The sequence below is a fragment of the Suncus etruscus genome, chromosome 16 (genome assembly GCF_024139225.1).
Source record: "Suncus etruscus isolate mSunEtr1 chromosome 16, mSunEtr1.pri.cur, whole genome shotgun sequence".
NCBI lineage: Eukaryota > Metazoa > Chordata > Mammalia > Eulipotyphla > Soricidae > Suncus > Suncus etruscus.
Window position 1 is genome coordinate 24390069 of NC_064863.1, and position 144179 is coordinate 24534247.

The following is a 144179-nucleotide window of genomic DNA, read 5'->3' on the forward strand; positions in this document are numbered from 1 at the left end:
TATTTATTCTACGGAGCAAAGTAATAATTTGATCTCTAGTTCTTCTGAGGTTTTCACTAATAAAAAATAATCACCCATGTTAGTTAAAAAATAGCTAACTTAACTGCCATGTTCTCCGGTTGAACATTCCACTTAACACTGCTCTAGCACTTCAAATATGTAATTACAATGAATGTTCTTTCTGAAGACAAAGTTTAAATAGCATAGAAAATTACACAGGATAAGAAGAGTTTTATGGTTATTAAGCTCATGTTAGTGCCAAGGATAATTATTTTACCTATATAATCAATAATATGCATTAATCATTTGCTATGTGACAGTTCATCTATATAAGCTGAGATACTAGCAGTTAAAAAAACAGATACATCCTTGCAATTATAAAATATATTCCTTACACAAAACATCAGCTTCTAGCTTTATAAAATATCATTTTTATTATTATTTATGTTGCCTATTATTGAGATTTACCCTGGCACTATATTATCAGAAAGCAAGACTTAATGAAAAAAGCATAATTTGTAGACATAATTAGGCATAAAAATAAAAGTTTTAAATTTGACTGATATAAATTTAAACTGATATACAATTTAGCAATAATTAAACATTTGTTTTCTGTAAAATTATTGGATTACAGTGAAAAAATAAGACATATACTTCCCATCATAGAAAGAGCATATTGATGAGAACAAGTCCAGGTTTCTGTGGGAATCCTAAAGAATAAATTATGTCTTCATATTAGAAATTATTTCATAGCTAGGAGCAAAAATTAAGAGGAGTCAGACAGGTATAATATAATGAGAACTATTAAACATATCCATAGTGATACAGTAGTGTAGGAAAAAGTCCCATAGGAAACATATAAATCCATCTCATGGGACCAGATGCCAAGACTAGATTTAAAATCAAGATGTGGTCTTAAATTATAAAGTCACTTAGAGCAAGGTAAAGAACTTTATTTAGCATTTGGAAGGAAACTTTTTAGTCTCATCATGCTACTTTCATTTTACACCAAGAATGCTGGTGATATGAAGAATACATTAGGCTATGAAATTACAAAATGGTGTATGTTTGAGTGACTGCAAATTCTTACAAAAAATTTTCCTTGAGTGAGAGCAAAAATATATTGAGGTGTATGTTTTTAAGCAACTTCTAAGCTTGATTATTCTAAATGTTTGTTTTTCACTCATTTGTTTAAATATGAACACCTAGCCCCATTTAGACTTCTTGGAATTAGAACAGGAGTACCACAAAAACTTTATGGTTATTTCACATTGCAGGCATTATGAGAAGGCATAGTTCCATAAATTCTCATTTTTGGAATTACTTGACTGACCCAAGGTATTTTCCTTTACCAATTTTCTTCCCCATTTTCATATATATATTTATATATTCACAGGTGAATATATATTCGCATGTAAATAAGTGAACATTAGTTTCTATCTTTATTAAGTAATCAAAACTACAAGAATATTAATGTTTCTCTTCTCTTTCTCCTTATAAGTAGTTTTAATTTCTTAACATTAGTTTCTATCTTTAGTATGTAATCAAAACTACAAGATTCACTAATATGTTTATCCTTTCTCCTTTTAAGAAGCTTTTTTAATTCCCCAACATTTATTCATCTAATACTTAAGGTTACATGGATTCTCGTGCTAGTTTCTAAGTGACACTGATCATGTAATATTTAAGTAAACTTGAATTCTACTTTATATTAATAACCGGTAATCCATATGATCTACAAAATTTTCATCTGTGGCCAGATACCGTTTCTTGTTTACCACTTTTTTTTTTCTTTTTTTTTTTTTTTTTTTTTGGTTTTTGGTTTTTGGGCCACACCCTGCGTTGCTCAGGGGTTACTCCTGGCTGTCTGCTCAGAAATAGCTCCTGGCAGGCACGGGGGACCATATGGGACACCAGGATTCAAACCAACCACCTTAGGTCTTGGATCAGCTGCTTGCAAGGCAAACACCGCTGTGCTATCTCTCCGGGCCCGTGACTAAATTTCTTTTTTTTTTTTTTTCTAATACCTCATGGTGGACTTTATAAAATTGAAAGAATATTTTCTATTATATATTATGACAATTTCTTTTTTTTTCCAGTTAATCCTAAATTGTAGTGCATCTTTTATACTTTTTCTTTTTTTTTTTTTAACACCACCCATCACCAGTGCAACATTCCCATCACCAATGTCCCAAGTCTCCCTCCTCCCCACCCGACCCCCGCCTGTACTCTAAACAGGTTCTCAATTTCCCTCATACATTCTCATTATTAGGACAGTTCAAAATGTAGTTATTTATCCAACTAAACTCATCACTCTTTGTGATGAGCTTCCTGAGGTGAGCTGGAACTTCCAGCTTAATATATATTCCAGCTTAATATATTAAGCTTCTCAGCTTAATATATTCCCATCTGTTAATTTCTGCTTTCACTTGCTTGGAGAGTGCAGTTTCTTCCTTGAAGATGCCTTTAGCCTCAATGTCCTGGAGTGTTTTACCTACGTATTGTTCTATATATCTTATGGTTTTGGGGCTGATATCGAGGTCTTTAATCCATTTGGATTTTACCTTCGTACATGATGTTAGCTGGGGGTCTAAGTTCAATTTTTTGCAAGTGGCTACCCAGTTTTGCCAACACCACTTGTTGAAGAGGCTTTCTTTGTTCCATTTAGGATTTTTTTGCTCCTTTATCAAAAATTAGATGATTGTATGTCTGGGGAACATTCTCTGAGTATTCAAGCTTATTCCACTGATCTGAGGGCCTGTCTTTATTCCAATACCATGCTGTTTTGATAACTATTGCTTTGTAGTAAAGTTTAAAGTTGGGGAAAGTAATTCCTCCCATATTCTTTTTCCCAATGATTGCTTTAGCTATTCAAGATGGAATGGAGGGAACCTTTCTCAATATAGTTAAGGCCATCTATCACAAGCCAGAGGCAAATATTGTCCTCAATGGAGAAAAACTGAAAGCCTTTCCTCTAAATTCTGGCACAAGACAAGGCTGTCCTCTCTCACCACTCCTATTCAACATAGCACTGGAAGTACTCGCTATAGCGATTAGGCAAGAAAAGGATATCAAGGGAATCCAGATAGGAAAGGAAGAAGTCAAGCTCTCACTGTTTGCAGATGACATGATACTCTACTTAGAAAACCCCAAAGACTCTATCAAAAAGCTTCTAGAAACAATAGACTCATATAGCAAGGTGGCAGGCTACAAAATTAACACACAAAAATCAATGGCCTTCCTATACACCAATACTAATAAGGAAGAAATGGACATTAAGAAAACAACTCCATTCACTATAGTGTCACACAAACTCAAATATCTTGGAATCAACTTGACTAAAAATGTGAAGGACCTATACAAGGAAAACTATAAAACTCTGCTCCAAGAAATAAGAGAGGACACGCGGAAATGGAAGCATATACCCTGCTCATGGATTGGCAGGATTAACATCATTAAAATGGCAATACTCCCCAAAGTACTGTACAGATTTAATGCGATCCCCCTAAAGATACCCATGACATTCTTCAAAGAAGTGGACCAGGCACTTTTTGAAGTTTACCACTTTTTTTTAACTTAAAAAATATTTTAACTTATGGTTGGATTTCTTTAAATGTGTGCCAAAAGACTGAATGAATAAAATTACTGTTTGAAAGATAAAATTTAGTAAAGATAAAATTTAGTAAATATCTAAGTAAAAACTTAGATAATGGCCAGCATTTTTAAAATCCCTACAGTGTGTGAACAATACTCTTGAAATAGGAGACAAATTGAATATTTGATTGGTGGTCCTTTTAGTGGAACATGACATAAGCGAATAGAAATTAAAATAACTTCAGCGTAAAATGAATTGCCAATAAACAGAAGTTTCTTTTTGTTCATAAGTTCTTAACTTTACACTTCTCTAATTTCATCATTTTTCTGAGGTTCTTTTGCTAACTGGGAAGCAAACTCAGCTTGATTATTCAGATTTCTTAAAATTTATTTATCTTATAAAATATAATGTAGAAGTAATATCCACAGATAAAAGAAAGCCAGGAGGACCAGTTCATGGTAGGACATTTGTGGAGTGGATTTAGGGCAGTAAGGGATCTCTATGGCAATGATAGTTAAAGATGTTTGCTCTGATCAAGAACTAGTTGCTAAAAGAAGATAAATAGACATGATAGTCCTCTGTAACATTATTGCAGACCACAGTCTCTAAAGTGTGAGAGGGATTGAGAGAAAGGGGGGTACCTGCCTAGAGGCAGACAGGGATCAGTGTGGGAGGAAAATTGGGAGAATTGTCGGTAGTAAATGCCTCCTGGTGAAGAGGGTTACACATTGTGTGACTGGGCCTCAATCATGAGCAACTTTTTATCTGTAAGAGAAAATCAGCTGTATCTCAAAAAGGCTTGTAACCATGGTGCTTAAATACAAAATTATAAAAAAAAATTAAAAATAATCTATTTTCTTTTCAATTAAGAGAATGAAAAATAGAAAAGCAATGGCATATAGATCAATTTAAATGTACAGTGCAAGTACACAGTACTGGACCTAATATCTCAGGACAGGAAAACAAGACTTCAGTTTCTCATCAGTCCTATGAATTCCATCAACATGAATTTGCCTCCAAGACATGATCTTATTTAATGTTAATTTCCACAAACATAACTGTTACCTATTACTAATGTGTTATTAAAACTATATATACATATGTCTATTTACAAATAATAGCATACATTATTAAAATATAAGATATATAAGTGTGTGCACATATACTTAAAAACTGAGAATCATATCTAGAGAACACTTAGGTCATGAAGATTTTTCTAATTTATCAGGTCCTAGAAGAGGTCTTGACAAACTTTCTTTAATGTGACCCTTTCCAGTTAATTGTATAGACTATGTTCCTTCCGAATAAATCACTCTTGAAACACTAAGTACAAAAGGCACAGTCCATATATAAGTGCTAATGGAGATCACAAAGCAGATTTTGCCTTTGGAGTGCAAGCTGTGAATTAGTGTGACTCACTCCAAATCACCAGACCAATGAGTGGAACTTGAAAGCAGACTGATTTATCATTTTGAAAGGCTACATTTTTGTTTTATTGTTCTTCCTGACATTTCGCCTTTAGCCCACAAAGGAGATTTCAAGAGGAAGCTGTTTTCACTACCTTTTTGTTTTGCTTTGTTTTATTTTAATTACCAAGAGAGCTAGAACATTTTTCTCCAATTACCACTTCCTCTTGCCACCTGAGCACAGTCAGCAGTCAGCTTAAAAAAGTGATAATGAAAGAGGATGTCTAACCAGGCCATACTAGCTTTCAAAAGAACAAGACAATTTAGAAACAAAGCAAATTAAAAGATGCCTTTTTTTGGCCTTGACTTTACTTTCCCTAGGCTTACAAGGAGCAGATATTGATAATAAAATAGAAAGTAGTGACCAACATATCATATAAAAATGTTTTATATTGACCAAGAGTTTTGCTTCTAATACTTTACTAGTCACTATATTTGAGTAATCATGCACAATGATGCTCTTCATTCTGAAAGTCAAATAGAATCCATTTGTGTGTGTTGTGTGTGTGTGTTTTGGTATGTGTGTGTATGAAATAGAGTAGTTTTATGGAAAGAAATGTACTTAAAGAAGTGTGAGGATAGAGAAAGAAAGTAATGTGTTCAAAAGAATAATTTTGTTCAAGAGAGACAAGTGCTTCTGCAGGGTAGAAAAGACAGAGAACAGCTATTGAGAAATGGTCTTACACTGTATCATTTATCCTCTTGGTTTATATTTCTCCTGGGTGTGGTCACAGTGATACACTTAAATTTGAGCTAGTCCTTTTATACTCTTATCAGGACCTTTAGATTCTCATCTAGCTTCTTTTCTGAGGAGCTCCACTTTATGCTGGGTGGTGCTCAATTTCTGCATCTTCAAAGAACTCAGGATTTACATCTCAATTATCTAATTTTACACTTTTAAACTACTGCAGGCTAGGACTTACTTTCATTTATTATTTTTCCAAAGCTTAAAATCAGTGCCCCTATATTTCTCTACCATAATTCTTGCCTAGAGATGTCACTCTCTTAAATCTGATGTTGAGTAAAATTAGTCAGAGAGAGAGAGACATACACAGAACAGTATCACTCATTATGGGTTTTAAGAAAAATTAAAGACATTGAAATAATTCCCAGAGTTAAAGGCCAAAAAATCGGCTCAAGATATGAAGCTCACCACAAAGAGGGATGAGTTAAGTTAGAGAAATAACTACACTGAGAACTATCATAACAACGTCAGTGAGTGAGGGATGTGGAAAGCCTGTCTTGAATACAGACATGGGTGGATAAGAGAAGAGATGGGGACATTGGTGCTGGGAAGGTTGCAGGGGTGAAGGAGGTCTTCTTGTTATGACTGCAACTCAACTGCAATTATGTTTATAATCATGGTGTTTAAATAAATTATTTAATTAAAAAAAAAGAATAGTTAGTTACAAAGAAATCTAAAAAAAGGAGGTTCATGGGTATAGGACCATCATCTATAAGTGCTTTCTGATGGAAAAAGGAGTGGACCTGCCTATGTAAAAATGGGAATGAAATTTTATGCTATATTAGTATTAATAGAGTAGGAGTCTAGGCAATTAGTTTTAGAGTTTTCAAAACTGAAAGAGAAATTAAACAGTTAAGACAACAATATTTAAAAGAGTAGACACTGGAAAAGAGTGAAGCTTTCCCTGGAACAAGGTACAATGAGTATTTAAGCAAATAAGAAAATAGTAGATGCTTTTGTTCCTTTCATCTGCATTATTTTGAGTCTGCTGTAAAAGAAGATAGTGCCTTCTATTTCTGTATCTCTTGTACAAAGATATATTCAGATAAAATAACATGCTACATAGGATTTATTATGGAATATTTTTATTTATTTAGTTAGTTATTCATTTTTGGTTTTTGGGCCACACCTAGTGATGCTCAGGGGTTATTCCTGGCTATGTGCTCAGAAATCACTCCTGGCTTGGGAGACCATATGGGACGCCGAGGGATTGAACCTCGGTCAGCCTTAGGATAGCACAGGCAAGGCACACTGACACCTACCGCTCTGGCCCCATGGGATATTTTTTAAAGAGAAGATTCAGATCCTTCATGAGTTTACAGCAATATGTTTTTTCCACTATTAGAATCTGATATCTGAATAATATAGGTAGAGCTGGTCTTATGCTGGAGAGATGAGGCCAACTAGAAATTTATTTATTTATTTATTTATTTATTTATTTATTTATTTATTTATTTATCTATTTACCTACTTACTTATTTAGGGTTTCAGGGCCACACCTGTTTGTGCTCAGAGCTTATTCCTAGTGTGTACTCAGGGATCACCCCTGGCATACTCAGGGAACCATACTGGGTGTTGGTGATCAAACCCAGGTCATCAGCATTCAGGGCAAATGCACTCCAGTTTGAACTATGAGTCCAGGCCTAATACTTAAAATGCTTACTTAATTCTGGACTTTCTGAGTTCAGTAAGAAATTGTAGCCAAAGTCTTGCTATGGTAAATAGTGCTGCAATGAATATAGGTGTAAGGAAGGGGTTTCAACAGACGAATGGCTAAAGAAACTGTGGTACATATACACAATGGAATATTATGCAGCTGTCAGAAGAGATGAAGTCATGAAATTTTACTATATATGGATGTACACGGAATCTATTATGCTGAGTGAAATAAGTCAGAGAGAGAGAGAAAGAGAGAGAGAGAGAAACGCAGAATGGTCTCACTCATCTATGGGTTTTATGAAAAATGAAAGACATTCTTGCAATAATAATTTTCAGACACAAAAGAGAAAAGAGCTGGAAGTTCCAGCTCACCTCAGGAAGCTCACCACAAAGAGTGATGAGTTTAGTTAGAGAAATAACTACATTTTGAACTGTCCTAATAATGAGAATGTATGAGGGAAATTGAGAGCCTGTTTAGAGTACAGGCGGGGGTCGGGTGGGGAGGAGGGAGATATGGGACATTGGTGATGGGAATGTTGCACTGGTGATGGGTGGTGTTCTTTACATGACTGAAACCCAAACACAATCATGTATGTAATCAAGGTGTTTAAATAAAAAAAAAAGAAAGAAAAAAGAAATTGTAGCCAAGAAAAGCCTTCCATACAGCAATTCAAAGAGACTAAGGTACATTTTGCCCTAAGAGATGTTCTATGGCTGAGAAAGGCTGTAAGTAAGAGTGTCAGCCATGAGACTCTAAAGTTTCTTTACAACATCTTTTTTTTTTTTTTTTTTTTTTTTGGTTTTTTGGGTCACACCCGGCAGTGCTCAGGGGTTACTCCTGGCTGTCTGCTCAGAAATAGCTCCTGGCAGGCACAGGGGACCATATGGGACACCGGGATTCGAACCAACCACCTTTGGTCCTGGATCGGCTGCTTGCAAGGCCGCCACTGTGCTATCTCTCCAGGCCCTCTTTACAACATCTTTAAAACAACTTTTTTGGAATTATGATTAAATTTCTATTTTTTTCTGATAACCAAGAGTATTAGGGTGTATGGAGTTAATAATTTATTTTAAAATCAGAGGTTAAATTACAGGTGATGTCAGAAAGGTGCCATTGCCACTCTAGGAATCATTTCCTTAGTAGCACTATGGACACTTCTCTGGCTTTTTCAGTATGGATGTGTGTGTGTTTCTACTCACCCAGTAAGGTGTACACAAGAATGGATATTTGTACACTGAGCACAAAGACAAAGAAAAACTGCCAAACTTCCCCTGGGTAGAACAAATAATGTCAGGAAAAGAACCCAGGATTTCTACCAGGTTCATTAACAGCAAACAATGTACAGCTCAGTTACTTCTTTTATTGTTCTGTTTAATATCTACCCATGAAAGATAGTTCTTATTATTCCTCTTGGAGCAGGGGTCCCCAAACTATACCCCACCAAAAGCAGGTCCATAGTTCCCATTGAAATACTGCTAAGTTTCTTAAATTAACTTTACTTTTCCTTTATTTTAAATATTGTATTTGCTCCTGTTTTGTATTTTTACTTCAAAATAAGATATGTGCATTGTGCATAGGGATATTCTCATATTTTTTTAAACTATAATCTGGCCCTCTAAAAATATGAGGGACAGTGAACTGGACCCCTATTCCAGAAGACTGAGGAGCCATGTCTTAGAGCATCTCTTCATAAGGGTGAAGCTTCATGTGTTAGGTTCACTATTTCCACTATATTGGATTGGGGATATATTGTTTTGCTTCTTTAATAAACCATTAGTTGTCTTTTGAAAGCTTTGTTGCAATTGAGATGGTTTAAAGAAAATAAATGATCTGAACCAAGGGAACAATGAGAAGTCTGTGGGAAGTTTCAAATTACAGTAAAATTTATTTAGCTATGGAAATCAACCTAAAGGAGTTTATTTTGGTGTGTTTGTTTACAAGAGTAGATACATTATATATCATAATTTGAATATATATAAACACATTGTAAGATGTATTAGTTTCAATTTATAGATTTTATATTATTTTTATTAAATAAAATATTTATTTAAGCACCACGATTACAAATATGTTTGTAATTTGCTGATTTTAAATTGGAAGTATACTGCCTATGAACTCAAGTGCTAACCAAAGATTTTAGGGTCTGGAGGTAGCTGGTTTCACTCAGACACTAAATTTAACCCCAATGTTAGCTTTTGAGAAAATAAGTGATTAAAAAAGAAAGAAGCAAAAGGGTAATATTTTTTAAAGCCACATAAACAGATGAATGCAATTATATGTATAATTACATTCATTTAGGTATTATTATTTTGTTAAAATATTCTTTATCCAAATACATATAAAAAGGCTTAGTTTAAAGGATGAAGACATTTACTAAGGAGACAGTTTATAGGATGTGAAAGATATTAGACATTTCTCTGATATCATGCAGGATGCAGCATTTTTACTTGTTTGTTTTTTTTGAGAACTACTCCCATTGGTGCTGAAGACTTATGCTGACGGTGCTCAAAAATCACTTCTGGTGGTGCTTAGACAACCAAATATGGTGCTAAGACTCAAAATAACCTTAACTGAATAGAATGCAAGATCTTTTACTCCAGTACTCTCTCTGCAATACAAGACCAACATTTTTAAATTAACTTTTAATCTTTTCTGAGAAATATTTTACAAAATAAATTCTTTATGGGAGATAAGGGGTTCTTTAGTATTTCTATTAAATAAGGGCCATACATATTATTTTCAGACATCTCAGAAATTATGCCTTGAAAGATTGAGTATGAATGTGAATAGAAATTGAAATGCTGAGGTTGAGTCAGCAGTTTAGGCATTAAGGCCTTGAACATGAGAAGCTCTGTTTAATCCATAACACCAAGTACCACCATGAGTGAACGTGAGCCCAGAACCAGGAGTAAGAGCTAAGCATTTCTCCACATGTAGTCTATAAAAATATAAGTATGGGACATACATATATATTGAACTATAGCATAGTGGATAGAGTATTTGCCTAGCATGGGACTAACATAGATTCTATCCCTGGCATACCATATGGTCCTCCAACCCTGCTAGGAGTAATATTTGAGTGCAAAGCCAGGAGTAACCCCAGAGCATAACTGGGTATATTACCAAAATATAAAAGTAAGTATATATAATTATATATATGTGTGTGCATATTTACACAATATTGAAATTACAAAATGTTTTTCATGTTTGATTTATGATAAACAGAAACTCGTGTTTTAATTGGAGTAAAGTTGGTCTAAATTTTAACCTCATAACAATATCAAGTGTCAGTTAATTTTATTTGAAATAATAAAAATGATTGGGAGTAGACAAATAACTAGTTTGACAAAAGTTGCTTTAGCAATAAAAGATTAAGCTACAAAATATATTTCTTGAAAATAATTTTTATGTTTTCTTTTCTATTTTTTTTTTTTTGTGGTTTTTGGGTCACACCCGGCAGTGCTCAGGGGTTATTCCTGGCTCCAGGCTCAGAAATTGCTCCTGGCAGGCATGGGGGACCATATGGGACACCGGGATTTGAACTGATGAACTTCTGCATGAAAGGCAAACGCCTTACCTCCATGCTATCTCTCCGGCCCCTTTTTATGTTTTCTTATATGATAAGTGAATGGCTGCTTTAGCTGTATGTTTTATTTTTAAAGATATTAAAAAGCAAATAGTTAAGGCATGCATAAAGAGTTAATGTAATTTCTGACAATTATTCAAAATATATAATACATTTTAGATAGAGAAAATCAGGTTCAGTGTTGCATAAAAATAAAAATACATTTTTACTCATGCACTTTGCAATTATAACTGGTAGAAAAAAACAAGAATAATGGTTTCTTTCAGTTTTTATGCTAATCATCTATTTCCTGTCTGTTACTTTATCAAATAGAAATATAGAGAATACTAGATAAAGATTTTGTAGTTATAATAGTAGACTTCTCTCCTATTTCTATTTGGCCTCTTTTATTAAAATGTCTTACTCTGGGAATCTGACCAAAACTGTTCATAAATATTATTTTGACATACTCTAGGTCAGGAAAAGTGCCAAATTTTCAAGTTCATTATTTAAGCCTTTTTAAGTTATCTCCAATTCTAAATCAGAGGTAATTCTGTACCCAAAGAATAGAGTACAACCTCTGACATGATTTTTCAAATTCAGTGACTCTCAACATTTTTTAAACATATTAATTCATAATTCATTACAGGCTATTTACCATCATATTGGTAAACTTTAGACAGTCAATTGTTTAAAGAGAATAGGAAAAATGGAAGAAAACTAGGAGAGACATTGTGAGCCAAGAAGAAAGGACAGAAAAAAAGCAAACAAACAAAAATACATAAAAAATGATTGTCATTTACCAAGTATTCATATTTGTCATATAATGCTAGCATAGTTAATAAATGGTACCAAATAATGCATTAGTATGTGAGATTTAAATGCAATATATTAAATATAATAACTTTCCATAGAATTAATAGATTGTTGGATTGAACTTTAAGATGTCTTTAAATAAAGATTCACTGGGTGACACTTAATACTTAAATCTTTGCCAATGTCACAATACTTAGTAGCACAAATCCTGATATTTAAAATAGTACCTTCATTTTCTTTTTCTTTGTTTTATTATTTTATACGGTATTATTTTTAGGCCATACTTACTAGGGCATTGCTGAAGACTTATTTCCAAATCTCCACTCAGACAAGACACTCAAGACACTCAGGAGAGCTTGGGGACCATATGGGACTGAACCTAGATTGACTACATTCAAGGTAAAAGCCCTAATTGTTGTATTACTTCTCAGACTCCAGTGCTCTCATTTTCCCCAGTCTTTCTTTCCTAAAACCCTTCCCATTTCTTCTCCATGACATATCTCTCTCTATGATATTTTTTATGGGACAGAGATGGCATGATGTAGAGGTCCTATTTCATGTCAATTAAGAAAGAACAAGGACACTACACAGATGAAGTCAATTTCATTCAGACAAAAGCAATGTAAATTTAGAAAAACAAATAAATTTAAGTAAAATTAGTAGCTAGATACTCATATGATTGACTGATGTGATTATTCATATGACTTCCCTTAATTTGTTGTACATTATATTTATAGATTATTCAGTTTCTTTTAGTTCAAAATATTGATAATAAAAATTAATTTATGTGATGTTTCACAGTTAATTTTTCACAGATATTTTTACTGTTTTAATATTGTCTTATGCAACAATATATATTTTAGGTATAACTGCACACAAATATTAATTGTATATTTCTCCACTGCAAACACCATCAATATCCCTTCAGTACATTTAGGTTATTTTTTTCTTCAATATACAACCACCCCTCTCTAATAACCTTATGCTTACCGTGTTTTATTTTTTTAATTTGCCATTTCTCTTGATTTTCTTTTCCATATTTCACATAAATCAAATAATATAATTTATTTTTATCCTTCTATCTTATTTTACTTGGAATAATTCCTTTTAGTTCTATACAAGCTGCTGGCAAGATACAATATTTAATAGTTTATGATTGAAGTATTATATTGTGCAACTACACTTAATTATCTCTATTCCTAATATTTATCTATCTCTGATATTTTCCTGGTGATTTATAATTTTTAATAAACTAAATAATTTAATTGAATCACTCTGAGATACAATGATAAAGTTATTCATGATTGATTTTTAGATATACAATGTCCAACATCATTATCTAATCAGTGCATATTTCCTGCCAACAATATCCCTGTTATACTCCCACCCTCCACAAAGCCATTTTTCCTCCTGCCTTTAGATAGAAATTTTTCATCTCTCTTTTTCCTTTTAAACACTGTGGTTACATCATTGTTACAAGAGTTATCATGCATATCATATTACCTCCCTTCAGCACCCAGTTCTTGTTGAGAGTGATCATTTCCAAATCTTATTGTCATCATGATCTCTTCTCCACCCTAACTGCATTTCTCTGCTCTTTGTGGCATGATTTCTACCATGGAGTGGTCCTCATGGTCCTTATTTCTATTGTCTTTGGACATTATCACCATACTATCTTTATTTTTAATCTTAAAATGAGATCTAATACTGTCTTTCCTTCTCCCTCTAACTCATTTCACTGAGTATATAACACTGTCCATACCCATCCATGTATAAGCAAACATTATGTCTTAATTTTGTGACACTTGCATAGTAATCTACTCTCTTGTTACACCATAGTTTCTTTGTCCACTCATTAGTTTGGGGTAACTTGAGCTTTTTCAAGATTCTGTAAATAATTCTCAAGTGAACACAAAAGTGAAGAGGACTTTTCTGCACTGTGTTTTTGGACTCCTAGGTATATTACTAGGTATGGTATTTCTGGGTCATATGAAATATCCTATAATATTTTATTGAGAATTTATTACAATATCTTGACTATTGCAAATAATTCTATAACAGACATAGATGCTTGTTACATACAGTATTTCAAAATAGTTTCTGAGTGTCAAATAGATGCTGGAAGTAGAACTGCTCTATGAAGTTAAATGTTTTAAACTTCAGTGGTTCTCAAAACAGCACTTTGAATTCCATAATTATAATCCAAAGCACAAAATACTGAAAATTAAAAATTAGTATGCCTTCTTTCTAGACTATATAAATGGTAGGCTTGGGTCTATATTTAGTTACATTTAGTCTAGAATATGTGTATTATACATTAAAAATTGTGACATTTTTTAAAAAGTTACATTTTTAGAAACTTCTTCACAAAGGACAGAGTTCACTTTAGTTCCACCTAAATTCTTTACACACATCACATTTCTTTAAGCAACTCTCTATAGTTGTTCAAAGCACACTACATTTGATTCAGAATCTAAATTTTTATTAAATAAAATTAATAGATTTAACATACTAAGTTTTTTTTTCTTTTTGTTGGTTTGTTTTTGAGTCACACCCGGTGACTCTCATGAGTTATTCCTGGCTATGCACTCTGATATTGTTAATGGCTAGGGGGACCATATGGGACATGTAGGGGGGATTGAATCAGTCAGTCCGAGGTCAGCTGCATACAAAGAAAATGCCCTATCACTCCCAGTCCCAGTAAGCTTTATTTCTTAATAATTATCACTTTTTCATAATATTTATCAGGATGAATAATGGCTCACATTGAACAGGTGTTTTTTGTTGTTTGTTTTGATATCAAATATATATAAACATATAGCTGACTGCCAGAGCCTTTACAACAAATGTTTTCAGGTGATGATGACACTGAAAACATTTTTCTGAAATGTCTCTGAAATGCTTCCAACAGTTACATATTAAAATAAACTTTAAAAGTATGTCTCTAAGAAAACAGATCAGGAAAAATATAGAAAAACTGAAATTGAGAGAAATGAAGTAAAAACTAAAAGTTAAAACAATTCTTACTGGAATGGAAGGTGGAAAAACGGGGTAAATGGTAATTTGGTGTTAAAGGATTTTAGAATTGTGTAGTGAACAAGAGTGTGTGGTAAACTCAGAATAGGTTATATTCAAGGCTGTTTGAATGAGGCACACCTAAAATGTATACTGTTTTGAAGTAAGGTGACTTCAGTTAAAAGTAAGGTATAACTAAGCAAATATATACTGTATTGAAAAACTAGGAATTAATATGTAGTGAGAATGCATTCTATCTTAGGATATGAGTTTGCAAAATGTGGAGAGCATGAAAAGAAGGATCTTTTTAGTATAGGACAGATAGTGTGGAAGTCATTAATTGTTTCGTAAATTCCTTCTTGCATGTTATTTTCAAAGGAACCCTAGTAAAGGCAAGTAATTGTGTTAAAAATTCAGATTAATGGCGTTTGCAAATGTCTGGAGTCTGGATATAAACATATATATATATAGGCAGTAACTCAAAATTGCTATTAATTCATCATCAACCAAAATTGTATAACAGGAGAAAGAAAAAAATATTACATACAAATATATAGGAAAATAAAAACTTTGTTTTTTTGACATATATTTGGCAATCTAAAGTCAGCTAGTAATATTTAGTTGAGTTGTTAAACAACCATAAAGTGACCTCATATTACATTAACTTTTGTATAGTTCAACATGTTTTTAAATTATTTCATTCATTTAATTTAAAAAGTAAATAAAACGCAATAGATATTATTTTTCCATTTGTTGTCATTTTCTCTACATGTGTTATTCACCCTCAAGATATTAATATCATATATTAATGATATATGATAGATTAGTCAATTCCTCTATATTTGTTCGTTTAATTTTAACTAAGTAAAATACATGTTTAAATGATTCTTAAACATTTAAGAAAAAATTTCGGATATCATAGAAGAAATTAAAATAATATCTAACAAGCAGGGAAGTTAAGATCTCTAAGGAATCCTGAACCAAATGCAAGACTATAGGAACAAAATTAGAGATCCTATAATACAATTGTTCCTCATAGTCATTATGCATTCGTTCATTTAGGAAATGTTATAATTAAGGGGTCAGAGAGGTAGGGTTTTGCACTCGGCTGACTCAGGACAGACCTGGGTTCAACCCCTGGCTTCCCATATGATTCCCTGGGATAGGAGCAATTTCCGAGTGCATAGCTGGGAGTAAACCCTGAACACAACCAGGTATGCCCAACCCCTATCTCCCCCCAAAAAAGAAGAAAAAAAAAAGAGTTATAATTCAATGCACAGACTCTTGAGGATATTTATAATGTATAATGGGTACATAGTCTACGTTTGTTTGTTTTAATTTACTTAAACATCATGCTTTATGAAGTTGTTCCTAATCAAGTTATTTCAACTGTGTACATTCCAACACTAATCCCATTACTAGTGTGACCTTCCCTTTTACATTGTTCCCAGTCCCAGTTCCTCTGTAGCCCTGTCCCCCCACCGCCCAAGACTACCTCTTTGGCAGGCACAAAATAGGTTTATTCTATATTGCTTGAGACAACAAAATGTCAAATGAAATCATACAAAAATACTTCAGTAAAAGAAAATTTGTGAAAATTGTTCTTTTGCTAAAAGAGGTCAATAAAGTCATTATATGAGGGTTTACTCCGCAGTTTGTTGCTAGTTTAGCTGAACCTTCTGTGTTGTTTTAGTTTATTGAGCTTAGGTGGTTCAATGCTGTTTTTCCATCTAAGTTCATGGGCTCCTACTGTACTGTCAGTATTGTGGAAATTGGAGGCGGAGTTCCAGCTGCTCTAAAATCTATAAAACTGGGAACATTATCAGCCCACTGCCCTCCCAAGAAGATCGAGGCTTTTTCAGTAAAAGAGCAATGCAACCATGAGTTTCAGAGGTTTGGCTTTAGGTATCTTTTGAGACTAGTTGTAAAACTGGACTGTTGTTTACATGGTGGTGGATGTGGAATTCTGTAGATAGATACTGCTGCTGGAGCTTTCCTAATACCGTATTTTCCGGCGTATAAGACGACTTTTGAAACAAAAAAAAGTCAACCTAAATCGGGGGTCGTCTTATACGCTGAGTATATCCCGAAAAATGTTTCAATATGCCACTAAAGGAAATTGTCTGAATATTGCCACAAAACGAATTTTCCAACTCGATCCTGCACCAATCACTGCAGGCTGCTCAGAAGCCTTTCTGACTCAGCCAATCCAAGCAAGCTTTTTATGCATGCAAATTAGACAAGGTTCTGGACCTGAATCTACACTGTCAAAAGCCTGCTCAGATTGGCCAGAGTCAGAGAGGACGTCTACTGCAGTATAACCTTTGGACATTTGCTTGTTGTGATTGGCTCACTGTGGTACAAGAGCACAGGAACACATGTAGCACATGCAGCACAGGAACGTTCTATCTCATACAAAATTAAGGGTCGTCTTATACGCCAGAAAATACGGTACTTGGAGTTGGGCCCTTGGATGTCTCCCACCATTCCTGGACGAGCCCAAAATGTTTAGCCTAAAAACTGGTGTATGTGGAGATGCTATGTGCTGTCAGATTGGCAGTTCTGATGAAATTAATCATAAAATAGTAAAGTTGAACCATTTGCCTGGAGGAGGCCTCCAAGATTTTGGCAAGGTGGACACTCTAATCACACTCCCAGAAGGTGTCTAGAGATTTCTGCCTTAAGTCTACTGTACCAGTGAGGTTTTTAGCTTGGTTTGCATCTTTTCTTTTCTGGTTGTTAGTCACAAAAGTGTGAGGCTGGTCTGATGTTTGTATAGTGGCAGCTGTAATATGTCTGCTTTGATGTTCTATAGATTCACATTGAATGCAAGCTAAAATGGAACAGAATTTTTCAGTATTAGAAAAAAATATTGACTACACTCTAAGGCCTGACACTCGAGCAGTAGTAAAAAAAAAAAACCACAAGGTAAAGTTATAGATTCATCTATGAAGTAGAAGAATTTCTGATTTTGAACGAAGTTTCCATTTCTGAGTGCATGATTGCATTGATGTTAATACATCCTTTTGTTGTTGTTGTTGTTGTTATTGTTGATATGTGTCATAGGAAAAGGAAAAGAGTTGTTTAGATATATACTTTTTATTTGTATGAGTTAAATGAACTAAATGTATATTTTGTTGTCTGAGTGACTCTCAGTAACACAGAACTTACCAAGTGGTTGATTAAACTCTCTCTGGATTAGAAAAATTTTTCATGAAGCAGATCATTTCAATTGCTCACTTTAGTTGAACCTCCATATTTCTGAGAAGTGAAACTTTCGTAGAAAACTATCCGTCACTATCATGAAACATGCAATTGGGGTTCACTTTTCTTATTGGCTACTTCTTCATATACTTGCTTCTGAGGTCATATTTTGAAATATGACATTTATTTATTTATTTATTTATTTATTTTTGGTTTTGGGCCACAACTAGCAACACTTGGGGGTTACTCCTGGCAGAATCAGGGGATGATATGGGATGCCATGAATCAAACCCAGGTCCATCCCAGGTCAGCAGTGTGCAAGGTAAATTCCCTGCCACTATGCTATCACTCCAGCCCTTGCCATTTAAATTTTAAATTTCCTCTTCTTAAATGAGTCCATCAATTTCTGGAACATGAAGTACCACCAATGTGCCAAGCACTTTACCACTCATTTCTTAGCCCAGATATCACTTAGTGAGCTCCTCTTTTGTTATTTATTAGTGCATGCTTGAAAAAAATCTACTAAAATATTTTTAAAATAAAACAAACAATATTTCAAGTTAAATTTCCCCCTCAATGAATTTATTTTCCAAGATTTTATTTTAGCCAATGTCCTCACTATTCAACTACATAGATTAAAAAAAAAAACTAGAGTAAATGCTATATCCTGCCTCTACAAACAGCATCTTAATATACAATATTTTTACCAATTAATTTTTTCACATGACTTTGTCTGGAATAGATCTATTTTTCATATAACAACCTATATTTCTTAAAAATTCAATTCTGAGTATATGAATTTTCCATCAACTTCATTCAGCTATTTTTGCATTAGGTAGAATAAAATCGAAAATTCTTGTCAATGCATAAGAAATTCCCCTGATCTATCAATATATTTTCCTCTAGCTTTATGACACTCCACATATTTCTCAGTAAATTGAAATCAGAACATTTTGCAAGTATCACCTGAGGACTTATATGGGGACATGGTATTCATTACCTGTTCTCCAAAAAACTTTAGTCTTTCTTTTCAATTTTCTAGATTGATTGCACACATTATTCATGGAGAAAACATACTTTTTATTAGGAAGGATAACATCTGTTCCTCACCTGACAGTTCTTAGGGTTCATTCCTGGCTCTGTACTCAGGAATTATTTCTGCATAGATTTGAGATTCTAGAGAGTAAAAATGGATCAACCTTGTGCCAGGTTACTGCCTTACTCACTATGCATGTTTGGTACTCTAAACACATACATTCTGTTAAAAATGTTATCTCATTCATGGGATAAAACAAAACATGCTTTTATTCCACATGCTGAATGTTTATTATTGAATAATTTGCATATTGAAAAAATGAAATTTTGATTTTACAACCTTGTTAACTACTTCAAGTTTTATAATGTTAGTAGTTAAACTTAACAGCTACTCCAGAAAATAAAATAAAAAAACCAACAACAAAGAACCTGAATATAAACACATAGCTCCTTATTGGTGAGACACTGTTTACTTAAAAGAAAGAGAATGTGTTAAAATAAATGACTAAATGAGGTGCTGGCTATTCACAAGATTCTTAGATAAGCACAAGATCGCCAATATGTTAGAAAATAACATGAATAATGATTCATTGGTAGTAATTAATAAAAAAACATCATATAATTTTTCTCTTCTTGCTTATATTGGGAAATCCACACATGGGGTTATTATTTTTGAGGAGATAAAAGTTATAAACAAAAAAAATCAGTGGGTTCAAAGTAGAAAAAAATTCATGTTTGTGCTTGTATGGCTGCTGAATTCATCTATTAAGTTACATATTTATTTTCTAATTAACAAATGAACAATTAAGTACTACCTAGTAGTTTATGGCTGTGGGTCAAAATGTCTCAGTAGATATGCAATTCTAAAAGTGCTGCTGCAATTAGAATAGTTTTACTTATCTATAGGCACTTAAGACATTCAGTAGAACCTAATTGCTTACAGAGAAAGACTTCATCTTTCCCTGCCAGTCTCTCCCTGACCTATAAGTGAACAGATATTGTCATTTCTGACAAGAAAAATCAGACCAAACACAAATAATATGTGACAGAAGCAATTAATTTGTACATGTGAGAACCTATCAATTTATTGTAGCAAAGATTTCTCTCAGGAAGATTTCACAGAGTTGCACATTTTTTAGTCAGGTCCCTTGATAATTGTTAAATGTGAAATGCAGTACCTGGACCTTTACACTGTGGTTTCCTATCACATATGCCCTGTGAAGTCCTAAAATTAGAATAACTGGTACTAGCAACCGTGACTGGATAGACAGCAAATCTCTCTTCCAGACAATTACTGTTCAGAGACATAACCTATTTAAACGAAGTAATAGGGAATTGAATATAACATATGGAAATAAGGACATAGAGTAGTGTAGCATTTTAAAAATTCTCTTGCAAATAGGTAATTAGTGGATAAAAATAGCAAATAAGTTTGTTCTGTCTCTTGATAGAGGGGAGGGTATTTTTAGACTCCATAAGAATTTAATATTGTCTAACTTTAGTAAATGAAACAATTTTGTGGCATTCTGGTGAAAATTTTGAAAAAACATAAGTTTATTTACTTAAAGTTTAATTAAAGTTTCATTGATTAAAAATCATTTATTTCTATTAAACAGACAATTTTATGTTCCAATATATATAATAGGATAGCAAATATATGATTTAAATTATTGTCCTTACTTAAAATCCTTTGTATATACCAATTCTCAACTTTCTATCTGATCCATATGATGCTAGTGCTTGAGATGTAATAAAATAGAAGACAGGGGTTGAGAACAATAACACAGTGGACAGGGCGTTTTGCCTTACATGTGTTGCAAACAGGTTTGATCCTTAGTATACCATATGGTCATCCATGCAATCCAGGAGTAATCTCTGGGACACTTGCTCTGAAAACTGTCTAATGTGACCTAGAAACTAACAAATAAAAAAAATCTAAAACAACTACACAAAAATGAACAGGGAATTAAAAATTAGTAGAAAATGAATAAAATTATGAACTGATGGATCATGTCCTTTATTTGTCATTTTGCAGTATATTTATATTGTCATATCTTTAAGTGTCATTAAAAATCTTGACATAAAATACTTTTCTAAACCTAGAAAGAACTGCCCAGGCTTATATATAATACAAATATGTACGTACACAATTCTTTTAGTTTTTGGAAATGTTTATTTTTAATGGAGATTTGCTGATATTTTAATGACTCTGCTAAGCACTCACTTATTCAATAGATAAATGAACATGTCCTTAAATTAGTCTAATATGATAAAGTAGTTGATAAATACAAACAATATATTCACCATATATCTTCAACATAACAATATTGGAAGTTAATAACTTTGTTTTCTATCTTTTCATTATAAGTGCTCAAGAATGATTATGATTATATGGAATGCTTGAATGTCCTTCATTTTCCTTCTTTCCAATTCTTCTGCTATTTTAATATCTTGTTCTACTTCCCTGTATGGATTGACTTTATGGGCCACCATCGTCCATAAAAATAAAGAAAGTTGGAAAGAAGAGAGAAGAAAGGAAGGAAGGAAGGAAGGAAGGAAGGAGGAAAGAAAGAAAGAAAGAAAGAAAGAAAGAAAGAAAGAAAGAAAGAAAGAAAGAAAGAAAGAAAGAAAGAAAGAAAGAAAGAAAGAAAGAAAGAAAGAAAGAATGAAAGAAAGAAAGAAAGAAAGAAAGAAAGAAAGAAAGAAAGAAAGAAAGAAAGAAAGAAAGAAAGAAAGAAGGAAAGAAGAAAAGAAGGAAAGAATAAAGGAAGGAAGGAAAGAAAGAAGGAAGGAAGGAAAGAAAGAAAGAGAGAGAGAAAGAAAGAAAGAAGAAAGAAAGAAACAGAAACAAAGAAAGAAAGAAGGAAGGAAGGAAAGGAAAGGAAGGAAGGAAGAAAGGAAGAAAGAAAGAAAAAGTAGAGAAAGCAAAAGAAGAAAAAAGAAAGAGGAAGGATGATTTTAATTTTAATTCCTATAAATATAACATGTCTTTGGTTATATAGTTTGGTTATATAGTCATATTACAATTATGATATGCAGAATTACACAGAGAACTTGACTATAAAAAAGTATACTTAGAAGAGAAAGAATATGTTCAATGAAAATACCATGTGACTATACAGCAGTTAGTGACTGTACTATATGTCAAGGGAAGCTGAGAATCGCCGACAGCAGAAGGTGAGAAAGGCAAAGACAGATTCTTCTCTACAGCCTTTGGGAGAACAACAGTTGACTAATAATTGATTCTGAACTTCGGACATCCACAGGTATAAAGATTTAAAGCCACCACTTTGTGGTATATTGTCATAGCAGTTCAAGGAAAGCAAAATGCCCTCAAATGTGAGGATTTAAATTTTGTTTTATTTGAGGATGTATATTTTTATATAACGATTAGTTTTCAATGCCATGGCTAAATAATCTCTTATGCCATAGTTTTTCTCTCTGAAATTGGATTATTATTTTTTCTATATATATTTTTACTGTGGTTTTTATTTTTTAATATATATATTTGTATATCTATATATCTTTATTTAAGCACCATGATTACAAGTATGTTTGTTGTTCGGTTTTAGTCATAAACAGAATAACCCCCTCACCAGTTCAACATTCCCATCACCAATACCCTACCTCCTTACACAACCCTGCCTGTATTCGCGACAGGCATTCTACCTCTCTCATTCTTAAACATTGTCATACTAGTTGTTAATGTAGTTATTTCCCTAACAGCGTATTTTTTTTAATATTAGAAAAAAAGAAGCCAGAGAGATTGCACAATGGGTAGGGCTTTTGCTTTGCACAGGGCTGACCCTGGTTCAATTTCCAGGATCCCATGTTGTCCCCTGAGCCTGCCATGTGTATTTTCTGAGCAGCGCCAGATGTGGCTCAAAAATTGTGAGAAAATATTTGCAAAATTTAGTTTTGAACATAGAGATGAAATATCAGCTACCAAATTTCTCACATAAGCATAATTTGTCATTATCAAACTTGTCTTTATTTTTTCTCTCTTGAACTGTTATGTGTTATGTGTTCATAAATGTGTGTTCATATATATATACATATATATATTTCTCTGAATCCAATACATGAGAAGTATATTTCTTTTTTTTTTGTTTTGTTTTTGGGCCACACCCTGTGACGCTCAGGGGTTACTCCTGGCTATGCGCTCAGAAGTTGCTCCTGGCTTCTTGGGGGACCATATGGGACGCCGGGGGATCGAACCGCGGTCCGTCCTAGGCAGCGCAGGCAAGGCAGGCACCTTAACTCCAGCGCCACCGCCCAGCCCCGAGAAGTATATTTCTTTTTTTTTTTTTTTTTTTTGGAGGGGCACACTCGCAGCACTCAGGGGTTAATCCTGGCTCTGCACTCAGAAATCACTCTTGGCACTGGGGACCATATGGTAAATAGGGGATGGAACCCAGGTCTGTTCTGGATCAGTTGCATGCAAGGCAAATGCCTTACCAGTGTGCTATCACTCTGTTCCCTATATTTCCTTTTGACTAATTTTTTTAACTATTAATAGTCAGTTATTGCTCTCAGTTTGGTGCCTATGTAAGTTTTATGTTACCATATAATTTTAAGATATTTCTTGGTAATTATTTTATGCAGAAAAGCTATGAAATGTATAAATTCAGATTTATTTTATTTATATTTTAAATAATTTGATTTTTTAGTATCTGGCAATTATTTCCACTATGACTGGTAAATCATTCATTTATTATCTCCTTTTAGATATTATATATTCTTGAAACTGCTTGCAGGTGCACATTATATCAACTCAGTCACTTACTGGTTTATTTTTTCTTCTAAATATTGAATCTATTTATTCTGTGATTCTATTTAAAAATGTGTTTAGCTATAAATTTCAGTTTGTTGATTAAATTTATTCTCTCTCATGTCTTCATAGATAATTGAATTATATTTTTGAGTATTCACATTTAAGTTATTTTATTTATCTAAAATAACATATGATTGTTTTATTTTGTCTTATAATTTCAATACCTATGCTTAAAAGTACTTTGACTTTTCCATCACTTCTAAGCTCTTGCTCATGACAATTTCTCTTTATTGTTAGTTGCATGTTTTTTTAAGTGTGGTTTTATTCCTCCTGAAATATTATCTATGGGATTTTTTGTAAGGACAAGCTGAAAGAAACATGCCTCTAGAGAATACTTGTATTTGCTTCTTCCAGGTGTCTGAAGTTACTTACATGGGATCACTTTAAAATAAATTCTCAACTTGAAAGTTTTAGCTCACTTGCTGCAAATCCAGATGAGGGCTAGTTAGTGCTTATGAATTCTCAGGAGAGGTTTCTCTTTCTTTCCATCCAAGGCCAAGATCCCAGCAGACATGTTTCATTGCTATTTTTTCCCCAGTAGAAGATTTACTTCTGTTTTACAATGTACTACTAGTGGAAGTGCGATTGAGTACAACAGGCTCTGGAAACTTTTATTATTATTATTAAATCTGAATACATATATGCCCCATTCTAGAAATTTCTCCCTTATCTGTATGTGGCACAGAAAATGTGTGCCAGGTGAGACAAAGAAATTTAAATAAATGTTGATGGATGCATTAGTTTTTCTGCAAAACCCAAATGCAACCTACATGTCACTGATAATAGAATAAATAAAAAAATTGAGTTATAGTGGGAGTACAGAATAATAAACAGAAAGTAAATTGAATAAAAACTGCTGCTGCAGGCAGAAACAGCCACAAGAATATTTGTCATGAGATTCTATTTATATTCAACTTTAAATAAGCAACACTAGTGTTTGGAAACACAAAAGTAGTCCACTCAATGAGAAGAGTGGAACAAAGACAAAGCACACAAGATGTGATGATGACCACTGGCAATAGATGCATTAATAAAATGTACTTGTTTTTTTTGTTGTTGTTGTTCTATAAGAGTGATGACATGTTATTTGCTGTGTTGATTGAAAACAGAATAACCATCATGCCACATTTGTCAGATGAAATTAAACCATGTTGTAATGGAGCTTTTCTTGAGGGTCATTTATTGCCATAGATGCCACCATAATAAATGGAAAAAAATGATCAATTGTAAGTTCAATGATGGTAAAATCTGCAGCGAACAATTTGCAATATAAATTCTCCTCTAAAACTTCTACATAATTTTATTACCCCCCCCCCTTTCTTTGTTTTTCGGGCCACACCCATTTGATGCTCAGGGGTTACTTCCTGGCTAAGGGCTCAGAAATTGCCCCGGCTTGGTGGGACCATATGGGACGCCGGGGGATTGAACCACAGTCCTTCCTTGGCTAGCGCTTGCAAGGCAGACACCTTACCTCTAGCGTCACCTCGCCGGTCCCTACTTCTACATAATTTTATAAACATAAATTGAACAATCTAAACATTTAGTATCGTCATAGATACTAGTTGTTTGTCATTCTAAGAATTTTGTTATTAGAATTTTTATGTAACATGATTAGGTTGTTTATTTTTAAGACAATTATATTTGAAATGCTGTATATATGAAGTTTATATATAAATTATATGTCTGATTTCTACATTTATTTAATCTTGGGAAGTTATTTTGTCTAAAATCAATTAAAAAGCAGTGATTCATAAGAAAACCTTCATATTTGATTCATTATTTAAAGATATTTTTTTTATTATTGTTGTTTTGGTGTGTATGTGTGAATGTTCTGTGTTCCACTTCCAGCTATGTTCAAGATTACTCCTGATTTTGACCTCACAGATTCATGGCATGGTTTGGGGATCATATGCAGTGACCAGGATCACATGTAATAAAGGCGAGATGCCCCTGCTTGTTGTCCCAAAGGCATCAATTTTTGAAAATACTACTCAGTGTGTCTCTTCTCCATAGGACCTCAATGATTTATGAACTTTGGGGTTATTTGTGGGGTGTTTTATTATTTTTGGAGGGGCACATTGGAAATGCTTAGGAATTACTCTTGCCTATATACTTGAAAATTACTTCTTGTATACTCAGGGGACCATGTATAGATAAAATCTGGGCTGGCCACATATTAGGCTTTCTGTCCTCTCACACCAGTCCTTGAACCTCTCAGCTTTGTTGACAATTTCAGTTGACTCAGACCACCCATTGACGTTTCTCATTTGTAAATTGACAAACAATAAATTGTTTATGCTTCATCAGATGTCATGGGTTGTTATCTTCAAAGATGATTAATTGCTGTTTATGAACAATTTTGCTTTATGACACATTGTCATAATAGCAGATGGCAAATTTAATAGGCACATCATAGAGATTTCAATAATATTTTCTTCTGAATTACCTGCCTGTTATATTTCTCTCTCTTTTTTTATTCTTTAGGTCTTGTCTACCCTCTTCAACAAGTACTTATTTGAGCTTATGTATTCCTTGTCTATTATCACTGCTTCATTGCACTGGCCTTATATTTCAGAATCTCTTTCCACCAGCTTAATGTAAATGCTTTGCTAATTGAATTATTGTCCAGGGTACACACCTCTTCTCATATCTTCTTCCTGCTTTTTTCTTTATAAGTATAAATATTATTGATACACAAATCCCACGGAAAATAATTTTATGGCAATGTTGATAAGCTGTACCAATGTTTATTGACTACGTTTTTCTTGTCAGTAGTATATATTTTTGTCTTTTGTTGTGAAGCTCAGAATCTTCCTTTCTATTAGCATCAGATTTTAGAATGTCTGTGTCACATTATATTTAAATAAGAAATTTTTTTATCAGAAATGTAGGTTTATTTTATTAAAAGCAAAGAACCACCCCAGTGCCTACCATGGTCTTGGAAGCAGCAGCCATCACAAGGCATTCGAGTATGAAACACCTTAAGCAAAATAAAAAACAGATATTAGAAAATTTTACAAAAGATATTAGAGACTGTTTTTAATATTATCATAGATTATAATAATGACTTTTATAAATAAGTTTATTTATTTAAATTTTAATAAGGAAAATGTCATTTTCTGCATAATTTTGTGACAAAAATCACATTCATACCATCTGAGTTCATTAAAGTTGAGACAGCCAAATTATAGCTTAAAATGTTATGCTTAATTATTTCAGATCTTTATTAGATATTTCTAGTTTATAAGCTGAAAAAAGTATTTCTCTTATTTAGAAAATGACCATATATTGCATATATAAATATACACATGTATGCATATATATACTTAAGTCACTTTGCAAACCCATTATCCACAATGTACATGCATCCAAGATATTCTAAAATATCAGATACATAATCATAATTTATGATCATCACACAATAGCCCTCTTCCTCAAACAGATTAGAAATCAATCAATAACAAATTTAATGGTCAATTATATTAAATAAAATATTATTTGACTTAAATTATTGCTCAGGTAGGAAGCACAATGAATATTCTTTAGCTATGGACTTTTAAGATCACCTGTTTGAAATGGTCTGGTTGCACTTTTTATTTATTTAGTTTATGAGAAACACCCATCAATATTCAGAAGTTACTTCTGGCTCTGTGCTCAAGGATCACTCTTGGCAGATTTGGGGGAACTATATAGGATGCTGGGGTTGAACACAGGTCTATTGCATGCAAGATGACCCCCCTGTCCACTCTACTATAGTTCCAGTTCCAAAAACTATAGTACAGTATATAAAAATTCTATATGCCTTAGAATTCAATATATATAATAAAAATTTATAATGATCACCCAATAATAGTATTAAGTAGCCAAACTGAGCTTCACATTAAAATGATTGAATTTTTTACTTCAAGGACTTTTTTAAAGGAAATTTTCTTATGCAATTCTCAGAGAATCTTTTTTATTGGAGATAAACCGAAGTTTCAATTATTTATTATTTATTTATTTTCTTTTGTTTTTTGGGCCCCAACCAGTGATATTCAGGGGTTACTCCTGCCTATGCACTCAGAAATTGCTCCTGGCTCAGAGGATCATAAAAGATGCCTGGGAAATTGAACTGAGTTCTGTCCTATGTTAGCATGTGCAAGGCAAACGCCCTACCACTTGCACCACCACTCTGGCCTCAAATTTTTATTTTTTAAATAGTAGTAACAAATATAAAACACGAGTATTATGAAATACTTAAATAGTACTAAATAGCAAATTTAAATTCTGGTTTTTGTTTTTGTTTTTTCACTGTTCAGTTTTCTTCGGGCAATCAGTTCCTGGGTTATCACGTATACTTTGCTTTTGGAAATTCCCAGAATCTTCTAGGTCCTGCAGAGTTCATGTCCCCATCATCAGTGACCGCCAGCAAACTCAAACAAGTTTTTTTTTTTTTCAAAACACTGCAAGACTACACTAAGGTCGGTTTGTGTATTGCATGGCAGAGGTCACCATGAATATGACACCAACGCAGCACAGCCTAGGTCACGTCCTCGATTATGGCTGCAACCATCTTTAACTCCTCTTATGTCTGCTCTACTAGGATCACAACTCTAATGCTTGGGAGGCACATCTCTCTCTCTCTCTCTCTCTCTCTCTCTCTCTCTGTCTAAGTAATACACCTGCATTAGGTGAAGCTGTTCATGCACTGACTGTCAATTTCCTGGAGGAGCTGAATATCTATTTTCCCAAGACCCAGTGCTCTCCTTCGATGCAGATGGAAAGTGGGTGAGAAGGTCTCCCCCCATCATGTTCAGTCCGGGCAAGCCATTCAAAGCTTTACGAATTTGTTAGTATTTTTTTCAACATTGCAAAAAATACCTGAGTTGTCTTCCATAATGTTGAGGGCCTGGATGGCAGCAGCAGTGAGCAAGGGATGCTTGATACAGAGAAGCAATATACCTGGCCAGAAAAACCACTGAAGATATATATATATATATATACCACAGTGAACCTTCAATGGAAACAAGTGAATTCTCTATGTTGGCACTGAAAGATCAAGATAATCAATATTGATGCCAAAGTACTTGGTGACACCATGGCCTTACTTGCTGAGGACTTCGAAAGAAAGCCTGTCATTCAGAAAGATCTTTCCCTTGTGCTTGCATGTGAGCTTTACAGATTCTGAAAGAGGACAAATCATCCGATTATTCATATACAACCCTTCCACTACAAGGAAGTGTCTAGTCATACAAGCCTTGGGAAGATTCTTTTGATATTTGATCTCTTGTTCTTTTAGTTGTCGAGCCAGGTCAGTCATGTCATTATGCTCAAATAACTTAAGGTCACTTTATGATGCCTGTAATCCTTTCTGAATCAGTGGCAGCCACCAAAGTCACCTGCTGGAACTCTTAAGTAAGAACATTTTTGGGCAGTGCTCAGGGGTTACACCTGGATTTGCACACGGAAATAGTTCCTGGCAGGCTCTGGAGACCAGATAGGATGCAAGGGATTGAATTCAGGTTGGTTTGTGTTGGTCACATACAAGGCAAAATGCTCTATCTACTTGTTCTATCACTCTGACCCCAAATAAGAATTTTTAATAGATATTATGTTTTAACCGTTTTAAGTGTTTATTGGCTGGCATTATTTCACAAAGTACTTGCAAAATATATACATTAAATCTTTAACCAATGAGATATATTCCCATCACCCCTCCTTCAGCCCCTGATTAACTCAACATTCTATTAATGCTTTCAATAAATTTCATTACTCTAAGTGAAGCTGAGTGAGTGCCTCAGAAATCTGAAATCCACAGTATTTATCTTTTTGAAATGGTTTATTTCACTTAGTATAATGCTTTCAAAATTTATCTGTGATGTAGTATGTAGTAGATATAAGTATTTTCTTCCTATTTAAATAACAATTTACTTCGAAATTATTTAGTTATTTGATGAATACTCTTTAACTACATATCCAAACCATATTCCAATTATACAATGTTCATATTACTTGATCTTACCTTTCAAGGTATGAATATACATTGGCACAAAACTAAATTATTGGTTTTCATTTCTTTATTTACATATGAATGGCTGGATCATGTGGTTATTCTGTTTTTAAATAAGAACCCATCATAGGAGCCAGAGTGATAGCCCAGCAGTAGGGTGTTTGGCTTGCACGCAGCTGACCCAAGACATACCGCGGTTCTATCTCAGGAGTCCATATGGTCACCCAAGACAGGAGTGATTTCTGAAGGAATAGTCAGAGTAATCCCTGAGCATTACTGGGTGTGGTATCAAAACAAAAAAAAACAACAAACAAAAACAAATAAAAAGAACCCATCATAAACAAATCATGTGTGTTTATCATTGTGAGTATCTTGTCATTTAATTTTACCTGGAGAATATGTGAAAATGCTGACTTCTCATTTGGATCTGATATATATATTATTTTGGAGCCTAGAATATGCCTTGATTATAATAAGGCATCATCCAGTTAGCACAAATACCTTCTCAAACACCCCAAAATATTGTAAATGCATTGTAATTTTTAGGAAAATTTTATAGCCATAGTTCTGTATAATAAAATTAAAGATTATACCAATTTGAATGCTAAATGTTATGGCCATTCCACTCAAAAGTAAAGTTAAGATAATTTAGTCAAATAAATTTTTTTTTTTGGTTTTTGCATCACACCTGGCAGTGCTCAGGGTTTACTCCTGGCTCTATACTCAGAAATCGCTCTTGGCAGTCTCAGGAGACCATATGGGATGCCGGCATTCGAACCTCTGTCCTTCTGCATGCAAGGCAAATGCCTTAACTCCATGCTGTCTCTCCAACCCACAAGTAAAATAAATTTCAATTCATTTTTAGTAGAGTATTTCTCAGGCCAGGAAGTGCTGGAGATAAGAAGCTTGGTTGCATTCAGAAAACCCAATTTAATTCTTAGCATTGTAAAAGCTCCCAATCACAGAGGAGATTATTCTTGAGCACAGAGCAAAAAATAATCCCTAAGCATTACAGAGTATAACTCCAACACAAAGATAAATTCATTCATTAATTAAAATAGTAATTCAATCTTTAAGAATATTAGACTAACTTGCTTAATTGTATTAATCATATAACTTTCGTAGTTCTCTAAAAGTTTGCTTTTGGAAAATGAAAACTCTAGCATCTTAAAAACAGGGATTAAAATTCATCAGGAGAATATAAATCTACCTAATTAAAAATCTAAGTGATATATTTCTAATAGACATATTTCTAATAGATCAAAGAAATTCTGCAGCATTCTGAATATTCTGAATCAAAACTGGTTTTTCAGCATTTTTTTGAATTATAGCTGATCCTCATAAATGATATCTTAAATATTGTTATTGCTATCACATGTGTTTAAAACACAGTATAGGTACCATATTTTTTTCTAATTGAGTTTTCTTATTGAAAGAATTTGCAGTGATATTCAACATTTATGTTTGCTACTTGTCAATATTATTTTAATCTTGTATAAATGGAAACTTTTAACATTATATTCGTTGTTTCTATTTATCTATCCTGAACTATGTTTATTTAAATCTAGTTTAAGCTTAGTAAAAACAAAAAAATAAAAAATCATATGATGCTAGATCTTTTGATAGATTATTATTGGAAGGCTTACATTCCAAACAGAAATTTGAAATAACTTGAGAACTCAACCCTTAGGATTTTAAATGAAATAATTGTATATCTTCTCTAACTACAGGTCAATTTCACAAACCACAGTTAGTTTGAAGAACTAAATATTTAGTGCTTAATGGACAAATCTGAAAGTATCAACATAATAACTGCAATGTTGGAAAAATAATCATTTGCAATAATTTCCTTCAAAATTACTCCATAGACTTTAGAGCATATTCAAAATTAATATGCTTCCTCTTGAAGACCTTATGTGCTACAAATACAGACAGTGCAAACTTCAACAACAACAACAACAACACAAACACCCAGCAAAACAACCATTGATCATTCAAGCAGACACAGAATACAAACGTGTCCAGTTTATAGAACAAATTCACCTCGATACTATGATTTATGGGCAAGACCTAGAATAAACCAGGACTTATTCTTGGCTCTTTGCTCAGGATCATCCTTTGCAGTAGTTGAGATTATCATTAGAAATGCCAGTGACTGGGGCTGGAGTGATAGCACAGCAGTAGGGAGTCTGCCTTGGACATGGCCAACCTTGGACAAACTTTGGTTGGATTCCTGGCATCCCATATGGTCCCCTAAGCCTACCAGGAGCAATTTCTGAGTGCAGAAGCATTAGCCGAGTGTGACCCCCCCCCCAAAAAAAAAGAAGAATAAAATGCACTGATTAAACCAGGGTTGGTCACATGCAAGTTAAGAGCCTTAATATCTACACTAACTCCATGTGAGCCACGGTTGACATTTTTTAAAGCTATGTGATTACAAATAATAAAATAATCAATTTAAATTTATATTTTATCAGTACTAAGAAGAACTGGGAATGGACTTAATGATTAAAGCTGGGAGGTGTGTATTGAAATTTGGTCTCTTATATGTCTTGTAACAGATGAAAGTCTTATAACTAATTAATCTTAAAATAGATCTATTCCATTCACATATTGTACTGCTCATAACAAGATATGTCTTCAACTACCTCTGTTCAAACTTTGCTAGAGAATACCAAAGATTAGCTTGTGTTACTTACCTGTAAATCACTTTCATTGTCTTCGTGAGTTATCAGAAGTATAGTCCCTCTTTCCTTATTAACTTTTCCAGAAACTGTACCATTGTAATACAAGTCCTATGTCTCTATTACTACTCGATTTTATCTAGAGATATTAAATATTTCAGATGAAACAATAAGTTAATAATGATTTAGTTGTATGCCAAGTAAAATACTTCCCAAATAAGACAATACCTTGCCCAAAGGGAAGTGGAATATTTGCAATATATATTTTTTAAACTATTTTGTGACAAACTTTTTGAAGTAAAAACATTTCATCCATGTAAACAACTATAATGGGTTTCCTTGAAATAATAAATGTGCAAGACAAAAATAGAATCCCAAAACACTCAATTATCTGAAAAAACATACTACATCAAGTTGAGAGCCTTGAAGAACAAGGATGTGGAACTTTTATAATTTGCAATATATTATGTATAAGATAACTGTATAAGATGATGGAAACAAACAAGAAATGATATGATATGAGTAAGTTAATATATATGTATGCATATATATATTCATATTCATGATTGGTTGTTTTTTGTTGTTGATTTGTTTTGTTTTGTTTTGGCCACAGCTGGTGACACTGTGGTTACTCCTGGCTTGGGGGACAATATGGGACACCAGGGAATCGAACAATGGTTCACCCTAGATCAGCATGTGCAAGGCAAACGCCTTACCATTTTCACCACCGCGTCAGCCCATATTCATAGTTGTTTTTAAAGAGGTATTTTATGTCTATTCAAACACGTCTATGGTGTACTATGTCTTTCATTTATAAAATGAAAATTTTAAATTTTAATTTAAATTTTAAATTAAAATTAAACTACCTTATAAAGGTAGTTTAATTCAAATAATTTGATATTAAAAATAATTTGATATTAAAACATATAATAATAATTAATGAACCAGGCAGTATTCATGAAGCCTGTTTTTCTTTGTATATATAATAGTAAATTCTCAATACTTTATTCAATTAACCCTGGGAATAATTTGTTTGCTTAATTTAAAGGTTTGACTATTAAATAGCTCCATTTATTCAATTTATTTTTGCCATTACACTACAAAAAAATATCTGGACAGAAGAGAATGAATGAATGTAGAAAACTCTGAAAGTTGGGAGTAAAACAAGTGTCAAAGGAACTTGAAGAATTAAATTATTTGGTAGATCAGCAAGTCCTCTCACATTAACCTTCTAAAAAGTGAGTTTTATAAGTCTTCAACTGCCAGACATTAATAAGACAGACAAAAATCTCTTCTAAAAAATTTTCCAAATTGTAGCCAGCAAAAGGTTGAAAATGGCAACCTATCAGAAGAAATAATTTATTTTGAAACATCTACTCTCTATTAATGCTCTAAATAAACAATAATGGAAAATTGTACTTATGTCCCCAAGGATCTTAATACTGATCAGATGTCCCAGACAATTTTTTTTTAAGTTGGGAAAGTCACAGACTTGCTCCAATCCCTCACCTGGTAGCATGATCAGCTTGCTATAAGTAACCATCCATCAGTTAGCAGTGAAAATATATCAGCAAGGATCAGAATTTGAATGAAGCAGAGTGAAGTGGGGCTTGTCAGAACTCCTCTATACCCTGACCCTAATTTCAATGTAAATTATAAGCACAACCATAACAAGAAGCCAGTGATCATATCATCAAAATTATTTAAAATAAAAAGAAATATTTTAAATAGATTCCACAATGTTTTCATTGAAGGTTATAAAAATAAAAAGATCAATCTAAATACAATATAATCTTTATACTCCAAAATAATAGAGTACAAGCTGTATAAAATAGAATCTATTAAAATGGAAGAAAAAGCAATTATCTATAGTTTGGTAATGCAACATACAAAATTCAGTAATAAATGTAAATAAAATATGGGAAATAGAAAAGTTATAGGACTGAGTTGATATAATTTAAACTTGATTTAACTGACATATGTAAGTCATTCCACTTAACAATAATAGAATACACTACACACACTAAGGGAACATTTGCCAAGAAAGCACATACTTTAGATCTAAAATAACCATTTGGAAATGATTAAAATCATGCATATCATGTTTATTGATTAAAAAGCAATTAAACTAGAAACAGTACGAAAGTCTAAAAGCACTTGCAAGGTTAGTAATAAAGTAATAAATTCACAGATCAAAAAGGAAATCTCAAAAGAAATAAAAATGGTGAATTGAATAAAAATGAAAATAAATTATCTAATTTAGGATGAAGCTAAAGAAGTGCTGAAAGGCATTTTTACTTAATGAATATTTTAATCAAAGTTTCCAGCTCAAGAAATTCTAAATGTGAAAGCAAAATAAATGCAAGCCAAAAGAAGTAAATTAAAAGATTAGAATAAAAATCAATAGAATTTCAATAGGAAAATAATAAAGAACATCAATGTAAAGAATTAGTTCTTTTACATTATCGATACATTTTAAAAATATAATGACAAAAACAAAAAGAAAATGAAGATTGTCACCAATATTGGAAACAAGGAGAATATGTCATTATTGCTACCAACTCTGGACTAATTTAAAAAATGTCAAGAAAATATTGAAAACATCTTCAAAGTCATACATCTGATCATTTGAATCAGGTGTAGCTTTTCTTAAACTCTAAATGCTCTACTGATAAGACAATACATTTAAGATCAATACTCATTTAATATATGTATATGAAGCACTCTTACAGTAACTATCTCATAATATTCTTATGATCATGAAAAGGTACATTAGATAGAATATAAAAGAGCAAAGTCAATAAAATCAATTAATTGTTGCTTACAACCTGGTTTCAAACACAGTCATAAGTTTAGTAATATCTCCTTTAAGAGTTATTTCTCCTAAAGTTCAATTTTAAGAGTTATTACTGAGAACAAATCCAGGAATGAACTATGAGAACTTATGAGAAACTTTATGCCTATATATAGCCATGTACCTTCTAAACATATATATCAGAAAAAAATTACAAAGTTATATAATTCTAATATGAAAAAAATATATTTTTGAAAAGATATATTTGTATTGATAAGATATTTTCCAGAGTTGTATACTTTGGATTAAGTTTAATGATTTAAACACAATAGTTATTAAAGTGTTGTATAATATAGTTGTTCCAGCAATTCATTGTTCCTACATCTGTCCCATTACCGAGTAACATTTGTTGCATCTGTGTCACCAGATTTCCACCTGCACCAAACCTGTCACCTTGGTAGGGACAAAACAATTTATTTTCTTATTCTTGTCACAATTAAATGGTTAAAGGAATTATTAAAAGGTACATCAGCAAAAGAAAAATTGTGGAAATTAAAATATCTCACAATAGTTTTACTAATTCATTGCCTGAGGGATTACAATGTTTGTTATAAGCTGAGCATTGTATGTTGATTTTGTTTATTGAGATTAGTTAGCTTCACAGCTTCTTTTCCATCTAATTTGGTGTACTCCCATGGAGGTGTCAGTATTGAGGAATTTGGAGTTAAATTTTGCAGAAACTTCAAACTCTGAGTATGTAAAACTGAGCTGAGGAGCATAGATGTCTGTGGCTATGTGATATGGATGTGGTTCATGTGGCTTCCAGAAGTACCAAGAAATATATATGGGGAGATTCTGTCCACTTCCACTCTGAGAAGTCCCAGAATTTTCGATCCGAAAAACAGTGTACATGAATTTTTTTTACACCTGGTGTCTCTGAGATTTAGCTGTGAATCAGAGAAGTTGTCATGCAAGTTGCTACTTGGATGCAGCTGCCTTGTTTGCATCGGAGCAGAGGATGCTCAACTCACACCCTCACGTCCCCCTATTTTGAGGACTCCAGAGTTTTCAGTCAGAAGACCTGTGTTACAAGAGTAGATCGGTTTGCAATTCTTCAGAGTTTTGTATGGAATCTGTGAAGTTGAGCCAGTGACGTGGCATGCAAGCCTTTGTATTTTAAATTCAAGAAATTCTGATTCTCATGTTCAACCTGGGCCAGCTTCACAGAGTCACTTTTTCTTGAACAAGTTGTTAACAGAGACATGAAAGATTATGGGAACACTGGCCCATAGAGCAGAAAGCTATCCATCTTGGGAGGTGAGAGTGGGCCAAGTCCCCGCCTTGCCAAAATCATTGCTCAGAATCAGTTTTCCAGGCGGCCCTGCCTCATCACGCTTTTACTATTCCCTTCAGGGACACCATTCTAATCTAAATTTCAGGTAAGCAGGTTTTTTGGACTGATATCATCAGGGCTTTTGGAGCAAGTGTAGGAACATTTTTCCATATCTTCCTTCTTCCAGGAAACCTGGCAACTATAAACACACCCACAAATGCAGTAACTGTGTTGAGCCACACCGGCTCACTGTTTTGTCAGGTCAGATGTAAAACAAACCATGAAAGAGTTCAGGTATAGTGTCCACAAAGCTGAGCATCTCAGGAGGAAAGGGTTGGCCAAGCCCCTACTCTGACAAAGCCACATCTTCTGCCTTGTACATAGACACCATTTTTCCAATGACCCTGAATTATCACCATTCTGGTTTTCCCTTTAGAAACACTAGTCTGACCAAATTTTAGGAATGCTGGTTTTTGGACTGATATCACTGGGCTTTTTGGAGCGAGTGTGGGAACCCTCTCCCCAAATATTCCTTTTATAAGAAGGCCTGGTAGCTGAGTACTTGCCCTAAAAGTCACAGTGTCAGTAACAGAACTTTGAATTTCTAGACAACATATTTGTTTGATGCTATCATTCCAATAGTAAAATATGAATTTAACAGAATGGACAGTTAACAACAAGAGCTTACTAAACATTTTGCCATTGTATTAATGACTTCATTGGAGATACAGTAATTTTAACAAATGTTTTTGCTACTGTATTTTTCATTTTTTCTTTTCTTTTTCTAATTTGTTTCAAGTTCCATATAGTTATAAATCACTGTAAACCCCAACATAATACATCAAAATATATTTTTATATTTAGAGAGGAATATTTCCTAGTTAAGTGCTAGTTTCTTCCTGTTCCAGGACACAACAGGATTGAATAATGTCAAGCGAGTGATATGAAGGGCTGTGCCAGTACCTCCAATCCAATAAAAAAAAAAAGAAGGGGATCAAGCTTGGAGGTTTCTTAGTCTGGCTGAAAATTGGTGGACCATGGTTACACAAGAGGCCTCAAATTTGGAAAAGGAAGGGCAAATGTATAAGGCCTAAAAGTGACCGCTCTTCTAGGTAGATGAGCAATCGTCTAAAGTCACCCAGGAAACTTCTCTTTCTGTTTTTTTTTTAATTTCTCTATTATTTTTAATAACTTGGTTTTCATTGATTTGAAAACAAATGTCAACTATGTGATGCATTTTATTTAAATAAAAAATAAAATAAAAAACCAAGAAACCACATCATTGGACGGAAAGATTTATTTTAAGGTAAGAGAAAAAAGGATGGAGATGAAAATCATTAAATCTCTGATGTTTAGAAGGGGGCTCCAGATAGGACTAAAACCCAAACTAAGAAAGGTATTTTTAGATGTTTGGTACATTCTGAGTCAATAAGTGATGGTGGTGGTGGAGAAATGGATCCTGATACTAAGGACAAATACTATTATTAGGTAAATGTCTATTAACTGAGTGTTGCTCATAAATTCAGGAAGATTACAGTTAGAAGATAGTGACTTTTTCTTTCTCTAGATTTGTGCTTTATAGCAACATGTTTTGTAAGAATGTACATTGAGAGATTCCCAAATAGAATTCATATAATAAAATAATAATTTCTAATTAATAGAAGTAATATTGACTGTGACAATCATCTTGATCATTTAGCATCTATATACAAATTTGAACAATCAATACCTAATTCCACCCCCCAAATAAAAGCAACTATACAAAACAAACAAATTGAAATAACTATAATCAATGATATATAAAATGAGTTTAGAACACATCTGACTGTGGTAAAGCTAGTCCTGGCTTTGTGCTCAAGATGGATATCTGGAGGTATCAAGGACTCAGATGAAGTTCTTGGGATCAAACTGGTGTTAACTTCATGTAAGGTAAGTGCCTTATATCCTGTACTATATCTTCAACCTAAAATAACAAAGTTTTTGTTGTTTCAGGTCACAGCCAACTGCTCTCAGGGTTACTCCTGCTCTGTGCTCAGAAATAACTCCTGGCAAGTTTAGGACATTATATGGGATACTGGGAATAGAACCTAGGTCCAGCCCAGGTGGGCCACATGCAAGACAAATGTCCTGCTGTTGTGCTATTACTCCAGCCCCTAAAATAACAAATTTTAAGGACTCCTTTTTTATTAGAACTTTTAATACACAACATATATCCTAGTAATAAAAATAATGTCAGTTAGAATTTGTCAGTGTATCTCTATCAATTCCAGTAGACTGAGAAATGTTTAGGAATGGACACTCAGCAATATTATTCCTTGTCTCCAGAAAGATGACACCTAAAATAAATAAAATAAAAGCAAAAAAATAGAGGTATTGAAGAAACAGAACTAGGCATAAGAGTGTGAGCAAAAATATTACTATATTGTAAGATGAATTTCAAATACTGATTATTATATCAATTATTATAACCATTATAATGACTTTTAGAAATCTTGCCTTGTACATGTTATATCAAAGATAAAAAGTTTTAAAAATCTAAAATATTTTTCTATTATCTTTAACAGATATTAAGATATAAATATGTAGGTGAGTAATTATAAGATATAGTAATTAAATTACATTGAATATATAGAAACAAGTAATTGTTTCCAATTTTTAATTTCTTTTATATTTGGATGAAAACTAACAGTGCACACAGTTTGTTTAGTAAATTTTAACAGTCTTCATATGATCTTATGAATCCCTATGTTTAAGTCAATAACTATTTCTGCTTAAACTTTAAGCAGTTTAATTTAACTTAGCTCAGTTTTTCCTCATAAAAATCTTATAGATTTACAGCTTTTACATGTAATATTTTTGACTTTTTAAGATTGTAATTTTTAGATTACTATTTAGATGTAGAAATAAGAACAAAGAAGTTATAATAACAAAATGGCAGGAAAGAACCCCAAAACTATCCATAGTTTTATTAATCTTTTTAGTAATTATTTCAATTAATCTGATTCTAAATTTTCATATGCACATTATTCTAAAGGCAAAACTATGAATTAGAGTTCCTTTCTCCCTTCATCCCCAAGAACACTGATTGTTCTTGTTCTATGTGACGTGTGCCATTCTCTGTGGCATGAGATGGTGCCTCATTGTTGTTTTGATTTACTTCTCCCTGATGATAGTTGATGTGGAGCATTTTACATGTGCCTTTTAGCCATTTGTATTTTTTATTTGATGAATTGTCTGTCCATTTCTTTTCCCCATTTTTTAATGGGGTTAGATTTTATTCTCGTTAAGATTTGTCAGTACCTTATATATCTTTTCTTTGTTTGTTTGTTTGTTTGTTTTTGGGTCACACCCGGCAGCTCTCAGGGGTTACTCCTGGCTCTTTGCTCAGAAATCACTCCTGGCAGGCTCAGGGGACCATATGGGATGCCGGGATTCGAACCAATGACCTTCTGCATGAAAGGCAAACACCTTACCTCCATGCTATCTCTCCGGTCCCTATCTTATATATCTTAGATATTAGCCCCTTATCTGATGGGTATTTGGAGAATAGTTTCTCCCATCTGTTGATGAGAATGCCGTAGTTCAGTCTTTATAGAAAACAATATGGAGATTACTTAGTAAAACTGGAAATTGGGCTTCCATATGATCCGGAAATACCACTCCTAGGGATATACACTAGGAACACAAAACACAATACAAAAAAATGCTTTCTGCACACCCATATTCATTGCAGTGCTATTTACAACAGCCAGAATCTGGAAACAAGCCATATGCCCAACAACAGAGGGGTAGCTAAGGAATTGTGGTACATATACACAATGGAATGCAATGCAGCCATTAGGAAAAATGAAGTCATGAAATTTTCCTGTACATGGATAAAATGGAAACTACTATGTTGAGTGAAATACGTAAGAGGGGGAGACATAGAATAGTCTCACTCACCTGTGTGTTTTAAAAAAAAATAAGTCATTCTTTTAATAATAAACTGAGACAAAAAATGAGGGTTGGATTGAAGGGCCCATGATACGAAGCTTACGACAAGAATGGTGAGTGTAGTTAGAGAAATAACTACACTAGCAATCATCATGAAAATTGTAGTAAGCGAGAGAAATACCTGTCTCAAATACAGGCAGGGGGTGGGGAAAGAGTGAAGTGGGGCATTGATGGTGGAAATGTTGCAATGGTGAAGGAGGCTGTTCTTTTTTATAACTAAAACCCAATTACGAACATTTTTGTAACCATACAGCTTACAGATATTAAAAATAATAAAGATAAGGCTATATACACCACTGATTTATATTGAAAAATTTCTATGTTCAGACATTAGACTAAATCAACTTTAATTTGAAGTGGCATAGTCAATCTTATTTTATTTTGATTCCATACTCTCCCTATTTTTCCTGCCTCCATCATTTTCCTCTATTGAATATTACACTGAATCTTATTCCTTTAAGCTCCTAACTCAATTACAGTTTCTTGAGAATCAGGTGCTTTAAATATGTAGAAAAAATTCACAATTTATTATGAAAATACATATACAGTACAAACACATGTGGTAATATTTATAGATATATTTTGATACAGATTATATATACTTGCATACAGTTAATATGCAATATGTGTAGCCTTTAACTTTGTGCAAATTAAGTCTATTTTGCTAAATAATTAGCTCGTGTATATATTTAGCTCATTAATTCAGGAATTTATATATCAAGTTATATCAATAAAATATATATTTTTTTGGATTTTATGAAACAGAAAAATGAAAATAAAGAATTGTAAATATTATATGGAATAGCATTATTGAATGAATGGTTTCTATTATAGCATTACTTATTTTCATAACACATGAACATATAGCCTATATATATTTATGGCAGAAAAACTGTATATTGTAGTGTAATATATATTCCAGGTATCCAAATTATAAATAATAAAAAAGCATTCTCACAATTTTGCAGGTTACTAGTTTAATATTTGTATAATAAAATTATTAATGAATATGCAAACATTTTTAGAAAACATTTAATTTTAAATTTTCAAAAAGCAATATTTTGAAAAAAATTGCAATAGGTATTTGGAAAGAAATACTTGAAAATATATTATAGAATTACATTTTTGTGAATAATAGCAACCTATGCTAAGACCAAATAACCACATAGTTTTCTACATTTAGAATATTTAAATAAAAAATTTGTGTATAGACATGTGAAATGTTGTTTACAATGGATTCATATTTAAATATAAATTTCTTAAAGAGTAGTGTGTTGAAATACTGATATTCACAGTAGACATTTCAAAATTTGCATATGTAATTGCATATTTCCTAATGCAAATAAAAACTAAGTTTTTACTTCCTTGGAAAAGGTACTTATTTATTTATGCACACCTTGTATGCAAACATTAGGATATGAATACATACATATCTAATGTGTTTATAGGTCTATTGGTTTTATATTTTATATCCTACATATTTTACTTTGAATATGATAAACAGCATCCTGTGGAATCTCTATCAATTCTACAAAAGTATCTTATAGATTTTCAATATTTAAAATTTTTACTATGCCTTTGAACATACAGGAGTTAAATTTAAAATAGATTACATATTATAGATATGAGCTTAGAATCCTTTATTCCTTATTTAGTTTGAAAACATAAGATGTATATTTATATTTAGCACCTATACACATGTTATCATTTCAAAAAGAAATAGTATTGAAGGATACAGGAAAGAGATTTTTATGCCTGGACACTACCCACTGTCAGCTCTGCAAACAATACATGAAGATAAAATAGAAATTACTGTATATATTATGCATGACTATGCATTTACACAAAATTTTCCACTCACATATGCTGCTTGGGACATGGAATGTGTCAAAGACATTTTGTACTCAATTCTTCTTTTTAACTATAAAGACTGGTGTTGTCATAATATATATTTAGCTTCTGAGATTGATGGATTGCTTCAGTGAACAAGATTGTATGACTTTTTTTCCTTATCTGAGTCAATGTTTTCCTCAATACCATGAAGTAAATTAAAATAAAGTGTTTAAATCTACTGCTTATGATAAAGAAGTCCAAATCTCATTCTAATAAATGTGAAATACAGCTTGTCATGTTCCTTTCACTCTGTAGAAATGCTACCACAAGCTTTGCCAGTTAAGTCTAATATGTTGACATTTATTTTTGCTGCAATAAATGTTAGGATTATATTTTTGCATTAAATTTTGGCATTTTTAAAGATCACGATGACAAGTAATTTATTCCTCAAATCTCTCTGGTTTGTTTTTACTTTTTGAATATGGATTTGGCCATGTGTCTCCAAGGCACAGTACAAAGCATATTTCATATGTTTTGCAACCTATTAGTTTGATTTAAATCCACTTTTTCCATCTGGATTTACGCAAGCTTTTCTTGATGTTATTTGCTCTGAATTATTGCCCAGAAATAATCACACTGAATCCAATTTTACACTGGCTGTGTGGCCTACCAAGTTTGTCACTCTAAACCTTTTATAGTTTGTTTCAATGCAACTAATTCCTCAAATATCTTATATATGAATATATAATATACTGATTTGATAGACTATTATATATTTTCTCACCATTACCCCACTTTGCCACTTTGGAATGAATATGTCGCCTTTTCTTTGGCACAGATTATGGACGAATGACACACACACACAAGTAAATTCTTTTGCATATTCAATATTTTTGGGGGGCCTCATCCGGTGACACTCAGGAGTTACTCCTGGCTATGTGCTCAGAAATCGCTCCTGGATTTGGGACCATATTGGGACCCAGGGGGCGATCAAACTGCCGTCTATTGTAGACTAGTGTGGGCAAGGCAGACGCCTTACTGCTTGCACCACTATTCTGGCCCCTGCATATTCAATATTAAAGAGTTTAGGTAGGGTCAATATCAGCATGAATTGAATTAAAAATTTGAAAGTCCATAATTTAATTCCAGAAGAACTGCTGCAGTTTTTCTGTACTTTGAAGATTTACTTGTTGAGTAAGACATGTGTGTGCTGAAAAATTGAAATTTGAAGTTTATCCTTTATTTTACTATAGTTTATTGGACAAGTTTTTCTATAGACTGAATGAGGAGTTGAACAGAATATAGTTTTTGAGTTGATAATAAATCTAGTAATACAAAAAACTATTTTTCTTCTCTCACTGGTTAGTAGCTTTGGTATCTCTCAGGAAAAAAAGCCATCAATTTGTTCTGCGCAGGTGTTATCCTTAATTCCCATTGATATGAAAATAATATACTAAGTATTAAGTAATTCAAAATTATTCTGAAATCTGAGTTGTTTTTATGTGCATAGACAAATCTAGAAAACATGTATAGATTAGATTATGTTAGCAAATACATGGATATTTGCCCACCTTTTTAATTTGCTTCCTGACCACTTTTTGAGCCAATCTTTTAATTTTTTGCTACTAAGATTTTTTAGGATCAATTCAATTATATTTTTAAAAATCACATAAAAAATGAGGGTTTAAAGTTGTTCTAAAATCAAGTCCAATCTCTTCCTTTGTGAATCAAATTGCTTGGCAAGAAAAAATGTAGAGCAGTTATTTGGATACATCTCACAGAATAAAATGTCATCTACTGAGGTCAAACATATCCAGTCAAAAGCACTAGAGAAATAGATATTGCATACATGGTTCAGAAACTAATATGAGAGTTTATAACAATTGGTTTTGAATATTGAGAGATTTCTATGCTGGAGAAATAGTATAGGGTGCTGGAAATCTTAAGTGTTGGTTCATTCTCTGGTCTTCTAGGATCTCCCTTAGTAGGGAGAAATACATTTGTATTCTGTATAAACTGTTAATTGTGGAAATAACATATACTTTTATAAGTTATGTATTATAGTGTCATTTTGATATACATAGTTTTCTAAAATTTATTAAACTAGGGTTTAATTTTTCTTTACTGTCATGATTTATCTTTAGATTTATACTATTTTATGAAGTTTTTGCTCTTTATTAACAGTTATTCATAAAATATGTCTCATAGATATGTCTTAATGTGCACTATATTTTACAGTTTTCATGTAATAGTGTCATATAAAATAAAACTGATCTATATAAATGTTTACATTTAAATCGTAGAATGCATCTTGTTTTTATTGGATATTTAATAAATTGTAAATAAATACATGTACTTCCAAACTCTACATTTGCCAAATACATTCAAGTAAGACATCATTTATTTCATAATGCATTTTATTATCATTTGGTTGAAGTGTATTTTCCTTTCTTTTTTTGCAAGAATTTATTTTATTATTCCTTATAATATAAAACCTTATCTACATTAGATAGCAGTAATTTAATTTTTGCAGCCTCTCTTGAAAGAGGGGGGCCTCAGTTTCCCCTTGCCAGCTGCTATAAGCAGTCCCATTTCTGACTACTTCCATCTACATTTTTAAACATTTCCTAAAATTTTCAAACTCTATTCTGAGGTTATGCTTACCCAGAGATTAAAATAATTGACTATACCTAATCCTAATCAGAAGCATAGAATTACCAGTCCACATGGTAGGATCTTTGCATTTTTGTCAATTGATAAAGAGTTGGCAGTTTTTTAAATATAATTTTTGTTTAGATTATAGTGGCTTACATATTGTTGACAATAATATTTTAGGTACATATTAACATAATATCAGGGGGATTCCCATCACCAAATTATCCTCCCTACACTTCCGTTCCCATTCTACCTCCCATATCCTCCTCCCTCACCCCTGGGGCTGCTAGAATATATGGTCCTCTCTGAGCCTAGCTTACTACTAAGCAGTCCTACACCTGTTTTGGTCTTGGTACCTCCCTTGTTTCCTCCTCTAACTGGGAGGCGGTACTAGATAGTTCCAGTTATGTGGTTTTGTTTGAAGAAGAGAAAAGTGATAAACTGGGGTAAAAATCAAATACGCCAAAAATGGGTGGAGTCTAGAGGTTCTTATCATCGGTTTGAGAGATGAAGGGGAAAAAGAAGGTGAAACACCTCAACAGTACAAAAAGAAGTGTCAAAATATCCAGTGAACACTCCAACAATAAAGATAAGCACCACATAAAAGCCTTGGTCTTGAGGTAAAAAACATGGCAGATCACCTAAAGAAAAAGAAAAGAAGAAAATAAATAAATAAATATAAACAGAGACAACTTCAATAATCATACCAAAATGAAGAAATCGACAAAACCTAGATAGATATAAGAAAAAAATAGTTTTGTGCCTTTTTTTCCCTCCTGCACAGACACAGTAAATATTGGGGTCATTCGAAAAGGAATTCCCTTGGCCTAAGAGATACAGGGTTTCTCCACCCTTGGAGTATATTGTCATGGGATTAACTATAGACTCTGTCTAGGTTTCTTTATCTTTTGGTGCTTTCGTGGCGTTTGGAAGACTTCTGCTTCGTCCTGGGTGATAAAATCAGATCTTTGTATCTAGAGATTTTGGTATCTGCACAGGTCAAGGTCAAGGTCAAATGATGGAACTTATGATGAAGCCTTTCTTTGTGGTTCTAGAAGTTCTGTTCCCTCAGTGTCATTTTAATCCGTGTTCTGTGTTTGGTGGTCTTGGTCTGGCAAAGAGTTTTTTAAGGCCAGCACAAAGACACTCTTTTCCTAAACTTCTCAAACCAAACTTATTTAACTTAGTAGTATCTTAAGTTCCTCTCTAATGGGGGAGTTTCTTCTCATTTTTTTTCTACTTTTCAATAAACATTTCGATCTTCTAAACTTTGAACATTCTTATTATTCAGTATTTTCACTTTTAATCAAACATTTTATAATATTTTATAACTGATAGTTTTTTTCAAAGATGAACGTTTTAATAGATTATACAAAAAATTCAAATTAGTCTTTTTTTGTTTTTTTTTAACTCTTTTTTTATTTTTATTGTGGCCAAAGTGAATTACAAATCTTACACAGTGATATTTAAGGTACACAGGTACAATAAATGAGGGCCTTTCCACCACCATTGTTGTCCTTCCTTCATCCCTGTTCCCAAGCATATATCCCTTATCTCCCTTCTTTATCTCCCAGAATGATAGTGTAACTAAAAGCATATATGTTAACACTAATGTAAATTTTTTTTTGCAGTTCCAGATATTTTTTACTAATGGTTTCTTAAAGGTTTAGAGTCAAAGGAGCACTGTAAAAACAATGTTAGAGTGGCAATTATCATTTGCATAGGCCCACCAAAGTATGGGGGTCATGGAAAGGAAAAACTTTGGCCTAAGTACAAGGAGACCCTACCCCTGAAGTTTCCTGACATAAGACCATTTCAAGGCTCCAGGCAAACTAGTTTGTCCAATCCAGTCATTGTCCATAGTGCCCACACAGTTATATTTTTCACAGTCTCTGTTGTTGGTATCATGTTTCTGTATTGGACTCTGTATATCCTACATTGAAGTCAGGATGGTGCGGAGTGGCATCTAATTTCAACTCACAATTAAAGGGCAATGCAGAAAGCCCTGTTCAGTATGCACGTCTTGTTTAAATCTTCTGTGTTAAGGGAAGACTCTTTTGAGTAAATTGATGTCAGAGAAGCAGTAGGGTCTTCCCTGATATAGGATTGCTTCCAGATGATGTCATAGACAACTATGGATGTTTCATAGATGGCTTCCCTGGTTCAGGGGTGACTGGAAAATGCCCAAACCTTTGAGGCCTGTGGCAGGTCATCATGTCAATGTTCAGGTGTAAGTTTCCATTACACCACAAGATTTGTGTGTTCCTATCTCTATTAGATAAGAACTTATTTGTACGTATTTTATTTTCCATTTTGATGTGGCCATGCAAACCTGGCTTTATCAGTGCATAGGGGGCTGCAAGAACAAGTCCAAAAATCCCAGTGACCTGGTTCAAATATAAGCATTAAACTGAAGAACTCTTTCACCAAAATACCTTATTAAACAGTTTACAAAGAGGAGAAAAGATAAAAAGAATATTTTTATAACTGATAGTTTTAGCACAATACTTGCTCTTGAGAATTTGTTATAAATGAATATATAAATATTTATATAGATTGAGTTGCAATATAGGGTTATTCAATATGAGAAATATACTGAATAGATCTTTTCAGAAATTATTTCTTTTATATTCAGCTATTTGTTAAGATTCTTATGATATTTAACAACTATATAAGTGTCAACTTTTATGAAAGAAAAACTATGTTTTTATGAATTCTTGGAAGCAGAAGAGAGAATAGACCAATAAATAAGGCCTAAGATAAACATAGAATTGCTTTTAGACTGAAAAATGTCTGTCTTTTTATATATAAAGCTGGTATAGTTAACTTAGTTATTGGATCTGATGGAAATGTTCTGAAACAAATATCACACAGACAAAACAATGATTAGTGAATATTATAGTTTTTATTGAAAAGAAGAGGATAAGGAAAATTAAGGCAGACCTATATATATATACATATATATATATATATATAGGTCTGCCTTAATTTATATATATATATATATAAATGAAAACAGAGAAAAAAAATAAAACTTCCAGTACTCTGAATTCGCAAAAGAATATTTAGAATATACTTCAAAAATATTTGAATATTGAAAGACTCTTACAGGAGTCCCATATGGCACATCAAGAGACTCTTGTGTTAAAAACTTCAAGGATTTTTCTGAAGACAGTTGATACTTCACTGTCTTCAAGAACTAGGTAGATAATCAGTGTGAACAGTGACTTAAAGAAGAAAAATTTAAAAGATCCAAATTTGTTTTCTAGTTTGGAATTAATTATGATGGGGGTGCATTAGCAATACCAGTGAGGATGAATAAAATTTATCTAAACATTTCTTTGGAGTACATGTATATAAGTATATGTACTAAGAAAGAACAGAATTCTTTCATAGCTACTCAATTCAGTAAACTTACATAGAAATTAAAAATTATGTAAGTAAAAAAAATCTCTGAATCTGAGGCACATAACATGAAATACAATTAAGATTTTTGAATATTTATCAATACATTTTGAAATGATCATAATGGAGACGCTATAATAAGACATAATGATAGCATTTCTAAGTTAGACAAATCAATCGTCAGAGTTTTAATTTAGGAATAATCAACATACAATATTATAATTAAATCAAGGGACAAGATTAGATTAAAACAATGGTATAGTTGAAAACGAAGTACAGTATTAGTGATCAATTTTGGTGTTTCTACCAACCTCAGTTTTTTAATTGTCCATAGCAAACAACAAAATAATGTCAATACCTATACCATATTTCTTCTACCCCTGATTTCACATACTATCTGGCACTTAATTATAGTAACTGTATATAGTGATATCAGAATGTAATTTATATTTCCAAACTTTTATAATTTATAATTTATAGATTTTATAATAATTTATAATTTATAGATAATTCTGTTGAACATATTTTAATGGATGATTGGCCATGTGTATATTTTGTTAGGAAAATAAGCATCAGTATGTTCTCTGTTGTTTTGTTTGGACGGCCACTTCTATCAGTGATAAGACAGACTTGTGGCTCTTCTCACAAAAATCTTTCCTGGCAGGGTCCTCTTGCAAGGCACATATTCTTCCAGGCATGTGTACTATATCTATGACCCATTAGTGCAAATTTCTTAGATCCCTACTGCTAGTTGACACCACTTTATTATCCAAAACAAAGCATTCTACCAATTTTCTCTTTCCTTTTCTTTTATCCCTTTGATATGTAAATGTCTACCTGAATCTTACTAGAACCTCCCCCTGCCTGTTTACATTTGTAATGGTGAAATAAACAGGTTTTAATTTTGATTGGCACACAGGGAGCACTAGAGACAAGAGCAGTGCCTACTGTCTTGTGGGGATCGTCCAGAATAAAAACACTGGAGAAATGCTGCCTGCTTTGTAGCTATTCACTGTATACCTTCTTTGAACCCAGGCCTCCTCTGCCACCTCTGGCTGGTGAACTTTCATCTAACTCTTTCCCTCTCCCTGGAACCCCTGGGTGGAAGCGACAGGCCTCAGACACCAGGAGAAATAAAGGGGCTACTAGTTTCTTCTCTTCCTCTAGAAGAGTCCAAGGTGGGCGGCTGTTACAAGTTGGTATTCCTAAATTGACTTGAGGCCCCTCTTGGCAGCTGGGCTTCACAGGTGCCTTTCGAACCTTGCAGAACCAAGCCCTGACAGCCCTGAGTTTCAACAGCCTGCAATCCTGCAGCCCTGGAAGCCTTAGACCCCTAGGCTTCTGTCGGAGACCACAAGGCAAGAAGTCACTGACTCCATGATTCTCCCATGATTCTCCCCTGACTGTCTGGGTTTATTAATTCTTCGTGGCTACCTTTCTTCAGACACGGTCACCAGACATTGAAAATACACTGTGTAATATGGTTTTACACGCCACTCACCCATATTTCCTCTTCTTTCCCACTTCAGACTCATTCCAGTATTAAAATACAAAGTTTTAACTTTAAGCTTCTTTGTCCTGTTTCTTTATATAACACATACACGTGAGATCATTCAATATTTGTATCTATTGACTATTTAAACCAAATGAAATATGCTTGGACTTTCATATCTAGGCAACTAAAACATTCAGTTATGAAAGCTGACTTAAAATACTGTATAGGCCATTTTTTCCCTATAAAGTACAGCTATAACTGGTAAGAAGTATAAAAACAAACAAACAAAGAAGAGTATTTTAAACCAAATCAAAAATAAAGATAAAATATTTAAATAGCCTCTATATTTTGTGAATGACCACAGCAAAGAGTGACACAATTATTCAGAAAACTTCTAGATCTCGAATATAGTAAGATTCAAAAATCTGTGTTGATCATAGTGCCCAGGTCTGTAGTGCATTCTTGACTTACATGTCCAAAACAGCAATATTCCCCAAGCAGTATTTTAAGGTATCATTTAAATATCTGCTATTGATATAAGAGTCTTTTATATGTGAAAATTGGTTATAAGTTAAGAAGATATTATTAAATGTTATGAATTTATGATTTTCTATTTTTGTTGTTATTTTTTGGGGGGTACACCCAGCAGTGCTTAGAAGTTATTTCCTGCTCATCCTCAAAAATTACTCCTGGCAAAACTTGGAGAATCATATGGAATGCCAAGGATCAAACCCGGGTCATCTACATGCAAAGCAATTCCCTACCCACTGTCCTACAGCTGCAGCCCAATTATTTTTTTAAATATACTTTCAATACAAATATAGGAGTTTTTTTTTCTTTTGTGGAATCCAGTTAGTCATATTTTTGTGTATGCGTATGGTTTTGCTGTCCTAGCTATACAACTTTGGCTAAAGTGGGTCATAATTTTAAAATTTAAGAGTTCTATATTTTTTATTCTTTAAAATACTGTTGTCCATCTGAGTTATTCTTTTTGTGTGATGTATAAAAAGAGAATCCTGTATTAGTCACTGCTTTTTAATGTCCTGTCTCATTTTTCGCACTGCATCCAATTTGTTGAAACCAATTTACCACCAATATGGATACTTTTATGAGCATTCAAAACTTCACTTATCATGCACTTTCTGATAGTACTGCATTATTATGTGTAGTTTTAAGTACATTTAAACTTAGGAATTATATATTTATCATATTGGGGGGGGTTCTGAGGGGCCACACCTGGCAGCGTTCAGGGGTTATTTCTGGCTCCACTCTCAGAAATTGCTCCTGGCAGGCTCAGGGAACTATATGGGATGCCGGGGATTTGAACCAATGACCTTCTGCATGAAAGGCAAACAACTTACCTCCATCTACCTCTCTGGCCCCCATTTATCATATTTTAAGATTGCTTAGATTTTTATTCTTAGGATATCATAGTACATTATTTTGAAATAACTTGTAAAATTATTTTTTGTAGTAAAGTATTTATGTGGGACAACATTTACTTTGTTAAAAGTTTTAACATTCATATTTTATGCAATAAAATTTAAAATTGATTTATTGTGAAGCTAAATAAAATTTTAAAATTAATTTATTAATTTTACAAAGACTCATCTATGTATATTTAATATAACAGACGTTTTTGGAAAGGCAATACTGAAGATTGAAAACTCTCCTTGCATTTTTTTCAACTTAGGTCCAATTCTTAGCACCATGTGTTAAATCCTTAACAGAAGTGATCCAGGAGTAAAGAGCCAGGAGTTGGGCCTGATAATTACTCGGTGTGGCCAAGGAAACACAGAAACAAAAATTAAGTTCTGAAAAACCACCTGCTAAGGCCCAATGACAAGAAATCAAATCAAAACAACTTGTTGTGATTACTTTTTGCTTAACTATTTCTAGAAGCATTGTAGTATGACATTAACAGTTAAAAAATATAAAATAATCAATATAACCTTATAATGATTAAGTTTACTCTCTGTTTAAAACAGGAATGCAGCACCCACCCAAAGATTCCTGAAACAACAAAAAATAATTGGAGTGGTAGTACAGAAGATGAGAAACTTCCTTGCATTCATTTGATTTAAGTCTAAAGACAGAGAACTAAATTAAGTTCTTTTTTTTTTTCACTATGTCCTGACTTATCCATGCTCTTTCACTTTTCCTAGAACCCATAACATTTTTACAACAAAAAAAATGAAAGTAAACGAACAAAAAATCATCATGATCCAGAGATATGGCAGAAGGGGTAAGGTGTTGTTTCTGAAAACACAGTCTATCCTGGATAAGTACCTGGTGTTCCATTTGATCCTCCAACTACTTCCTCCAGTGGCTCCTTGAGCACAGAGCCAGGAGTAATCTCCAAGCACTCCCTGGTACTTTAAAATCACTCCTCATGCCCTCAAAAAAGAAGAAAAAAATGAAAATGATTTAGTCTCTCTATTAATTTAGGAACATTTTATATTTTTGTCAACTTTATTTGAAATAGAATCAGGGGTCTAAGTGATAGTGTAGAGATTAGAGAGCTTGACTTGCTTATAACTGGCCTAGATTTGATCTCCTATTCCCCAAAACCCCTTCAGGAATATCTTCTGAGCAAAGCATCAGGAACAAGCCCTGAGCACTACTGGTGTGACCCAAATTCCAGAATTGAAGAAAATACAATTTCCAGAATCAAATAAATACAATTATACAAACTAAGGCCAGAAGATGAAAGTATATTAAACTGTAAAATCTAGAAAAAAACTGAGATGTGAATAGAGATGGTTATGAATTACCATTATTCCTTATTCTATACCTAAAATATTGTGTTGCAGTATTTGCTCGCTTCATCAGCACATATAATAAGATTAGAACAATACACAGAAGGCCCCTGTGCAAGAATTTGGTTGTATTAAGATGCAAAAATTTTCTTTATTTCAGGGGATGATATTGGGATTCCCAAGAAATGAAGGTAACATGAAATGCACCTGAAATAATTGATCAATTAGCAACCACAGAGTTGACTAGTAGTTCAATTTTACAACTGTTGAGTCTAGTGGTGCTGCTTGAGGACTGATGCTTTTCTAGGGGTGTAAGGCTTTTAAGCAGTCTAAATATTGAGACTATCACCCCCAGAGACATAGAATTTTGTTGTTTGTGGGATTTATAAGTTTTCTGAATAATCACTTCTTTATTTGTTCTTAGCACTCACAAAAATATACAGGATATTTAAAAGTTTATTTTTGGTTTGATTTATCATTTTTGTTTTCAAACAGCTTACCAGTTATATTTGTTTTTCTGGGGAAATGTTCTATAGAACATTTCAAATCAGCTTATATAATTGTTTGAAAGAGTCAATAGAAAGGCAAATATTGAAAAATCTCACTCTTATATGATCAAGGCAGTTTAAAATTAATACCCCATTTTTTACTCAGTAAGACACATCTGACCATATATAAGGCACATATTTTTAGATGATCTCCTTCCCTGCACTCAGAATTCAGCTACTAGTGGCATTCACTACATAAGACACAATTATGGGGGGGGGAAGAGTGTCTTGTGGTAGGAAAATATGGTAAATTTGAATGTTGTTATAATTTGTTAGAATTGAACTGCAAACAGGTGAGAGTAGGGAATTTGGAAGAAAATGTAAATGAAAGTCTGGAGAATAGTATAACAGGTAGGTCATTTGCCTTGTATGTGAGTCTTGCTGAGAGTAATCATGAGTGAAGTCAGGAATAGCACCTAAACGAAAACAAAACAAACAAACAAATACACTAACTACTTAAATATGTAAGCATAGTCTAACAGTTATAGCAATTTTACTATAAAAGAAGTGGAAAGATCTAGTAGTAAAGTTAAATCATAAACTTTTAATATCTTCATTTATGTGGTAGAACGTTGGGTATATTTAAATTATAAAAAAACCTATATACAACTCTGATTTATGAAAATTCATAGTTTCACTAGTCATAAATGAATGAAATCATAAATTTATAATTGATGTTCTCTGTGAATTTAAATTCAAGTTCATTTGAGAACTCAAGTAGTTTGTGTCAGAAGAGCCAGATATGTAGTAGTAGGAAATAGTGTTTTGAAATTTTCAGCATGATCCATGTGTCAGAAACAAACAGGAAGATATAGTCAAAGTAATTTGAAACTTTGGAGTACAAGTGAGGTTGACAGACTCAGATTCACAGTATCACTGACTTAAATACTTATCAGTATTCAGCTGCTACAAACTTATTTAGCATTCTACAACAAGTTAAAAATATACCAACAATGGGGCATAGCAATAGCACAGGAATAGGGCATATATCCTGCATGTGAATGACTTGAGTTAGAATGTCAGCATTCCAAATGGCCCTCTGAGCCAGCCTAGAGTTACTTCTGAGTGGAGAGCCATAGGTAAATCCTTTATACAGCCTGGTGTGGCACCCAAAACAAAAACAAAACAAATTCCAATAGGATCATAGGATGGATCCTAAGTTAAGTAAATAAAATAAGAGTTTATTGTGTAATAATAAAAAGAGAAGAAATTTCAGATCAGAATTTATTTTTGTCATTGCATAATTTTATTAGGTGATTACCTTGTAAGTCCCTATACATAGTTTTATGAGGTATAGATGATACTGTGGGGTTGATCATAACAAGGTTGTATTCAGAGCAACCTCCTTATAATGATGAGATCTCTTTTGTAAGACTTTTTAAGGTTATCAATAACTATAAAGAGGTATAATTTCTATGTTATACCTGTGAATGGATTTATAATAATTGTCCATAACAATGGTGGGATTAGAGTCATTTCAAAAAAGATTTGCACTTAATGCTCTTACCAGAACCAAGTTTGAGGACTCCGTACTTCAACGTCAGTAATAAAAAAAAAGAGAGAGTTAGTGAAAGAAGTGCAGGTTTAGAAAGGTGCTCTAAACCTAAGATGTCAGTTTTGTCTCAAAACACCATCTTGTTCTCAGGCTGTAGTTAATGATCTATTTAGAGCTGGTGAGAAAATAAGTTAGCAGAAAAGTTTGGAACTGGGTCAGTGAAATGAAGGTGTCTCATAAGCATTAAGAATCTTTTCAAAGCTTAGTGCTGGATCTTCTCAAAGAGGCAGAAGCATCCTTGAACATGATAAAGTCAGGAAATTTGTCAGGGCTTCTTTTTAAGAGGGGGTCTTCACCTAGTCCATCTTTATCTGGACCCGCATCAATATTAAACACAACCAACTCTTAAGACTCGCAGACAAGACAATTGTCAAAGGGAAAGAAGAGATGATAGAAAATACATTTATAAGGAACAGGATGAATTCCTAATATTTATTCACTTACTGCCTCTTTTTAATTGTCTTGGAATCAACTGTGCAACTATAGTTATTATACTTGGTGGAATGACTGATACGTAAAGGTGAAATCTGACATCTGATGATTAACAAATCGACTTTCTTCCTTTTTTTCTCCCCTGTGGTCTTTAGAGACATACTATTATCCTACTTTTCTACTAATTAGGGACAGGCAAATATTTTAAGATTCTGTGATTGCATTTAATTTGGTTAAGGTTAGGCCAACTGTCAAATTGATACTGAAGCTTAATCAGAATCATTTAAATCTTTACATCTAACAGAATTTTAGTTTCTCTTGCATCAAAAGACCTACAGTCTGTTTTCTTCATTCTCCACAGAATAATTATAACCAATTTTATTATTTTTTATTTTACTTAACCATTTTGATTTAAAAGTCCTTAATAGTTGGATATCAGACAATGAATCAAGGAAAATTTCACCATCATTGTTGACCTCTTTCATTTGTATTTCCAAAGTGTAATCCAAACCCCACACTTTGCCCCCCAGTACAATAGGCCCATTTAAAATTTAGGTAGTTCAGAGTTTGGGGTCTCTTAATTGCATTGTCGTTTACTTTGCCTTGGATATTTAGTTATGTTTTTTCTTTATCTTTACCAATATACCTAGAACAATTGGCTCCAGGCTCCATCCTATTTTTCTCCTTAATTTTATATAAAAATGCAGAAATATAAGGTAAAACAAAATAATTTGTGTCCCATTTTTTCTACAAAAAGAAGGGGTCCCTCTTTAAAAGACAAAAAAGGGACAGCTGTTATTTGCATAGGCACAGCAAAAGTTGGGGAAAATAGAAATAATAAAAGCTTTTCCCTAAAAACCAGTGTCTCCCTACCCTGAAGCATATTGCTTTAAGACCAACTATATGCTCAGGGTATATACTAAGTTGTCGGAACCCAAAATCTTTCTTTGTGATCCCAGGAAAAGTTCTCTCCAATTACAGTTATTGCAGTCAGGCTTAAGTAATTAAAATATTGTTTTGCACAGATCCCATGTTGATGTCAGGGTGTTCCATAATATCTTCTGGTTATATCTCACTGTTGGAAGGCAAGGAAGGGACACAGCACTGAAAGCAAATTGATGCTGCTTCTAAGTTATCAGGTGTCATATGAAATCAACCTGAAACATAGGTACATTAAAATGGGGGAATCCTAGGTACATAAAAATGTTATTATTTAATAGGGACAGGAACTCCTAATATTTTTTATAATGGGAGGAATTCCACCCTAAATATTTGTCGTAATGACTTTAATTAGGCTTCACTCAAATAGATATTGGCTGCTCACCCTGAACCTTGGATCCCGTCGATAACCCACTTTTGATCATTGTATCTCAAACCCTGACCTTTTCTTCAAATCACTTTTTAATTTCAATCTTATTCTTTCTGTCTTAGATAATAAATCGTGTGATGGTTAGAATATCTTGAAATACCTGATGAGATAAGTCGAAAGTATTTTGTGGCACACAAACTTGAATATGATCACCTTGAAAGAGAAAATAATCACCTAATAATTAGATGAGTGAATGAAAGTTCTTTCAGATGTGATAGAGCAGTTGTCTGAATAGATTAAGCCTTTGACTTATTATCACAGCTAAATAAAACTTGCATAATTTAAATATATTTTCTCAAGAAATTCATAATTAAATTCATAATTAATTCATAATTAAAATTTATTTGGTAAAAGCTCTACCAATATCAGTACATTTTTTTACCTTACATATAGCATAATGTGTATAGATCTTATTCTAAAATTATTACAGGAACGAATTTATACAACTTAAAAATTTCTTTGCATGTATACATTTCATTTTTAATCTTACTTGGAAGACTAGAAAGAAGTTAAGAACTTTTATTTTGGTTTATTCTCTTGCATTTTATAGAATCACGCTGAATATTTCTGGAGGATAGGAAACCAGGGAACATGCTGGCTAGGCCCTGTGTTGTGAACCTACTTCTAGGGATTGAACTCAGGACCTCACCCATGACTTTTATCAGTTCTACCACTCAATTCCTTTCCAAACTCACACACTTATGAATTTTAGGCATTGCATTCAGTATTTAAAATATTGATTAATGGTGGTAGCTTAATACTAGAACCTATGTCTCATTATTTTCTAAAATGGATGGTGTCGAAATTGATGCTGAATAGGAGTTATCTTTGTCTAATTCTTACTTATAAAGCAAGAATAAAATACTTATTTCTACTTATTTTTTGCTTCAGTGAGCAGAAGATAATAATTATCTAGGGAAATCACTTAATTCAAGCATTTTTTTATATATCAGTTTTTGGAACCAGGAAATCAATAATAATAATTCATTGTTAATAAACTAATAATCTGCAGTAGTGTGCTCCCATTGCAAGACTAACATTAGTAAAGGAAAAATGATTAAAACCCTCATATTTTTCAGGTGGTCTAAACAATAAGAAATTAACAAAAGTACAAGTCATAAGACTCATGTATGAAGTTTAGGTTCAAGTGTGGATAGGAGTTAGCTTAATGACCAATAAGAGCTAGAACAATCTTGGATTATTCCTAAAGTGCCAAAAGAGATGTGAGGGCTCAAACCAAGTAGGCTGTGAGGTGAGCAAGTGTTTTACCATGGTAAAATTGCACTGGTCCAACAATGAAATTTTCAGGTAGAGCATTGATTTGTGTGTGTGTGTGTGTGTGTGTGTGTGTGTGTGTGTGTGTGTGTGTTCAGTCAAATTCTCACAATACTCACATTGATACAAACTCAGTGAATTCCAAGTCAGCTATATAAGGTGGATGGACATGAAATATTTATAACCTGAGTTATTCTAAAATATGTGGTTATGAACATCTGGAACAATTCAATTGTCATGAGAAGTCAACATAGGGTTAGGAACATAGAACATATTTTACCCTCTCACTTCAAAGAAAACTTTATTATAATTATATTCCTACATCTGAGACTTAATTGGAAAATTTTCTTCATTAGGGTGAATACTTCCTGAACCTCTTCTAGCTTGTTAACTATTGTAGGCAACAATGTGTTATAAATTAAAATGCTCCATACACCCCAAAATTCATTTAGGAAAGTAAAAAACTGCATTAACTACAGAATCTGAGCCTATTTGGAAATATCATGTGGAAGATATTTAGTTGAAGTGGTATTCATTTTGTTTAACATAACAGGATCATGAGGTACCAATACAGTTAGCTTAATATAGTTATTTTTATTAGTCAGTATTATTGTTTTGTGGACCATTCCTAGTGGAAGTTTGGGCCCATTATTTCTATTTCTGACAAGACTTGTCTCATGTCTTTGCAGGAATTAAATTTATAAGCTCAAACACTGGATATATGTTTTAACCCTTGAAACACATCTGTTACCTATACTTAAACTTAAGATAATTAATAAGCATAATTGTGAAGTAATTTTTAGAAGTATTTTATATGTATTATGTATTATTATATTATATATTATATAATTATATTTATTATATAATAATATACTTATTTTATAATATATTGGCTTTCTTAGGCTATATAGAACCATGCTCATGGTTTACTTCTGGCTCTGATCTCAAGGAACACTCCTGTTAGGGTTCAGGGTACACTAGCGATTGCTAAGGATCAAAGCCAGGTGGGCTGCACACAAAGCAAGCACCCTACCCACTATAACATCATTTTGTCTGTGAATTATATTTGAATCTTGAGGCTGAATAAAGGCTATTGTAGTTTTTCATATGGCTAGGCATCATTCAATCCACTGATGTTCCCTTTCTTCTCAAAGAACCAAAGAAGAACATTTAACATGATTTGATTTTTATTGAATTGTGTTTGCATACTAGACTATTCTTTTCTAAGCATGTTTTTAGCTATATTTTAAAGTGGAAATAGAATAGAGTATGCATGCTGTTAACATTGTTTTTAAAAGTTCTGAAAACATATCAAGCTCAGTAGATGGTCTCTCATTAGATATCACAATATTTGACCAAAAGTTTTGCATTAAATCCAATAACCATTCTTCAAAATCGACTGCAGAATCCATCTGAATATCAAGACAAAATTGCCTTCTGGGTATTAATTTAGTCCTCCATTTTCTGTACTAAGAATACATTCTATGATGTAGTAATATCTTGAAAAGCACTGTGATTAAAAATATACTTTTTTTCCTTTTTCCTATTTATTCTCAAACATTCATATATGAACTGAAGTACTCATAACTGTGCCCCATACATTGAGCTCTAAGATAATGGGGACAGTAAATTATTAAAAATACTTAATCAAAATTGAAGATGAAGTAAACCTTTGTTGATGCTACATAGCAGTTATAGGTTTGTGCTAAAAATGAAATCAGTTACTTGTGTTCAAAATTTATTGACCAGAAAAACTAATGATGTTCCAGATAACTACAAGAATCACATATAGGATTCTACTAAAATATTGCTATACGTGCAAATTTGATTATTTAGTAATAATAATCGTGTAGAGTAATGATATTAGTATAATTTCTTAAATAAAGTAACAGAAGGCAACAGAATAAAGAAAGCTTTGGAAGCAATAAAATTGCTGTGAATAGTTGTCTACTGCATTCAATTTTCTTTAATTACTTTACTAATGCATTTACTTCTAAGATTACACCATATTAATATTTTTGGTTGTTTGTTTGTTTTTGGCTCACACCCAGCAGTGCTCAGGGATTACTCCTGGCTCTGTGCTCAGAAATGACTCCTGGCAGGTTTAGGGGATCATATGGGATGTCGGGATTCGAATTAGATCTGCTGAGTGAAAGGCAAATGCCCTATCGCTGTGCTATCTCTCTAGCCCCATCATCTTAAATATTCTTAAAAAAAAAAGAAACGTTTTAAAAATATGTGCCAACACAAGAATAAAATTTAGAAGAATGTAATATTGACCTTCTCTTCTTGGCTGAAATTTTACGGGTTACTTGCATTTGAATGATAGACACTTTTTCAGTCATGTGAGTTATAAAAATGTAAACTAGAAATTCTAGCAATAAAATATTGTAAACAGAAATCCTAAGTACCATCATATATAAAATTAGTTTCTTTAAATCAATCTGATTTTCCAGATAAACTAATTGAAGAAAGAGAATAACATTAATATCCATAAGTGAATAAAGTAAAGACACAGAGCTTGCCATTGTGTCTGTGCCTCACACAGCACACAGGCTTTGGGTATTCTAGTCAAGCCATTGCTTCCCACATTCCAAGCCTATAAGGTGACCCTGTCTCCTTCTCTGAGAATGTCTCCGAAGAAAGTTCTTGGCCTAAGGCTTTTAACCATGATAAATGCATGCTTTCCAGATACAAATTTCTTCTCCCTTTCTAGCTTGCCTAGTGAGCTGAAGCCCACCCTTGATGGGGATTTTAATAGGTCTCTCTAGCCTGAAGGCAGTTTTCCCTTTTTTGTAGTCAATAGACTCTGAAATTTTTGAAAAGAAAACATAGCCTAAAACTCTTTTTAAAAGTGTGCTAACTTTTTGCTGAGAAGCCTTTGTATGGAGCAGAGATTAATTCATTTTTTATTATGTATTTCTACAGCATTCTCTTTAGTGACTTAATATTTTTCTTTAATTTTAGCACTTTTCCATCTGCTTTCAAACATGTTCTGTCTTAAAATAAGCCTTTACTATCAAATCAACATTGCTTTCTGGTAATGCTCTCTCTCTTTCTCTTTTGGCAAATGTCTTTTAAGAAAACATGGTTTACTGTTCTAATTCCCTATATACTAAAATTATATTTTAGCTCCTGAAATATTACTATTAAGTCTTGCCCCTTGCCTGAAGTGATTTTGTGATTTCATTAATGTCATCAGATTTTTTTTTTAATTTATAGGCTACACTCGGAGATGCTTGGGGCTTACTTCTGGCACTGTCCTCCTATCATTCCCAGTGGTGCTAAGGGGTCATTTCTGGGAACTAATATGGAAACTAACAAACCAAAGTGAAATTGAAAAGACTATACCATTGCTTAATATTACACATTTAGTAATAATGGATAAAATAGACTTGAGTGTCTAAAAGCTGTAGATAGTTTAATGGAGTAGATAATATTAAGAAACCACACATTTCTGAGAGAAACGAGAATCAAAAAATATAGACATAAAATAGACTTAGAAGAATTGGGAAACTAGATTTATATGTTTTGTTGGCAGAGGCAGAATAAAATATAAAAAAATGACACTAGAATAAAATTATATAGCAAGTAGGTTTAATCTCAATAATCTCATACAGTACTTTGAGCCCCACTAGGAATGATTCCTCAGTGAAAAGCCAAACTAACCCTTTAGCATCACTGGCTGTGGTTTTAAAACATCAACAATCATCCTGTTCCCTACATTGCATCTTCCAAATTTGTATCATTGCTACAATATACATTTATTAATTTTTTGGGGGGGTCACACACGGTGGTGCTCAGGCGTTACTCCTGGCTCTGTGCTCAGAAATCACCCCTGGCTCGAGGGACCAGATGGGGATTAAACCCGGATCCTTCCTAGGTTAGCAAGGTAGGCAATCACCCTACTATTGCGCTACTGCTCCAGCCCCAACAATACATGTTTATTGAATCCTATGGTTAGGCACCATAGTGGATGCTTAAATATCACAATGACTATTACATTCAGAAATTTTTATTATTCTTATAATAGAGAGTTAAAATTTTACAAAAAAGCTGGTAATTAATAATCCAAAATTGCATATTATGCAAATATATGAACAATTTTCAATAATGTGGTCAAATGCCATGGCTAGATCCTGAACTTTTAAGCAACAAAATTCAGTCACATAATTAGCCTCAGCAATTTATTGGTATTAAAAATATTTGAAGATATACTCTCAGATAAAGGAGATTTATTTTACTGAATTAGATAAGCAATTTCTAGTAATAATCACATTGTTCTTATGTTATTTTGTAGTAACAATATATTGGATATGTATTAAATTCTTGTGCATTTAAAAAAGATAGAGGGCCGGAGTGATAGCACGGCCGTAGGGTTTTTACCTTGCACGAGGGGCTGACACAGGACAGACTTCGGTTCGATCCCTGGAGTCCCATATGGCCTCCCAACCCAAGAATGATCTTTGAGTGCATAGCTAGGAGTAACCCCTGAGAATCACTCGATGTGGCTCCAACAACCACAATGATAGAACATTTTACATATCTTTATTTTTTCTCACAAGCAAATGTGAACACTATTTCTTTTCTACAGAGACAAAACCCTTATTTTTCAAATTTTTCAAAAATACATTATTCAAGTAATGTTTATACCTTAATATGAATCAATATATTCCCTTCTTCATATAATATTTTTATAAATATTACTCATTTAACTTTAATTTGCTTCCTGAAAATTATTCTGGTATAGTTAAAACATTTATGTCATTTACATACATTTTGTGTTAGAAATGTATATTTCTTTCTTAAGATATACAATGCACAGAACTCACAAATCACAGTACCTTTATTGTAGATGAATTGGATTTCAAATGCAGGAAATCCAGATTTGTAATACTATGTGATGTATAAGCTTGTAGCCCAGAGTTTAACAAATTAAGTAGTGTTTTTTAATCAACTTATTGCTCTGTGATGGAGCAAATAACAAGAATAATAATGATATTAAATTAAATATAAATTGATATAATGTAGGTTAAAACACATTATAAGTAATAATGCATTAAAATATGCTGTAAATTATTGAAAATAAACATGTGCCACATACTACTAGAATTAAAAACCAAAATTTATTTTGTAGGGAAAAAATAATGGTGAGTCTCTAAAAATAAATCAGGGATAAACCAGGTTACATAAAGCATAGCTGTATCTTTTTAATCCTGTAATAGGTAGCAAATATACTCTCTTGCCAGTACTCTGTTCACAACACAAGCATAGAAGTTGCTCACTCTGTGTTCCATGAATGCAATCTCTATGGTTATAGGAAGAGTGTTAGTGACAAGGGAGTACTGGTGTTTGAAGGAAGACTATAATCCAGAAAAGAATAATAGAGGCAAAGGTATGAGTGATGGCACAGATAGAAAAGCATGTCTCCTTTCGGAACAGATTATAAATTTTCTTGTATTATGCAGAACAATATGAAGGGAATCCTCAAAAGAGTAAGGTTATAAACAACCTTGTGTAGCAGCTATGTTGCCAAGAGCTGAATGTGAAAATTAATGAAAGAAAATATGAATGTTCACTACACCCACAAAACTGGTAAAGGTAGTAAAACTGCACTTATCTTGCTTAAGAGTTGAACCCTAACAGTGGCTCTGAATGTAGCTATTATTTTATATATTTATATTTTAAATAAAAATCAAAGTTGAATCTTGAATCCTAAATTGTTTAGGATTTTCATGCAAAATTCAGTGGCTGAATTTATGTTTGGATATCAGATATGTGGCTCTGTATCTAAGTTCTCTATTTTTTGTTTGCTTTTCTTATTTTGTAGGGACCTACACCCACCAGTGTTCAGGGCCACTTTTGGTTCTTTTCAAAGAATCATAGGTGGTATCAGGAATTGGACACTAGTTAGCAGTGTAGAAGAAAATTACCCTATCTGCTGCACTATATCTCCACCTTTCTTAGAGATTAATTTATTGTTTGTGTAAAATACACAGTAACTGACTTTTTGTCATAAGAGAATCCTGTTTTACAGATGTTTGAATCACAGATAACAAGTTTAATGGCTTCAAACAAAAATAGTTATTATCTATCTCAGTTAAGTGATTTACCAAATAGCTCTTTTATATCTGATTATATTGTATATGACACAATATTTAATATCTTTAAAAACATGGTTTGTATTTATATGTCCAAGAACAATTCTATTGTCTGTCTATTGTTCATGTTTGTCATTAGGTTATAAAGACTAGGTAGGAGAAGAAATAAACTTTATCTTCAATAACAAACAAAGTAGCATGCACTTAGGAGAAGTAAGGCAGATAAATATGTCAGGCAACAAGGAAATGAGAATTTATCTAGAAAAATTATAAATGAATACCAAACACCAAAGAGAAAAAGAAATCCTAAATTCATATTACTAAGTAAAATAAGCCTATATTAAAGGGGCTGCATATTGCGGTGTTATTAAATACTTCGGAAAACTCAAGCAATAAAAAAACAATTATTAGTTGCTGATAGAGTAGGCCTTCTTGAGTTATAACAGAAATTTTTAGGATAATAAAATTACTCTAAGACATAATGATAGATAGATTTATATTTTTATTTAAGTCCATAGAATGCACAATACCAAGGGTGAACCTCAATGAAAATTATGATCATAGGTCTTTATTACATATAAAGGTAGTTTTTAATGTATAATTGTCATAAGATCTAAGCAGGCAGACTATGCATGTGTGAGAATGGAGGTGTATGGAAAGCTCCCATATCTAAAATTGGAAATTGTACAATTTATCTAAAATTGATACTGACCATCTTTAGTTTTTAGTTTTTGTTTCAAATTATAAGAATACAGCTATCTGTTGGAACCAGAATCATCTAAATTCCTGATGTTTTATTGGGAGGAAATATCTATTGTGAAGATGAAGTATCCTTGTCTAGGCTGTTTTCCACAACACACTGTCACTAGCATTCTATAGTAGGCAAAAGCTATTATTTGAGCAACTGCCTTTGATTTCAGATAAAATAGTATGTACATATGACAACCAAACAATAATGACATGATTATTATAGTGGTTCAAAGAAGAATGTCTAAACACTTTCTATTTCTTGCCAGCTTATCTTTGTCATGGAGAGGTGTAAGATGTTGTTTTTTAATGTATTTGACAGTGGATTATAGTAGAATTAAACGGTAGTGAAAAACAAAGTTCTGTTAATGGTTCCGAATAATCTAAATGTAGAAATTATTCTAGTTCAATGGAGGGTAAAATTATAGGATGTTGAATTCTTTCCAACAAGATGAATTGGGAAGATGAGATATGGAAATTAAATGTAGACTACTGTACAGATTTGTACTGTAACATCAGAAAGAAAATTATGTAGGGATAAAAAAAGAAAAAGAAAGAATCCTAGAACATAGAAAGGGGATTCCAGTTCATTAACTACAAGGCTGTCAAAGAGCTCACAGATTTTGTGACAGCATAGTAAAGATAAATAGCTATAAAGACTCCTCCTGCTCAGTGATAAAATTCCTGTCTATTGAAAAGACTTTGCATTTGCGGATGAATGGTCTTTGCTGCATGAAGTTGAAACAATAGGACATTGGCTCATTTCATCAGCTTTGATTTTCCTTTAAAGAAAAACAAGTTAACTAATTCTATTATTTTATAATTTATAACAGGTGATTTAACTTTTGTGATGTATGGACTAAATGTTCCTGTTGACTAAGGCACTGTTATATGTTAAAATTTTACTAGGAATTTGTATTAAAACTCAATATTTATGTTCTTGTTGAATAATTTATATGCTCAACAAAATTTAACTTAATTTAACTTAACTTAATGGCTATGCACTTAGTATGAGTACTAAGCATTAATTTTTCAAATAAGAGATAAATATTTTTTGTTTAAAATGTTCTGTAGTTGAGGATTGAAATTTGACAAAACTATTAGAAAACTACATATGGAAAAATGTTTGGGATATATAGATTTTTCATAATAACCAATTTGACAATATTTAAAAAGAGATGCTCAGAGAAATTTTTATAGAAGAAAATATATTGTGGATTTTGAATATGTAAAAACAATTTAAGACATGAAATAAAGTCATAAATATGAGCAGATATGGATTTGAACTGTTAGAAGTTGAAGGAAATGACAGGGTAAAAGATATGCTATACATGAAATAAGAAATAAGTGTCATAAGCCTGTATAAACTTACCTGGCACATCAAATTATAGTAATATTAATGAAATTATATTTAATGAGTTATAAGGTTACAAAATATTACCCCTTAATTACTTAATCACAGATGTCATTTCCACTCACAAAATATATAGTCTAAGTTGCTTCCTTCTTATAGGTATAATCTTCTATTCTCATTGTAGACAGATTATTACCTTCTTTGAAGTAGTAACAACTCAATGTTGTAAAACTTCCATACCTGTAGAAGAAATTATATTGTTAAACTCTTTCCAACGCATATTATTATGTCTCTCTAATTTATCACCTTGTTTTATTATGATCAGTAATTCGCTTATTTATCTATTTGGGTGATTTTCAAAGAGCACTCACAGTTTCCTGTCTTGTTCTGCAGTTCTTGTCCAGTTGGGCCAAGGTTTTAACTTGAGAGTCCAAGCATTTAGTACTTTTTGGGTTCAGGGCATTATCTGGACAAGTGTGATGTTTTCCAGGGTTCTCCAGAGCCACACTTCTGGTGCTTTTAGGTCTCCATTGATTCACCCCAAATTTCCTAAGATCATGTTATTTGGGACTGGATCACATATGCATTTACACCTGTACTATTTCTAGTCCACATATATGGATTTCAAAATGTCATAAACCTTCCAAGAATTATCAGGAGTGAATTTTCATGTGGAAACATTAAGCCCTACATACTAAGTACCCAGGATTCTTAATTTCTTTTTATTTCTTCTCATCTTCTTTCTCTTTATCCATTATTTCCTTTCTTGTTATCATAATAATCACCCTCATCATCAGAATTATTATGAACTAGAATAAAATGATACAGTGTTTTACAGGTACCAGATGGGTTGTCCTGCTGCCAAATAGAATCACTTAGTATTCCAAAAAATACTAGCAATTCAATGCTGTTAACATTAAGTGAAATGATGGATTGTGGTAGGTATATAACAGAAACCAAATACTTTATGGCACAGCAATCATTAAACATGCCTATGCAATGGAAGCTTTGTAGACAGTTACAACATCATATTAATAAATTAAAGAGAATGTAGGGAAATAAGCATGTCTATTTATTACTTTCCCAGTTTTTTGTATAAAATGGGAGTAAATATTGAGTTAGAGATGATTAGAATCGTAACTATGTCAGTGAGTGAGGGATGTACAAAGTCTGTTCGAATACAGGTGGGGTAGGGAGGAAAGAGATGGTGACTTGGTGATGGGAAGGTTGCATAGTGAAGGGAGGTGTTCTTGTTATGACTGAAACCTAACTACGATCATGTTTGTAAAAACAGTGTTTAAATAAAGAAATTATAAAAAAAAGAGATGATTAGGAAAAACCTCACTGTAAGGAAATTTCATGATACAATTGACCAAAGCAGTTTTTAGCTGTTTCTTTTGAAAATATAAAAATCTTAGAAAAAAAAGTTTGTGCCAATTAGTAAAATCTCTCTAAATGGCATAGGATATATTCTATACTGAAAGTGAATATAATTCTGCATTATTGTGAAGGCTTCACTGTTCAGAGTCATAACTGATGTTTAAAAAGTCCATTAGGAAGCAGAGTTCAGATGCTGAATCATTTTGAGAGAACAAAAAGTATTCTAATTAGAATCTTCCTTAGGCAGAAATCTGGATGTGTGCCTTATTTACAACTACAAAGTTTGTTGCATAGAATAAAAGCTTCTTACGCACATTTATCACAAGAATATACTTAACTAGCACATGGCCATTTCCCATGGCTTGTTCATTCCAGGTAATAAAAACAGCATGGTCTTTCTGTTCTTTTGAATGAAAACAAAAACATAATTAGTCTAACATTTACAGAGTCCATATCTCAGTGAATGAATCAACTAATGGTCTACTTTTTTAGAAAAGAGAGAGAGAAAGAGAGAGAAGAGAAGAGAGAGAAAGCAATGCTCATATACTAATACACACACTCACACTGGGAAGGATGGTACAGCATAATTTTATAATGTTCAGATTTTAAATTTAAGCTTAGGAAAAGAGAATCTTTGAGCATTTGTTGATTCAATTTCACTATCTTCTGCTGCATAGCTATTATTTCTTTTTGCCCTATTTCAGCTGAACAAGCTGATCCAGAAATATTTAATGAGGCAAAATGTATTCTGCAGGCCACCCAAATTTGCAGCCAAAAAGCTTACTCTGCAATAGAGACAAGATCTGTCACCTTCTGGGCCCTGAAATGTACGGAAGGCCATAGATAATTTCTATAGGATTGACCCCTCAGGGAACTGAATAGATAAGTTTCTATTTTAGCAGTTCTAAAATTTTAAATATGGGGATATTCCCAATTCCTTTTTAATGTTTCATTACTTATATTGGGATATTGACTATTTCACCTGTAAAATAATGGTTGCTAAAACATTTAGTCACATATTTTAGAATAGAGTGAAGACAGGGAACTCACAGTTAAAATAATTTTTCAGTGTTTTCTGTTAGCAAAGGGAAAACATTTCATTATATTTTATAACTGCTTTAGTAGATTTGGTTAAACATAAACAGATTTTTGCTTTTACTTAAAATATAAGTACAATGAAAAAATTATATGCAGCATATTTTAGATATAAATTTTATTTCAGTTTTATTTTTCTAATGTTTTTTTTTTTGGGCCACACCCGTTTGACGCTCAGGGGTTACTCCTGGCTATGTGCTCAGAAGTCGCCCCTGGCTTGGGGGGACCATATGGGACGCCGGGGGATCGAACCGCGGTCCTTCCTTGGCTAGCGCTTGCAAAGCAGACACCTTACCTCCAGCGCCACCTACCCGGCCCCTCTAATGTTTTTTAAACATGCTAAATTTTATATTAATTAGAATATGTTCCTATAAAATTAAAAAATAATTTAATGGAAAAACAAAAACAGAAAATACACATCTCTAAAATGTGTTGACACATACACCAGTTAAATCCCCATCACCACATGTCCTCCTGAGACTCATAAGGCACACCATTACCTGTCCCTTCCCACTGGAACACCTTCTAATGTGGGTTATTTCTCGGGGTAGGGGGAAGCGAGGAGTTAAAACATACAGACAGAGAACACACAAGACACAGAGACAGGTGACGTAGAAGCCAGTAAGAGCTAGCTAGCTTCGGTCTATTGCAGAAGGACAGATCATTGTATATCAGACATGGCGGAGAAGCAAACAAAGGGATTGCCGAGTAAGCACTTCATTTGAGCAATTTCTCAACTTCTCTAGGCCTCTGATTACACAGATAACAACGTAAGTTCCCTCTTCACCCTCAGACTCCCTAAGACATCTGGCTACATAATTAACAATAGCTCTCTAACATAACTCCCCATGGCACCTGGTTCCATAGATAACAAAACTTGCATCCCCATATCTAAAATATGTTTGTCAAGTAAACATGTTTTTTCCCAAGGTTACTGGCACCAGTGTTCCTTTTGGTTTGTCAGACTGCCTAACTTATTGATGTAAAACATAACCATTAGGTTGACCTTAGTAAATGTAGGCTGCATCCTTGTTTAGGCATCTTGAGAGACTGTCAGGCCTCAGTTCCCTATAATTACCCAGAGGTCCTGGCAATTTCTGCTCCAGGGATCTGAGTTTTACCACATTATTTTGCTCTCAAACTGAACCATTGACATTTTAGATAAAAATAGCTGTGAAGGCCTTAAGTACCACCTGGAAAGCCCAAACAAGCCAAAAAATACTAATAACTAAAATAAAAAAATTGCAAGCATGTCATGATTTAATAAGATGCATATTGGTTACACATAAAATTTATGTTGTTTTATGTTTCTTCAGTCTAAGTTTCTAGTTACACAATATATATTTTGTACAAAATTTTCAGGCAGACTTTAAAAAAATTCTTTCATTTTGTATGGTATATGAGATTAGACAAGTATCTGACATTTCTAGACTACTACAAATACAAACAGAAACAAAAACTGAAACAACTATTCATGCTGTCTAAGTCAGCCACTGTCTTTCAACCTTTCTCCAAGTAATATTTACCTATACATGTGAATATGCAGTTACTTCATCTTATAAAACTTTAAAGAGTTCTCTAAAGTATTACTAAAAACAATTTAGGAACATTTTTTCAGTAGAGGGCTCTGAAAGTGCTCTCATTGTTGTCTTCAGTCAAATCAACTTTACAATAAACTTACTTTTCAAAAATATTCAGACCTGCATGTTGTCTACTCCACAAGTTTGTATGGGTAAAATTCACAAAGAAAATCTAAACTTCTATTACTTAGTATTTGAGTCATGGGCTTATTTTTCTGTGACATTAATATTTATAAATTCAAACAAAGTTTAAAAGTAATCCATATTTGCTCATTTATAGAAATATTGATATGATTTCCCCCATCTTTGCCATTGTTATGATGCACAAATAAAGACTGTTTAGAAAGATAATGATGGAGACAATACAATGAATGTGGCTAAGTGGGCTAGAGAGTAAATACTGAGGAAAACCAGCAAGAAAATGAAAGACAATTTTTGCATTGTTACTCAATTGGCAAAAAAGTTATTGAGAAAAGATACTGAATATAGAAATATCCTGTTTCTCCATAAACAGGATATATAGATGGATAAGTGGTGTTCAATGCTTTCATAGGACAAATATTATTCTGTTTTTCTTTAAACTTGCTTTCTTCATAATTTCTCTTTTATTATAATCATGCTGCAATAGTTCTGCTGCTGCTCCTAAATCACACGAAACTTATTTCTCATCTCAGATCTGCTATAGTTTTTATTGTTCTTCTCATCATTCAATTCCCTGCTCAAATATCATGATCTCAGGAGGGCCTAAACCAAGAACCAATATCCAAAACAAAATGCTATACCAACTCTGTCTACATCCTAACAATTCTTGTAGTCATCCAGTATTTTTGTTTTATTTTTATTTCACCAAGAGAAATTTTATGAGCACAAACTCCTATGTGTATTTAAACTTATCTCTGACTTTATTTTATGGAAAGTGTTTGTGGTTAATAAAATATAAAATTATTTGTAGCTAATCATCTTAAGCACTCACCCTGTTTTAACACCTAGAACACACACTCTGCTTTCCCTAATCTCTTTACCCTGTCTTCCCTAAACACAGAAGAACACACATGTTATAATCCCCTCTCATCACTTATCCAATTGGCTGACACAGAATCCCACTTACTCTCCCTTAATAGAAATATCCCTGTCCCATCTACAATAAACTGAATTACTCTCTCAAAGTGGTTGTTGGGTGTTTTGTTGAGTACTCGATTAGCCTGAGATCCAACCTCACCAGTCAACCAATGACTCTGACCTCACTGCTGACTTCTCCACATTGGGATCTGACCCTCCAACTTCGTTTATAATTTTTTTTTAAGATTTCAAAGAAACAGTACAGCATACAGAGCTCTTGTCTTGCATGTAACACACTGGTTGTTTAATCCCCTACATCACAAATGGTTCCCTGAATACCTCTAAGAGCACACATAGAATGCAGAGCCAAGATAAAGACACAAGTATTGCCAGTTATGACTCCAAACAAAACCAGAAACAAATTTATGTATGTGAGAGAAAAAGAGTGGGTGGGGAAAACAAGTACTAAGGATAGAGGCCTGACCTGCACATGGGAAACCTGGGTTTGATCCTTAGACTCACATATGGTCCCCAAAAACCACTAGGTGTAATCCCTGTACACATAGTCTGTATAAAGTCCTGAACACAGCTAGGTTTGGCCCTAAATTTAAAAATAAAGAAATATTTTTAAAAATATATATTAAATATGAAAATTAAAGATTAATGCAATACTTAATTTATGCTATTAAACAGATGGATTTTAAGAATGTCATAGATTAGAGAAATTGCAGATCACCAGAACTTATATATTGATATCCCATTTGAAAATGTTTGCAAATGTTTTTAAAAAAGTATAACATTTTTTAGCAATATTTTTATATTGAGCCTTAAATATACTAAACCATAGTTTCCGATAAAAATGGTGTAAATTGGGGCTACAATGCAAGGTTTTTGGGATAGCTGGAAGTCCATAGGCCACACAAGTTAAACAAAATGAGAAGGGACCATAGTCTGAAAAAGACTGAAAAACACTGTCCTACATAAAGCTCATGTAATTTGGGAGACAAGACACATATCTTCTTCCAATTTATCTATGTACATTAAAAGAGATAAGGACAAGAGCTCCTATAAAACACATGGAAAAACATAGTTTTTCAAATTGACACATTCTCTCATAAAAAGAATAGTACTTGAAAAGAATGGCAGATATATTATTTAGAATCACGAATGTATTCTATCTATAAAACACAATGCTAGACTTACTTTTTTCTTATTTTTAAGTTAAATATAATAAAGTTTATCAAATCATTGCCATTGTAATTCAGATATTTTTTCTCTATAAATTCCATTGAATTAAATTCCTATAAATAAATTTATAATCTATTTTAGCAATTAATAAAAGAAGACTCCTAGATTTCTTACAAATTTAGTCTCCAAATATTTGTATTTTCACAAAGTTCCAATGCTGAAGCTGGTATTTCTTGCTCTAATTTCTATAATATGAATTTGCCATTACAGAATGACTTTAAAAAAATTACAATTGTTTACTCTACTTTCAATACACCTTTAGAAATCATCATCTTATGGAAGTCTGACTGCCTTAAATTTTGTCTTTTAATCTAAAGGCACTTATTTAACTATCAACTTGTTCTCATTACTCTAAAAGATCATCAGGCCTGTGAGAAAGTACAGGAGATAAGACAAGTATCTCACATGTAGCTGGCCCTAGCATTGAAAATGGTTCCCAAAGCACCTTTAGGAATGATACTGTTAAAGCTAGTCTTAAGTCCCAAGGGTAGCTTCTTTCTGCGGGAGGCAGCCCAGAAAACACCAATGAACATAATATCTCCAGGTCCCAAACCCCTGTCTCAAACCCGGTGAGAGGCCTCCACGCAACCAACATGGTGGCTGATTCCTGCCATGTGGTTGGGCACCCAAAGCCATTATAAAGAACTGCTGCCCTGCTCCTTGCCTTCTTTCGGAGGGAGGCAGCTTAGAGGTCACCAACGAACATAATCTCTCTAGGTCCCAACTCCAGTAAGAAGTCCCCACCCAACCAACTTGGGGATGATTCCTGCAGTGTTATTGGGCACCAGAGAGCCATTATCAAGGACTGCTGCCCTGCTCTCTGCCTGCTCTTTTTGGTGGAGTCAGAGTAGCTGCACAATACAAGCATCACAATGAGAAAACAATGCATCACAATACCATGTATAGAGAATGAAGATGGCTGCTCTGATGACCTGAAAAGTACCAAACAGCTAGGTCTCCTCTCAAAAGGTGTTTAGAGAAGAATTATGGAGGATATTCACAGAGCTAAAAGAAAACATAAAGAGCTTGAGTGGAATACAAATAAGAATCAAAAGGGATAAGAAGATTGAAATTAGAAGAATTCATACTGAAATAACAGGTCTGAAAAACTAGTTTATGAATTGAAAACCTCATTGAAAAGCCTCTCCACTGGAGTAAGGGTGGCTGCAAACAAGGCCAGTGAGTAAAAGGATGAGATGCAGAACAACTCCATACAGCAGAAGAGATTGGAAGAGAATCTTAAAAAATGATCAGGTAATGGATAGACTACTCAAAGAATGCGAACAGATGAAAATAGAAGTCTTTGATAAACTCAACAGAAACAACTGAGGAATCATTAAAGTTCCAGAGACCCAAGAAGACAATATTAATAGGAGGAGTTGGAGGAAGAGTGAGAAGAGGAAGAGGAGAAAGAAGAAGAGTAAGAAGAATAAGGTGAAGAGGAGTAAGAATATTTTGAAGAAGAGTAAGAAGGGGAATGTGAAAAGGAAGAATAAAAAGAAGAGGAGGAAGGAGAGTAAGAAGGCGAAGAAGAGTAAGAAAGGGAAAAAGAGAAAGAAGAAAACTAAGAAGAGGAAGAAGAAAAAGAAGAAAAAAGAAGACAGAAAAGGAAAGAAGAGAAGAGGAGGCTAAGGATGTGGCTCAATTTGCAGAGTAGATGACCTATATATTTCAATGCCTAGATTTGATCCCAAATGATTTTATGTTCATGCTCTATTATTCTCACAACTTGTATGAATTCATATATATGTCTGTATGTATAAAATATGTGATATACTTATGCATGCTCACATCTAATAAAGCAGCTGTAAAACATACAGGTAAGGGTGGGGAAGGAAGGCGGAGGCAGTGGTGTTGGGAATGTTGCACTGGTGAATGGGGGTGTTCTGTTTATGACTGAAACCCAACTACAATCACGCTTGTAATCATGGTGGCTTAAATAAAGATTTTATTAAAAAAAAAAGAAAAAAATACAGAAAAATAAAATGACTACCCTAGAAGCAGTGGGAGGGAGTCAGAGAAACTGGGGACATTGGTGACAGAAAAATTTAGTCCACTGGTGAAAGGTTGTGTATATTCTGTGACTGAAAGTCAATCTTGAGCAATTTTTTGTCCATGGTACTTAAATAAAGTAATTATAAAAATTTAAAAAAATCCCCAAGTGTAGTTAGGTGTGACCCAAAACATTCCCAGAAGCTCTAGGAGGGGAGTGGGAAACCCCATTATTTCCCTTTACATTGTTCCATAATAAACTTCTTTTAAAAATATTACATCACATAATATCTTACTATTAGGCTGTATGCTTCATTTGCCTATAAGCTTAATAAACTTAATGATGTTCTAACTTTAATCATAGAAAAAGTTTCCTGTTGGTTATATTCTCATCTTTATAATAACCTCTAACTTGGAACCCAAGATATAGCCATCCTTCTACATAATCACTGAATAAAAAAATGAAGACCATACCATATATGACACATATACTGACTTTGTATTTGCAGGTGGGTAAAATATGTTTCTGTAAACAGAAATTTATAAAAAATATAAACTGTAATATTAACTTATCTAATTAAAGTGCTTGTATTATTTCTTTTTATTTGTGCCTATTATTTTGTAGTGTTAACTTTAAACTTAATTTAAATATCATGATGGAACAGGACATTTTTAAAATTATATATAATAAGTATTTCCTCATTAGAAATGTAAAAAGGCCTCTGGGAAATGCTCCATATGCTAATTAAAAGTGAAAATTGATCAAATGTTTATATGTAGTTTTGTATTACTTTTCAAACAATGTATGTGAAAAAAATACAAAATAAAGAGCTACCCATTTAAAGCATATCCAACATTAACTATTTCTTTATTGTAGTTTTTTCTCATTGGTTAGAAAAATATTAAAATAAAATTTCTCTGTTATCTAAAGAATAAAATTTTCAAGAAGGTTTGAATATGCTGTTAGTTCAGTTGAAACCTATAAAAATGGAGATGTGTATATACACACACACATATGTGATATGGTTAAGGAAACAGTATAGTCAAATGGTATGAAAATATTTTATTAGAATACCATATGTCACAATTATACCTCTAAGTCTCAAATTGGAGAAGTGTAGAGATACACTATCAACTGAACTTTTGATTTAGTTGTGAAAAGGTTGCATGTAAAAAAGTTTGGGAACTATATATTTTTGGGGGTCAACAGGTATTCTGAAGCTGCCACTTTTAAGCAAAGTTTGAGTAATATTTTTCCAAGGACTTAATTCAATTAATATGAATCAATCTTTGCCATTCTGCATTTGGCTTATATTTTATCAGAAATTTGAAAGCACTCACAAAGATCTGTCAAAATGAAAAACAATTATATGATTCATTTTCTAACAAAAGCTAAAAATACACTGTGAACATGAGAATATGAGACTGTTCTCTCTTGTTTCACTTATGAATCATAAATGACATTTTATGAATGATCAATAAGTTTATGCTAAACAATAAAATGATTTGTACATTTAATTTAAAATTTTATTCAATATAATTAATCTTTAAGGCAAATATAAATAATATGTTTCCAATAAAGTAAATTTATACATAAATGTCCTAGCAGAAGTAATATGTTAAGGAATTTACCTTGCATTCAGCCATCCCAAATTTTATCCCATAAATTCTATATTGTACCCCAAACAATCAGAGGAGTAAACTCTTAGTGCAAACTCCCTCCTCCTAATCCTCCCTCCTTCCCCAAAAGTTAATTTTTACATACATAAATACACTTTTTCTTAATTTAGTAGTCTATTTATATTAACACTTGTCAATCTGATACAGAAAATGTAAATAATTTAGAAATTTCTGAGAATGAAGAGGAAAAAGGAAATAAAATAATAATAAAATAAATAATATATATAAATTAAATAAAATGCATAAAATAATAATTACTTGAGTTATTGCTTAGTATATATATGACTAGCCTAAGGATGATACAATTATAATGGAAAATGCAGAATTTGGAGAAATAATACATCTTTAAAAACATATTTTGGGGCCGGTGAGGTGGCGCTAGAGGTAAGGTGTCAGCCTTGCAAGCACTAGCCAAGGAAGGACCAAGGTTCGATCCCTTGGCGTCCCATATGGTTCCCCAAAGCCAGAGTCAATTTCTGAGCGCTTAGCCAGGAATAACCCCTGAGCATCAAATGGGTGTGGGCCCCCCAAAAAATATTTTGTATTTTTTTAGAATTCATTTTAGTTGAATCACTATGCAATACACAGTTACTAAGGTCATGCTTGAGTTTTAGTCATATAATATTCCAATACCCATCTTTTCACCAAGAGCAAAATTCCTGCTACCAATGTCCAGATTTTTCCATCACCTCGAAGCCTGCCTCTGTGACAGATATTGCTCTCTTGCTCTCTCTCTCTCTCGTTCTCTCTCTCTGCCTCTCTCGTTCTCTCTCTCTGTCTCTCTGTCTCTCTCTGTCTGTCTCTGTCTGTCTCTTTCTGTCTGTCTCTTTCTGTCTGTCTCTCTCTCCCTTTGTTTCTTTTAAGCACTTTAATTTGTAATATTGTTACTAAAAGAATAACAGCGATATCACTTTAGAACCCAGTTCTTCCAACTTCTCCTTCCAAATGTTATTGTCATAAAGGTCCTTTCTCTGTCTTAATTGCACTCTATTACCCTACCATTTTTCCATCCTCACTTTGTGGCAAGCTTCCTATCATGGGTCTTAGCCCTTGTTTCTATTGTATTTACAAATTATTAAGATAAACTTTTATTAATATCACTTAGGAAGTTGATATAAAAATGGTGCTACATATATAACAATTCTTAGTAAGAGAAAAAGATTCTAACATATATTTATAGCAACATTTTAGCTAATAACTTGTTAGTTTTTAAGGTAAATCCCACATTCCTCAGTATGTTAAATAGGGTGGCAGAGTTGAAATTTAAATTATGTACAACCTAAATATATTTTCTTGTTTTATCATGACCTGTCTAGTCATGTAGAGAACTTATTTCTGTTTCAATGCTCAGGGATCACTCCTGGAGCTGTGGGGTACCACATGGGATGATAGAGGTGAAACATAGGTCGGCAACATGCAAAGCAAGTACCATACAAATTATACAATCTCTATGGGCTCACAATCTAGTTATAAGTATAAAGTTAAAAAAATAGACAATATCTAGAGCAGAAAATATATCAGGGATATAATACAAGAGAAAGAAAAATTATATATTGGGCCAGTATGAACTCAGCATTATCAGATGAAAATACAGAAAAATATCTTAGATAGAACTTAATGCAGGAATTTAAGTTTGCCTCTCTATCCTACATTAGATTAAAATGTCCTAGTAAACATTATATGATAGAAGAAAAGATGTTTGCATGTATGTGAGGAGACAGATGGCAATGGTAAGAAGAAAATATTTTATTTGTTTGAAATATTTGAGAAGCTGTGTACAAATGGTGGAAGTTTCTCAATTACTGAAGTATACGTAGCTCCTCTGTTCTCCATGCTGTTATCAATCTATGAGAGGAAAGCACTCTATCTATTGTAACTAAAATTTAATTGACCATAAATTTATTTTTTGTAAACTATTTTGCAGAATTTGTCACTTTATGCAGCACATTTTGGAAAATGCTGGCTTAGGAATTTATCTACACTTCCCCCGGAGTTCTGAAATGATGATTTGAAGTAAGATGAATGTCAAAATATGTGAACAAAAGATTAGAAAAATAATCAAAAGTCTTACCAAAGCAGGTTTTTCAGAGTCAATCAATTTATATCAACTCTATCATGTATAAAAGTGCTATTCTTTAGTTTAACAGTGTATAAATCATCACAAAGATAAAATAAATCAGACATTGTTTTTGTCCCAAATATTTTAATTTATAATAAAATTAAGGATAATTATTCTCTATGTTCTAGTAACTAAAATCTACTTTCAAAATATTCCATAGATGCCAGAGTGGTAGGTCAATTGAAGAACATTTGTAGTTCAGAGTGGTAGGTCATTTTTCTTGCATGTACCTGACCTGAATTCAAATCCTGAGACTTTCTTTGGTCCCCTGACCTAATTAGGAGTAATTCCTGAGATCAGAGCCAGTAGTAAACACTGAACATAATTGAGTATTTTCCCAAAACAAAAAAGAAAAGAAATTTATGAAAAAAATGTGACAGTAAATATTATTACTGTAATTTTATGCTGAATGAATCTTATTACTTTTTGAATATGATTTATATATTAAACATATAAAGTTAGCATCGGTAAATAATCAAGTTAATATTGTGGTAATAATAATAGTGACAATACTGTAAACTGTGTCTATGTGCTAACATACACGATGTTTTACAAAAATAAATAAAATTAGTGCAACAGTGTGAAAATAATACCTGTTCCCTACCCCACAATTTATTTTAGAGAACTATTCTTTCTTATTCTTCCTTTGCTTTATTTGGGGTCTTTCCCAGCAGTGCTTAACCTAGCCATGGTTCTCTATCCAGGAGACTCTCCCAGAGGTGCTCCAGAGACCATATGTCATGATAGAAATATAATAAGTTAAGCGACATGCAGTACAGGTGCCTTAATCTATAGATACCTTTTTGATCCCAACAAAATCATTTTAACACACACTGTGGGGAGTTAAATTCAAAGAATGGAGCAGAGGCTCTGCATACTGCTGGGGTGTCATGTTCGTTCTTCAGAATCACACTTTGTCAAGCCTGCTGGAATGGATCTGATCTTCAAGCCCTGAGCTTGGTGTGGTCCCCAAACTCCAAACCAAAACATAGTTTGGGGCCGTAGTGTTTTAAAGTGAGTAAAGTACTTCCCTTTCAAGTGGCTGACCTGGATTGAATCCTAGGTATCATACATGGCTCATCAACTCCGGCTCTGATTCCTAGGGATCCCTGAGCACAGATCATAGTGTATGCCTGAATACAGCCAGGTATGGTCCAAACTTGAATTACTAAAAATAATTTAACTTAATTAAGATTTTCAGAATAATTTAACTATACATTGCCAACATTCTTTTACAGCATAAGACTAAACTCATAAATCTTCATACAAATAATTTATTGGTGATTACAAAGCAGAGTTAAGTTCTTAGAGAGAGTCAACAGAAATTGCAAGTTTGTTTTTTCACATTGCAGCACTTATGACCAATAAGACCAAATCAGAATGGACATTAAAAGAAATAAAAAAAAGAAGACTCACTCTGTATTAGAAAACAGGAATTCAAAGTGGAGAAAGGACTTGAAGATTCACAGTAATAATAGTTTTGTATGGGTTCTATTTTAGCCTATTGGTAGAATTAAAAAAATCAATTCTCAGATGTTATCTAATTTTTCTATGACAACTTTAGATAACAAATTACTAGCCATATGACTCTGCCCTTCAGAGATTTCCCAATTGAGTGTACAATCTACAAGAATTATCATAAAATATAACATGTTTTATCTCAACCATTACATAATTTTATTTGGTTAATTGTTTATTTATTACAGATTAACTCACATTGACAACAATATAATTATTGAGATAAAGAAATACAAGTTTAGGAGAGAGGCTGGCAGGGGTAAAAAAAATAGAAATACAAGTTTCTCTATAATAAAATGTTTGAAACAAAGGTTTTTGTTTAAGTGACTCATTTTCAATACATGAACTCATCTTCAATACATAAATGTAGGATTATTCCACCTTTGCCTTCATTATTCCCCTGAGAATATATTTGTTTGTTTGTTTGTTTTTTGTTGGGGGGCACACCCGACTCCTGGCTCTGTGCTAAAAAATCGTTTCTGGCAGAAGGGGACCACTTGGGATTCTGAGAATAGAACCCAGGTTGGTCCCTGGTTGGCAGTGTGCAAAGCAAACTCCCTCCAGCTGTGCTATGGCTCCAGCCCCTCTCCTGAGAATTTAAATATTCATATTGGTTCAGTATATGACTGTAGCCAGAAAGTAATTACATGACTGTTAAAAGTAGAATGATAGCTGAAAAAATAGATAACTTCATGGTAAAAGGCCAAAGAATGTTTGATGAGCAATTAGAATCTTTCATATTTCACCTTTCTTGACATAAAATGTCTGTTTTTACCTGTTGATCTTATATAATAGATTACCTTTTCCCAAGCTATGTCAGGAATGATGAGGTCATCAAAATATCTGCAGAGAAATGATTTAATACCAGAAAAAATATGGTCTAAAAATTTTACAGAAAGGGAAGAAAGAGCAAATGTCAGGGAGAATTGCTGCTTACTTTAGCAAAATCAGGAAGTTTTTGGTTTGAAGGAGCCTCTTTCATTATCGCAGTTGTCTGGAGCACTAGTAATTTGTATGTGCTCACTTAAAAGCTGCTCAAAATGCATGCCTGCTCTCTCCACAACCATCTTTTCTCATGAAAGCATCTCTTATTATTTGGCGGAATCCAAACCAGATCTTTCTGACAAGAGAGGCTGAGAAGTATAATTTCCAAGAGTTTTTCTTCTATAGTACAGAAGCAAGCTAAATATAGCATAAGCAATTGCAAGGTAGTAATAGAAGGCATTAGGAACTAGAAAGAAAAAAAAATCCCATTGCATCTTTGTAGTCATTGTCAGGTCCTAGGTCTTGTAGAGATCAATAACTTATTGTTCTTTATTGGCTTGGTATCTTATACTTGAAAGATGAAACATTTTCTGCTTCTTTCACTCACTCCCTAACGATGTAGCCAAGATAATGCCTTCATAGTCCATATTGGAAAGAGGAAGAATGGAAAACATACAAGGTCATGGTGAATCATAATAATTTAGGAATTCTGTGTGGTATGAAATATGGCAGACTTCTCATCTTGATGAAAACTGCTACTTTGTGCTATGCGTTACTTTCATATTCTCTTTGGCTCCTGTCCCTGCCTTCTTCAGAAGCAAATCATACAATCTAAATCCCCAATGACCAAAATATTTTTGAAAGAGAACGTTTTCCAGGAGCTATTTCGTGACCTCTGCAATTGCTTTTCAGGTAAAAAAGAAAAAAAATATAAGCATAGTCTATTGTTATTACAGACAGCACAATATTCTTAAAATAAGAATGTACTGAAATAAATTTTTTCTAATAAATTCATTATGTCAGGCTTCAAATCTGAATAGTTTTCCTTTAGTATGTTACCAATATGATTTATTGCCAAGCATGCCAGTCTTCTCACCAGTCTTTTAAAATGTAAAGGAGTGACCATGCCCATGAATCATAAGGATATCTGTGTGTTATCTAAAAGAAATCAAAGAGAGAGAGATTATGAAGACCACTGATTAAATCTAATCTCTAACCAAAGGCTAGATCTTGAGTTTTTGTCACTCACAATTTTTTCAATCTCATCTCTTACCATTTACAGATTAAATAATCAGTGTTTCCAATTTCCATGGTGTATTTATGGCCCCACTCTACTCACATTTGATTATATGTTTAAACTGCAGATTCCTCTTTTAACTGATCTCTATATGGAATCCTTTTACAGATAAATTATTTTAACTTCCTGCATCCTCATAATATGCCCTTAGAAATTCAATAGGCATGTGGATTGAAGCAGATGATTAATATTAACATATATATCATTTGTTTAAATTTTTCATGAGTAGCCTGCAACTCCATTAGCAAAACTACATTAAATGACAATATAAACAACCTCACATTGTCAGCTATTTAAAGCCAAAATGTTTTATTTCTAATTCTTTATGTATGGACAGGTTTCAAAGTAGGCTAATTTTCAGCTACTGATCCAGAGTCCCAAAGTTTAATTGTGCTTGAACATATATACAGAGCTTAACATGATTCCCTATGATTTGGTAGAGAAGAACGATGATAAAATATCATTGCTGTGTATGTCCATATTTATTCCATGTGACAGAATATAGTTATTTGACATTTCTGATTAACAATATTAAAATATAGTGATTTATACAAAAGAAAATAAATGTATTTGAGAATGGGGCTGGAGTAATAGTACAACAGTAGGACATTTGCCTTTGAGTTCAATATTCAACATCCCATCTGGTCCCCCGAGATGGGTCTGACATCCCATCTTTCCCCCTATAAAAAGTTGCTCAGTTCTATTAGCAGCATCCAAGTGATCAGCATGAAATTAAACGTAAATGGTATAAAAAATGTCCATAAATGTTGAGTACACAGTGGGAAAGATACATAGAAGTAAATGCCACTCATAAAAATATCATACTGCACTGGGTATGTGTTTATACATTTAATTTTATTTTAACTCAACAATCAATTTTAACTTAAAAAATTGGGTTCCTCTTTTTGAACTGTTGTGGTGTTTCACCTTCTTTTTTGCCCCTTTGTCCCTCAAACCAAGGATGAAAGCCTCTAGAATGACTCTGCTCATAGTCGGCGTAGTCGATTTTTACCCCATTATATTATTTTTCTCTTCCTCAAACAAAACCACATAACTTGAATTTTCTAGTCCCGCCTCCCAATTAGAGGGGCAGTAATGGAGGCACCAAGACCAAACAGTTATAAGACCACTAAGTAGTAAACTAGACACAGAAAGGACCACGCATTCTAGCAGCCCCTGGGGGGAGAGTCGAGGATATGGGAGGCAGGATGGGAGCGGATGTGGGAGGACAATTTGGTGGTGGGAATTCCCCTGATTCAATGTAAATATGTACCTGGAATATTACTGTGAACGATATGTAAGCCACTATAATTAAATTAAATTAAATATAATATTAAAAAATAAATAATAAAATAAAAAATTGGGTATCTTGTAAAACAGTGCAATGAAGTAATTACTGCTACAATTAATATTTAAAATGTTTAATGTATTTTATAAACATTGTATTAATCGTTTAAATAATATTCAAATAGAAACTTTTATGTTTAAACAAGGTTTTAATTAATAATTATCTGTGTCATTAAATAATTTTCACTTTCAGTATATGTTATATACATTCAAAATATATATCTAAGAAGTAAGGTTGGAAGTTAAATTTAGAAAGCTATTTTAGCTTTTACCATTAAATATATTTATTAAAAAAGTGGAAGTGCTTTGAAATGACAGGTTTGTACTCATCTAGCTTGGTAAGAGTCTTTTATTTTTCTTGAGAAGCAAGACAGTTAAAAATACATTTCAAATACAAACCAATTTTATACATTTAATCTTTGTCTCTCCTCACATTGTTAATAGAAAATATACACATCTTTTATACTATCAAATAAAGGTTTTAAATTGACTAAAATTTGCTACTAAAATAAAGACACCAAATAAATTAATAACTTAGTTCTGTTATTAAATGAAATAGACTATGTTACAGAACACAAGAAACAGACATTAATGTGATTAAAAAACAAAATAAAGAGAAATATTTTACTAGTGCAAAAACTTCGCCTAGTGAATTGATGATAACTGTAGGCTTTTAAGGCTTAGATAGGGTATAGTAATTAATAATCTATATTCTAAGGCTCCATTCTAGGAGCAACATAATGACCAAGACCACCAACTACAGAAGATGGATTAAAATGACACTGAAGAAGCAGAACTGCTAGAACCACAAAGAAAGATTCCATAAGCTCCATTCCTTGAGCTGCACAGTCACCAAGATCTCTAGATACAGAGGTCTGATGTTACCATCTAAGACAAAGCAAAAGTCTTCCATACACCACGAAAGCAACAAGGGGAGAGTAAATGATCATGCAAGGAGTCTATAGTTAATCCCATGACAATATACTTCAGGGGTGGAGAAACCCTGAATCTCCTAGGCCAAGGGAATTCCCTCTATAATATCCCCAATAGTTACTGTGCCTATGCAGGGGGAAAAAGAAAAAGGAAAAAAAGCACAAAACAATCATTTTTCCACATATTTATTTATTAATTGATCGATTTTTTGACGTCTTTATTTTGGTGTAGAGATTGAAGTTGATGTCTCCAATATTATTTTATTTTATTTTATTTTATTTTATCTTATCTTATCTTTCTCTTTCTTTTTGAACTCCAGCATGATTTGATTTCAGAACCGAGACTATTGTGTGGGGCTTGTCTTTATTGCTGTAGTGTTCACTGGTTATTTAATTTGATATTTCTTTCCGTATTGTTGTGGTGTTTCAATTACCTTTTTCACATTCTCTCTCAAACTGAGGTTGGAAGCCTCTCAGCTCACTTTTAGCGTATTTGACTTCTTTTTTTCCCTCTTATTTTGTATCCCAATCTATTGCTTTACTTTCCTTCAAACAAAACCACATACCTCGATTTATCTAGCTCTGCCTCTTAAATAGAGGGGGAAATAAAGGAGGGTTCCAGGACCAAACAGATATATGATCACTAATAGTAAGCCAGACAAAGAGGGGTCCACCTACTCTAGCAGCCCGGAGGGTTGATGGTGGTGTATATTGGTTGTAGAAAGGGAACTGGGATGGGGGGAGGACATATTTGGTGATGAGTATTCCTCTGATTCATTGTTAATATGTACCTAAAATACTACTGTGAAAAATAGTAAGCCATTATGAAAAAAAAATTTGTGTTTTAATCAGAAACTTTCTTTGACTTACATGTATTATATTATATTAATTATATTATATGTTATGTTACTATATTATGTTATGTTAGTTTACCTCAATATGTTAATCAATTTTGTCTCTTGAATAAATTCTTACAATAAAAAATGGATATGTTATGTATCTAACTTAAAAAAATAAACTAGTGTTCTCTATGGAAAAAATAGTCTATGTTCTATCTCATATAATTTGTCTTAGAGATGAATGAAAGAATTTATCTATCTTAGCAATATATACATTTATCTTTTCTAGTTACAACATTATGTGCTTTTCAGAATCACAAATATGATTCACCATATATAAAACCAAAATTGTATTAAATAGCATTTGAGATGAGCGAAGGTTCGTTTTTGTTTTAATTCTAGGAATTCAGTGGGTTTTTTTTTTCCTAAAATGGTGCAACTAGGGCTGAAGCAGTGGCGAGACAGTAGGGCATTTGCCTTGCATACAGCTGACCTAGGACTAATCGAAGTTAGATCCCAAGGCGCCCCATATGGTCCCCAAGCCAGGAGAGATTTCTGAGTGCATAGCCAGGAGTAACCTCTGAGCATCACGACCTGTTGGACCTCCCACCCACCCCTCCGAAAAAAAAAAACATAAAAAGGAGCAACTATTTGAAATACATTGTTGGACTGCTATTTTGAAAGATGAAAAAAGCAAAATAAAATTGCAAGTTTTGGAGAACAAAGGTGCCAAATTTAAGTTTAGTATGCCCAATTGTACTGTATTGTAGCTAAGCTTTAAAATGCACATAGTGGTTGTTGTATAATGGAGGTTCCTGCTATGTAAAGATAAATTTAATGATTACATACAAGTTTTTAGGATTGTATATGATACTCAAAAGCTATGACATAAATATATGTGTAAAATTTTGGTTAAGTATATTTTGAAAATGCTGGGTCAAACTGTTTTGTAATCTAATTTGTAATCATTACATTTAATATATTATGTTCTAAAATAATTTCAATTAAATATTTGTTATATAGCACCTAAATCACTTAGTTGCATTAATAAGAAGTAATCATTCTTGAATACATTTATACATTGAATCTTTTCTCTGTCAAAGTCTGCTTTTTGTGAACTTAAAAGAAGACTCATCAATACACACATATATTTATATGTTGAGTGTGCTTATATATGTACATTTATACATGTGAAAATTTGTTTATTAATAAAAATTTGTCATATGTAATACTGTCACATTTAGTAATCATATGTAGAAAAAAGCCTAACATCAAAATTTATCAGCTTATTTTGTTTATAAAGAATAGACAATCACCAAGAAGATAAAGAGAATTATGAATGGCTAAAAATATAGAAAACATAATAAAATGAACTATCGGTTAATATTATCCTTATTGTAAAATGATCTAATTATTTTGGTACGTTCATTGCCTTTGACTCATTGCTGGACAATACAACATCACAACATTAAAGATAGTTGAGACCAGTCATAACTGTGTTTTAACATTGAATATCAGAACTAAGAGGTCAATTTGTGAGCATTGTTTATTAGTCTATTAATGCATTGGTCTAAAGTCCATTGGGTGAAAACTGTGAGTTTTGCTTTATTGAACTTGATTTCATGAAAAGATTGGATGTGTAAAATATTCTATTGCTTAGCCAACTTTCTGGAAGAAACTCCCAGAGAAATTACCTTTGCTAAGGTATATTAGTTCTTCTTTGTGCCTCCGGAGAGGCAATTTAACTTCCAAGTAAAGAACTTGCTTTGAGAAAGTATTTTACTCATTCTAATTCCTTGGAAGATTGGGTGAGATTTAAGGAAATTACATTTTATTTTTAGCAGATGAAGGTCAAATGTGACCAATACCCCATGATTTTTGCAAGGATTCGTGTTTTTATCTAATCCACCCATATTATGTGTAATTTCTAGATCTTTCTAATGTTGCAAAGACCTTAAATAATTCCATACTTTTATTCTATTATATGTACTGAATACAAGTGGAAATAAGTTGAGTATCCATATCCATTTTGTCCACTTATTGGCCATGAAAATTTAAAAATGCATTCCACTTATAAATGTTTCCCATTTAAAACTCTTTTGGAAAAACTCTATCTCTTTTAAATTAAGTAGTACCTTAGGATGATAGTGGTAAGAAAATATCTCTTTATCTAAATCATAGAAGAGTTATAATCATAATTGAAATCAAGATTTATAACTCCAGATTAGTATTATTTCTATAGCACCATGCATCTAATTCACACATTAGCGTGAGGAGAAATAAGAAATAAAGAGATAAACTGTAACTAATTGTATTATCTAAATGTTTTAATACAATGTACCAAAAATATTTGAAATTGAAGCTGTATATAATATATTTTGGGACATAAGATTATTTTTACTTCTAAAAATGTATATTTTTAAATAGACACTCTTCCTTATTGATATGCTAATCTTTTTATCTTGAACTTATGTACATCCTCTTACACTGATAACTGAACAAAAACTCCATTGAAAAACTAATACGTAATTCAAATAAACTTTAATTTTTGGAATATTTTACTGTTTGTACTCATTATTTAAAGTGCCAGTGGTCCTCAAACTATGGCCCCTGTGCCACATAAATTTATTTTTATCTGTTTTGTTTCTTCATTGCAAAATAAGATATATTTAGTGTGCATAAGAATTTGTTCATAAATTTTGTTTTTACTATAGTCAGACCCTCCAATGGTCTGAGGGACAGTGAACTGCCCCCCTGTTTAAAAAGTTTGAAGACCCCTGATTAGTGAATCAAGGTAAATTAACAAGAAACTCCAAGTTTTCCAATATTTATTTTCAAGGTAAGTATTGCTTATAACTTCAAAAATATACTATTAGTCAATATAGCAATACAGTTACTCTTGCTAATAATAGTCTGTCTATAAACAAAACTACTTTTTAAATTAGATCCATCTTCAGTAGTGTTGAGTGTCAGGACTACTCTAGGAAATAGTAAATTCCAAGGGTGTAAACTTGCTCCATAGTTCAGTGCTCAGCCTGGTTATGGTGAATAATTTGTAGCTATCAGAGCTATAGCCAGAATTGATAGATAAGCAACATGTGATTACAGAAACCAAATATACTCATCCATATTCATTGTGTGTTCTGCCACTTGAGCTATGTCTATTCTTTATTGCCTTAATTTTTATAAAGTAACAGATCCAATTCAGTTGCAAAATAAAGGAAATTTATCTTGTATAACTCCAATTTTACACACTCAACAATTAACATTATAAATGATGGATCAGATTGGCTTGCATAAATGTAGACTAATGAGAATTGGAAATATTCATTTGTAAGGTGGAAACTAATATAAGATACAATAAAACTCTAAAAAGGAAGGTAGAAAATAAAATTTAAATTTATTTTCTTCTGGTGACATTTAAATTTATTATAATAAAACTTCAAGACAAAAATGAACATCACAAAACATATAAGAATGAATTGTATGATTAAAAATCAATCATGAACAACTTTGTAGTTCTATATCTCATGGTGATTTAATAAAATATTTATCTAAAAAGAAAAAAAATTAAGCTTATTACAAACTCAGTAATTATTTCTCTGAAGTGATAAAAGTAGAACTGCAGGAAAAAGTAGGTATTTTGAAAAAAAAAAACCAAAATTATAAGTAAAATCTTGATCATTATGTTTAAAGAAAGATTTACGAAGTGTGATAACTGGCTTTATTGTAATGAAAAAATTTAGACATTATAAAATTTTCATATAACTGACAAAATTATATATTTTTATATGTAATTTTATCTAGATATTCACATACTAAATTTACACTTCTTCAATTTTTTACCAATTGAGTTTAGCACCTATTTGGTAATCATTATTATTTTGGGGATAAATCCCTATGATACTACTAATTATAATTTCTCACAATTGGGAACTATCATTAATTAAAAATATTTTATACTAGCACAATAAAATGTTTGAAATCAGATTATTTTAATCACTACTGTAAAAAAATGAATGAATTAGGCCTAAGACTGAAAACAGTATGTGAAAATATTGAACTATTTTTTTGTATTTTAAAATTAAATTTGTAGGGTCTGGAGTGATAGCAAAGCGGTAGAGTGTTTGCCTTAAAGCAGCTGGCAAGGACGGACCTAGGTTTGATTCCCGGTATCGCATATGATCCCCCTTGCCTGCCAGAGGCAATTTCTGAGCACAGAGCCAGGAGTAAACCTTGAGCTCTGCTGATTGTGGCCCCAAAACTAAATAAAACAAAAAAAAATTTAGAGCTAAGTCAGTCTCTCTTGTTCTATTTTGTATCTACTTTGAATTTCATTTTTTATTTTTATTTTTTAAAGTCTCTCCCCTTTGTTCTCTCTCAGCACCAATATTTCCTATCATGGACTTATTCTCTGCTAATCAATGTAATTGCACAACTACTTGGGTAATAACATGGCCTTCTCAATTTTCTGACTTATGAAATGTATCTCCCACTGCTATTGTTTCAGTTAAGGTGTTTATGTGAAATGCGCCTGTAGAGAGTGGAATAAATTGTATCAAAGTGTTAGAAGTTTTAATCCTTGAAAAACATAATATCTAATTTTGTAAAGGTATCTTTGAGATAGTAATTAGTATTACATTATAAATTTTACAATGAGATTAACTTGAATTCTTTTTCCTCTTCTTTTTTTTGTTTGCTTATTTGTTTGTTTGCTTTGGAGTTCCCAGCTTGTGATGCTTATGGATTACTCCTGACTGTATTCATGGATAATACTAGTGGTTTGGAATCAAACTGGATCAACTGGCTAGCTACTTGTAGACCTCCAGCTAACATCATGTACAAAGGTAAAATAAAATAGATTAAAGACCTAAATATCAGACCTGAAACCATAAAGTATATAGAACAACATGTAGGTGAAAAGCTCCAGGACATTGAGACTAAAGGTATATTTAAGGAGGAAACAGTACTCTCCAAACAAGTGAAAGCAGAAATAAATAGATGGGACTATATTATCCTGAAAATATTTTTAAATCTGCATCTAACTTATGTCACTATTTGGAGATAAATGAGAAAAATATAATAAAGAGTGGGAATCTTTTAAAATACTATTTTAATGGCACATGAACTAGTTGTATATATACAGATAACTATATTTATCTAGACTTCCTTTGACCTATTACATCAATACTTTAATATTTTAGAACATGCTAACTTTGTGTATAATTGATGATATGCCATTAGCTCTTTGATGAGTTTTTATGTTGTAAGTGGTGCCATTTTCAATTTTAGACACATCATACATTCATACATAGTACAACTGTATAACTCCTTCTGTGAAGGACTCACTACTTCTGAATTTTATTCTGTCATGTTTTACTGCATTCTCAGTTCATTTATGATTATAAAATTTAGGAACACAAGCCAAGAGATACAAATGAGAGAAATATTTACACACTTCCTCAAGTTCTTATAACTTTTGGGATCAAGATAACAATAGCTCATTCTTTCTAGACTATAATGAGGTAAATATATCACTTCATATTATATCAAGATTTTTTTAAAATGTTACTTAAGTTTATGTTAATTCATTCTATTTTCTTTATCTGCTTCTTATTTAACAGTAAATTCTAGAAATATTCATGAAACAGGTTTATTGTTTTTTTTAGTTTTCAACTAATTTTTTAAATTTAGTTATTATGGTTTACAACGGTAGTAAAATTCATGTTCTAGGCTTACAACGTTTCTGTTCTTATTCTACCCAAAGTATCAGAGTCCCTCAACTAATTCTCTGCCTTTCTTAGTCCCCACTCCATTGCATCATCTGTCCTGCGAGTATATTTTCTCAGCTACTTGACAGTATTTCAAAAGTCATTTACTTGGTTATTATATATTTCCTAGCATTACTTCTTTGTTCTCTGCAATAGTGTGAGATCATCCAGTATTTGTTTTTCTCCTTAGGATTCACTTTACTTTACATGATGGCCTTTAGATCTATCTAGTTTTTAATATAATGCAATATTTGATCTTTTATTAGTTGACTATTTTGTTGCATAAGATATTGTTATAAAATATCAATGCTGTTCACATTCATTGCCAAAAAAGTATGATTGTAAAAATGAAGATTGCTACCTAGAATATACTCATTGGGTAGAAATATTTAATACCCAAAGTTCATTTCATTTTTTATCAAACTTTCTCATTTTCTGATAGCCTATCTCTAGTTTATTAAAAATATTTATATTTAATTTTTATAATAGAACTCTTGACTTGTCACTATGATTACCTAAAGTCAACAAAAGAGCACTGTCTCCTTACAGGTATTGGCAGCACATCCACAAACTTCTATTCCCTTTGTTCATGCTCACTACTTTTAACAATACCTATTATTTTTATTATTTTAATTGCTCAGAGGATATTTTTGGCTCTGAGGTGAGACATCAATCGTGAATGCTCTACCCACTGTGCTATCACAACAGCCCCTAAAAATACCTATAATATTTTATATTTTCAGCTTATTTCTAGACACCCATGGTTCTTACTCTATACTATCATGATAAGCAGAAAATATTTTACTCCTATGTTAAAACCATCTGTGCATAGAAATATATATATCAGTCATGAAACTTTTTTATAATTACTTATTGGAAATAATGACATACAGATTATTGAACCATGTATGTAAGCCACTCATTAAATTTACCTCCCATTTGCACTCTAACAACACAAAGCAAAACCTTCAATTATAAAACTATTTTAATTTAAGTAACTGTACTTTTTCTTTAGATTATTATATGGAATTGTGAGAGAAAAATATTTCAAATCTTGTAAAATTAAAATTTGTATTTTTATCTCATTGTCTATATCATTAGCAATGTATATTCATAGTTTTATTTTTTATTACTAATAGTGTTATAGAAAAAAGTCAGATGTTGGTAAAATTGTTCAAGATTGAGTTTTATGTCTTAACTGGTGTACCTTGAGAAAATTAAGCCTTAATATCTTATTACACTTATTGTGTAATAAGTTAATATCTCTCCTATTCATCTAGTGTAATATTTGTTATTATTTAATCTTGAAAAAATGGAAAATATAGAACAAAATTACTGTATTTTCCAGCATATAAGACGACTTTTGAAAGAAAAAGTCAACTGAAAATCGGGGGTCGTTGTATATCTCGAAAAATGTTTCAATATGCCACTAAACGCAAATCATCTGAATATTGCCACAAACGAATTTTCCAACTCGATCCTGCACCAATCACTGCAAGGCTGGTTGGACTGCCTCTCTAACTCAGCCAATCCAAGCAGGCTTTTGATGCATGCAAATTATACAATGTTCTGTACCCGAATCTACACTGTAAAAAGCCTGCTCAGATTGGCCAGTCAGAGAGGACGTCTATTACAGTATAACCTTTGGACATTTGCTTGTTGTAATTAGCTCACTGTGGAAGATACAGTTGCAGCACAGGAACATTCTATCTGATACAGCAAATATAGGCCTAAACCTATGTTTTAACTGTAAAATTAAGGGGTCGTCTTATATGTCCAGTTATCTTATACTCCGGAAAATATGGTACTTCTCTGTGTGACAGAGATAAAAATATCAGAGAAGCTCCCCAAATTGAACAAGTCCAAAGAAAGTGATAAAATATCACTTTCATATCTACATATCAATTTTTCATATCAACAATTGTCGAAGATATATATCTTCAGAGAACTGGAAAAAATCGCACTAAATGGTTTAACACTGAAATCTTATTTCAAAAAAATCATTAACTCTCATGTCCACTTTCCTATATTTTCGATTCATACTTTAAAAATATCAAGTACATAGTTGCACTAGAAATATCCTGAGTATTTAAAGCCTTTCAGTCTTGCATGAAACTTTCCATTCATAATCAGAAAAAATTTCTCTAATACATGAAATAACACTCATTTTCTAAAACAATAAAAATTATCATCACAAATATTATCTCTTAATTCTATGTTATTTTTCTTTCTTTTATAACCAATCTCTAGAGAGAGAAAGAAATTCTAAGTTTGGGTATCTACCATGATATCCCCTGAAATTTTGTCATAGAAGTACCTGATTATAGATTATTTAGAATTACATAAACCAGTATACCTATCCTCTCTTATTCCATCATTAAACATCCTAAAATAAAATGTTTAAACTCCATTTATAAATATTCTTAAAAAATAATAAATTTTGGGGTAGTTAGCAAATAAAGAAAAATATTTATATATTTGTTCAAAGAAATTCCTTATCTCATACACATATTCAGATCTCTCTTTACTTAATATATTCAAGTGTAAATGATTGCAGTATAATTAATATTAAAATCACATAACAAAATGTATTTTTCTAAGTAACAAATTGTCATGGTTCAAGAATAAATTAGAAGATTATTCTTACAAACTTAATCGACATGAAACATTTTAATGTATGAGAATAAAGATCTCTGGTCCAGTATGTAAATAAGAAAAGTAAATTAATTAGGCATGAAATGTTAAATGGAGTAAAATTTTCAGATTACCAAAGATACTATTAGTCATATATAAATTAATCATTTCAAAAGTTATATGGCTTCACTTGTTTTATCAAAACACTTAAATGTCTTACTTATACAAACAAATATATATATCCATATATATAATATAAAAATGTAGAGATGGCATCTTATTTAATTTACTGCTTGAATCTATTTAAAATAACAAACTGAATATTTCTCTTGCAATTACTATCACCAAGTTCTTTTTTTGCTTTGAGATACCCTTTTCACACTAGCCACAATGCTCAAAAATGTAAAAGCTCCCATTCAGATGCCAATTCAATTTCAACTAACAAAAGAAAAAGAGAAAAGCCAGACACAAGCAAAACTTGACTATCTTTTCTGTTCTTTTGACACAGAAGACATCAACCTGGCATTCTGAATTAGCCAATGAGATACTTAGTGACCACATAGAGTAAGCTGGACTCAAAAAACTAGTTTCTTGGTATAGATAGTTTCCTCAGAAAATTAGCAGTAAGGGGCTTTATGACTTTGATGATATATGCAACTTGGGGTTTTAATAAGACTAGGGCATCTATTTATTTATTTATCTCAGTGACTGTAAAATATGATTTATTTCTTGCTTTGTAATTTTTACTTTTTTGACTCACATAAATTTGTGTTTATAGATTACTCCTGCTGGCACTAGAGGATCATTGTGTAATGCAGTGGTCCTCAAACTATGGTCCGCGGGCCACATATTGCATTTGTATCTGTTTTGTTTCTTCATTGCAAAATAAGATATATACAGTGTGCATAAGAATTCGTTCATAAGTTTTGTTTTTACTACAGTCAGACCCTCCAATGGTCTGAGGGACAGTGAATTGGCCCCCTGTTTAAAAAGTTTGAGGACCCCTGGTGTAATATCAGGAAGTTAACCAGGTAAGTGTCTTGCAAAACAAGTGCACTATCTGCAGCAGGATTTCGCCAGCCCTTTGCTCAGAATTTAACTCCAAATTTAGGAAGATATTTCTAAACTGCAGTAACTAAAAAGCAAAAAATCTATCATAAATTGCAAAGACTTTATTACTCAATGTGTAATATATGTTCATATATTTATAATGAAGTCAGAGCTGCTATTGCATGCTTTTAAAATGAAAACTGAGTTACTATTTTAAATCTGCCTCCATAATTATTAACTTTATTGAGAAATAAAGGATCTTATAAGACTTGTGACACAATTTCACTAAGCTAATTTGGTTTAAATAACATTCAGCAAAAACAAACACATAATGTTAAAAAATCTCTTTGAAAACAAAAATTAAAGATCAGAGAGGGGCTGGAGATGTGACACAGTGGTAGGGCATGTGCCTTGGACGTGGTTGACCTAAGATGGACAGCAAGCAGTTCAATCCCCTGGCATCCCATATGGTCCCCCAAGCCAGAAGCGATTTCTGAGCCCATAAGTAACTCTGAGCATCACCAGGTGTGGTGCAAAACCAAAAAAAAAACCCAAAATCAGTGATTATTTTATAAAAAGAAATAAAATATTCTACAATTTTGTTATATATTTCATATTTATTGATTAACTACCTAAAGATAAAAAGAATACATAACAATATATTGCTCATTTATAAAATTCACTACTTTCTTTATTCTCACTTTAATAATAAGAAAACTTTTAAATAAGAAGATATTTACAGAAGTTATATTTTAGGGGTTAATATCATTACCCTCTCCTTAGTTTGCGTGATACAAATAAAAATTTATTTTATTTTGTTCTCTACATATATTTAGCTGTCTTTGATTTTTTAAATAGGCTTTTGTTGAAAAATATAACTGTTATAAATACTACTTAAATACTTTTATTCAAATCAATTTAATGATGCTAAATATTACAAAAATATATGTACACAAACACATAAAATATTCAACCTTTCAGAAATTCTTTTAAGATGTGGTTTTACTTTGTTTTGTTTTCATTCAAAAGGTCTTACAACAACTTTGAAAGCAAGCAAATGGAGAGGAAAATAAAATGACAAAATGATCCCATCCTTTATTTCATTCATTTCACTACATATAATGGTTATACTTTAGTCACAAAATAAAGTAAATGCTCTGTTCCACATGATTTTCATATTCATATAAAATTGACTATTCTTTTCTTGAGGCTAAAGTGTTATGTATATACTGTTTGCTACATATCCCATTTAATCTTTGAACTAAAGTATTGTCAAGCTCCCAATAACTTTTAAAATAACTAAGGCATTAAATTTAGCAACACTGTGACAAATGAACTATTCCTTTCCTATGGCTCGAAATTTCTGTGTTTTATTTTTCCCTACAGAAAATTCTTCAACAAGCTTAAGATGCCCAGAACAGTGATCTCTGGGTTTATTGACTATAAGATTTAAGGAGGAAGCTGTTCCTCTGTGATATTCCTGTTACTGAAACAACAGGTTTAACTTTCTCCCATGTTGCCATTTCTACTGTGATGACAGGGAAGTATTTCCAAAGACAGCAAACTAGTCAACTGATCTCTATCAGGGAGGTATAGGGTGTCAAATTATCTAACAGCAGCAATACCCATAGCTTCTGGGAAAAAATTGAATGCTTACGCAGAGAGAGTAAGCACAATTTACTCTTTTACTTTATCAGGAATGCTTATATAACCAAATAAATAGTCCATTTTGAGGATTTTTCAATTAGTTGGTACTTCCAGGGCCACAGAGATAGAAGAGTAGGTTATGTGATTATTTTGCTCAAGACCACACAGGGTACCTGTGCCCTAACAGAAGTGATCCCTGAGTGCAGTCAGAAACACAGAAACGAGAAATTGGTTCTGGAATACTGTATGGCTACAAAGCAACTAATGAATACTAATTGTGGTGTTTCAAAGAAAAAAGAAAGTTTGATTTAATAAGAGCATATAATTCTGAGGCAAATAAAATTAAATAATTTTTATACAGTAGAAATACTAACATAAAGTCAATAATTTCTGTTTGTTTTGCTTTTGTGGACCATGCCCAGTGGTTCTAGGGCCTACTCCTAACAACCTGGCTCTGCAGATGGTAAGCCTCATTCAAGAAGTTTCCCTACCCACTCTACTATTTAGTTGGCCTCTTATTTTGCAAAAGCAAGGAATACTGATTATCAGTGTTCCTCAAAATATAATAAACTATTTGACTTATGAAGAGTAACACTTTTGATCTCATTGTGGTTATTTGTAAATAATTAAAAGCAGAAATTTGTATGGCATTACATACCTTCAAAGACACCCCCTAACCAAATCCATCCCAACAATAGAGACCAAGTAGCCTTTTCTCACATTACTTACTTTCAGAGCTTGGTAAAGGACTAGATCCAAGAAGTTGCAGAAAAAAATGGCACTAATCCTCTACAAAGCTCTGAAAATAAAAATGGCTACCGACTCTTAGCAGGTCGCCTAGTCTGGGTTGATACCTCTGGGACTTCTTAGAATACGTGGGGTCAGATTCTTCCTCTGCATGAGTCACAGCAGCCCATTGCCACACCTCCACCCCATGACATGCCAGGCCCAGCACTACATCCTAACCTTATCAAACTGCCAAGTTACCACCTTTATTTCAGATCTACAGATTCTGAACTGTAGCTATAGGAGTTATGCAACAACTCAAACTTTCTTTATAGTATCAGGGGAAATTTAAAGCAAAGCTTACATAATTATCTACAAAACATACTGAGCCTATGTAGTGACACAGAAGGCTCAGCTAGCACCAACCACATCCCAGTAAATCCCTAGACACTGACTTTGATAACACCTTGCAGAGATATAAAAATCATTTCATATTGATCCTTATTGATCTAAGTTTTAGTAATTGAATTTGTCTTTGTGTTGTAAAAAAACAGTATTGAGTGAATGTTTTTGCGCCTGCACAGGAACAGGCTAGATCATGTTTGGGAAATTGGAAACACTTGTGAGGGGAAGTTCAAAACTAGAGGTGGGATTGGAATTTGTATATTGAATGCCTAAAACGACTCTATTATGAACATCTGTGTAAAATCATGGTGTTACTGTAAAATATAAATAAATCAATGGCTAGTCTGCCTGTTGTATCCTGAAAGTTCACAGCATAGCAGGGCTGGTTGTGCAGTTTTGGTAAAACAGCCTAAGCAACATGTTTGCCTTCGACCTTCACATTAAACTCCTGGTCCTGTTTGTATGTCTGTGCGAGTAAGCCTTCAGTCTCCAGAATGCTGCATGGAATTTTCCCCATGCTCTGGAAGTGTGGGAAGACTCCAGAAGGTCTGTAGATATTAGACAACACAGATGTCTAATATGTGACCTTCTGTCACTAAAGCTTCCAGAACGGCCCCTGTTCAACTAGTGATATTTTTATTTTGGACCAATAAGACTTTGGAATTGAACACTACAGATTATATGTTTGTATAACTATAATTGAGTGGTTCTTAGAGTTACCTGTTACAATACTGATAAGATGATTTTTTTGTGACCCTTTATATTCTCTTTGTACAGATATTTCATTTTGGATTTAACAAGAATCACATGATATGAATAAGACAAATGATTCAAAATATATACACATATATTCTCTGTATTTTTAAATAAGTTAAAAATGTAACACCTGACTTAACACTTAAGTAAGCACTTGACTTTTATGAAGTAATTTAAAAAATAACTCTAAGTAATACTATCATTTTATTCTTATAAAATTTAATTAGTGCCTATTTATTGCTTTGGGGGCAAAGCAATTTATTACTTTGGCTATCCAAATGACACAGCTTATTTCTGGCTCTGTGCTCCTGACCTGACTCCAGGAAACTTATGCAGTCAAATCCTGATCTGATGGGTATAAATGTCTTACATACTCTATTATCATTTTGGCGACAGTCTCAAATTTAATTTGATTGCCAGAATCACAATAATTTTATTAAAAACAATAACTTCTAAAATGTACTATTTATTATTCTCCTAGATATATTATGCATTTATTTAAAAGTAATGGGTAGATGATATTCTATTATTAATATTTGCATATATTTGTCGAAAATTAAATGAATAAGTAATGGGGGCATATTTTCATTCTGTCTGTTTCTTATGATGCTATCTTAAAGCTTTCACAAAGATGCATGACAGTCATGCTTTGTTTTTATTATTCTGTATTTTCTTACTGTATCTAGTATTTAGTATTTTTAGTATACTTCTTAGGCAATGTTTTTTTTTTTAAATAATGTTATTTGTATTTCTATTATAAACCAGGGTTAAATCATCACTTTATTGTGAAAACATAAAATTAAAATACATTATGATATTTAAAGTTCTTAACCCTGAATTCTAAGGATAATTTTAAAATTCATGATAGTAGATTATATTGTTTGCATTTCATGACACAACTTGTTTATGCCTATCTGTATTTAATAATAGTGGCTTGAACTTAATAACATTAACAAGTATTCATATAACATTTGACTACTGTTATTATTTCTATTAAATCTTCTGAATATGTATGTCAGTTTTTCTACATAATAGTCTCTAAGAAAGCTGTTTTATAATATCTCCTTTGTAGATGAATAGGCAAATATAATAAATTTAACCCTACTCTGTAAAATTTATTTGGTGACACCTTTATTTTCAATGCAATCTTTGGAGATGGTTTCTTTCAGAAGATAATTATATTTATTTTATCTCTCACCCCCGGCCACCTGTGAAGATGCATTGAGAAGCCATAAAGCCATATATATGGGAGAGAGATTCCATCAAGATCCCATTCATACAGATAATATGGTCACTGACTTCTTGCTTCCAGAACTATGAGAAAATAAATTTGTCGTGATTAAAACATTCAAGATGTAAATACTATTTCATTTTTATCAGGAGTGACTAATGCAATGAGAAAATTAGAAGGTATTTATTAAGTGTCCAAAACAAACATGTATGAGCTATAGGGACTACAAATGGGTTTGTTATGCATTTGGTTATTCTGTGTTCTACCCGATATGATCTCCTGAGAGATTTCTCAGAAGAGTCAGGAGTCAGCCCTGATCACCATGGATATGGCTCATAAAGAAACACAGTACAAAACTAAACAACAACAACAACAACAACAACAACAACAAAATAAGAGTGAAATAACATCAGATCTATCAGGTTGATTACAAAGGATTCTTGGTTAAACACATTTTTTGTTAAGATTATGCTTACTTAAGACAAGTATTTGAGAGCTCAGCCTCAATTTTTATAGTTATTTAAATTAACCTATCCTGGAAAAATATTAAGAAGACTACTAGAGAATTTTGTTTGTTTTTACAATTTTTTTCTTTCATACTGGTTTAAAGCTTAGTTTTTCTGTTCTTTTGTTCCTTATAGTTAAGAATTTGACTAATTTAACTAGTTATATAAAATATATAATATGTCTTTGTTTTCATTACTTATTTAGTCACATAAACCATAAAAATTTTGGTTTCAGTGATTTTTAATTCAAAAATATTTTGGAATAATTTAATATTTTATATTTAACATTATTCTGACATTGAGTAATTTTAGTGACCAAGCGATAGTTTCTAATCTGTTTCTATCTAAACTTTTTTATTCATTTATCTATTTATGAACACCCAAATATTTTTCAGCTTTTATGAGTAAAACTGTTATTGCTTTCTTGCATATATAAATATATATTGCATATATATTTAATCTTTTTTTAATTTAACCAACTTTATTACATACATGATTGTATTTAGGTTTTAGTCATGTAGAGAACACCACCCATCACCAGTGCAACATTCCCATCATCAATGTCCCAAATCTCCCTCCTCCCCACCCAACCCCCGCCTGTACTCTAGACAGGCTTTCTATTTCCCTCATACATTCTCATTATTAGGATAGTTCAAAACGTAGTTATTTCTCTAAACTCACCCCTGTTTGCGGTGAGCTTCCTGAGGTGGGCTGAAACTTCCAGCTCTTTTCTCTTTTATGTCTGAAAATTATTATTGCAAGAATGTCTTTCATTTTTCTTAAAAACATAGGTGAGTGAAACCATTCTGCGTCTTTCTCTCCCTCTCTGACTTATTTCACTCAGCATAATAGATTCCGTGTACATCCATGTATAGGAAAATTTCATGACTTCATCTCTCCTGACAGCTGCATAATATTCCATTGTGTATATGTACCACAGTTTCTTTAGCCATTCATCTGTTGAAGAGTATCTTTGCTGTTTCCAGAGTCTTGCTTTGATAGTGTTGCAATGAATATAGGTGTAAGGAAGGGATTTTTGTATTGTATTTTTTGTGTCCCTAGGATATATTCCTAGGAGTGGTATAGCTGGATCGTATGGGAGCTCGATTTCCAGTTTTTGGAGGAATCTCCATATTGCTTTCCATAAAGGTTGAACTAGACGGCATTCCCACCAGCAGTGGATAAGAGTTCCTTTCTCTCCACATCCCTGCCAACACTGCTTGTTCTTATTCTTTGTGATGTGTGCCAATCTCTGGGAGTGTTAGGTGGTACCTCATAGTTGTTTTGATTTGCATCTCCCTGATGATTAGTGATGTGGAGCATTTTTTTCATGTGTCTTTTGGCCATTTGCATTTCTTCTTTGTCAAAGTGTCTGTCCATTTCTTCTCCCCATTTTTGATGGGATTAGATGTTTTTTCTTGTAAATTTCTGTCAGTGCCTTGTATATCTTAGAGATTAGCCCCTTATCTGATGGGCATTGGGTGAATAGTTTCTCCCACTCAGTGGGGGGCTCTTGTATCCTGGGCGCTATTTCTTTTGAGGTGCAGAAGCTTCTCAGCTTAATATATTCCCATCTGTTAATTTCTGCTTTCTATCTAAACTTATTCTTACAAAACCTAACCGTAATTCTTATCCTAATGTTAACACCAATCCACCTCGCTTTAATACTTGCTTTCTGATAATCCTTACTCTTGAGTTATCAAATATTTATTTATTCATAATCCTGATTTGAGTCCCAATAATATTTTTATTATTATTTTTATTCAGAGGTCACACATGGTACTCAATCGTTCTGTATCTAGGAATCATTTCTAGAGGAATCTGGGTTTAAAAGGAGTTCTGATAATGGAAGCCAGGATTGGCTGCATGCAAGGCAAGTACCCTACCTGCTATATACTATTTATTTGGTCTCCCAACATTATTGTTTATATCATCACATAAAATATTAAGTACATTATGCATTTTCCATTTTGTTAGATCATTTTAATTTATATTTATTTCAAGTGTTTATTCGATACTTTTTAAAATTTTATGGTTAAAATGTTTTTCCAAAATTAAAATTCCTAGAATCTCCTATCTTTGGTATCATAAATGTTGTTTTCTTTTATTTAGTTCAGAGTGCAAGTCAGGTACTTTATATTTTACCCATCTGTCATTTTATATCTTGACTTTAATGAATAATTTTGTTATTTTAATTTTTAGTTGCTTATCTTTTGAATCATGAAATTTTTACTCTATTTTTTTTGACAATAGTGATTTAATTATTCATTACTTATCTTCTCCAGATGTTTGTATGTTGTCTTTACTATAATTAGCATGGCCAATTCTCTAATAGCAAAGAATGTTTTGTACAGAATGTATATAAAATAACTTAAAAGAGGACATAAGAATGAGATCCCTTTCTGTCATGCCTCTCTGTGTGACTCAGAGGGAGTATGATTCTATTGGATCTTAGAAGAAACAGACTTCTTCCTATGAAATTTTTTATTCTATTTATTTTTATAGGAATATAGCTCTTTTGATACCTAAATAGAACGGCATCACTGAGCTTGTATTTCTTAAGGGAGAGGAAGTCAAGTAAGCTAGCAGGTAAACCCTGATAATTTTCAAAGCGTCGTGCTGTCTACAGTGCCAGAATGACTATCCCTCTGATGTATAGTATAAAGATACTTTTATTGGACTATTTTGCTTCCTATTTTCTTTTTGCCTATTTTCCAGTTCATAGTTACTTAGTTGAAAGTACGATTCTTCTGAGAATATACTTAAAATTCACTCTGCCTCTTTTCCTCAATTTCAAGATGAAAACAAATCAATTTCTTATGATGATGAATATCTTGTATGTTTACAAACTCGTGCGAAGTTACTTGAATTCATGAAAAAATCTAGAACATATCTCATAATAAAGATTACTGCAGGGTTTATGAAAGAGCCATGTAAAATTTAGGTAACAAGTAAAATTGTCTAGATTATGGTTTATGTTGCTACTTTTAAAATTTGCTTTATTCAATTATGTCAATATTAGTCTTACCATTTGTTATCCTCTTCATGTTCAGTGACATTTAGGGGATCTCCTGTCTTTTGGTTCAGACATCTTTAAAACATAATTGTTCTTGATATGATAAAGCATATGACTGTCTCGACAAATGCAATATTATGGCATTACAAGTAGTTGGGAATAAGTTAATCAGCCTAGGAGAATCTATAGTTTTAGTTCCATATCCCATAATGAGAATGGCTTGACTTTTATAAAAGGAAGTTTTAGTGAATAATTATTATATCAATGCCAACAATTTACTCAGAGGAAAAAAATCACAATGTCACTCAACTCTCTGAATGTTTTAAATGTATTTTCTTCCCCCTTTTCCATATCCTCCTCCTCTTCTTTTTACTCTTCCTACTCTCTTCTTTCTTATATTTTATTTTCATCTTTATTCATCACCAACTTGCATGAATATTTTGTGACTAAGTGACATATTATGTATTTTATATTTAAATGAAAATAAAACTGAACAAATAGCACACTTTAAATATTTGTGCAAGTTAATGTCTATATAAGTCCTTTAAAATGCTTTCATAAATTGTACACATTTCCATTGGCATATTTATAGTTATGTTGACTCTGAAATAAAGTAAGAAATAAATAGGGCTGGAGCAGTGGCACAAGTGGTTGGGTATTTGCCTTCCACATGTAGACCTAGGACGAATAGCGGTTTTATCACCCAGCATCCCATATGGTCCCTCAAGCCAGGAGCAATTTCTGAGAGCACAGCTAGGAGTAAACTCTGAGTATCAATGGGTGTGGCCAAACCTACCCATAAAAGTATTTTTGAAAAAGGAAGTAAATCTAATTCTATGAGAAAACACATAGAAAAAAACACAAGGTTTAATTATATTCCAATATTGAATACATTATATTGACAGTTTTAATCTTTTTTTTTGTTTTTTGTTTTTTATTTGGGGGGGGTCACAACCGACAATGATCAGGGGTTACTCCTTGCTCTATGGTCAGAAGTCGCTCCTGGCAGGCTCGGTGGACCATATGGAATGCCAGGATTCAAACCACTGTCCTTCTACATGCAAGGCAAACGCCTTACCTCCATGCTATCTCTCTGGCCCCGACACTTTTAATCTTAACCAGAAAAATTTTATATAGTTACAATATCTACTTAATTCAGGCCTTTCCTGTACAGTTTATATTGTTGTCCAAAGGATTATATGTCACCTAATAAATGGGGAAAAAAACCCGGAAAACATAATTGTGAAAAGTTCTCGAATAAATTGTGCAAAAATTCTATTATTTTCTGAATTCTCTTTATTAATATAGACATTAAATTAAATGACAGTTTTGTACATCAGGGTTTAGCTTCTTAATTTAAAATAATACCAAGTGGGTTTTAGTATGCTGCAGAAATTTGCCTACATACTTAAAACTCAATTTATTATATCATTTTCTAATAAAATCAACTTTCATTTTTCCCCACCACTCAGCTGTTGAAAGTGAATCAGAAAGAGAAATTAATTTATTTTTGCTTGATTATTAAGATATAAAATATTGCTTTTAATAGAAAATTCAAGTTATATTCTTTTTTTTTTTTTGGTTTTTCGAGCCACACCCATTTGATGCTCAGGGGTTATTCCTGGCTACAAGCTCAGAAATTGACCCTGGCTTGGGGGGACCATATGGAATGCCAGGGGATCGAACCATGGTCCTTTCCTTGGCTAGTGCTTGCAAGGCAGACATCTTACCTCTAGCGCCACCTCGCCAGCCCCACCAAGTCATATTCTTTAATGCTTTCCAGTTTTTCTACAATTATGTAGGCTAGGCTAAACTTTTGTTTACTAGAATCCTGAAAGCTTTGAGTAGAATTTAAGTTGTCCCATTTAAAGGAATAAAAATAAATTAGTTATTCTTTGTATGGTCATATATTAAAATCAAGTAACTAAATGTTAAATATCACATCCTCTGATCCTCTAATATTTAAGTATGTTAGTGTTTTCAGACAAGTTACCTCACGTAGCTATATCTGTTATCTAACTACCTTAAAATTAATGTTAATTCTGGGGCCAGAGCACTAGCACAGCGGTAGGGCGTTTGCCTTGACGCTGTTGACCCAGGATGGACTTCCGTTCTATCCCTGGCATTCCATATGGTCCCCCAATCCAGGAGCGATTTCTGAGCACATAGCCAGGAGTAACCCCTAAGCGTCACTGGTATGGCCCAAAAACCAAAAAGCAAAATAATCATAATAATTAATAATAATAATGGTTTTTGGGGGGGTTTCGGGGCCACACCCATTTGATGCTCAGGGCTTTACTCTGGCTAAGCACTTAGAAATTGCCCCTGGCTTGGGGGTACCATGTGGGACGCCAGGGGATCGAACTGCAGTCCTTCCTTGGCTAGCGCTCGCAAGGCAGACACCTTACATTAGCGCCACCTCTCTGGCCCAATAATAATAATGTTAATTCAGAAGGGAACCAAACAAATACAGATTAATCTCCACAGACCCAGATTTTATAATTTAGATTAAACAATATAGTTGTTGGAAAGATACATTTTATTTTATTTTATTTTATTTCATTGGCGTTGGGCGGGGGAGGTTGTTGGCCATACCCAGCAGTACTCAGGGGATACTCCTGAGATCTCCCAGTAGATTCGAGGACATATGGGATGCTGGGAGTGGAATCCGGGTTCTTCCAGGGTTGGCCCGATTGCAAAAACAAAACACTCTATCATTGTTGCTATTGCTCCAATCCCAGGAAAGATATGTTTTAAATCAGTATGAGTTCTTTTGTGCCCTGATAATTTTACTGCTATTTATAAGCCCATTTGGTTTACATTTACAAAATCTTCATTTAAATCATATTTGATAATATGAAAATTGCTTCATTTAAAATCTTAAATGGCATCACCTTTTATTTTAAATATTATGGTACTATTTTCAAAAATTCTTGATTTAGTTGTGTGTGTTTTGAGGGTCACATTTTCTCCATACATAGTAAGTGATTCTGGCTGCGTACTCTTCTAGAAGTCTTCAATAGTGAATAGCAACTTGTGCTCACTTATTTGGGGGCTATAGAATCTTTAATCTGCTTCAAATGTTGCTTGAAAATGACACGTGTTACATATCAGGAACAGTCTTAAGGCACATCAACTGGATATGTTTTTTTATTTGTTTCTTGTTTGTCTCTTGTTTATTTTTTCCTTTGTACAATAAAGAACTTATCACTGCATTTGGACAAAAGGCACTTATTTACTTGGGTTTTTGCTCTATGAGTTATTTTCAGAATTTTATTTTTGTATTCATATCCACAAACCACACTGCTTTATAGAGATGTCATAAACCAATTCAAGTTGCATTCTTGGTATTTTATATTTATATTGATACACATTTTCGAGGGAGGAAACATTCTGAATCTAGAAATGAGAACAATAAGTGACAGTGAAAAGACAACAATTTAGCTCCCAATCATTATTTCAAAGAAAAAAAGCTGCAAAATTTCACAAAGCAGGCTGAGTTTGCTCTTCACACACCTATTACATTTCATATTGATATTCATATTCAGCTGATCCCACAATATGATGATTTTTTTCTGTAAGATGGATAATAATTATTCACTGCATCACATTATTTATTTTTTAGACTAAGATGACATGCTGTAAAGCAGTTATAAATTATAAGTCTTATAAATGTAAATTATTTTATGTTTGTTGATTTCATTCATAAAAGTAAATAGTTTTCCTATAACTTCAATTAACTGCTTTCAAAAAATTGCTTTTAACAAAATAAGACAAGATTATTGAATACACATGAATCAATGCAATCCTCCTTCTACAAGTGAAGAAAAATTAAAGAGTTCATTCCACCACAAAATTTAGCAGGGTTGTTTTATGCATAAGACAACCATCTACTTAATACTGTTTCTACATCATGCCTAGCAACTACGAATTGCTCTAAAATAGTTTTATCGCTATATACTAGATACTTGAGTAAGATTCATTAGATAGCAATCTAAACCATTTTTCTGAACTAATTTAATTAGTCTTTGCAAGAAATACTTTTAAAAATTGTTTAAATACACTTAATAGCTAAATGAACAAGAAAAAGCAGCGTAGTAAAGCAAAACAGGAGATTCTACAATTAAACTTCAACACTTACAGGCAGAAGATAACTGTCATGTTATTGCATCAAAATTTTTTCTTGAATGTGAATATCAGCAGGTTAAATGGTCTTTCCTATGTTTGGCATATATGGGAGATATTTGATTATATTAAACTGATGTATCTTGTCTGGCAATACAAAAACAGCTTCACCCATAGAGAGGGATCTATTTCACTTTTAGTAACTGTCATATAGAGAATAAATGAACTACTTTTCCTTACAGGTAGTTTCATATTTTTTCTAATAAACTCGTCAGAACCAGAAATAAAGAATTTGTTTAGAATGAAAGGCTTAGAGTCATGAAAACAAGACAGAAATTGTTAATAGTCTATTTTTTATCATGTTCTCTTGGACAAGGAGTCACACTCTAAAATAATGAAATATCATACTTTCAACTTGTAATTGGAAGGAGAAAACATGTTCCCTTCATTTAAATCAAATTAATCCTGAAACATTATTTCAACCATTTTGGGCATAATATTATTTTATACAAGTCTATGTTTTATAAATTCAAAAATAATGTTCATTACTATAACAGAGAACCCCTCTATTTAATTTATCATAAATCTTATAACTATCTCTAGCATTTCAAACTTAAATCTACTAATTGATAAAACATGCCCTGCTGTGGGGCTGGAGTGATAGCACAGCAGTAGGGCATTTGCCTTGCAGGTGGCTGATCCAGAATGAACCTTGGTTAGATCGCCTAGTGTCCTTTATGGTCCCCTAAGCCAGGAGCGATTTCTGAGGCATAGCCAGGAGTAACCCCTGAACATCACCAGGTGTGGTCCAAAAACCAAACCAAAACAAAACAAAACAAAAACCAAATCCTGCCCTGTCATTTTGTAACAAACCTTCTATGAAAGTTTAAAGTGATCACAAAGAGTTATTGCACAAAATTTAATTGTATTCAACGTTGATTGCTTGAAGAGAATAAAAATGTCTTGATCAAATTTTATATTTAAGATTATAGGCATAAATATATGATTGTTCTTGTTATTTTAAAGTGGCATGTTAAAAACCTCGTAAGTATCATATTTAAACATTAAACCTAAGAACATCCATGAATCATCATTAGAAATCTTTTACAGTTTATTTCATTTTAATATCTTATGATTTTTATTTCTTACACAGACTAGAGAAAACTCCAATTTAATCATATAAATTAAAACAAATAAAACAAATATTATATTCTTAACTAGTTAATCTCAGGTTCCTAAATAAAACTTAGAGCTTTAATGTCGAAGATTAGGTATTTATTTCTCTGAAGTGAAATGCCCCAGAGTATACAATTTATAAATGGCCTCATTTTGTAATATTCTTAAAAATGTTCATCTACCAAACATCATTGATCACAAAATTAAAGGCATTTTATTTGGCCAGTTCTTTACTCTGAGTCTTTACAAATGACATTTATAAGTATGGGTTAACCATTGTGCGATATCATGGAAGTAGAGGGAACCTGTCACTAAACTTCTCCCTAAACACTCTATAACTCCTCCAGGCATACAGAATGAATTCAGACTTAAGAAATACTACAATCTTTTGGGAGTCTCCTTTTGGAGACTGAAAATTTCTCCAAGCTTACATATTTGTAAGTACTTGTATTAGCAAGGGAGGCATTATGCAAACCTTTATCCCTAGGGTGTTTAACTGTTTTTTTTTTTCTTGCAGTAAATAAGAACCAATTTATATGGTCCCACCATTGTTATATTCATCATTTTTTATTCCTATCTTCAATGATCTAGTAGCAGGTGAATCAGTTGTTCTATTGAATTGCTCCAAATTATTTTTCTCCTTATTCAAAATCATTTTTATAGATTTCATTCTATAAAATGCTAAGTGATATTATTATTTAAATCTCAAGGTTAATTTAAAAATTAAACAGAGATGCCAGCAAAAATTTTAGCTCAAATCTACAATATTCCAAATTTCATATTATACATATCATGGTGAGTATCTTACTCACAAAATATATTTTGTTTGTTAACAAATTCAGCCACGATTCTTACATAATTACCCCTTCCTGTCATCTTGTTCTCATTTTATTTTCTCATGAACAAAAGAACTTAAGCAATTTGAATAAAGTCTACTTTTCTTAACATTATATAATTTTTTACATATAATGAAAGTCTTCATGCATTATTCAACACCATATTTTTTAACATAAAGGACATATTTATCGTTTAAATTGCAAATAGTAATAAAATATCCTTTCTTTTAAGGGCATATGCATTAATTTTCAATACCTGCTGCAACCAACTTTAATAAATTTAACAGTTTAATACAAAATAATTGTATTAAATTATGTTCCTTAATATAGGTTAATAAAAATTAGGTTCCTTAATACTCTAGAACCAAGATTTCTAGAATCAAGTAAAGAACTACTTCCTTCAGAGATTTTAAGGGAAAAGCAATTTATATCTTTTACTCTCTAGAGGCGGGGCTAGAGACATTACAGCACTTGGAGTGCTTCACTTAAACAGACAATTTGGGAATAATCTTGGACACTCCATATGATCCCACAAGCCAGGTTGGCCAGAAGAAATCCCTAAGAGAAGAGCTGGGGCCAGCTTGAAAACAGACAAATAAAAAAAATTAAATTGAATTAAATAAATCCCAAAAATAAACTCAGAGGCAGCCTCCATTTCTGGGCTCTCAAACGTCTTTATTATCCTACTGACCTCTTGCATTTGTTGTCACTTTATTTGGGGGATGGATTTGGGCCACACCCAGTGATTCTCAGGGGTTACTTTGGTTCTGCTCTCAGAAAATGCTCCTGGTAGGCTCAGAGGACCATATGGAATGCCGGAGATCACACCAGGGTACCTGGTAGGTAATGTGCAAGCCCTGTAACTGTGCTATCGCCTCAGCACCATGTTGTCACTTTGTTAAAACTGAGTCTTTGCTTTCATTGTTTGAATAAAATCCTTGTGTACCTTTACTATTTTGAGATAGACTCTGGTAAATAAATAGAGGATAATGAGACAAATTCTAGATCCTTAAATAGTCAAATCTGAAAAATTATTTTTACTGTGTAAGGTTTGAGCAATAGGGAACTGAGTATCTTGAAGAATGGTGTTATTGGATAAGAGAGTATTCTTTTAAAAATGAAAACCTTGACATCTATATTTTATATATACATACATATATATACAAGTATATATACATACATATAATATATATATATATAGTTTAAGTTTCTGGTTCTGATCAGAACTTCTGGTTCAGAAGTCAAGTCTATGCTTTGCTGGAAAGTACCAGCTCAGCTGGGAGCAATTTAAACACCTTAGCCAGCCTATTATCTCTCTGGCCCCATTATATATGTTTTACAAGAAAAGTTTAACTTTTCTTTAAATATCTGCTATGTATAATGCCACCAAGGTTTCTCCACAGTTCCTATAGTTTCTGTCCTTTCATGCTGACCCTCCTTTCATCATAACTGCCAGTACAATAGTGTGTGTTGTCAGAATCCAATTTCACTTTGTATGTTCCTTTCTTGAAATGTTCATGTTCTTCATCATCTGGTTGCAATTTCTCTTTCATTGCTTTCTGGTAACAACTAATATTCTAAGTGTATATAATAACTTTTATATTCTATAAAAATTGCCTCGAACTGTTAAAATATCGTGAGTTAAAATAACTGCTAAAATAACTCGATCTATGAGTTTCCTGTTAATATTTTCAAAAATTATTTATATATATATTTTTGCATAGGAAAATGCTACTTATTTTTCCAGGAAAATGTGGGGGTGAGTAGTCCATATCTTTATATTATACTTCTACTTGAATTATTATAGCATAAACAATGCTCTTTAGTAATTAAAGACATGCGTATGCTGTTAATGTTAAACCAAGAGCCTTTTAAAAACATTTTTGGTGTTTTTATATTAAACACTGTACCTGACTTAAAAAAAGAATTGTCCATGAGATTAACTAACTATCCTGCCACAGTTTGCTTAAAACTGATATTTAGTCAATTACAACTTTGAAGACCAATATTGATTGAATTTCTATTGTTGATATCAATCTGAGTCTCTATTGGAAAAGCACATAAATCATTATAAACTAGTTTATTGAAACAATGGATATTATAAAGAATGTTGGGTAGCTAATAACATGTACTTAAGAACTAGATTTGAGGACACAAAATAAAAGATAATAAAAGATAAAAAGAACTAGATTTGAGGGTTACGTGAGCAGACATAAAGCTCAGATTATGCTAGTATTTGATTCTGTAGTACTGAGTACTCTATTATTGCTACATAGAAGCATCCCAATTCAAACATACTTATATTTTGCCAGGACTTTGATGACTGTTGTTTCAATATCATATACTTTCTTATTTTCTGAGTCAGATTTCTTCTCCTTTGAGCATCAGACAGAACAAGACCACATGCCTTTGTGCTAGTCCTAAACAACAATGAATATTATTTCAAACTGTACTTTCCGATAACTGAAAAAAAATCTATATCTGAAAGTATTTAAAAAAGAGCCAGGTAGTTACATAGTTTGATAATTTATACTTTTAGAAAACTATGTAGACTTAATCAGTCTAATACATCTGAATAATTACTCTATAGATTTAAAGAGAAACAATTAAAATATACAATTTCTAGCTTATAAGAGAATAGCTTTTTCAATTGGAAGGACATACAACAACAAATAAATATTTGTTTTCTTGGTATTCTAAACATGATGTATTTACTTTTGTAAAAGGTCCAATCAGATGTGTAATTCCTAAGCATACATGTAGTAGAACTATTGAACAGTAAACCCTGTACATTGAAAGATACTAATGGATAACATTAATGGATAGTTTATTAATAAATAATAAGAGTAATGGTTCAAAAAAAAAAAAAAAAAAAAGAAGGGGGCCGGGCGGTGGCGCTAAAGGTAAGGTGCCTGCCTTGCCTGCGCTAACCTTGGACGGACCACGGTTCGATCCCCCGGTGTCCCATATGGTCCCCCAAGCCAGGAGCAACTTCTGAGCACATAGCCAGGAGTAACCCCTGAGTGTTACTGGGTGTGGCCCAAAAACCAAAAAAAAAAAAAAAAAAAAAAAAAAGAGTAATGGTTCAACTCCCCTTAGGACAGGGGTCTCAAACTCAATTTACCTGGGGGCTGCAGGAGGCAAAGTCGGGGTGAGGCAGGGCCGCATAAGGGATTTCACAAAAATGTCCTCAAACATCATTATTAACAGTTTTAATTATTTTTTCTGAACATGAATAGAACATTGAGTGAAGATCATGAAGTTCTTCTGAACATGGCATCTTTTGCCTATTCCTTGCTGCCAGAGACTTGACAGTGCTTCTTCTCACAAATCTGAACCACATTTGGCTTTAGAGAGGAAGCAGTTGAGACCCTCAGTATGGTTTGAAGATCATGATCATTAAGTCTAGACCTGTACTTTGACTTACCGAAGTTCAATGTGGAGAATAACTTTTCACACAAATATGTGCTCCCAAAAAGGCACATGGTGCGCTTGAAGATTCGGGAAAGCTCAGGGAAGCTGGGGGGCAATTCTCTCAAAAGTTGCCCATGCATGTCTGCTTTTCTACTAATCTCCCTGAACTTGGCTTTGAGATCAGAGTTGCATTGCAGGTCAATGAGTTCCATTTGAAGCACACGAGGTGCATCTTGCACATCAAAGGAAAAGGGGTCCACAAAAATTTGGAAAGTGGCTTTGTGCTTTTTGAAGTCTGCAAATCTGTGATCAAATTGCTTCTCTAGCTTAAAAATAGCATCAACATATTTCTCACCACTGAATGGTATGCCTGCATCCACAAGTTCCTTGTATGCTGGAAAATGGCAAAGGTTTGTCTGAGAAAGCTGGGATTTCCATAACACAAGTTTTGTGGAGAATGCTCTCATGTTGTCATAGGCAGCACTGATAAGCTGCCCTAGGCCTTGTTTAGTACATTCAGCTTATGAGTGATATCAACAAGAAAAGCTAAGTCCATGAGCCATTTGTGATCACTCAGCTCAGAAACAGCATTCCCATCCTTCTCTATGAAGGCTTTTCTTTCTTCTCTCAACTCAAAAAATCTTTTCAGGACATTTCCCCTGCTGAGCCAACATACCTTGGTGAAATAGAGTATATCTCCATATTCTGACTCTTTTTCCTCTAAAAAAAAGCACGGAACCTCCTGTGCTTTAAGCCCCTGGATCTGATTTGGTTGATGCATTTCACAACAGACATCACATTGTCACACGGCAGGCATTTACTGCAAAGGGCCTGCTGATGATAATGCAGTGAAGAGCAATGGTCTTCTCTACATCCTCCTCTTCAAGTTTTTTTTGAACAAGTACCACCAGTCCATTTTTCCTCCCTGTTTTCGATGGCACTCCATCGGTTATTATTCCAACAAACCTCTTCCATGGCAAACCTGCATTCTCAATGGCATCACACATATGCTGAAATATCTCATTAGTGGTGGTCTGGCCATGCATGGGAATTATTGTGAGCAGCTCCTCAAAATTGCAATCAACACTACGGACATAAATTGTGAGCTGTGCAGTGTCTGCTATATCTGTGCCCTCATCAAGAGAAACTGAGTATGCATCAAAACATTTGGCTTTCTCACACAGTTGATGATAAATGTCACTTGATATGTCAGAAATGTGCTCTGCCACAGTGTTGGCATAAGGGCTGATTTTGCTAAACTGACCTTTCTTTTCCGGACAGATAATACTTGCAGCCTATAACATGCATTTTTTAACAAACTCTCCTTCTGTGAATGGTTTCTCTGCCTTAGCAATCATCTTACTAACCAGGTAACTAGCTTTGACTGATGCAACATTCTCTTTGGTTGCTTTCTTGAAGAAATCTTGTTGCCTCATTAGACATGCTTTAAGACTGGAAACCCGCTTGGCTCTCTCATTTCCTTGATATTTTGCACATTCCTCAGCATGTTTAGTTGAATAATGGCATTTCAAGTTGTATTCCTTGTACAGTGCAACTTTCTCTGAGCAAATAAGAAATGTGGGATGCCCCTGTGCTCAACAAAGAAATACTGCATCTCCCATTTTTCCTGAAGTTGTCTGTGCTCATTATCAATCTTTCTCTTCACTGCAGGCTTTGATGAAGTCATGAAGGTATGACAAAATCTAATTTTGTTAGAAACTTCTCTCCCTTATGCCTCTGATAATGCAAGGGACAGTGGGCAGGAGCAACGGAAATGTTGTCTGCGCTAGGTGCAAAGTATTCGCGATTATTCGCTTACCGAATATTCGCAATAAAAAATCGCATTAGTAAGAGAAAAATCGCAAAAAAAATCGCATTAAACGTTTGCATACCCCGAAGGGAACTGCTCGGGGTATGCAAATGTTTAATGCGATTTTTTCTTACTAATGCGATTTTTATTGCTATTATTTGCTAAGTGAATAATCGTGAATACTGCAGTATTTGAAGACTGGCTGCGGGCCACAAAATGTATGGAGGTCCTCAAATGTCCCTCGAGCCATGAGTTAGAGATCCATGCCTTAGGTTACAATAAATACTTTGATGTTCTTTTTTTTTTCTGTTTTTATTTTTATTTTTTTTTGGGTCATACCCTGTGATACTCAGGGGTTACTCCTTGCTATGCTCGCAGCTATGCTACTGGCTTGGGGGACCATATGGGATGCTGGGTATTGAACCACTGTTCATCCTAGTTAGCGCATGCAAAGCAAATGCCTACTGCTTGTGCCACTGTTCTGGCCCCTACATATATGTTCTTTAGATATAAAAGCAACTCTCTTCCTCATAGAATTATTTCATGAAAAATAAACATCTTAATATAAATTACAATAGGATTATGAGATAAAAAATCACGGAGCTAAATAATCTTCTAATGTAAGTATGAAACTGGCTAAAAATATTGAAGTCTGCTTGCTTTTAGGCTTACATACACATAATTCCAAGGTAGACTGCATCTTTTATGTTCTTGGTCGGTTTAAAATCCAGGAGTAAATAAAGAAGGTGAATGTCTCTTCAAATTTTTATAGTGATAAAATAAAGGAGAATTACTGTATTTTAGATAAAATATATTCCATGTTTTTACACTTGATACTATGTTCCCTTTGTGTTTACAGAGTATGTTGCTATATGATACAAGGAAATATTTGTTTCTTTTCTCATATATCTTTTTTTTTTTTTTTTGGTTTTTTGGTTTTGGGTCACACCCAGCAGCACTCCAGGGTTACTCCTGACTCTATGCTCAGAAATCGCTCCTGGCAGGCTCATGGGACCATATAGAATGCCGGGATTTGAACCACCGTCTCTCTGCATGGAAGGCAAATGCTCTATTTCCATGCTATTTCTCTGGCCCTCTCATACATCTTGACCTAAAGTAAGAATCTATTTCACCATTGCTCAGAAGCCTTGTTTTTTTTAAGTTATTGTGCTGTGTAAAATTCTGTAGTTATTATGTAAAATAAAAATATTGTATTGAATTCTTTATCTAAAAATATTCTGGTAAAACTACAATTAATATTAGAATGGAAACTAAATTATTTGTTAATATAAATTATTTAAGAATTTTTTCTACAAAAGTTAAAAGAAAGGTAAACTTTGCAAGTTGTCTACACAGTACTATAAAGATGGCATGTGGAAACAAGTTTTAGTAGAATTATATAATGTGTTGTCTTACCATTAAGTCATTTAAAGTGCAGAATTTCAGTAAAAAGCCAAAAGGCAAAAATGTATTTGTATTCATACAAATACATGTATATATGCATATAGTGCAACTGTTTTGTGTCTGATAGAGAATTATAAATTCAGAGAGTTAGGTAGTTATCTATATGTACACATAAAGTTGATATCACATTAGTAAATAGTATAAATAAAACAGACATAATATAGGAATAGTTTATAATATGATAATATTCTAACTCATGTGCACCATATAAATTATGCAGAAAATTAAAAATAATTTATAAAAAGGGGCCGGGCGGTGGCGCTGGAGGTAAGGTGCCTGCCTTACCTGCGCTAGCCTAGGAGACGGACCGCGGTTCGATCCCCCGGCGTCCCATATGGTCCCCCAAGCCAGGAGCGACTTCTGAGCGCATAGCCAGGAGTAACCCCTGAGCGTCACCGGGTGTGGCCCAAAAACCAAAAAAAAAAAAAAAAAAAAATTTATAACTATGTAAGTTCCTTTTGTTTATTGGTAAAAGTAAAGAGAAACTATTTGTGTGTATGTGATAAAGATGTAGATAAAATATGTAATAAAAACAACTTTTTTATCTCTGCAAAATTAAAAAAAACCTTTATGCATGAGTCATCCTTTGAAATCCAAAATTGGTAATAATAAATCTGTAAAATGATAAGGGTTAGGTCCAATCTTATTTGCAACATGACTAAATTTTTTGGAAGGGTCACACCTGGCAGTGCTCAGGGGTTACTCCTGGCTCTGAGCTCAGAAATTCCTCCTGGCAGGTACTGGGGACCAAATGGGATGCTGGGATTTGAATCACCATCCATTCTGGGTTGGCAGTGTGCAAAGCAAATGCACTACTGCTATGCTTTCTCTCCGGCCTTAATGTAACGAAAATTATAAAAACACCACAAACATCAGGAATCTTGCATGCAAACAAGTGAATTATACTATACTTCTCAAATCCCATCTTATAAACTAAACTTAAATAAATTAAAATGACAACATGTGAATATAAATTAAATCAATTAAAAATAAAAATCCCACATACAATCAATGGGGAAGGGTTATATTGTTATTTACCAAAAATTAAGAGACATATTGTATCCAGTTCCAATGGAAGAAAATAAAGTGAATGATAGAGGAATGAAACAAATAATAATCATGATAGCTTTTATAATTAGAAAAAATGAAAGAAGTCATGAGACGATGTGATTTCATTTCAGAGGATAATTGCTTCAGAAATTATGAATTAATTAATTTCCACAGTCTGTGTATTAGAATTTGGCAGGATTAAGCCAATATCCTTCAAGCCAATATCTACAATATCTACAAGCCAATATCCTAAGGTTTATGTTATAGAGGCAATATAAATAGTAGAGTCGGTAGAACTTTCATAGGCTGATTTGTATACAATTCGTGCCATTGATCTCCTGAACCTAGATGGGAGTAAATCCTAAACACAGGGTCTGAAAACTTCTTTGCATGATCATTAAAAAAAGACAAAACAGTAAATGTATAAAATTTTATTGGATAAATATTATAAATGCTATATATAAAATAAGATTGTTATTAATTAACATTAACTATTTTTTCAAAAATAACTAGCAATTTTTTACTATTAAAATATAATTCTAAATGTTTGGGATGGATATTTGGTAAATATTTCCTTTGCATGTGTACAATGGAAAGAGAGATGGCAAGGTTAGATGCTTGTCTTGCTTGTGACTTGTCCTGACTGAATGCCTTGCAGAAGTGAGGTAGAGATTGGAATAACCCATGAGCATTATTAAGTATGATCTTAAAACATAACCACACTTGGCAGTGATCAAGACTTACTCCTAGTTCTTTATTCAGATTACTCCTACCTATGCTCCCAAAATCAAATGTGGTGCTGGGGAATAAATCTAGGTCGATAATTCCTCTTACACACTGTACTATTTTTCCATTCCATATAAATACAGATAGATAGTTGATAGGTAGATAGGTAGATGATAGATATATATAGATAGATAGATGATAGATAATAGATAGAAATAGATAGATAAATTACATTATATTTTAAGAAACATTTAAAAATTGTGAAATAATTTCAAAGGAATATTGACTATGGTATATATACATAGAAAGTGCCAAGGAGTATTTTAAGACAAGTCCTGATATATCTCAATATTTCACCTTTTAAACAAGGTGATAACTCAAAATATACCAAATGTAGTTTATAAAGTTTAATTATATAAGTACTATACACATCTGAATAATAATTTTATTAATATTTTCTAAACTAACTTTACTGTCAGGTTTTATGTCAATTATTTATTTAATTATTGCATTTTAAACAAGTTTTGGCAGTGGGCACAGTACAAAAGAGAAGTGATTGCAAAATCAGGATAGTGAACAAACCTTTCATTAAAATTAGTGTTTTCGGGCTCCCTGTGTGTGACACCAGGCGGGAAAAATCAGCGAAAGTACACCGGCCCAGTGGGGCTCAACTGTGAAAGACTGTGAGTGTGACCTGTCTATGTCTGTCTACTGTCCTCTTGCATGAAACTCTTGCGAGTGGGGCAAGGAGAGGCTCCAGAAACCTCGCTGGCCCAGACGCCATTTTCAGGGAGGGACTTCAGAGCATAAAAACCGGCTAAGCTTTACAAAAGCCGGCTCCCTGTGTGTGACACCAGGCGGGGAAAATCCGCGAAAGTATACCGGCCCAGTGGGGCTCAACTGTGAAAGACTGTGAGTGTGACCTGTCTATGTCTGTCTACTGTCCTCTTGCGTGAAACTCTTGCGAGTGGGGCAAAAAGAGGCTCCAGAGGAGCACGGCCGCTCCGCTTTGCTACGCGGCCGTGCACTCTTTCTAAGGAAAGAACTCCATTGCAACAAGAAGGAAAAATCACACTAAGAACGGCGCTATATCACAGAAGCAAACATTTCTCTCTGGACTGTCCTCTCTGTTGCATGCTCGGGCCTAAGATTTGACCCAGTGTGAGGCTTCATCCACGGAGGACTCCCCTCCCTTAGAGGCAAGTCAGCCCATCCAGAAAGGGAGGAGCCAGAGGAGTGTGCTGCCTACATCATATAGACAATGAATACCACCACAACACGTAGAAAAACCCACAATACAAGTGTGACAATGGGGAAACAACGCAGGCCAGCATCAGACATAGAGAATGAAGATGACAATTCTGAGGACCAGATAATGACTGACCAACTAATCAACCTCTCAGATAAGGACTTTAGACTAGCAATATGGAAGATGCTCAACAGACTCCAAGAAACCATGGATCGAGTTGAACAGAACACTAATAAGAACCAAGAAAATATGAAGGCAGAAATCACAAAACGCCAAACTGAAATAACATGTCAACTAACAGGACTGAAAAAGTCAGTAAACGAAGTGAATGACAAAACGGATAAGCTCTGGGACAGGGTATCAGAAGCTGAGAATAGACTTGGTGCTGTGGAAGATGAGATACATAACAATTCCATAAAGCAGGAGAGATTGGACAAAAAACTTAAAGCAAATGAGCAGACAATGGAAAAATTAGTCAAAGAATGGGAACAGACGAAAATAGAAGTCTATGATAAGATCAACAGAAACAACTTAAGAATCATTGGAGTCCCAGAGACCCAGGAAGAAAATTTCCAGGAAGAATCAATGGTCAAGAACATCATTAAAGAGAAACTTCCAGAGCTAAAGAATATATGTGATCAAATCCTGCATGCCCGAAGAGTACCAACCAAAAGACCCCAGAAAAACCACCCCAAGACACATCCTAGTCACAATGACAAATCCCACAGATAGAGACAGAATTCTGAAAACAGCAAGATCAAAAGGGGAAATCACGTTCAAGCAAGCTTCCCTGAGATTTACAGCAGACCTGTCACCAGAAACACTCAATGCCAGAAAGCAGTGGTGGGATATTGTGACAAGACTGAATGAAATGAATGCTTCACCCAGAATACTATACCCAGCAAAACTCACTTTCCGGTTTGATGGAAGAATACATGGTTTCACAGACAAAAAACAGCTCAGAAACTTCACAGACACAAAACCAGTCTTAAGAGAAAAACTGAAAGACCTAATCTAAGACAAGACTACCCAAAAGACACACCAAATTTTGAAATAAAGATGGCGTTAAATCCCAGGACAATTCTTTCTCTCAACGTCAATGGACTAAATGCACCAGTTAAGAGACACAGAGTGGCTAAATGGATCAAAAAACTCAATCCAACCTTCTGCTGCCTACAAGAAACGCACCTGAATAGTCAGAACAAACATAGACTCAAAATAAAAGGCTGGAGAAAAATTATCCAAGCAAACAACACCCATAAAAAAGCTGGAGTGGCCATACTAATATCAGATAATGCAAACTTTGTACTCAGGAAGGTTGTAAAGGACAAAGACGGACATTTTATATTAATCAAGGGGTACGTAGAGCAGGAAGAATTCACTCTCCTAAACAAATATGCACAAAATGAGGGGCCAGCAAAATATTTAATACAACTGTTAACAAATCTGAAAAATAATATCAACAACAACACAATAATTGTGGGGGACCTTAACACGGCTTTGTCAACACTGGACAGGTCAACCAGACTGAAACCCAACAAGAATATACTAGACCTGAGGAGAGAAATGGAAGAAAGAGGCCTAGTGGATATATATAGGACACTTCATCCCCAGAAAACTGGATACACATTCTTCTCCAATGTACATGGGACATTCTCCAGGATAGACTACATGCTGGCACATAAAACATACCTCCATAAGATCAAGAGGATAGAAATTTTGCAGACTACCTTCGCTGACCACAAGGCTCTGAAATTATTTGTGAACTCCAAAGGGACTCAGAAGAAACACTTTAACACCTGGAAGTTAAACAGCCTCATGCTCAATAACCAGTGGGTCCGAGATGAAATCAAGGAGGAAATAAAAAGGTTCCTGGAAACAAATGACAATAAAGACACAAACTCTCAGAACTTCTGGGACACAGCAAAAGCAATACTGAGAGGAAAATTTATAGCTTTGCAAGCACACATCAGGAAGGAAGAAGGAGCTTACCTGAGTAGCTTAATGACACAGCTAATAGAACTAGAAAATGCTCAACAAAAGGACCCAAGAATAGGAAGACAGAAGGAAATAACAAAGCTGAGAGCAGAAATCAACGAAGTGGAAACTCAAAAAACAATCCGAAAGATCAACGAAAGCAGAAGTTGGTTCTTTGAAAAAATAAACAAGATTGATAGACCACTGGCAAACCTAACAAAGAAAGAGAGAGAGAAACTTGATAACTCGTATCAGGAATGAAAAAGGAGAGATCACTACTGATATGACAGAGATTCAAAGGGTAATCAGAAACTACTTTGAAAAACTCTACGCCACTAAAAATGAGAACCTGGAAGAAATGGATAAATTCTTGGACTCTTATAATCTTCCACGGTTGAAGGAAGAGGATGTAGCATATCTAAACACCCCCATCACCATTGATGAAATTAAAACAGTAATCAAATGTCTGCCGAAAAACAAAAGCCCAGGTCCAGATGGATTCACTAATGAATTCTTCAAACTTTCCAAGAGGAACTACTGCCAATCTTGGCAAGACTCTTTCATGAAATTGAACAAACAGAAACACTTCCAAATAGCTTTTATGAAGCCAACATCACCTTGATACCTAAACCAGACAGAGACGCTACCAAAAAAGAAAATTAAGACCAATATCACTGATGAATGCAGATGCAAAGATCCTCAACAAAATCCTGGCAAATAGGATTCAATGCCTCGTTAAGAAGATCATCCACTACGATCAAGTAGGTTTCATCCAGGAATGCAAGGCTGGTTTAACATCCGTAAATCTATCAACATAATACACAACATCAATAACAAGAAAAATAAAAACCACATGATCATATCAATAGATGCAGAGAAAGCATTTGATAAGGTCCAACACCCATTCTTGATCAAAACTCTCAGCAAGATGGGAATGGAGGGAACCTTTCTCAATATAGTGAAGGCCATCTACCACAAGCCAGTGGCAAATATTATCCTCAATGGAGAAAAACTGAAAGCCTTCCCTAAATTCTGGCACAAGACAAGGCTGTCCTCTCTCACCACTCCTATTCAACATAGCACTGGAAGTACTTGCTATAGCGATTAGGCAAGAAAAGGATATCAAGGGAATCCAGATAGGAAAGGAAGAAGTCAAGCTCTCACTGTTTGCAGATGACATGATACTCTACTTAGAAAACCCTAAAGACTCTATCAAAAAGCTTCTAGAAACAATAGACTCATATAGCAAGGTGGCAGGCTACAAAATTAACACACAAAAATCAATGGCCTTTCTATATACCAATAGTAATAAGGATGAAATGGACATTAAGAAAACAACCCCATTCACAATAGTACCACACAAACTCAAGTATCTTGGAATCAACTTGACTAAATATGTGAAGGACCCATACAAAGAAAACTATAAAACTCTGCTCCAAGAAATAAGAGAGGACACACGGAAATGGAAACGCATACCCTGCTCATGGATTGGCAGGATTAACATCATCAAAATGTCAATACTCCCCAAGGCATTATACAGATTTAATGCCATCCCTCTAAAGATACCCATGACATTCTTCAAAGAAGTGGATCAGACACTTTTGAAATTCATTTGGAACAATAAATACCCTCGAATAGCTAAAGCAATCATTGGGAAAAAGAATATGGGAGGAATTACTTTCCCCAACTTTAAACTGTACTACAAAGCAACAGTTATCAAAACAGCATGGTATTGGAATAAGGATAGGTCCTCAGATCAGTGGAATAGGCTTGAATACTCAGAAAATGTTCCCCAGAGATACAACCACCTAATTTTTGATAAAGGAGCAGGAAATCCTAAATGGAGCAGGGAAAGCCTCTTCAACAAGTGGTGTTGGCACAATTGGATAGCCACTTGCAAAAAATTAAACTTAGACCCCCAGCTAACATCATGTACAAAGGTAAAATCTAAATGGATTAAAGACCTCGATATCAGCCCCCAAACCATAAGATATATAGAACAGCACAGAGGCAAAACACTCCAGGACATTACAGGCATTTTCAAGGAGGAAACTGCACTCTCCAAGCAAGTGAAAGCAGAGATTAACAGATGGGAATATATTAAGCTGAGAAGCTTCTGCACCTCAAAGGAAATAGTGCCCAGGATACAAGAGCCACCCACTGAGTGGGAGAAACTATTCACCCAATACCCATCAGATAAGGGGCTAATCTCCAAAATATACAAGGCACTGACAGAACTTTACAAGAAAAAAACATCTAACCCCATCAAAAAATGGGGAGAAGAAATGAACAGACACTTTGACAAAGAAGAAATACACATGGCCAAAAGACACATGAAAAAATGTTCCACATCACTAATCATCAGGGAGATGCAAATCAAAACAACGATGAGATACCAACTCACACCACAGAGAATGGCACACATCACAAAGAATGAGAATAAACAGTGTTGGCGGGGATGTGGAGAGAAAGGAACTCTTATCCACTGCTGGTGGGAATGCTGTCTAGTTCAACCTTTATGGAAAGCGATATGGAGATTCCTCCAAAAACTGGAAATCGAGCTCCCATACGATCCAGCTATACCACTCCTAGGAATATACCCTAGGAACACAAAAATACAATACAAAAACCCCTTCCTTACACCTATATTCATTGCAGCTCTATTTACCATAGCAAGACTCTGGAAACAACCAAGATGCCCTTCAACAGACGAATGGCTAAAGAAACTGTGGTACATATACACAATGGAATATTATGCAGCTGTCAGGAGAGATGAAGTCATGAAATTTTCCTATACATGGATGTACATGGAATCTATTATGCTGAGTGAAATAAGTCAGAGAGAGAGAGAAAAACGCAGAATGGTCTCACTCATCTATGGGTTTTAAGAAAAATGAAAGACACCCTTGTAATAATAATTTTCAGACACAAAAGAGAAAAGAGCTGGAAGTTCCAGCTCACCTCAGGAAGCTCACCACAAAGAGTGATGAGTTTAGTTAGGGAACTACATTTTGAACTGTCCTAATAATGAGAATGTATGAGGAAAATGGAGAGCCTGTCTAGAGTACAGGCGGGGGTCGGGTGGGGCGAAGGGAGACTTGGGACATTGGTGATGGGAATGTTGCACTGGTGATGGGTGGTGTTCTTTACATGACTGAAACCCAAACACAATCATGTATGTAATTAAGGTGTTTAAATAAATTAAAAAAAAAAGAAAAAAAAAGAAAATAAAATTAGTGTTTTCAAGATCACAAATTAATGATTAAAATTAAACCACTGTAGGTCCTTAAAAGAAAAAAAAAACAACCTATGGTCTGCAAGGACTTTTATCACTTCCAATTATCCATTTTCATAAAAGCCTTTGCCTTTAACCATTAATGTTATTTTAATTGGGTTTTAATGTTTAATTAGACATTGTTTTCAGGTAGTTCCACATACTCTGTAATACTGTCTTGCTTTGAAATGAATGCTTGGAATAATTGATTCAGTTTCTAATGCCAAATATCTATGTTTATTCACAGCCAGAAAAAGAGGAACCAAAAAATATTAGCTGTATTGGCAGGGAGTTACCCATTGATATGCCACACTCGTGAGAGCATTAAATTATTAATCCCTTGAAAAAACTTAAGCAAAAATAGTTGAGCTATGCTTTGATGAAGCAGTTTTACTTTATCAAAATCTAGCTTAAAAGTGACCACCTGGCTACTGTGGTTTATTCAAATGAGTGAGAGTGTAAATTGTCATTATGAGCATTCTATTTTAGAAGGCACTATTTCATTATAAAAATATAAACGTGAGGTTCTATACTAAATTTTCTGACTAGAATTGACATTGTCAGATGTAAAAAAGCAAAACAATACTCTATTTAACTTGCTTATCCATATTTGTCTTAGCTAATTTCTTGTAAAATAATAAACGACAGCTAATTTTTATATAATAATATTATCCATATTTGTCTTAGCTAACTTCTTGTAAAATAATAAACGACAGCTAATTTTAATATAATAAATATCTCTGTGTACTAAATGCATTAGAGGGATTTTATTTTTAAATTTTTAATAATTACTTTATTTACATCATTTACAAGATTACAAGATTGTTTATAATATAGTTTTCTTTTTCCACAGTTACAAAAAGTTGTTCATGATTGAGTTTGAGTCAATGTGCAACAACACTCTTTTCCAGGGCACATTTCATCCACCTATCTTCTCAGTTTCCATTCTTCTCTTATCTTTCCTCTGCCTGCCTCTGAAGAACTTTATCTTTTCAGAGAGATTCTGTATTCCTCTACACACCCAACTTCTTTAACCCATCAATGGCAGATGAAAATTTACCAAACACTTAAATTAATTATAGTACAAAATTATTATGACAAATTGCATGCAATGCCTCAAATGTCCGGCCTACTGAATGATCTAATACTCAAGAGAAAAGTCAGTATGATCAGAGTAATTACAAATAAACTTTTTTATTTTTTTTATTTAACTTTGGGAGACACATCAGCTGGTGCTCAGGGATCACTTCTGTTCTGTACTCAGAAATCATTACTTATGGTGTTGGGGGACTCTATAGAAAGCCAGAGAGCCAACCCATGACAGCCACATGCAATATAAGCAACCTATCTGGTACACTGTTACTCTGGCCCTCAAATATTTTCTTTTTTGCCAAATGAGAGTAGAATAAAGTTTTATTTTATCACTAATGTCCACTTTAAGGTTTTAAATCTGAACTCTACTGAGGAGCAATTTTGCAGTTGCTTTGAAGATATTAGTTTATATCTTTATTAACTTTAATAAAAAAACTTTAAATAAAATAACTAATTTTTTGAATGAAGAAAAGTTGCCATCTCTATTATCATATGTGTTTTCCATATTAACTTGGTTAAATCTTTAAAAAGTCAGTGAGTGGTGGTTACGTATAAACATTTGTTCAGGTTAAGTTAAATTTAATGATATTTTAATATAAAGTTGAGAGAATTTCTTGAAATAGTCCAATAAAAACAATATTTATTATTATGTGACTTTTGTTAAAAATTCTAGAAATTATTCTGATAAAGATGATCTAAAATTTCTATAGCTGGATATTTTGTGAGTTTAAATAGTTTTATCCTTCCCCAAAACACATTTACTAATAACAGTTTTGTAGTGTTGAATTCTTTTTTTTTTTTTTTTGGTTTTTGGGCCACACCCTGTGACGCTCAGGGGTTACTCCTGGCTATGCGCTCAGAAGTTGCTCCTGGCTTCTTGGGGGACCATATGGGACGCCGGGCGATCGAACCGCGGTCCGTCCTAGGCTAGCGCAGGCGAGGCAGGCACCTTACCTCCAGCGCCACCGCCCGGCCCCAGTGTTGAATTCTTACTCATGTGATAAATCTCTATGAACACAGAAAAAATTTATTTAATTGTTGTTGAGGTGGGGAGAAGACACAGAAGGCAATGGCCAGGGGTTCCTCTTGACTCTGCATTTAATAATTTATCCAGGATATTATTTATGGGATTATACGGATTCTGAAGATAGAATTTGGATTAGCTGCTCTGAAGACAAGTACCTTATACTATCTCTTCATCCTAGACGTAAAATAGGCGCCTTTCATAGAAGTCAAAATTGCAAATTTCTGTGTATTTTACTCTTAAGTTATTTATTTCATCCACATTCTACCACAATATAAGGAGCCTTATATGGTTACATGAGCACTGCCAGGATTCACTCCTGACAATGTCTGAAATATCCCTAACCACTGCCTGATGTGGCTCCAAACTTTTAAACATTTTCTTTTCCAAAAACTAACTGTGCTGGTGCCAAAATAGTACAATGAGGCAGGATGCTTTCCTTGCATGATACAAGCCAGGGTTTTGAGTCTTGTCACTCAATATGATCCCCCTCCTTCCAACCTCAGACAAGAGTGATCCCTGAGCTCAGAACCATAACATGCCACTGAGTGTAACCCCAAAACAAACAACAAAAACAACAATTAAAAGTAAACACGCACACAATCCAAAAATTACTTCTGTTATAGAACTCTAGACAAGAGACAGAAGCATACAAACCTTCTCAAGAAGTCAACAAAAGGGGAGGATCTTAATAATCCTAGCTCTTGGGGAGGTTTCAGAAATAGTTACAAGGTTGTACTTAAAGGGGACAATACTGCCTCCATAACTGTTAAACTCCACTTTTTTTTCCCCATGGACTGTTAACTTGGGCTTTATAGGAAATTTTTTTCCAACTACCCTTTCCGTACAATGCCACATTTCACGTTCCTCTGATTCTGCCACATTTAACCAAGTTTAAGCTCAAGGAATATTGATAAATACTCTTCAGTTTCCAAAATTATTTTTGTTCATTATATGAGTCCCCCCGCTTTATTTTAAATAACCCCTGTTTTGGGGATACTATTTAAATGTCTATTGGTTAAAATATACTAGTTCTTTTCTTTTAAAGACACATGTTCAGTTGTGTTAAAGAGTAGCTATAAAGTGAATAATCTTCAATTATTAAATCAATACCTTGGATTGAAAAACTGTCAGATATGTGGGATATATAGGTAACAGCTAGTAAGATTCATCCCACTGTTGAGATAAATTTTGATAAATTAACTGATCAAAATAATGACTTCAGTAACATCAATTTTTTCATACTATAATATTTTCCACTGTTAAAATTGTTTATGACAGAGCTATAGTCATACAATGTATAACAACCCTCACTATTACTCATTTTCTACCCCCAATTTCAAATTTTCCCTCTCATTCTCACAGATGCCATCTAACCTCCCACACATCTTAAAGGTAGAGACAGAATTGTTTACAATTTGTTTGTAGCTTGAAAAACAATTTTTTTTTCACTTCCCTGGTAGTGTCCAAGGGAATAGGCCTCACTCTGTGTTTGGAGGTGTTTTACTGGCTGAATCTGTCCTAAAGCAGAAATGCTGGAATTTTCTTAGCTCATTGCTTTGAAGGCAGTTTAACCTATTAAGCTATTTGCAGGCTTGGAAAATTCTCTTTGTCATTTTTATTCCTAATTTTAACTTTATATTGCAACCATTTATTTCCAAACTGTCACTCCTACTCACTTTTAAAGTTTCAATTAAATTAATCTTTTTACTTAAGACATGAATTTATTAAAAGTTAAAAGTATAATTAAAGATGTTTATTGTTGCAGAAATCTCTTAGTGCCCTCATGCTTGAGGTTATGTTCGGGTTATTTTTTCATTCTCTATCTTCTTGCTATCCTGTTCATACCATTTCCTAATCATCTACTCTAATTCTTTGCTTCAATGTCACCTTTCCAATTATTTCTATTCTGATTATTCTACTTAAATGAAAATAATTGCACCAGCACTTATTAATTTTCATTTCACTGATCATGTATCAAAATAAAAATATGCATTTGCTTTATGAGTTATTACAGGTTCCCTCTTTTGTAAGAATTCTATAATCTATTTTGTTCAACCATAAATTAACCACTAATAATAATGATAGACTTTGTTCTTAATTGCAAGTTGAATGGGTAAAGCAAATTGCTACCAATTGCTTCTACATATGTTGATATTCTATAAAACAGATTTTTTAACATTTATTTATTTATCAATTTAAATTTTTGATAATTGATATTATCAATGCTTATTTGTTATTTTGGAGGGATCCAGAAACTACAAGCTCAATTATACTTGCAAATACCTATGTTGAAGTTTCAAGAGTACATTACTACATTGGAGATTGTTCTAAAAAGGTAATAAAGTTAAAATTATAACATTAGTGTGAGACTTAATCCAAAATGAGTATTATTGTTATGAGAGATCATTTGTGCACAAAGGCACTTGAACAAGCAATGTTTAAAACACAGAGTTTCTTAGTAGATCAAAAGAGGATTTAGGAGAAACTAAGCCATCAACACCATACTAAAAGCTTTAGAAATTGAGCAAAATATATATCTCTTGTTTAAAAATCTTGGTCTGTGTTATGGCAGCCATGTAAAACTAAACCAAGGAAACTATTAGAAATGACCAGATAGCCTCTTTTTATTAATGGGGAAATTGATTCAATATTCATTTTCACAAACTTACTACTTTCATATGAAGGATTTGAAACTATCATCTACGGATGAAATTAAAATAAATAAATGAAAGATGTTATCCGGTTTCAGACTAATTGAAGTACAACCAGCTTACATGAACAAATAGAACTAAATTAAGAGAAGGCACCTTAAATGAGAGCCATAATTAAAACAAGTTGAATACTAAAATGATTCAAACTAAAATTTTAAACTTATAAAGGGGATCTTAGCAAAGTCTTAAAAAAGTAAATAATAGACTTTACAGAGGACTATTTTAAATTACTCTCAATTGCAGATATATTTGCTTCTCTAGTTTATATGTTTAAAGTTCTTTATATTTAAAATATAGAAAAATTAGAGAGGGCATAACAAAGACGAAAGAGAATCACTTTAATACATTACCTAGCAGTTACAAATCCAAATAAGCTCTATTCTTCTTATAATAGAAATAAAGACATCACTTTGATAACCAAGCAAAGGGAATAATGATTAACACTGCACAGTGACAATTTTATGTAATTAATTTATTATTTCAAAGATATAATGCTGTAAATACCAAAATGCTCTTTGGAAATGCATTATAGATGAATTAATTTCTAGAGAGTTCTCAATCAAGATGAATGTCTTTCTTTAAATTTTGAAGATGTAATACAACATAAATAGATAGTTGGGATAAAATGGAGACATTTTAATATGGGCTCTACATTAGGTAGTGATGATACTTTATATTTTTCTGCCATAATTTTAAAAAATTAATCTGTTTTTGAAGTGATAAATGCTACGATGTTAGTATATTGCAAATAAAATATTGCATTGATAAGTATACCTATAAACATGCATATATATGTATATAGGTATTTTGTATACTATATACATGCATATATTTTTGATAGACTAGTTTCAAATGTGGTATCAAGAGATATTTTATTTGCTGAAGATCTTAGGGTAAATTATTAAAATGATGGCTTATAATAATTTAATAAAGTATGGTTATCCATTACAGAATATTGTCTTATTCACTGGGCTAATATATTTACTAAATTTTACTTAATGGAGGAAATAGAAAAATTACATGAAGTTACAGAATTTTTCCTTATATATTTAACATTGAATTAAAATGGAATGAGCAGTGAGTTGTTGGAAATTATAAGTCTCATAAAAGCATTCTTTTTTTCTAAACTCTATCAGTAAATATAAAGAAAACAATTATCTCTACCTGTTATCTCTAAGAGCAGATGTAGAGTTAATCTTCTTTATGAGAGTATTTTTTAGAACTCTGTAATTTATGTTATTTGTGACATTTAATCAAAAATACAAGTACAAGTAGAAAATAGCATATAACATTTAGCTATTTGCTTTTCTGTGCATATTTGAGTGTCCCAATTATGATAGCTTCATGTGGACAAATTGCAAGGAAGTCGCATTTAACATATGCTTATATTGACCAAAGGACAATTAAAAGCCATTAAAATGACAAACATTGGCTCTGACATTATTAACCTGAGCATAAACTGGAAAAAAATCCATATTCTAGCTGCTTAAAAATAATTTAAATGTGAAAAATCCCCATGCATTCAAAACTGTATTGCTTTGAAGCCAATAAAATCTGCTCACATGGTAAAAAATAAAGAGAATTGGTTATTTATTCTGCAGCTGAATAAATCCTTCTAGATTCCTTGGCAAATAATAAACTATGAGTTCTAACTTATTTAGGAAAGAACCAAAAAAATAAATATTTATTCCTAAATATCTGCTTTTAAGAGTGAATAAATTGATGTTTGTGGAGATTAAAATGTTTATTAAGAACATTAATTGAGAAAAATATAATGTGAATTTCACTCACAGAAATATTATTTCAGTTTCCGTTACCTGTTATGGCATTGTAGACTCCCCATGCAAACTATCAATATTTATGTTTGGAAATTTAAGGCCTTATCTTAATCTTTTACTTTGTTTCCTTTACAACTCTTTAACAATTATAATTGGCATTTAAAACTACAACTAAGTAAGGCATGGCTAAAAGAATTTAAAATTGAATATATTCCAGATTGCAATTATATCCAAATATATTTTCATTTTACATATATAAACTTCAATGAATAACTTAAAAGCAATTGTTCTTAAGTATAAGAAACAAGATATGTGTGGAAACAAATGTTGAAAAAATGCCTAATATGTTGGATAATTCAAATCAATCATGTCATTTAAAAATGGGGCCAGAGTGTTAGCACTGCAGTAGGGCTATGCCTTGCACAAGGCAGACAGAGGACGGACTTCGGTTCATTCTTGTGTCCCATATGGTTCCCCTAAGCTAGGAACGATTTTTGAGGGTATAACCAGGAGTAACCCCCTGAAAATCACCGGGTGTAGCCAAAAAAAAAAATCAAACAATAAAAAAGTTTTAATAGAAACTGATTTTTTTTTATAAAATAATATGTTCTGAGTGAATATTCTGCATGCTTAGAGGAATATGTGTTTTGCTTTTCTGTGAAGTCATAAATAGATCCAAATTACATCCATTTGACTGTCGACAATACATTCTTTTTCATTGTCTGCCTGCTGGATATCTCCATTACTGCAGAGCAGGAGTTGATTTCCCCAACTGTAATAGGGGGTCATCCATTTCTCCTGGTATTTCTATCTGTTTCCCCCTCATGCATATTTATATTCCCTTGTTACAAATCAGAACTTTATGAATTGTTATGCCTACTTGAAGATTCAAGCCCTTTATCATTGTCTAATAAGTTACACTATCCCTGACAATTTTCCTTATTCTTAAATCTGTTCTGAATGAAATTAATATAGGTACTTCAGCTTTCTTGTGATTAGTGCTAAAGTGAAACATTTTTTACTATTCTGTTATTTTCAATCAGCAATGAATTCATATTTAAGCTGCATTTGTCATCCTTTGCAATTAGTAGTCTTTGGTGTTTAATCTACCTGACAATTTCGATCTTTTGTTTTTACATTTAGAATGAATTAAGGTTTAAGTTGATACGATTAAGATAGTTGGATCATTTTAAGCATATTTGTAGCTTTATACTTGAGTCGTTATCCTCATTTCTTGTCTCCTGCTGTGTCCAGCACTTTCTCCTGGCTCTGTCCTCAAGGATCATTCCTGGCTAGGCACAGGAGATCATATTAGATGGTTAGACAGAGAACTAACCCTTGTCAGATGCCTGAAAAGCAAGAGCCTTTTTTGTATTACTTCTCTGCGCTTCCCTTGTTCTTAGTTTTTATTTCTACACATTATTTTCTGGTGTGTGTGTGTGTGTGTGTGGGTGTGATTGCTGCCCTTGCTTTTTTCTTTGGTTAACTTATCTTTCTTTATTTTTTTTAACTTATCTTTCTTAAAGTGAAAGTAAATTATAGTATATGAAGATAAGTTCCACCTGTGTAAATTTGAAAATCAGCAGAGACCATTTGTCTGAATTCACTTTTCTCTTTTCCTTGAATAAGCAATTGTTGGGCATAGTCTTCAGTCATTTTATTGCTTCATTAGCTAAAATATCTGAATTGAGTGACTTATATTATGTCTTTCTTTAGCCTATCAAGTATCATGTTTATTCTATTTCACATTTAATGGTGGATATAAAGTGTGCAGTCTATCTTTACAAAAAAAAAAGGCCAACTTTCAAATAAACCTGCATTGATTCACATAGTGGAAATATGACAACATATAAAATATTCTTTTTTCTTCTCTTCCTCTTCTAGTAATTGCTATTATTCTTGTTACTTAATATAAACTATAATTATCAAATGCATTGCTGTTATTATTTTTTGAGAAACTGTATACCAATTAGGAGTCTTAACTGCTATTCTATCACTCTGGCCCTAGTCCATAAATTTTACCTCTAAGAGCTATACTAATAAACATAGGTTAGTTGAAAAAATATCTTAATGTTATTCTCAGAGAGAGAAAGCATAAATGTTTTATTTATAGATGAACATTCATCTCTTTTTCAACATGTCCATACTTCAAGGGTTTCTGGTTTTGTTTTTTTTTTTTTCCAAAGATCAGACTTCATTACAGCTCAACTGATCTTAAGAAGGGAGTTATTCAACTCCAGTAATCTATTATGTTCCAGGAGTAACACCGAGTGTGATCCCAACAAACAAACAAAAATACTAACAAAAAAATCTAGAGTGGCTCTGAATATCCGGATGCTTATTTTTCTTTCATTTTCTATTAAAAGTAAAGTATGACAAGTTTTCAAATTGAGCTTAGGTATTTTATAATATAATATATATTGTTTATGTTAGATAAGATGTTAAAAGATTATATATAAGTACATTATAATTTTATATAAAAATTAAAAACATGTCAATATGGTTTTCTAATTGGATTGATAGCCCATAATTTAGTGAGATCCACATATGACTTTATCCAAATCCAGTTCTGGTCCATGTACTTTGATAATCTGATTATTTGATTGGATACAGCTGAAGAAAAATATTGATCTGAGTACAGATAAGGGAAAGACTTCGAAAGTAAAACAATTACACAAAGAATAGAAAAATAAACAGGAAGTTTATCCTAGAAATGAGATAATCACAATAGGTTAAATATATATGTTAATAAATAGAAAATAAAGTAGAAAACTTAAACATTTAAACACTTAATTTTGTCTTGTTTTTGCACTTCCTTGTTATTTTATGGAAATAGTATGGCAACTCTTTTCTTATTTTTTGAGGTCTATCCAAACTTTGTTCCAAACATACTGGACCAGTTTGAATTCTCACAATTAGTGAGAGTCCTTTCTTCCTGCATATGAACACACACTGGTTGTTTGTTCTTTGTGGTGTGAGATGATACTGTTGTGAATTTTGGCCATCTGTATTTTTTTTGAGAAAATGTTTATTTCTTCTCCCCAATTTTGGATGGGGTTAGATAGTTTTTACTTGCTCAGTGAAATCAATATCTTTATATCTTAGATACTAACCTATTTTATTATTTTATCTTTAATAATTCATTTAAGCACCAAGATACAGAAATGTTTGTTGTTGGATTTCAGTCATAGTGTGTATATAATAAGTTACCAGTGAGTATTTCCTGCCACCAATGTACCTCATTTCCCTTCTCCCAGATCCCTCTGCCTTAATTATAGGAATTCTACTACTCTCACTATCATTGTCATAGTAGTTGTCATTGCAGTCTGTGCTCTGCTTTATAAGCACTCACGAATCTTTGTGGTAAGCTTCATTTCATGGGCTGGTCTTCTGGCCCAAATCTCTGTTGCCATAGAATCTTAGTTTTCTTAGATCCCACAGATGAGTGAAACAATTATGTATCTAGACCTCTACCTTGACTTATTTCTTTCAGAACAATAGTCTCCATATCCATCCATGTATAGTCAAATATCATGACTTAATTTTCCCTAACAATGGCAAATAATTCATTATGTAGATGTATCAATAAATATTTTAGCCACTCACCTGTTATCAGGTGACGTGTTATCAGACACCTGGGTTGTTTCCAGAATCTGGCTATTGTAAATACTCCATGTGATAAACATAGGAGTACAGAGGGCATTTTAGTATTGTGTTTTATTGCTTCTAGGGTATATGCCTAATAGTTGAATTGCTGTATCATTGGGAAATCAATTTCAGTTTTATACAGAAAGGATGGACTACACAGCATTTTTAACCACTTTATTTGTGAACTTGCTAATGGTACATCAATAATATATATTTTTTTAAAAAAAAACCTCCTTTATTTCAATTATCTTTTGAATTGCATTCGATTTTCAATTCTAATTTTTGTTCTAAGATTTATTATTTCCTTCTTTCTGCCTATTTTAGTTGATTTTGTTGATCATTTTCCAATTTTCAAAGCTTGTTATTCAGTCTTTTATGTTGTCCTCTTCTTCCGTTTGATTAGTGCTTAATTGCTATAGATTTCCCTCTCAGTACAGCTTATGATATGTCCAACAAATTCTGATAATTCGTTTTTTTTTTTTAATATGGAAAGCTTCACAAATTTGCGTGCCATCCTTGCACAGGGGCCATGCTAATATTCTCTGTATCATTCCAATTGTAGTATATGTGCTGCCGAAGTGAGCACAAATTCTGATAATTCTTGTCTTTATTCTCATTTGTTTCCAGAATAATTTTATTTTTTTTCTTTGACTTTTGTCTCTGATTCACTTTTTTTTTTGTTTGTTTGTTTTTCGTTTTTGTTTTTTTTTTGGTTTTTGGGCGACACCCGGCAGTGCTCAGGGGTTACTTCTGGCTGTCTGCTCAGAAATAGCTCCTGGCAGGCACGGGGGACCATATGGGACACCGGGATTCGAACCAACCACCTTTGGTCCTGGATTGGCTGCTTGCAAGGCAAACGCCGCTGTGCTATCTCTCTGGGCCCTGATTCACTTGTTTTTAAGTTGTAAGCTGTTTACTTTTTAGATACTGTTTTTCCTCTGTTTATATTTGTATCTTACGTCCAATTACATTGGAACTAATATGAGAAGGAAGATTGTACAATATTTATCCTCTTGATTTTATTGAGGTATGTTTATGGGACATCATGTCATCTATCTTGGAAAATGAACCATGAATATTGGAGAAAAATGTGTATCTAGTTTTTAGGGGATGGAGAGCCCTACATATATGTACTAAAACATCTCTTTCATTTATATCTTCAGAGTTATTATATTCTTGTTGGATTTGACCTATCAAGGGGTGAAAAGCTGATGTTGAAGTGTCCCACTATTATTGTGTTGCTATTGTTGACTTTCTTCAAATATATCAGCAATTATTTTTAATATTTTGCTGGTCCATCACTGGGTGCATATATGTTAATGAGTGTTATTTCTTCTTGAAATACATATCCTTTGATTATTAAGAAGTCTTCATCTCTGTCTCTTATTACATTTTAAGACTAATGTCTCTACTATATGACATTAATATATCTATCCCTGCATATTTAAGGGATTTGTTTGCTTGAATAATTATTTTCCAAACTTTGACTTTTTGTCAATGTTTGTTCTTAAACTTCAGATATGTTTCTCGTTGGCAAAACAAAAGTTTGGATTCAACTTTTTGATATATTTTGCTACTCTGTGTCTCTTAACTGCTGCATTTAGTCCATTGATATTGAAAGAGATGCTTATCACAGAATAAGTTCTCATCTTTTTGTAGGAGTTTGGTATTTTTGTTTGCTCTGTATAACCTTAAAGTAGATACTTTAGCATTTTTTTTTTAAGGCTGGTTTAGAGTGTGTAAACTTTCTGAGCTGTTGTTTATCCATGAAGCTGTATAACCTTCCTTCAAATCTGAATGTAATTTTGACTGGGTGAAGTGCATTTCATTGAGTTTTATCTCTATATCCCACTACTGCCTTTGTGTCTTGAGAGTTGTTTGTGACAAATGTGCTATAAGTCTTGATTGAGAATGCTTCTTTGTATGTAATTTCCCTTTTTGATCTGCTGCCTTCAGTATTCTATCCCTATCTGTGGTATTCATCATTGTTTCTAGAAGGTGTCTTGAGTCGTTCTAATTTGGATATTTTTAGTTGGTACACTTTGGTACTTTTTGGGGGCATGCAGGATTTCTTTGCGTGCATTCTTTTGCCCTGGGAGTTTCACTGCAATTATGTATTTAACTGTTGATTCTTCATGGTTATTTTCTTTCTGTGCCTCTGGAACTCCAATGATTTTATGTTATTTCTATTGAGTTTATCCCTGACTTCTATTTTATTTGTTCACATTCTTTGAGGATGTTTTTTCAATCATCTAATTATTTCTTTTAAGGCTCTTTTCCAACACTATTTATATGAATTGTTGTGCAACTCATCTTCCAGCTCACTCTTTCTGTTCTCAGCAGATATTACTCTGCTGGTGAAGCTTTTCAATAAGATTTTCTTTTCCCTTACCAAGTTTTTGAGTACTGTCATTTCAGTTTAAAATTCTCTCATTTCTACTTCCATATCCTCTCGATTATATTTGTGGTTCATTCAGTTCTTCCATGGTGTCTTTGAGTTCTTCGAAATTTCTCCATATTTCATCACTAAAATATTTATCCAAGGTGGATAAAGGTTTATCTAATGTGCTTGTTGAGTCTTCAAATCTACCATCTTTATTCTCAATGCATGGTGGTGTTCTATGTTGTTTTCCCATTGTATCCTTTGCAGTGTAGTTGTTGTGCTATAATGTTGTGCTATAATAAATAGAACAGATGTTATGCCTGCTGAATGCTGAGTTCTCATTGGGGCCCTACTAGGCCATAAGGTGCATGCCATTCATTGGTACCTCTGGGGGTGGGGGAGCTCACCATGATATTGGTCAGCCCTCCTACTTGAATCTTTTTTGGCTATGGGGTGAGTGCCATTCCATTGCCTCTGGAGGGACTGAGGACGATCAACATGTTGCTAGTCATAGGGTATTTTATGTCTTCACATAATCTTCCTTTAATGTATATCTATATCAAAATTTCTCATTTTCAGTTTTCTAGTCACATTGATTCAAAAATTTTTTATTGGTTGTCTTTGTAATAATATTTCTATTGAGATCATGTTCTGGAAGGGGTGCTTTTATTTTAAATTATATTTGGTGAACTGACTATTTATTAATAACAATAACTTTATTTTCCTTTTCCCCTTTTTCTCTTGTTTCCTTCCTTTCTTCTTTTCTTCCTTCCTTCATACCTTCCTTCCTACCTTCCTCCCATCTTCCTGCCTTCCTTTAGTTCTTCCATTTTTCATTCTTTCTTTGTAATTCACAGCATATGATAACATAAATAGTACATTTTTATTCATTTTTACTGTTTTCCCCACAAGTCTACAAAAATATATCAAATTGAACTATAAGAGATAGAAAGTTGGCTGGCAAAGTTGTCTACAGACAATAATGTTATAAAAATGAGCATAGGAACATGTTTTATTTAATGCTGAGTTACATAAAATTTCAGTTAGGTCAAAAATATTGGCCATTTCTTTAGGCAATGAATCTCAATTCTTTCTGAGAGAAAGTGTATAATGCAAGAGAGTCAGCACATACTTGATAATGAGGAACTGCAGGAAAAAATGTAGTTCTAAAATGTACTCTTTCTTTTCACTTTCTGTGAAACTTCACTTATTTCACAGTTCAATTCAAAATCCTATAGCTTACATTTCACATTCATGATCATTGATCTGTTTGTGTCTAGGGATGCCAACATCCTCTTTAGAATCATTAATTTCAGTATATCAATATTCTAAGAAAAATCTTTTTAGTTCTCTTTTATCTTGATGACCTGAGTTTTAATAGGATCTGATAATGGGCAATAGCAAGTAAAGAAAATATGTTAGCAAAAAAAAAAAAAAAAAGAAAAAAGAAAAAATGTTAGCATATTATAGTTCCAATTATATAATATACATGTTTTAGTAATTATAATGATAATCAGCAATGTATACAGTTTATTTCACATTACTTAGAAAGGGGCATATAATGTTTATATTTTAATAAAAGTGTTATATTATTTTGATAAAATATATGCATTTTACTGAAACTTTATTATTAACTATATTACAAATTTGTGGATAATGGAGAGATAGTGTATAGGCATGATAATTATATTACTCCATGTCAATCTGGAATTGGGTTGATTCATGTTTTACTGTTTAGTTTTGCTTTGCAGGTATACCTGGATCTGCTCAGACATTGTGCCTGACTTTGCACTCAAGGTTCATTCCGAGAGATGGGTGGGTCCCATGTGTTTCCGGAAATCAAACACAGGTCAGGTACATGTAAGGTAAGTTCTTTGTCTGCTAAACTTTCTCTATGAGTCCAACAAAAATTTTGTTAAAATCTTCAAGGCTCCTGAGCCTGCCAGGAGTGATTTCTGAGCATAGAGCCAGGAGTAACCCCTGAGTGCTGCCAGGTGTGACCCAAAAACAAAAACAAAAACAAAAAAACTTCAAGAAGATTAATCATAAAAGGATAATATAAAATTGTGGCATTCCCTTTCTCAAAATGCATTCAAATTATTTCTTCATAGGTAATATATGATACAGACTTTTTTATAGCAAAAAATATATCTACCTAAAAATTTCACCTCTCATTTTCACTTAGTATTCTATGTCTTATCCAATACAAAAACAAAAAAGTCTTCCTTATACACCCCATCTGTTGTCAAACTGTATATATTTACTATACAACCTACATATAACTTTCTTGTATGTGCTTCATATTGTGATACAATGTGTGTTATGATTAGACACCTATTATCAGAATAAGGTATTTCCACAGATTACCACCGATTTTACATAAATCTGGAGAAATTTTTTTAACAAGAGCAGCAATATTAAACAAAGTTGTGTGAAAGACAATGAACATCCAAGGAAGAATATTATCTACTATATCTAACGAATGATTGATAAAGGTGTCTGTGTGTCTGTTTTTTGTGCATACCAATCCATTTGCCTTATAATTATAGTAAAAGTGTGGTATTATTTGTATTGCAGAACTTTTCATGGGTAAATATGAGAACATTACTTATTACTTAACTAATTTTGACTTTCTTCTTTCCTTTCAGATTTTAAAAAGAGCTAAATTTTGAACCAATTCTTGCATGAGAAGTTTCATCTGAGCTAGATCATATAAAATGTCTAAAACTGTTGCCAAGTGGATTCCAGAATGCAAAGTTTATGGAAAAAATAAATTCTGATTTTGAGTAATTTGTTTTCTAGATGGAAATGAATAGCCTAGAAGAGGTGCTAGGTAAAGGATTGATGATCCTTGGAAAGCTCTAACACTGTGTTGTAACTTTTTAAATATATCATTAGAACAAGATAAAGAGAAACTTTATCTTTTATAATGTCTCTGAAATTTGAGAAAATGAAGAGATATTGAGCTCTTAAAGACAGGGGACTGGGTAGTTATTTTTAAGGTCATAAGTTTTCTGTTAGATATTAGTAATAGATTTAACAATAATACAAATACAACTTGAAATACAAAAAATAATACAAAACCCTTTGTAGTCATAAATTTGTATATTCATAGATATGAATAGATAACACATAAACATAAAAGTTTGGATCTCATATATACATCCACTGTATGAAAGGATTTATTATTCACTTAAATATTTATATAGACAATGTTTGTATTCCTTCTTAAATTCATTTGCTGAAGGATCTTGCATGATAGTTCATGGTTTAAGGCACTTGTCTTTCTTGCAGCCAACTCTAGTTCAAGCTTAGGCACTGTAAATAGTTTCCCTCATGTTTCCAGAATTAATTCCTGAGAACAGAGCTAAGACTAGGCTTTAAACACAGTCAAGTGTGTGTATCCAAAAACTAAAACTAAAAATAAACTTAAATATCTTTTTTCATCAAGTTGTGTTGTTTTAGAATTACTAAAGATATTAGAATAATAAACTATTGATTGAAAAAACTTTATAAAAGCCATATTTGTAGTAACCTTCTTAACTGCAGTATTCTACAATATCCAAATTGAGATAATACAATTATATAAAATCAATTTTATAACCTGATTAAATTTGATTTGGGGCAACACCTGGTTCTGTACTAAAAGATGAATCTAGGCAGGATTTCCAGGAACACATGAGATTCTATACTGGTTAGCTATGGGGTTCTAGGGATTAAATACTGGTTAGCTGTATGTGAAGTAATTACCCTACCTATTGGATGGTCTCTCCAGCTTAACAATTTGATTAATTAATAAAAACAGTTCATTTCTTTTAGTGATCAAAATGAATATATGAAGATTGTTTTATGATAATTCCATTAGCTGTCTGGTTGACATATATTTAGAAATCCTACCTTTGTAATTATCAAACTACATAATCAATTTTAATATTATGATTCATCTTTAGTATGTCATAAAATAAATTTTGAGAATTCTTAAATGATCTTTTAGAAAGTATTATTGTTTATTAAAACAGAAGAGAAACTCAATGTAAAGAGAAAATTAGTATAAACTAAGTTGAGTTCTATTAATTATTAAGATTTTAAGAAATATTATTGTGAGATGGGACATTTTCCCAGAACCTTACAAACTTTTATACTCTATGTTATTGTTTACAAAACTCACAGCAGACAAAAAATCACAGAAAATAAAATAAAAGTAAAATTCACAATTAGGTCCGTAAGGCCATAAAAAATCTTTATAAAGCATCACTCCCAAACACTTACCTAGTTTAGCTACTTTTCCTGTGAGTTTGTTTACACTTGTTAGAGAACAGACACCACCTAGAGTGCTAAATTCAGCCTTTAGATACAGACTGGCAGCTCCCCTTGACTGCCATGTACTTGCAACAGCAGAATTTGGCCTGCAGTGATTCACATGGATGGGGGCAGAAAAACAATCTTCAAAGAGCAAAAGTGGCCACGAAGCTAAGGCTTAACAGGGGAAATGGTGGAGGGGATTAAGTGGGATGAAACAGGGATTTTATACAGCAGCATAGTGGGATCTCTTTCTTACACTTGTTAAACAGTAAGAACATCACAGCCCCCTGGAGTTCCTAAATAGCATCCTTCACTATGAAATCTGAAATCTCAGTCAATCCTTGGGCAAAGTAGTATTCACTTAAAAGTTGTCAGTCAATAGAAGACACACTTTAAGTAGTGTCAATGACTGACACTGAAGGCTTTTCCACTGCATAAGAAAAAAAAAATACCATCCTTGTCCTCAGTTTGAGTAAAATTTCATCCAAAGTAGTGTCATAAGAAATGAATGAGAGATATGAGGAACCTATTCAAGCTGTCATTCTCACCCTATCCTTTATAGACAGTAAGAAAAGGGACATACTGTCTTTCAGAGACAGTCACTTTTATGGAAACTCACCCAAGTAGCTACAATTCTACTTTTGTAGAATTCTAGTTTTGAATATAGAGAATCATATCTTTTAAGCAGAATGATCCTCTCTGGTTGATTAAAAAAGTCAAGTAAACAAGTTTATTAATAAAAGTTTTATTATTTTCTTATGTAATCTCTGAAAAAATTCTTATTAAATACTATTTTACTAACATTTCTTAAATACATAATCACTTGCTATCACCAAAACTGTGTGACTGAGGCCACTAATAGTGTAGGGGCAAGTGTACTTACCTTGTTTGCAGCTGACACTGTTTGAACCCTAAGACCACAAACATATGTTTGTTCAAGCACTTCCCAGAGTGATCCCTCATATAAAATCCATTCAGTATCTTTGAGCACTGCTGGTTAGCCTAGAAGACAGTGACAAATTCTCTAACTAGAAAATTTCTCTAACTATAATTAGTGCTAGATCACTTATCCAGGACAAAATGGAATCTGTGAGTGGTTATATAGCATTTATATGACCTACTGCCTTGAAAATCAAACCACAGATTGAAAATTAAGTTTGTAATATCAAATACTACTTGGTTTCTATAAACATTTCCTGTTATACAGGAAAATAATTTTTAAATACTAAGCAAATTTACAATGGTATAAAGGTATATAACTACATTCTTTAAAAACATAAAAAAATAATGTATTTGCATTTTTTTCTGTTTTTTGGGCCACAACCGGTGATGCTCTGGGATTACTCCTGCATATGCACTCAGAAATAGCTCCTGGTTTAGGGGACCATATGGGACACTGGGTATGTTACCTAGGTCTGTCCTGGGTCAGCCACGTGCAAGGCAAACACCCCACCACTGCACCACTGCTCTGGCCCCATACTTGCAATTATTTTTATTTTAGATCTGAAACTGCATCTAAACATTTCTCCATAAAAAATGAGAAGGGCCAGAGCTATAGGATAGCACCTATATATAGGATTGCATATGCTCAACTTAGGTTCAGTTGCTAGCACCTGATGTGACCTTGTTAGTAATTAGAATGTAAGGTATAAAATGTTGGAAACAGAAACATGATTATGAATTCATACTTATTCAAAGTATATTTTAGACCCCCTATTGTTCTTCTTTTTTGAACACAAAGAGAACATTTTTAAAAGAGGACATTTTTTAATTGCTAAGAAATCAATTGGTGTTTTCAAAAATAAATAAAATCACTTTTTGTAATTAGACATTGTTGATATTGTAAGGGTAATAGTCATGAGGCTATCTGGAATACTATTGGTCAATGGTTACGTTCAAAGAAATATTTATTTTTTTACTAAAAGTTTTTCTTTTCTTTTTTTTTTTTTTTTAGTTTTTGGGTCACACCCAGCAGTACTCAGGGGCCACTCCTGACTCTATGTTCAGAAATTGCTCCCAGCAGGCTCGGGGGACATATGGGATGCTGGGATTCAAATCACCATCCTTCTACATACAAGGCAAAATCCCCACAGCTGTGCTATTTGACCCCAATTAAAATATTTTTTATATGTTAAGTTTCAGAAATAATAGTATATGAATATGAGAAGAAATTATAATATATGAATGTTCGATGTATTTAGGGACTAGCTCTTATATAAATTCTTAATTGAGAAAACATGAGAGTTTCTGTAAATATAATTGGAAGCTCTCAGAGAATTTTGATAAGAGGCCTATCAGAAACTGATATCTGAAAATAATCCTTTGGAAAACAGAGTCAATTTTATTAGGTTAATAAGGTTAGATTACATGTTGATGGTAATTGTTTGCAAGGCACTGGAAAGAGATTAGAATGATAAAGTATTTTTGAATAAGGAACTGGAGAATTTGTTGATAGCTCTAATACAGTGTAAGAGAGAGCACATAAATATTTCCAATTCCTGGATCAAAACATTGAGTCCCATTCCAGACACTAGTTATTTCTCCAAAACCCTTGGAAGCCATCTCTGAGTATTTCACAAGGAGTAGCACTCAGCTGTGGTAAAAATTTTAAAAGGAAAAATAAAATAAAATAATGAAAGTGAAACAGAAGCTTCAAAGATATTTTCAGTGTTTTTACTAAGCTTAATTCAAAGGAAAGATGTGTAATCTTTAACGTGAACAATGTTTGAGGTAGACTGGATTTGATCATGAAATTTGCTTTTACATGAGTAGATATGGAGAGTATTATGCTGAGTTAAATGAGTCAAAGGGAGAAGGATAGACAGAATATTCTTATTTATTTGTGGGATATAAAAATATAGATAGTAAGGTATGAATTTTGAGAGACATTGGACATGAGGGTCAAGTGGAAGTTTACCATGATAGTTCATGATAGGTAGCTTACCACCAAGAACAGTGAGTGTAGTTAAAGGTATATAAGGGTTCAATATGGCAATAATAGTTGGAACTGATCATTCTGCAAGAGAATGGAGGCTGAATGGAATTAGCGATATGCATGGTATTCTTTCTTTAACAATAGTGCAAATCAAAATGTAAAAAGGGGGGAAAAAGAGCAAGAGAGTGAGATTGAAAAAGAGAAATAAAATATCTGCTTTATAGGACATCAGAGGAAATAGTGGGAGGGAAATTGGGGATATTAGCGGTGGAAATGTGCACTTGTGAAGAGTGAAGTACAATGTATGCTTGAAACTCAGTCATGAACAGTTTTGTAACCATAGTACTTAAATA

At 32.9% G+C, this 144179-nt stretch overlaps 1 non-coding gene and 1 pseudogene across 1 annotated transcript; both read right to left on the reverse strand.

Annotated features, from left to right (window-relative positions):
- Positions 1-28745: 28745 nt before the first annotated feature.
- LOC126032584 (serine palmitoyltransferase 1-like) lies at positions 28746-80909 on the reverse strand (annotated as a pseudogene).
- Positions 80910-134685: 53776 nt separating this feature from the next.
- LOC126033074 (U6 spliceosomal RNA) lies at positions 134686-134792 on the reverse strand. The gene has a single exon (XR_007504230.1). It is a non-coding gene; the product is annotated as a U6 spliceosomal RNA (small nuclear RNA).
- Between the last annotated feature and the right edge of the window lie 9387 nt (positions 134793-144179).